At 38.2% G+C, this 138,536-nt stretch overlaps 19 protein-coding genes and 1 pseudogene across 27 annotated transcripts in view; 7 read left to right on the top strand and 13 right to left on the bottom strand.

Moving 5' to 3' along the window:
* The window catches only part of LOC131788981 (uncharacterized), a 120,876-nt gene extending 112,634 nt beyond the window's left edge, over window positions 1-8,242 (bottom strand). For both annotated transcript variants that reach the window (XR_010717500.1, XM_059106068.2), the window contains exons 1-5: window positions 7,946-8,242; window positions 2,662-3,396; window positions 2,023-2,301; window positions 1,257-1,342; window positions 1-652 (exon numbers count right to left, since the gene is read on the bottom strand). The exon at window positions 1-652 is cut by the window's left edge. Coding sequence is in view for 1 of the 2 variants with exons in the window: in XM_059106068.2 (XP_058962051.2) it covers window positions 1-652; window positions 1,257-1,342; window positions 2,023-2,301; window positions 2,662-3,396; window positions 7,946-8,174 (1,981 nt within the window). In the remaining variant the exon portion in view is untranslated. The remainder of the gene's footprint in view (window positions 653-1,256; window positions 1,343-2,022; window positions 2,302-2,661; window positions 3,397-7,945) is intronic.
* Window positions 8,243-10,475: 2,233 nt separating this feature from the next.
* Window positions 10,476-13,049, bottom strand: LOC131788982 (neurogenic locus notch homolog protein 1-like; annotated as a pseudogene).
* Window positions 13,050-17,755: 4,706 nt separating this feature from the next.
* On the bottom strand, window positions 17,756-24,448 carry LOC131780197 (uncharacterized). 2 transcript variants are annotated; one of them, XM_066166948.1, is made up of 5 exons: window positions 24,089-24,448; window positions 21,590-22,324; window positions 20,960-21,238; window positions 20,200-20,291; window positions 17,756-19,018 (listed from the first exon to the last, which is right to left on the bottom strand). In XM_066166948.1, exons 1-5 carry the CDS (start codon window positions 24,315-24,317, stop codon window positions 18,359-18,361), a joined length of 1,995 nt encoding a protein of 664 aa, XP_066023045.1. In that variant the 5' UTR covers window positions 24,318-24,448; the 3' UTR covers window positions 17,756-18,358. The 2 variants fall into 2 exon arrangements, with proteins under 2 accessions (XP_066023045.1, XP_066023046.1); XM_066166949.1 differs by having other exon boundaries at window positions 20,200-20,285.
* Window positions 24,449-28,115: 3,667 nt separating this feature from the next.
* On the top strand, window positions 28,116-31,441 carry LOC131780208 (glutathione S-transferase). The gene is made up of 5 exons (XM_059096818.2): window positions 28,116-28,352; window positions 29,015-29,116; window positions 29,508-29,623; window positions 30,029-30,124; window positions 31,187-31,441. The coding sequence occupies exons 1-5, from the start codon at window positions 28,220-28,222 to the stop codon at window positions 31,361-31,363; spliced, it is 624 nt and encodes a 207-aa protein (XP_058952801.2). The 5' UTR covers window positions 28,116-28,219; the 3' UTR covers window positions 31,364-31,441.
* A 306-nt stretch (window positions 31,442-31,747) lies between these two features.
* On the bottom strand, window positions 31,748-35,964 carry LOC131780210 (glutathione S-transferase 1-like). Its single transcript, XM_059096821.2, has 5 exons — window positions 35,806-35,964; window positions 34,423-34,524; window positions 33,208-33,323; window positions 32,422-32,532; window positions 31,748-31,987 (listed from the first exon to the last, which is right to left on the bottom strand). The coding sequence occupies exons 1-5, from the start codon at window positions 35,936-35,938 to the stop codon at window positions 31,814-31,816; spliced, it is 636 nt and encodes a 211-aa protein (XP_058952804.2). The 5' UTR covers window positions 35,939-35,964; the 3' UTR covers window positions 31,748-31,813.
* Window positions 35,965-40,975: 5,011 nt separating this feature from the next.
* LOC131780205 (glutathione S-transferase 1-like) lies at window positions 40,976-45,153 on the bottom strand. The gene is made up of 5 exons (XM_059096816.2): window positions 44,963-45,153; window positions 43,592-43,693; window positions 42,433-42,548; window positions 41,663-41,773; window positions 40,976-41,227 (listed from the first exon to the last, which is right to left on the bottom strand). The coding sequence occupies exons 1-5, from the start codon at window positions 45,093-45,095 to the stop codon at window positions 41,054-41,056; spliced, it is 636 nt and encodes a 211-aa protein (XP_058952799.2). The 5' UTR covers window positions 45,096-45,153; the 3' UTR covers window positions 40,976-41,053.
* Window positions 45,154-50,198: 5,045 nt separating this feature from the next.
* Window positions 50,199-60,251, bottom strand: LOC131780187 (uncharacterized). Its single transcript, XM_066167366.1, has 11 exons — window positions 60,024-60,251; window positions 58,393-58,491; window positions 57,698-57,813; window positions 56,988-57,095; window positions 56,072-56,245; window positions 55,400-55,464; window positions 54,128-54,318; window positions 52,735-52,836; window positions 51,545-51,660; window positions 50,895-51,005; window positions 50,199-50,450 (listed from the first exon to the last, which is right to left on the bottom strand). Exons 1-11 carry the CDS (start codon window positions 60,154-60,156, stop codon window positions 50,277-50,279), a joined length of 1,389 nt encoding a protein of 462 aa, XP_066023463.1. The 5' UTR covers window positions 60,157-60,251; the 3' UTR covers window positions 50,199-50,276.
* A 3,719-nt stretch (window positions 60,252-63,970) lies between these two features.
* Window positions 63,971-67,509, bottom strand: LOC131780195 (hematopoietic prostaglandin D synthase-like). Its single transcript, XM_059096805.2, has 5 exons — window positions 67,319-67,509; window positions 66,738-66,854; window positions 65,495-65,610; window positions 64,802-64,912; window positions 63,971-64,417 (listed from the first exon to the last, which is right to left on the bottom strand). The coding sequence occupies exons 1-5, from the start codon at window positions 67,458-67,460 to the stop codon at window positions 64,238-64,240; spliced, it is 666 nt and encodes a 221-aa protein (XP_058952788.2). The 5' UTR covers window positions 67,461-67,509; the 3' UTR covers window positions 63,971-64,237.
* A 703-nt stretch (window positions 67,510-68,212) lies between these two features.
* Window positions 68,213-71,282, bottom strand: LOC131780188 (glutathione S-transferase 4). The gene is made up of 5 exons (XM_059096799.2): window positions 71,041-71,282; window positions 70,221-70,319; window positions 69,635-69,750; window positions 69,381-69,485; window positions 68,213-68,521 (listed from the first exon to the last, which is right to left on the bottom strand). The coding sequence occupies exons 1-5, from the start codon at window positions 71,174-71,176 to the stop codon at window positions 68,330-68,332; spliced, it is 648 nt and encodes a 215-aa protein (XP_058952782.2). The 5' UTR covers window positions 71,177-71,282; the 3' UTR covers window positions 68,213-68,329.
* An 836-nt stretch (window positions 71,283-72,118) lies between these two features.
* LOC136281140 (glutathione S-transferase 4-like) lies at window positions 72,119-75,068 on the bottom strand. Its single transcript, XM_066167352.1, has 5 exons — window positions 74,831-75,068; window positions 73,445-73,543; window positions 72,899-73,014; window positions 72,683-72,790; window positions 72,119-72,461 (listed from the first exon to the last, which is right to left on the bottom strand). Exons 1-5 carry the CDS (start codon window positions 74,964-74,966, stop codon window positions 72,270-72,272), a joined length of 651 nt encoding a protein of 216 aa, XP_066023449.1. The 5' UTR covers window positions 74,967-75,068; the 3' UTR covers window positions 72,119-72,269.
* A 230-nt stretch (window positions 75,069-75,298) lies between these two features.
* Window positions 75,299-78,200, bottom strand: LOC131780204 (glutathione S-transferase). Its single transcript, XM_059096815.2, has 5 exons — window positions 77,867-78,200; window positions 77,671-77,769; window positions 76,908-77,023; window positions 76,125-76,235; window positions 75,299-75,820 (listed from the first exon to the last, which is right to left on the bottom strand). The coding sequence occupies exons 1-5, from the start codon at window positions 78,012-78,014 to the stop codon at window positions 75,644-75,646; spliced, it is 651 nt and encodes a 216-aa protein (XP_058952798.2). The 5' UTR covers window positions 78,015-78,200; the 3' UTR covers window positions 75,299-75,643.
* A 6,516-nt stretch (window positions 78,201-84,716) lies between these two features.
* On the bottom strand, window positions 84,717-86,945 carry LOC131780211 (uncharacterized). Its single transcript, XM_059096822.2, has one exon. It carries the CDS (start codon window positions 86,897-86,899, stop codon window positions 85,832-85,834), a length of 1,068 nt encoding a protein of 355 aa, XP_058952805.2. The 5' UTR covers window positions 86,900-86,945; the 3' UTR covers window positions 84,717-85,831.
* Window positions 86,946-88,017: 1,072 nt separating this feature from the next.
* LOC131780177 (uncharacterized) lies at window positions 88,018-95,742 on the top strand. Of its 2 annotated transcripts, XM_059096792.2 has the most exons (3): window positions 88,018-88,313; window positions 88,775-88,881; window positions 93,906-95,742. In XM_059096792.2, exons 2-3 carry the CDS (start codon window positions 88,856-88,858, stop codon window positions 94,831-94,833), a joined length of 954 nt encoding a protein of 317 aa, XP_058952775.2. In that variant the 5' UTR covers window positions 88,018-88,313; window positions 88,775-88,855; the 3' UTR covers window positions 94,834-95,742. The 2 variants fall into 2 exon arrangements, with proteins under 2 accessions (XP_058952775.2, XP_058952774.2); XM_059096791.2 differs by lacking the exons at window positions 88,018-88,313; window positions 88,775-88,881 and having other exon boundaries at window positions 93,319-95,742.
* Window positions 95,743-99,590: 3,848 nt separating this feature from the next.
* Window positions 99,591-101,350, top strand: LOC131780178 (uncharacterized). Its single transcript, XM_059096793.2, has one exon. The coding sequence runs from the start codon at window positions 100,364-100,366 to the stop codon at window positions 100,877-100,879; it is 516 nt and encodes a 171-aa protein (XP_058952776.1). The 5' UTR covers window positions 99,591-100,363; the 3' UTR covers window positions 100,880-101,350.
* Window positions 101,351-104,675: 3,325 nt separating this feature from the next.
* On the bottom strand, window positions 104,676-106,200 carry LOC131780190 (somatostatin receptor type 4-like). The gene has a single exon (XM_059096800.2). It carries the CDS (start codon window positions 105,804-105,806, stop codon window positions 104,880-104,882), a length of 927 nt encoding a protein of 308 aa, XP_058952783.2. The 5' UTR covers window positions 105,807-106,200; the 3' UTR covers window positions 104,676-104,879.
* A 254-nt stretch (window positions 106,201-106,454) lies between these two features.
* Window positions 106,455-124,724, bottom strand: LOC131780180 (uncharacterized). 6 transcript variants are annotated; one of them, XM_066166622.1, is made up of 21 exons: window positions 124,614-124,724; window positions 124,398-124,416; window positions 124,046-124,224; window positions 123,090-123,324; window positions 122,887-123,005; window positions 122,614-122,686; window positions 121,829-121,906; window positions 121,222-121,365; window positions 120,289-120,456; window positions 119,840-119,911; window positions 119,318-119,497; window positions 118,664-118,819; window positions 118,206-118,461; window positions 114,944-117,852; window positions 114,473-114,603; window positions 114,111-114,195; window positions 113,602-113,643; window positions 112,815-113,159; window positions 112,074-112,283; window positions 111,536-111,748; window positions 106,455-106,491 (listed from the first exon to the last, which is right to left on the bottom strand). In XM_066166622.1, exons 1-20 carry the CDS (start codon window positions 124,718-124,720, stop codon window positions 111,554-111,556), a joined length of 5,703 nt encoding a protein of 1,900 aa, XP_066022719.1. In that variant the 5' UTR covers window positions 124,721-124,724; the 3' UTR covers window positions 106,455-106,491; window positions 111,536-111,553. The 6 variants fall into 6 exon arrangements, 4 of the variants coding, with proteins under 4 accessions (XP_066022719.1, XP_058952778.2, XP_066022720.1 ...); XM_059096795.2 differs by lacking the exon at window positions 106,455-106,491 and having other exon boundaries at window positions 110,353-111,748; XM_066166623.1 differs by lacking the exons at window positions 106,455-106,491; window positions 124,398-124,416; window positions 124,614-124,724 and having other exon boundaries at window positions 110,353-111,748; window positions 124,051-124,177.
* On the top strand, window positions 107,068-110,373 carry LOC131780179 (uncharacterized). Its single transcript, XM_059096794.2, has 2 exons — window positions 107,068-107,473; window positions 109,537-110,373. Exons 1-2 carry the CDS (start codon window positions 107,264-107,266, stop codon window positions 109,732-109,734), a joined length of 408 nt encoding a protein of 135 aa, XP_058952777.1. The 5' UTR covers window positions 107,068-107,263; the 3' UTR covers window positions 109,735-110,373.
* A 124-nt stretch (window positions 124,725-124,848) lies between the features above and the next one.
* Window positions 124,849-128,191, top strand: LOC131780203 (uncharacterized). The gene is made up of 2 exons (XM_059096814.2): window positions 124,849-125,086; window positions 125,888-128,191. The coding sequence occupies exon 2, from the start codon at window positions 125,908-125,910 to the stop codon at window positions 127,642-127,644; it is 1,737 nt and encodes a 578-aa protein (XP_058952797.2). The 5' UTR covers window positions 124,849-125,086; window positions 125,888-125,907; the 3' UTR covers window positions 127,645-128,191.
* A 1,243-nt stretch (window positions 128,192-129,434) lies between these two features.
* LOC131780191 (5-hydroxytryptamine receptor 1D-like) lies at window positions 129,435-130,379 on the top strand. Its single transcript, XM_059096801.2, has one exon. The coding sequence runs from the start codon at window positions 129,435-129,437 to the stop codon at window positions 130,377-130,379; it is 945 nt and encodes a 314-aa protein (XP_058952784.2).
* A 3,051-nt stretch (window positions 130,380-133,430) lies between these two features.
* On the top strand, window positions 133,431-134,450 carry LOC131780192 (beta-4C adrenergic receptor-like). Its single transcript, XM_059096802.2, has one exon. The coding sequence runs from the start codon at window positions 133,431-133,433 to the stop codon at window positions 134,448-134,450; it is 1,020 nt and encodes a 339-aa protein (XP_058952785.1).
* The last annotated feature ends 4,086 nt before the right edge of the window (window positions 134,451-138,536 follow it).

Raw genomic sequence — 138,536 nt, 5'->3', positions numbered from 1 at the left:
TCCACAAATTCAACGAGTAGGACTGGGTTGGAGCGTTGCTGGTCTGAGCATTATAACCAAAGTCATATTCAGTGTCACCGCCTCTCAGGTCAACAAAAGAAGCTTCGTTAGTTTCTGTGATCCCAATCCCGTGATCTGCACGTGAACAGCTTTCTCCTCCTCCACCAATCATCATCACTGATCCATCACCCTCATCCCAGTCACACCAGAAGCCGATCTTGTTAGCGCTTTGGATGTCTCCACCGCACTCAGCCTGTTGAAACCCGTCTGTTGACTTGTACTGTCCACCATATTGAACCGTACAACTACCCAGACACTGATCGTTCGCCCAGACCGTGCCATTTCTAAAGTCGCCATAACTTGTGATTTTAGATCGGAATGTTTGTCCACCCAAACAGTCACCTGTGGTCTGTAACAGAGGGGCGTGGCTGGGGTCGTCACTGCGCGTGATCTTAAATTCGCTTCCTCTGACCAACCAAAAGGCAGGTGATATCATATCAGCGTTCACGGATGGGTCATTTGTTGTTCCATTGGCAGCTTGTTGGTCAAACCACCATCTACCATCGTCACGCATCCAATTCTTGCAATCGCTGTTTGAGAATCGAGCGATAAGAGTCCATCCTTCAGGACTTGCTGTGATATCACAATAAACCTAAAAGTACATTACAAATAGATAAAAACCAAAGGAGGACAGTGATCATTTTGGTTATACGTTGGCGAGGATTTGATAGCATCCCTTGGAAAAACACTTCTTCACATTAGGAAAGGTTTTTCTCTTACTAAGTCTCTCCTTACTTCAACTATGTAATTTTTTAAATTGCCATCTTGACTGCATTTTTGACTGGAAGCTGTAAATAGGCGCGACCCATTGGAAAATACGTGCTTCCTTGCTGGTATGTCCCACGAAATGTTCTCGACGGAAAAATATTTTATAATCTATGGAGTCGTTGAGTTGTGCGACTATTAAAGCTTTTCTACTGGAGTTTAGACTGTCAGTAAGGCTGAAAGAAAGGTCGAACTACACTTAACACTTAATTTCGCAAAAAAAGACCTCCCGTCCGTAGAGGGAAAAAGAGAAGAGCACAAACAGAAAAAAATCAACAACAGCGAAAAAGAAAACAAAACAAAAGCAAAAAAACAAACAAACAAACAAACCAAGAAAAGAAAAAGCAACAAAAATTGTTTTCTCTAGGAGATAGTAACTAAAGCAACGATTCATATTTATTCTGGAAGAGAAACGAGGGGTCTACACTTACATTGTATCGCAAATTGCCCGCTAAAAGCTCGAAGCTTGCGGGACGTTTCTCCATATTTTTCTTTAAAACTTCTTCACAAGAATTAACTGAAAATTGATAAAAAACAGGTATGAATACTGCATAAAAAATGAAGGAAATAGTTACGAATGATATTGTTGTGGTTCTCAGTCTAGAACAAGAGGCGTAAGAACACACAAGAACAAGAAAGCATACATAACAGAACTAAACAAAGGAAAAACTAAATCACACCAACAGTGTATGATTATTGGATGCTCATTTTTGTATACAGTGGCCTAGGTACTAGTGATGAGATAACCCTTGGCCGGAATCTGAGCGATATCGAGACACATGTTTTCAACTTAGTATTTTTCACATTTCGAAGAAGATACCGGCTAGTTACTCATGGGATAGGCCAGGAACTAGGGCATGTAGTTTGTTTGTTTGTTTACTGGTGCTATTGACCCACCTAGTTATCATAAGCATTACTTTGAGTCTCTCATGGGCAAGATATCGTCGGAGACCACGACAATCACAAACTTGTCCCCGGTCAGTTTTAACGCCGCACCTTCTTTGATTTTTCAAAAGAATGCTTCAAGATGCTTAACCATGCAATAGTTTTTTCTATGTTTGAAATTCTGGACAGTTGAGATCAATTTAAGTGGACTACTGCTGTTGTTGTCAAGACAGAATTGGTCTCTCAGATTGGTATGAGATGAGTGTTTGGTAGCTGGAATAATAGCATATCATATTATTGATCAAAAGGCACCTTTTCTTTTGACGACTACTGCCGTTGTTGTTTCTGCCAGTCCGATGCGATTTCTTGCGCGGCAGACATATTTCCCGTGACTGTTGAACTCAACAGTGTTGAGTTCGAGGCAGCCTTGTTCCTGGAAATCCAATGATGTATCAGCGGAGTGCACGTTACCAGCGCGTGACCATTCGACTCTGGGAGGAGGAGAGCCCATAGCCTCACAACAGAGACTTAAAACGGAGCCTTCATCTACGATGACCAAAGATGGTAGTTTCTTGACAAATGTTGGTGGCTCTGAAGGTAGAATAAAATCGAATAAAAAACCGACATGTAATAAACACCATCATGTGATCAATAGAAACTGTCAGCAACGTACAGCTACTTTTGGTCACATTGGAGAAAAGTTTTTAGCGTTGCAAATAGCGAGAACATACAACTGAAACCTCTCATACTTTTTTAACATTATCAAGCGGACATAAATTCCCCCAACGTAATAGGCATTAAAGGAGCTTAATTGCTATTTAAACACGCTCAATGTCGCCGGCTCACTGTGGAAAGACAAAAATGTGTATTTCATTTACAAGTGACTGTCTACACTGGTGTTAGAGATACACATCATAAAAAATCAGAAAAATGAGGGGCTGATATTCATACCTTTTACTTGTAAAGTGCTGAAACCCCTTAAACTTCCGAGACCAGTGTTAGCTGAACACATATACGACCCCACATGTGACCTTTGTACGCTGTTGATTCGAAGCGCACCATCTTCTACGGTAGCATCAGATAGAGTACCTCCAAGTCTACGCCATGTTATTTTGGAAGACGTGTGGCCTTGAACCCAACAGAAGAATATTGCTGTCTCGTTGATAAAGACTTCATGAGTTACTGGATACACACTGATCTTCGGTGGAACAGCACATTCTCCCTTGGGTCCCTGAATACCAACCAATCCTCTGATGCCTTTGTTCCCTTTTAAACCAAGAGATCCTTTTTGTCCTTGACGACCCTTCGTTCCAGTCTCTCCTCTAATTCCAGGAGCTCCAACGGACCCTTTGTCCCCTTTTTCACCATTTACTCCTGGAGGTCCAACATGTCCCCTTTTGCCACCCACGCCTGGAGTCCCAATAGGCCCCGATGGGCCTGGTGGTCCTTCCTTTCCAGAGGCCCCTTTTTCTCCCTTATATCCGGGATACCCAAGGGCTCCTGGCGGTCCCGGGGGTCCTGCCTGGCATATTCTGTCTGAGGATTTACAAGCTTCACTGAACTTGTTATTTATTTCTTTGCGGATTTGTTGTAAAGTTACAGTTACTGCCGTTGGACTTAGAGCAGCATTCCTTTTCTGTCTTTGATGGTGATCCACATTTTGCGTTTCCACACCGCTTTCAAAGTCTGTACGTTACACATGCAAAAAATATTAACCATTTATATTTTAACATCAGTATGCATATTCTCCATACGATTTTTTTTTTTTTTTTTTTTTTTTTAAATAATTTATTGGCATTCTACTGAGTTACAAAAGTAATAAACGAGAAGTTACACGTACAAAAAAAATTACTATGATGGCGACATGGAGAATTCGTTGAACAATCCAGAAGTTCTTTATTTGGTATGTATTTCCTCTGTTCTCATGACCGTGATGCTTGATTCAGGTGAACTTAGATGCTAGTGCCTTTTAAAAACGATTACATTTGTCCATGCAGGAGCCTGTTATACTTTGCTAAACTCAGTTCTACGTTTAGACTTATCCCACTTAGTGTCTACAAACGGTTGAATCGATTACGAAGTGCGGATCTGTTACGACGTTCGATATGGAATATCTCTTTATTAGGCATGAAACGAACTTGGTTTCGTGTCTTAAGCACTATGTCATACATTTTCTGAGCGCAGTAGCTGATAACCTCAGAGAGGGCACCATACGATAAAATATGAACTGGACCGTTGGACGCTTAGACCATTGGCCTACTTTTTGGACTATTTTTTTAGACCATTTTTTTAACCATTTTAAGGACCTTATTTTTTAAACTGATTTTTAAACCACTTTTTTCTTGGACCATTTTATCGGAAGGTAGTAGACCATTTTTACTTAGGGGGGGGTGGGATGCAGTCTATCAATACCTAGGGAGGGGTCAAGGCAGACTGTTGTTACTGAGGGAGGGGTGAAAGACGAACTATTTGTACGCAGGGAGGGATGGAAGATTTAGTGGAAATCACATATATTATTCCAAAGAGTGAGAAAAAGGTTTGCAAGGAGAATAAGACGAATGTCGCAAAATCTAGACTTAAATTTACAAATAACAAACTTTTGCAGTACACTTCCTACTGATAAACTTAAGAACGCAATTCTATAGAGAGAATGAAACTATTAAATTTGAGTGTGTAATAATCTGCTCATTATCAAGCAGTTCACAAAATTTGCGAACTTGGGGTGCCTTTTAGAATAAATGTTCTCGATATAATACCCATGCCGTTCATGCAAAACTACCGTCGTGGACACATTGATCGATGATCGGGGGTGGAAGCTGAATAATCAATAATGATAACGGGTGTAAGTTCAAAGTAAACAATGAATAATTGGGTTTGGAAACCTCGGAATAATAAATAACGTAGTCATGCCAATGGAATAATAAATACCGTTTTTTAATTCGATTGTCTTGGTTATGTATTTTCTGATATATCTTCACAAGCTTTTTTTAAAGTGAAATCAATGATGTGCAAAATAAAACTACAAGAGACGCAAAAGGTCTCCCTGCGAAACTTCCGACCGGAAGTGTTTCGAGTTATAGGACAACTTCACAGCTTGACAGCTTGACAGCTTGACAGGTTTTCTGTCAGATGTCCTCTTATGGTAGCATTTGACGTTTGACTCGCGTGGAAGTTGTTTTGTGGTCAGCCTGCTTGGTAGTTATCTTTGTCGAGGTCGTGTCTGGTCGACTTTTGTAAGGGTGATAGTGGGTAAAAGCAAGAAAGAGAAAAAAAGAAGTGGCGATCAACGGTAAGGCAATTTATATCTATTTTGGTTTGTTTCAAACATGCGCCGATTTCAAGTCTATTCGAAGCGAAGCTATCTTTTTTATGCTTTGGATATGATAAACATCTTTCCCTCAGCGAACTTTCCTGGTCACCTGAAAGACGGCGCCGTTCAAGGCGGTCAACCAGCAGGTCAACGTCAAACAGATTTTGAGATCGATTTGTAATACGATGATGACGATAATGAATAGTCAGTCAGATCGATTATGATCGAGTAGTAAAGGAAATTTGGAGAAATTGATTTTTAAGGATGTTGTTTCTTAAATTAGCTCCAAAAGTTTAGGGTAACTTATTTGGAGACGACTTTAATTTTGTGTTGTCCTTTCCAAAATCTCGCACATCCCTACTGGGAATAGACAGCCAACCGACTTGACCTTTCGCCTGTGCTTTATCATATCGATTCGATGTCTTGTTTTTAATAACAACTAAATCTCCACTTGTTGAGTCAAAGTTTGGTACTAAGTTTCCCAAGCTTCATGATTTCAACATGGTTTACAAAGATCGCTCTTTTTCCCCTTCAATAATAAGTCGATCGCTGCCGGTGCAGCAGCTTACCTCATTTATTCCAAACGTCACCTACTCTTTCTGTTTTCTCAGGATTGATGTGCGAGCGAAAGGTGAGCCGCCTGATAGCGCAAAAAAAGGCTCTTATGTTCGGCTCGTTTACACTTTGCTGAAAGGAAACGAAAAAGACCGTTACTCGGGCTGAGGTTTTGGCAGAGCGATAAAGATAGCATGCTCATTTTTGCAAAAAAAATTATGTCCGCACAAAAGTTGCCTTTGTTATTTTTGCACTGAAATGATTAACCTCGGCAGTGGTAATGAAAATATTTTAAGCTACTAACAGGCCAAATCAGTTTGGAAAAACAAAGAAAAAATCAAGTTTTTGGATCTAAAATGGGGTCCGCTTCACGAAGTGAGGATTACGATAATATAATACAACTACTCCATTCTGAGAACCACTGTCTGTGTTCCATGTTGTCCATAACGATTCTCGGAATCAATAAGGATCGCGATCACCATTTTATGTCTCAAAAAAGGAATCGCTTTGATAATCAAGTTTTGGCCATCGTCGTTATGCCATATCGTTTTCCTTACAAGAACGCGAGCCTTCTTCCAATGTTGAAACAATCGCTTTGATGGAGGGCCAAAATGACGCACAAAAGCAAGACCGAGAGCTGTCTTTTAATCAATCGTTACTGCAATGTGGGGCCTATTTGAAGTCAGAGGAAGTGATCGCTGTAAAGCAAAACCTTAGAAGAGAACAGTGGGGGTTTTCCTTGCCCTTTCTATGAGGCTTACCGAGACGATAGGAACTCACCGTACACCATTATAAACCGTGTGTGTATTGACGAGATCATTACCGATTCCTCTGGATTGAGATCTTATAAGCTCCCTCAATAGGAAGCGGATAGAATTGAACGATTGTTGAAAAGTGGCGATGACAGTGACATTGACTGACGATGAACGCGTCAAAAATGAAGAAGTGGCCGATGAGGATTCGCCTGATGAACCTCCTAAACGTGTGTTTGTCAGCACCAGGTCGAGACGTTCAGCAACACGCTTACAGCTGTTTTAATTTTATAACCAGACATCTTGAGGACACTCAACATTGACACTAAACAATAGACCGACTACCATTGGTCTAGTGTTTGTTAAGTTTATCTTCGATAACAGTCAGCTTTGATCTTTTCCTATTTTTAACACCCGTGCCTTTTTTCAGTTTCCGGCTTTTGCCTTTTTTTTCTGACGTTCTTTTGTCGTTTTGAGCTGTTGTTGAAATGTTTCAGTTGATTTTTTCACCTGCTCGTGACTGTTACATTACTTCGAATTGCGTGACTTAGCCCATTTTACCTGTGAAGATAGTTATCATAGTTATATTTTTGTCGTCTTTTGACAGATTTCGCAATCTACATGCTTACAGGTCTGGACTCGACTCAAGTTTGCAAAAACAGCCACTGACATTGCATTTGGAGCTACGTAGTTCCATCAAGAATATCAGAAAGAGAAAATTTATTTGATATCTTGTAATGAACAGTTTTGCATTAACTTTAGTATCATCTTGAAGCAGTCGGAAGGGCTCTAAACGAGAGAACACAAACACAGGCATTATGCTTGTTAATAGAGATAAGTCTTTTATTTTTTACCTACAAAGTCCCACTTCATCTTGTAAAAGCTCCATACAGATGTTTTTTTATCTTTTGCCTATTTTGTGGTTTTTCCAAACTTCATTCAGGGTATGTTTGTATAGATTTGTCACCAAGAACTGGAGAAAGAAAGGTATGTGCGACGATGGAGTTGCTTGCGGAAGAAACTAGTTGCCGTTAAAGCGAAAAATACATCGTGATAATAATAACCATAGCACCGGAAAAAACAACACCAGCTTAGTTTGATAAAAAGGTCGCCGTGTTTAGCACGGTGTGGCAGTAGCGTGTAGCATGGTGCGACAGTGTGATACTTTTAATCATATGTATAATCATGAATTAAACCTGAAATCGAGTCTAACAAGGAAAAATCTTGCCTACGTTCAAGGAATAGGGAAGAATGAATACCAAACAAAATTTAAAAAGAGTAATTAATAATTCGAAAAAAAACACGATGAATAATGAATAATTAAGGTCCCATTGTTCAGCTTCCACCCCTGGTCGATGAAGAATTGTATGTGTATCCATGCTAAGCTTCCATCCAGGTAGGCGCCAATAGTCATTGCGAGATCACAAAAACATGGAAAGAAATGACTCAGAATAGCATTTAGAGTTTCTCATTAAGTACAAAGATTGCGTTCTTCGAATCTCTGTTGTGAATTACTGTATTGCTAAGATGAAACCAAATCTCTCCAAATTACTGGAGGCAATGAAACCGAATTTCTTAAAGCAAATTATTATCGATTTGCAAGTAGAAGTTTACCTACCCTTTGACGGTTTCCCCTCGTTACCTGCTCTTTTCATCAGAACGGCGATCTTAAGGTGACTTTCAACATCTGAAATGCGAAGTTCGTTCATCTTCGTTTTCCTGTTTATTGTTTCCATCCTCACGAACAGCGCCACAATCAGCAGAATTGAAACGAAAGAAAGAATTGAAGAACATCTGCGAAAAGCATCGTTTGAGCATTTTGCAGAAGGTCTCTTCGTAGAGTCCATTGTAGCCTCGAGGGGATTTGTGTAAACAGCTTCCCTGATTAGCAAACTCAACTGCTGCAAGATACGAACTGTTTACCTGAGATGAAGGTTTGAGCTTCCTGTGTAACTGATATCGTAAAGAACACGTTCAGGCCAGAGATAAAGTAAACAGTTATTTAACTGATTTTTCTGTCATCTCCTCAGTAGAGTAAGAGATTAGAAGCACGACCTGTTGCCAGGATGAATCCGGTTTCCGAAATGTGTGTGGCCTCAAGGTAACTTTAATTATAATTTAGCGTTTTGGAAGAAATCTTGCATTTTCGATCACGTCAATTTGACGAGTAAGTTCTGGCCTTTAGTAATTTCGCACTGTTTATGTGTGGAATATGGTCTCGTGAAACCAATAGAAATAAAAAACCAAAGACCAGGAAAATGAAGGGGCCAGTTGTATTAAGGGCGGTGAATGCTATCCAACGGATTAATCGCTACCCAGCGGATAAATGGTAGGAAAACGGAAGTGTTATCCACCGGATAAAGATTTATCCAGTCGATAGTGTCATCCAACCTTCGAACAACCGGGACCAGAAAAATAAAAATTAGAGTAAAAAGATAAAAGTAACTCTATAAGTTCGAGGTTCTCAGTATTGTTGGTCAAAGCGACACACATTTTCAAAAACATCTTTCCAATTCATCGTCCTTGCAATAAATATGATATTGTGTTCGTCTGAAAGATCACCGCTTGAGTCCATAACATAATAATCACGGCCACTGTTAATAGAATACTAAGTTCAAGGATGGTTAGTAATATACGATTTTAATATTTTGACGAGTCCACGAACATGTTTTTATTTTTTAGGTTACTTTAACCCCGAGTTGGTCGTAAGAATTCTTTGATTTTTTTTTTTTTTAATTTCACACTCAAAATATGCTAGCCTCGAGGAAACAGTTTCTCTCGCTCTGAATTGACTCTACCCCAGCTACAAGTTTCACAAAGGAAAGACCATGACTATCTTTCCTCACAACCAAATAATGTACGTCCACATTTGCAATCTGTGTCTCGGTGCAGTCAAGCGATATAATCAACCCATCAGTCCTGAACTGTGTACAGCTGCCCGCCTTAGAACTTCCCCCAGATCCCGATAATGTGCAACCTCATTCTTGAGACTTTGTTGATAACGTTACCCCATTACGGTCAAACCAGTCAGTGAAATGCGATCTTATCCAGCGACATATCCCCATTAGCCTATGATTAGGAAGTACCCCCACTGGTAATATTCGTGACAACTGAATTGTGAAAATGCGCTCTATCCAGCGGTGCATTTCTATTATCCTATAGATAGGAGGTGCCCAAAATTAAATAAGACGCCATAATCGGAGACTGACACAGTTCTTTAGCTGTCTCGGGTCTGCACTCAATTGACGGTTTAGATTTTAGTCCTAGGCATCCCTGGATGCTCAATTGATTAATGGCGTCTATTTTCTTAAATGCTCGGTTGACACCTTCGTAGAAAAATTTAAAACTCATTTTGTAGACCATATAGGAATTTATGACATAAGTTCGACGCAACGTGCGCTGTGATTGGTCAAAAATCTATTGTATACTTGCCTGTATACCCACAGAATTCTGTCTTGTAGAATGGGGCCACACGGGGCGAATTCCCATAATTAAAGTTTGTTAAAGGCCTTTGGTTTGGAGGAAAAGAAGGGGACACTTTGAACATCAAAAAGAATGACATCTATTTTTTTCATCTAGTTATTCATTTCTTTAAGACAATTTAATTAAACATGTATCGTTCGATTGATATGAAAACGTTGAACAAATCTTGTATATTTTACATGTGATATCACTAAACAATCATCAATGAATACTTCATCTCCTTAAGAAAATGAGTTGTGAGTTTGACTTAGATTAATTCTACTAAATGTGTTTTTCGCAACTGATGGCAATTAAGTTGTTGTCAGTGAAGATCTTAAGATGTTTTAAAGATCTTGGCGTTGTGGTCGGGATAATGTTCAAGTTAATTAAGCTTTGCTATGAGGGGAAGGATGCGCTATTATTGACAATTCAAAAATTCTCAACTAACCTTAATCACAATTTGAATAATATCATCCTCTGCAAAGTTGTTCAGTTCTAAAAAAAGGTTTAAAAGATTAAAAGGCTTGGGCCCAGTTGTTTGAGGGGCGGATAATGCTATCCACCGGATAAATTGCTATCCAACGGAAAATTAATTGTTAATAAAACGTATTGCGCAGTCCAACGAATAGAGATTTGTTCAAAGGATAGCGTTATGCACCCTTTGGACAACCGGAGCTTGGCTATTTCTAACGGATCCATATGTTCAACGAATAGGACTGGGATGGAGTGGTGCTTGATATAGCATTGTAACCAAAGTCATATTCAGTTTGAATGTCATCTATTTCAACGAAAGAAACACGGCCAGTTTCTGTGATCCCAATTCCATGATCAGCACGTGCACAGTTAGTTCCTCCTCCACCAATCATCATCACTGCTCCATCACCAGTCCAGTCACACCAGAAGCCGATCTTGTTGGCGCTTTGGATTTCTCCACTGCAATTAGCCTGTTGAAACCCGTCTGTTGACTTGTACTGTCCGCCATATTGAACCGCACAACTTCCTAGACACTGATCAGTGGCCCAGACCTTGCCATTTCTAAAGTCGCCATAACTTGTGATTTTAGATCGGAATGTTTTTCCAGCCAAACAGTTACCTGTGGTCTGTAACAGAGGGGTGTGGCTGGGGTCGTCACTGCGCGTGATCTTTATTTCTCTGCCACTGACCGACCAAAAGGCTGTTGAAATCATATCGTCCATCGCAGAAGGATTAGTTATCGCTCCAATGGCAATTTGTTGGTCAAACCACCATCTACCATCGTCACGCATCCAATTCTTGCCATCGCTGTTTGAGAATCGAGCGATAAGAGTCCAGCCTGCAGTGAAAGAACAGTTCTCATTATTTTTTTAATAATAACGTATGAAAATTTTAATTTTATGTCTACGTCTTTCTGGCATATGATGGGAATATTGTAGAGGATAGCTTCGTATTCTTTTTTCTAGCCTGAAACGAACTGTGCAATAATCTCACCCTTCTTCTGTTTTTTTTTTGGTGTGGTGTTAGTAATAAGTTAACTGTAAAATCTTTATGGTGACCATAAGGGAAAGGTATTGACTGTTAGCTGTAAATTGGCCAAAATTTTCACTGTTGAAGGCCAACTTTTGAGCCAGAGGTAGTTCGGATTTAGTCCTAGGCATCCTTAAGAGCATCTTTTTCTAGTTTTCTAGAGGAAAAAAAAAGGGGGGGGGGCACTTTCTCGATTTTACCACATGATATCCAAAATCGGCAGAAAGTTTGAAAATGATCCTATGTTTAATTTATAAATCGTACATTTTCTGTTACTTTATCCTCTCGCTCCGTGTCAAATAATTAAGTCTTTGAAAGCTTTACATCGGAAACCAAAAACTTTCGACATGAAAATTTTGTTTTTGATCATCGAGCGCAAGCGTAATTAAAAAAGATGAAAATTTCAAAACTGGAGACAAATTAGTTATAGACCAACTGATAAACTGACTCTAAGTAGTGTGACTAACAGATTAAGAACAAATAGGGTCTACCCATACACGTTTTTCCATTTCCATAAAATCCACTTTTACAGGAACATGTGTAGGAGCCATAAGTGTTCTGGCAGTTTGCATTGATGTCACAGGGCCAGATGGAAGCACTGCACTCGTCAATATCTGAAGGAAAAATGAAATTAACTTGCATGGCAGTTTATTAGCGGGGGAATTTGGAAATGTACGATGACGACAAGAAAGCGGTAAACAGATAAGCTTTGAGTCATTCTCTCGCAGTGGAAGAGAATTACAACGTAAGTTTGAAGCAGTCTTGTAAATGCACACTAAATTGTGTCTCACCCGTTTCACAATGTACCCCTGTGTATCCTTTCGCGCAAACGCACTCGTAACTGTTCTTCTCGTTCTGTGCCATACATCTCCCATTGTTCTGACAAGGCCATTTGAAACATGAAGACTAAAGAAAACATATACGAAGGAAACGAGAAAGATCTGGTACCAATCATTTTATATATCATCGTGGACCGTGTTTAAAAATAGAGTCAGTAAACCTTCCCCACTTAGACCCAAAATTATCTATAAGTCTTCCGCTCAAGGAAACGCTTTTCCTTGCAATTAACCACACTGTCCTCCTTCCAATGAGGAGAAACTTCAAAAGGAAAACACATGGCCTAAATGTTACAGTTGTAAGAGTGGACCACGTAGCCTTTAGGTGTATTATTAAAAAGGTAAAAAAATGAAAAAAACCTCCACAAGAAATTATCTGCGATTCCTCTCCTTTTCTTTTCACAAAAACAGAGTGAACATTTTTTATTTCCAACTTACCGCGATACTGTAGTGATGGTGACTGTGACTAGGGACAAGCTTATCCGAGTTGTTGTACAGATCCGATGGAAGTAATTCACACAGAACTTTGCCATTCATATCATGAAATGCAGCCAGGGTAAAAGAAAAACACGACGGAATTTTGACACAAGCAAATCCACATTCGCTGTCCTCTCCAACATAATCCGAACCAGTAATAGTGATGTTGAGGTAGGAAAACTTGTGAGCCTTAAATCTGGCATAGGTTATTCCTTTACTTGTACCTCGGCTGAGAGTTTTACCTTGCATATCGACGACTTTTGTCTCTAGAAATAAAGAGAGGAATGAAAAAAGATTTGTTTAAAGTATTCTGCTCAAAGAAAAATATTTAATCAGGAGTCAGTCTAAAACGCTTTACGTACCTCTAGAAGCCTGCGCTAGAACAACTATTTTCACTAATACATGGAAATAGTTCCTTGAAAGTTCAGGGAGTCCAAACTGCATTTTGAAGTCGAAGTTATATGCTATCCACACCAGGCCACCGAAGTCTGATCAGTTCCCCGGCATTTGAATTAAGCAATTTTATAACAAATTGAGAGGAACTTGCCAAAGTGTAAAACGATATGGTAAAATGCTAAGGGCTAGTTATTATTTGTTGTAACAGATCAGATATCAATTGATAACCTGTCATAACTTTATATATACATAGACTGAAATTTGTTTATATCATTTAATTAGCACTTACAGGAAGCCTTAGTAAAAACTTTGAAATATGTATCAGTGAAAAGTATGTTAGTTTTTTTTTTTATCTCCGTTCCCATAATTTTCAATTTTCATGAGTTTAAATTCAGTATCTTATATGTAAAACAGTCGAATTACACAATACTTTTCTTTGCTATCTTGCATTTGTAAACTGACAACATCTAACATCAGACGTGACTTCCGATAATCAACCAGTTGGAGCTGGCAAGACCAAAAAATATATTTGTACGTTGACAAAAGTGACTGGTAAAAACCAGGCGACTTGACTTACATAGAGAGAGAGGTGGTTTAAATGAGTCACTGTAATACGGATAAATTTAATTATTTTTGAATTTGCGAACCTTTGGCTCGATACGCTAAACGAGGGTCAAGCCTACGCCTGGGTACACCAATGAAGATTGATTTTACTAGTACATATTTACACTACCCACTCCCCTAGTGCAGTAAAATTGTCACTCCGATAATTTTCTTGATCAGTTACGAGCTTTTCCGCCTCCCTTCGGCCAAAGTCCCTCAGGACTACCAATTACTCAGGACTTTTGTTTGGAAAAGTTGATCCGGAACAATGGGCCATTTCTTGATTCGAGTTTCCACGAAAATATATTTCTTGTACTCTTTATGAAAAGAGTAACAGTGAGAACATTCAGCAAAGGAATGAAACAAAATCGTCATGAATTCTTCACATTATGAGTCTTCTTAAGATACTCCTCACTTAATTTTCAGTTGAAGTTGATTTCCTTCACACTGTCTTTTTGTCGGGAGATAGATTCTCAGCCAATGCGCTTAAAAACATACTGGTATATCAGCCATTTGAAAACCTATCCGATAGACAAATAGAGAAGGCAACGAGAACAAGCGGAGTGCGTATTAAAAAATATCTCGCAGCACACAATCCGTTAAGAATAGCGTCAGCTGAACCACTTCTCTTAGAGTTCACAATGAGGCAATATTACTATCAAGACGTAGTTTACGGCACTTGCACCGAGGAATTTTTCATGCTCAACGTGGTACGCACAGTAGCCATGTGTGCCATCATTAATATTACATGGCCATTCCAAAGAAACTGGATTTCAACCGATAAGTAAATCCACTATGGCGAGAATATTAGAACTTCAAGAGGTCACAAATAAGAAATCATCGAGAGGTCTAGAAAATACTAGAGGGTGCGGATAGTTTTAAAGTTTTTTCCTAATCATATACGAACTAAATGGCATGGGAGAAGAGCTTTATTACCGCGTCGGCGATGCTGTCAGTGCACCCACTGAAAACTTGCATCGAATCTTGGACACTTCCTCTCGCTGATCTGAAGTCCTGTATTTCCCTGCTCCCATGAAACGCAAACACGGCTGATAGCTTAGAAAAAATAGGCTAGAATTCCGAGCAAACAATCACATTATCGTTGCCATATTTAGATGGAAGAAGTACACAATTGAATTATGTGACTGTGTCACTGCTCACGGTAAATTTCAGTATGTGCTGTGATAGATTAAGAGCAGTCTCTCCTTTTCAGCTAAGTCCGTCGTGCGAGTCAAAAAGAAAACCGTCAGAGCTGGAAAAAAAAAAAGAGATGATAGCACGCCTCCAGGAGGCACTAACATTTTTTCCTCACTTAATTTTCGACTCGCGCGACGGACTTCGCTGACAAGGAGGGACTGCTCGTGGACTGGTGCTGTTATTGCCGGTTACGCTAAATAAAATACTGTGTTTGGTTTGAAATGTTCATACAGGTTTGAATAGCCTAAGCTCTCTTTAGTCAACTATAAAACAACAGAAACCAATTTTTTCAAAATAGTTTCTTATTAAAACGTTGACCGACCGCTAATCAATATGATATTCGATACGTTTTGCTCACATTTTTCGTCACGAGGCAGAATCATCTGCCAGGTTTTAGCCGTTCAAAATGTTTACAGTATCAATCAGCATGTTATAATTGATCTATCGGACTATCTTTTCTCTTTAAAATCTACAATTTATGAAGCTACTAATAAAGAACGGTCGGAGTTTGCTGAACAGACTAATTTGCATAATTCTGCCGACAGGGTGGCAAAATCACCAAAAGTTTTAAGACACTAATAACTGCAAGATTTTTTTACATTTTATGCTTTCGAACATCTTATTAGTGATTAGTAATTATTAAAGGTCCGGTCTGGACTTGAGAAATATCACCCAAGAAAGAAAGAGTAGTTTTGACCAATTTCAAAAAGCTTTCAAACGATTGTTTTCAATAAATTATGGCGAACCTCTGAATAACATATCAAAATTGAAATACCTTCCAAACCCTTGAGAAATCACACAATTTAAGAATCCAAACCTGCTGCATGTAGTATGTTACGAGGAGCGAGCCAATCACCGTGAGAAATTTTCGATGCCACAAGAGGTCAAAAACAGGCCTTATGCAGCTTTGATTATTGAGAGCTCTCAAAAGAAATTTTTAACGTATTTCCAGAAACCAATGTGGTTTTATTTACTTACTCCCAAAGATAGTTTAATGGGCAAAGTTTGAGGGAAACGTTTCTCCAATGCGAAATGCCTTGGACCGCTCTAACAGAGATCGCCACTTAGTGTGTGTCTTGGTAAAAATTTTAAACACTTCACCCAAGACACAAACTAAGACTTTTTTTCCAGAGGAAAAAAATGATCTTGATTGCATTCTGAAGTTGGCGAAAGAAAGCGCCATGGTGATTTTAAAGAGATGGCATCTTTTAACAGAACATTGCCAGAAATGAACTGAAAATATAGCTCATCTGAAAGCTTTAAATGCTATACCAGCAAAAAATATCGACATCACCTTTGTCTGCAACAGCCCGGCAATGAAACCACGTGATCAAAACAAAAGACGCAAAACCAAAGGGAGGCACCATGAAAATGAAGGCTTTCCCTTTAAAATACATCACATACGACTTAGATATATATAGCGACAGGTTATTCGTACAGTGTTGACGATTTTAGGTTGTTGTGCGACTGGACATTAAGGTTGTGGGTCCTAATTCAACGACCACTGCCCTGATTTGTTTCTGCAACGGAAAGCAGTAAAATATTAATACTATTTGGCGTTTTTAGCAAATAAATTATTTATAGGGTGATTGTCCATGCCGCTCAGAAAAGAAAACCTTACGCTCATGATTTTGAAAATTGAATCTTTGGCATAAATTTTTTTTTTTGAGGAACGCTTAGGCGCAATTCCGAACATCTTTAAAGTTAATTATCTGGTTTCTCTTCTTCCAAATGACCAAATAACCAAAGTGTACTCGTTGTTTTCTAAAATATTATGAGGCAATGTGTTTTCTCCTCAAATGAAAAATTAAAACAACCTATTCATAGGGACGTAGTATTTGTATGATTTGTTGTTAATATCCAATGTTTTAACTGATTAACGTCGTAAAGGGTTCTTGGAAGGGAAAGTAAGGTCATTAGATACTTGAAATTAGTTGCCTTGAAGAAAAGTTGTATTTTTATTCTTTCAGTAAATTGCATTAAGTGCGAATATCTCTTCATAAAACAAACAGATGAGGTGCAGTATGGGACCAGCAGGTATCAATTTAGCAGGCGAAATTTAGACTTTGATTGCTTTGTTAACTTTTGCCGTGTTTAAAATGAAAGTGTTTCATGTTTTGCTCACTTCTTTTTGTGTTCTCTTGAGTGACTAAGATAGAATTTCTCCTTACAATATGAGTATAATATCAAGCAAACAAGTGATTAGAATAAAGAAAAATATCAATTCGGGGATTTTAAGTTGATCCAATACCAAATTCTCTAAACTAACATCACAAGAACTGTATGGCAAACCGTGAGTAAGGAGGATTAATAATGAGATCTTGGGAGATAAGGGGTTAAGTCTTCTCGCGTGGGTACCCCAGATCTAGTAGTTTTGCATACCGGAACTGAAATTTTAAATTGAAAAGAAAGTATCTAATTTTCGGAAGCATGATTGTTGACATGTCCATAATGGGAAACTCTCTTTCAAGATCTTGAGAAATTCCTTTAATAAGGATCCCACTAAATGAACTCAAATGCATTTTCTACTACAGTCAAACAACCGTTAAAAAGAAATAAATACTACTGTGGAAGCCCTGAGTTCTATTTCTGCAGTTTTAACACTAAAGGAGTTGACTAATGCCCCATTCACACCAAAGCTTAAACATGTTTAAAAGTTGTTTTGTTAAACACAGTTTAATTTTTTTTTTCTTCATAGAAACTATATAACCGAATATTTTTACTTGAATGTAGCACATCGGAAATGCAAGTTAGCAAGTACTTGAATCCTATGGAAAATCAAGTTTTTCAGTTCTCTGTTTATAATTTTCATTCAATGAAAACCAGTTTAACAAAACATGTTTTGCTGGTGTGAATGGGGTATAAGATTAAAATATAATTTCTGTATATAAAAACATTGAACTAAGATGCATGATACATATCAAGCATAAAGATTTATTTTTTGTTCACATCGTGATTAGTTTGCTCTAATACTAAATACTACAATATAGTTCTCAGCTAATTTTTGAAAAAAATAGATAACACAAATGTTGTACTCTTTCCGCAACACGCTACAAACAAGTAAGAACAATACAGAGGCCTACAAAAAGTTCAAAACAGGATGCAGAATTCTAAATTGATTTTTTTGAAAAACGAATCAAAGAGGCACCATCTAAACTACTAGGTAGCCATTATTTAAAACGCATAACTGAGATATGTTGCAGGCAGTTGTCGAAACTAAATGTAAAAGTTGTTAGTCAGCAAAATGACATTTAAATGTACTCGTCTCTGAAACAAAAATCGAATCGAAAGCACGCCTCTTTTGACTTCACCCGCTCTTTCTCGTTAAACTTATGTCTGAACCTCACTTCATTAAAGAGATTCTAATTGGTGGAGTGAAGCCATAGAGGGCAAGAAATGCAATATCTTAGGTTCAAAAAATGTATATCCGAGCCTTCATACTCTCCGACCTACCAGTCAGAGGATCAGAGTTTGTAATTTGGTTTATGGCTTGTTAACTTCATTACTAATCACACAAGTATTACGTTATAATTTTTAACGTATAATTCTTATCCTTTTTAACGGATCCATAAGTTCAACGAGTAGGACAGGGATGGAGCGCTTCCCGTTTGAGCATCATAACCAAAGTCGTACTCAGTTTGTGTGCTATCCTCTTCAACGAAAGAAGCCGCGTTAGTTTCTGAGATTCCAATGCCGTGATCTGCACGTGCACATTTACTTCCTCCTCCACCAATCATCATGACTGCTCCATCCCCAGTATCCCAGTCACACCAGAAGCCGATCTTCTCAGCGCTTTGGATGCTTCCACTGCAATCAGCCTGTTGAAACCCGTCTGTTGACTTGTACTGTCCGCCATATTGAACCGTACAACTTCCCAGACACTGATCACTGGCCCAGACCTTGCCATTTCTAAAGTCGCCATAACTTGTGATTTTAGATCGGAATGTTTGTCCACCCAAACAGTTACCTGTGGTCTGTAACAGAGGGGTGTGGCTGGGGTCGTCACTGCGCGTGATCTTAAATTCGCTTCCTCTGACCAACCAAAATGCTGGTGAGATCATATCAGCGTTTACTGATGGATCATTTGTTGTTCCATTGGCAGCTTGCTGGTCATACCACCATCTACCATCGTCACGCATCCAATTCTTGCCATCGCTGTTTGAGAATCGAGCGATGAGGGTCCATCCTTCAAGACTTGCTGTGATATCACAATAGACCTAAAAGTACATTGCAAATATATTACAATCAAAAGCAGGGCATTTATTATTTTGGTTATAAGTTGGTGAGGAATTGATAAAATACCTTGATAGATATGAAGTACTCTAACAGCTTTAAAACCATAAGATAAAAAATTGAAATATTCACCGGGAGGCTTGGGATCTAGTCCTAACTCTTGCACTCAGTGAGAAGGAGGGGTGGGATAGGAGAGGTGAGAATGAAAGTGAGAAGGCACCTCTTCACATCAGGAAAGGTTATTCTTGCGCTAAGAGTCTCTTTTTAATTCAAATGTGTAATTTTTTTAATTGTCATCGCGATTGAATTTTTGACTGGAAAATATAAATAGGTGCAACCCATTGAAAAATGCGCGCTTTCTCGCTGGTATGTGCCACGAAATGTTCTCGACGGAGAAATATTTTATAATCTTTGGATTCCTGGGTGATGCTAAGATGGCGACTATTAACATTTTTTTTTATTAAAGTTTATACTGTCAGTAAGGCTGAAAGAAAAGTCGAACTACATTGAACTCTTTATTTGGCTTAAAAAAGCTCTCGTCCGGAGAGGAAAAAAAAGAGAACACAACAGAAAAATTCAACACCGAACAAAACAAAAACAAACAACAAAACAAACCAAGGACAGGAAAAGTAACAAAAATTGTTTTATCTACGAGATCGTCTTTAAAGCAATAATTCATATTTAATTTATTCTGAATTTGAAGAAAACGACAAAACTTTTAAGTTTGTAAAACATGTTTTGACGGAAACTTCTGTCATCTTCATTTAATTAATGTACCAAGCGTTGGAAGTTGAATTTATAGTGAAAGTGTGAAAATTGAAAGGATAGTTTCAACTTAAGATAAAAGAGGCTATTCATATACAACCCTCTTCGAATCAACAATCACACCATGTAAATCTAAAACTATCCTTTTAACCGTCACACTTTCATGCTTTGCCTCTTTCTTGTTGTCGGCATTTATCATAATTAGCATTTTCTACTCACTATAAATTCAACTTCCAACGCTTTGTATATTAATTAACTGAAGATGACAGACGTTTCTGTCGAAACATGTTTTACAAACTTAAAAGTTTTGTCGTTTTCATCAAATTCTTGACTTGCCTGCTACTATTAAGAACCTTTGGAAGTATTTATTCTGAAAGAGAAATAAAGGCTCTAGACTTACTTTATATCGAAAATTGACCGCGAAAAGCTCGAAGCTTCCGGGACGTCTCTCTATTTTTTTCTTTGAAACTTCTTCACAAGAATGTACTAAAACTTGATAAAAAGAAGACATGGATAATAAATAAGAAAAGGGAGGAAATATTTACGAAGATATCAACATGTTGTTGTGGCTCTCGTTCTAGAAAGGGAGGCATAGGAACACACAAGAACAAGAAAGCACACAGAACAGAACTAAACGAAAAACCTAAATCACACCAAAAGTGAAAAATTGTTGGATGCCAATTTTTTTATACGGTCGCCTAGATATTAGTAATGAGATAACCGCTAGCCTGAATCCAGGCAATATCACGACAAATGTATTAAACTTAGGATTTTTCACATTTCGACGAAGATACCGGCTAGTTACTCATGGGATAGGCCAGGAGCTAGGGCATGTAGTTGTCTGTTTGTTTATTGGTGTTATTGACCCACTTATTTATTATAATCATCATTTTGAGTCTCTGTTATCATTGGTATTGAATCAGAGACGTGACCCCAGTCAGTTTAAACGACGCGCTTATAAATCTTTGATTATTGAAAAGAGCGCTCCGAGATGCTTAACCATGTAACAAGTGTTTGTATTTTTGGAATTCTGTACAGTTGAGGTTAATTTAAGTAGGCTATTGGTGTTACTGTCATGACAGAATTAGTCTCCGGATTGGTATGCAATGAGTATTGGGTAACTGGAATGATGGCAAATCATATTATTGATTGAAAGAAACCTTTTCTCTTGACGACTACTGACGTTGTTGTTTCTGCCAGTCCGAAGCGGTTTCTTGCGCGGCAGACATATGTCCCGTTGCTGTTGAACCCAACAGGGTTGTATTCGAGGCAGCCTTGTTCCTCGAAAGCCAATGATGTATCAGCGGAGTGCGCCTGACGAGCGCGTGACCATTCCACGTTAGGAGGAGGAGAGCCCACAGCCTCGCAACAGAGACTTAAAACGGAGCCTTCATCTACAATGACCAAAGATGGTAGTTTCTTGACAAATGTTGGTGGCTCTGAAGGTAGAGTAAAATCGATTCAAAAACCGACATGTAATAAACAACATCATGTGATCAATAGCAACCGTCAGCAATAGCAACTTTTGGTAACATCGGAGAAAACCTTTAGCGTTGAAAATAGCAAGAATATACAACTAAAACCTATTATACTTTTTAACATTATCAAGTAGACATAACTTTTCCCGTGATCGGTATTAAAGGTGCTAAATTACTATCTGAACACACTCAATGTCGACGGCCCACTGTGGAAGGACAAAAATGTGTATTTCATTTACAAGTGGTAGTCTACACTGGTGTTAAAGAAACATATTATAAAAAATCAGAAAAATGAGGGAGTGATATCCATACCTTTTACTTGTAAAGTGCTGAAACCCGTTAGATTTCTGAGACCAGTGTTAGCTGAACACATATACGACCCCACATGTGACCTTTGTACGCTGTTGATTCGAAGCGCACCATCTTCCACGGTAGCATCAGATAGAGTAGCTCCAAGTCTACGCCATGTTATTTTGGACGACGTCTGGCCTTGAACCCAACAGAAAAATAATGCTGTCTCATTGATAAAGACTTCCTGAGATGCTGGATACACACTGATCTTCGATGGAACAACACATTCTCTGGTTGGTCCCTGAATACCAACCAATCCTCTGTCCCCAGTGTTCCCTTTTAAGCCAATAGATCCTTTTTGTCCTTGACGACCCTTCTCTCCAGTCTCTCCTCTAATACCACGAGCTCCAACGGGCCCTTTGTCACCTTTTTCACCCTTTTCTCCTTGAGGTCCCACAGGTCCTCTAACACCACTTTCGCCTGGAACCCCAGTGGGCCCCCATGGACCTGGTGGTCCTTTACTTCCAGGGGCTCCTTTTTCTCCCTTATATCCGGGATACCCAAGGGCTCCTGGCGGTCCCGGAGGTCCTGCCTGGCATATTCTGTCTGAGGAGTTACAAACTTCATTGAACTTGTTATTTATTTCTTGGCGGATTTGTTGTAAAGTTATAGTTGCTGGCGTTGGACTCAAAGCAGCATTTCTTTTATGTCTTTGGCGATAATCCACATTATGTGTTTCCATTCCGCTTTCAAAATCTGTATATTACAAATATAAAAATATTAGCCATTTATATTCTGAAATCAGTATGCAAATTCTCCATACATTTACTAAGACTGTGACAAGGAGAATTAGTTGAACAATCAAAAGGTTCTTTATTTGGTATTTATTTCTTCTATTCTCATGACCATAATGCTTGATTCAGGGGTGAAATTCAGGAGAAATTAGATGCTTGTCTTTCTTGGAAACAGTTACACCTTGTTTGATTAAAAAAAATCAAATTTTGAAAACAACATCAAAACATGGGTTGACAGCAACCTGACCATCTATTTACACAATCTAATTGAATTTATCCGACCTACTTCTAATTAGTTAAAAAATAGGTCAAAAGTAACCCGCTATTTAACTATGTGCTTCACAAAATGATTGACTGGAAATCCGGCTTTTGCAAGGTGAATTGTAGTTCTTTTCAATCTCCGAAGAATTTTTTTGGGGAAATGATTCAGCGTGATTTAATCAAATTTTAAAGTTGGATAAAATGAGTCGATTCGAGAACGGGAATAGGCGATATTTTCAATAACAATTATAATCCAGTGTTTAGGTGCTAGTTTCGTATTCGCGCGACAAAAAAATAAAGAAACGCTATGGTCCAGCGCAAAAGTTTTGACATAAAAATAGTCGGTCGAAAAACTGCTCAAATAATTTGTATGATCCAGTAAAATCTCCATTAATCAGTAGCATCTACTACCTCAGCAACCTCCCACCCCTCCCTGCGTACTAATAGTTCGTCTTCCACCCCTCTCTTAGTAACAAAAGTCTGTCTACCACGTGCACCCCTCCCCGAGTACTGATAGACTGCATCCCAACCCTCCCTAAGTACTAATGGTCTGCCTCCCCCGTGATTAAGCGGTTCAAAAATTGAACCAAAAAAGGGTCTAAAAATTGGTCCACATAAGTGGTCCAAAAAATTGTCCAAAAACTAGCCCAATGGTGTAAGGGTCCACTGGTTCAGTCCATATTTCACCTTATGTCCTGTTATCTGTCATTCATTTTCCGAGGTCAGTGGCTGATAACCTCATAGAGTAATCATCTCTAGATCAAGACGACTATACTACCTTGATGAAAACTTTTTGACACAAAATAATTTGACACTTATCTGCTTGAACCATGATGGTTTTGGCAACATGTCTAACCATTTTCGAGCCATTTGATAATTTATTTTCTACATGATAAACGAAGGAAGCATCGTTCAATCTGATGTAGAGTTTTAGCGATGATTTGGTGGAAATCACATATATTACCCCAAAGAGTAAGAAAAAGGTTTGCAATGAGAATAACGCAATTGTCGCAAAATCTAGACGTAAATGTACAAATAATCTTTTGCAGTACCTTCTCTGCTGATAAACGTAAGAACGAAATTGTATAGAGACAATGGAACCATTAAATTTGAGTGTGTAATCTACTCACTATTGAGCAGTTTACAAAATTTGGGAATTTAGGGTGCCTCTTAGAGTAAATGTTATTGCTACAATGCCCATTCATGCAAAACTACCGTCGTAGACACATTGATCGATGGGGAATGGTATGTGTATGCGTTGCTGAGCTTCCATCTAGGAAAGCACCGATAGAAATGGTCGGGATTTAGTACTAAGATTGCCTTCTTTGAATCTATGTTGTGAATTACTGTACCGTTAAGATGAAACTAAATCGGCCCAGATTATTGGAGACGGGCTAATTTCATGCGATGAAGCCGGATTCCTTAGGGCAAATTATCATCGACTTGCAAATAAAATTTTACTTACCCTTTGACAGTTTCTCCTCGTTACCTGCTCTTTTCCTCAAAACGGCGACCTTAAGGTGACCTTCAACATCTGAAATGCGAAGTTCGTTCCTCTTTGTGTTCCTGTTTATTGTTTCCATCCTAAAGAACAGCACAACAATCAACAGAATGGAAATGAAAGAAAGAATTGAAGAGCATCTGTGAAAAGCATCGTTTGAGCATTTTGCAGAATGTTTCTTCGTAGAGTCCATTGCAGCTTCAAGAGGATTTGAGTGAACAGCTTCCCTGATTAGCAAAGTCTGTACCGTTTCGCCAACGGGAACCAGTAGTTTATGCTTCGCATCGTATGCGTGAAGTTTAAACTCATCGTTTTGCTCTTAGAGAATCGGGATGGAATTTCATCCTTCTCTGTGTTATTGAAAGAATGTTATCTGTTTGTTTAGTTGTCTTGTTTTTTCCTTTCTCGGTTGGAAAAGAATATGCCCGGAAAGCACGGTTACAGGGGTCCGCACGCACAGTTTGCGTGGCTTCTTCCATCTGCAGTATCCTTGTGCCCGTTGAAAATTATTGTTTTCCATGATGATATGATAAAATTCTGACGAAACTGATGCAAATAGTGCCTTATTTGTGTCAAGGTGTATATCGTATTTGCGGGTGACAAGCCATGGAAGTCGTTTAATTATTATTTTGTTACATTAATCATATATTTGTCCGGCTAAGGTATTAAGTGAGTTGTTTGTTATCTTTTTTGTTTAGTTGTCTTGTTTTTTCCTTTTTCGGCTTGGAAAGAATATGCCCGGAAAGTACGTTTACAAAGGTCCGCACGCATAGTTTGCTTGACTTCTTCCATCTGCGGTATCTCTGTGCTCGATTAAAATTTTAGTTTTCCTTGATGATATGATAAAATACTGACAAAACTAATGCAGATGTTGCCTTATTTGCGTCAAGGTATTTATCTTATTTGCGGGTGACAAGCCATGGAAGTCGTTAAATTACTTTTTTCACATTAATCATCTATTTTTCCGGTTAAGGTATTAGTGAGTTGTTTGTTATCTTGTTTGTTTTAGTTGTGTTGTTTTTTCCTGTTGCGGTTAGGAAAGAATATGCCCGGAAAGCACACTGATTTGCAGAGGTCCGCACGCATAGTTTGCTCGACTTTTTCCATCTGCGGTATCCTTATGCCCGATTAAAATTCTTCTTTTCTTTGATGTTAATGGTGAACTACTGACTAAACTAATGCAAAATAGTGCCTTATTTCCGTCGTAGTATATATCGTAATTGCGGCCATGGAAGTCGTTAAATAAATTTTTCTTGCATTAATCATATAGAATTTGTGAGTTTAACTGTAAGTGAGTTCAAGTCGGGCAGTTTCTTTTGATACAACAACCTTTAACTGGAAAATCAACACTTGACAATGTTAATTTTCACCCATTACTCACGGTGCTATGCGGTAAAAAGCACATGGGTATAAATTATAGCAGCAAAAATTTATTTTTAAATTTTGATTTAGACAAAGGTCTAAGTGCCAGGAATTATATGGATAAAGACATAACACAGATTTCATTTTAAATTATTCATGAAAAATAAACATCGTTTAATTGACCTTTTCATTTCACATTGTAAAAATTTACAATTATTTTGACTGGTAAGCCCCTTTTTTAGCGTTTTTGTCCTTACGTCTGTGCAATCGGAGTAAATACAGCGCAATTTTCTTCAAATCGACTCATCTTGAAAGAGGTCTCTTTGGGAGACGGTTTTTCATTTACTGGCATCAAGGAAAGATCCGCTCTGAATACTAATCCATGCTAGTTTCCGTATTTCATTTACTCGCATCAAGGAAAATCCGCTTTGAAGACTAATCCATGCTAGTTTTCGTTAAAAACAAACACTATCCATGAATTTGACTTCCATTGAGTAGTAGTAAAACTTTGTCAACACCTTTCAAAGCCAAGTGCAGTTGTTAAGAGGAAAATCCTGATTTTCCGCAAATAAAAAATATTTCTGTAGCTTATTTCCACGAGCAGTCCATACTACGGAAAAAATTGGACCTTTTTGAAAGAGAGTAAGACAAAAGCCTAAAAAGATCTCATCAAAGGAATTTTTGGCCAATTCTCCATTTGTGGTCTAGATTTTAGTCTCAGGCCTCCTGATATACTGAACTATTGGATGCTCAATTAATTAATGGCGTCTATTTTCTTTTTAGTCAGGTTTGGTTTACACGTTCTTAGAAAAACTTGAAAATTATTTAGTAGACTATACATGAATTTATGACATACGTTAGACACAATGTGGGCTGTGGTCAGGTTTGGTCAAAAATCTATTGTTTATTTGCTGTATACCCACAAAATTCCGTCTTGTGAAACGGCGCCGCACGAGGCTAATTCCCAGATTTTAAATTTGTCAACAGTCTTCGCTTTGGAGGAAAAGAAGAGGACATTTTGAAAATCAAAAAACAACGAAATCTATTTATTCATTTATTTATGCCAACTTAATTGAACATGTATCGTTCTTAAAACATTAAGCAAATCTTACATATCCTTCTTATGTATCACTAAACCGTCATCAATGAATACCTCATGTCTCCTGAAGAAGATGAGTTACGAATCTGACTTATGGCTGTAAATTTATGAAAATCATATGTGTGCATTGCAGTTGAACAAACGAATAGAAGCGATCCTCGCAGTTGAAATAAGGCCTGAAAAAATTCGGGCCCGAACGGGATTTGAACCCATGACCTCTGCGATACCGGTGCAGCGCTCCACCAACTGAACTAACAAGCCAACTGGGAGCCGGTTATTATGTTGGATCCAAATAAACCTTCCAAGTGGTGAATATACGTGGTGAACACGTCTTTATTTGTGCGAATTCAAGTCACATTTTCATCATTGATAATTTATTTTGCTTATCTTAAATTCTACTTCTCCAGCTTTTGACAGATTTTAGTCATCCAGTAACTGTCTGTTATTCATTATCTGAGCAACCTTATCGCATGAGTCGAAAACGACTGTAGGATAAATTCAACTTCAACATAACAGCTCTCTCATTGCGTAGAGTATGATTTCATGAAACTGCTTTGAAGAGGTTCTCAATTAGGGTAACAGTTTGCCGTAAAACAGCAAAAAAGTTTAGCTGCTAGGCGTCAAAAGTGACCAATTTTAACCGTTAGCAGAAAAAAAAAATTGATCGTAAAAATTTTTCAGGTAGCCACAATGGAAGGATATTTAAACAATAGCCACTATTTGGCGCGAAATATGTAAAGATATTTGTCTGGAGCATTATCTATTTCAAGATGCGAGAAAAACGATGAGCAAATTAGAGGCTATTGTGTTCATAATCCGTCAAATATTTTGCAACGCGTGTGAAAAATGTTTACGGACAGCTTACTGTATGCAGCGTGGGATGTTCTCTTTTGAGTGTTTTTTGGAACGACTAATGAACAAAAAAGATTTACCTTCATCTGTAACAACCACAAAACCCTCTCTCATCTTGAATTGAATTTGAAACGTCTTAGAAATGTCTTAGAACAGAGATGTATTCAATAGTGACATAGGAGCACACTCAGGCCACAATGGCTAACGATACAAAGAGTTAAACTTTCCTAGAAATGAGAAAGTTTAATTTGTGACAAGACTGTAGAGGGGAGAGGTCTGCCAGAAGGCCAAAGTTTTCCTCTCGGTCGCACAAGAAATGTAAGGTAGTGCGTGGCTGCAGCGTTTTTAAGGATGACCCAAGAATGACTCAAGAATGAGTCAAGAAAGACTCAGTTTTAAGAATAACTTAAGAATGACTCAGCTTGTGAGTACAGTCGCCTGACTAGACGTGATGCATGATGTCACGAAGCACCTGCCGTAGAAATTTTCAGTTCGATTGTTGGACACCGCGGCTCAGAAAATATGAGTCCATAATCAGAGGATTGTGTAAGTGTGAAATTTGTTCGTGAATCGCGGTATTGTCTTTAACATTCTTTTTCTAATTCCACTTCCAAATTCCAAATTTTCCACTCACTGGGTTGCGTGACGCTGTCAACTGGAGACTGGGTACAATGCTGAGTCATTTCTACCTCAGCTCTTTTTGCTTAATTGTATATTAATTCATCAAGCTCGGGTGAGATTTAACAGTTTGTGAAACATACCCTCAAGTCATTCAACGGAAAATGTCTGGTTACGAGTTGCACTACTTCAATGTCCGTGCAAAAGGAGAGGTTGGTCGTCTCGCTTTGTCAGCTGCGAATTTCGAATTCAAGGATCTACGCCATACTCGCGAACAATGGCTCGAAATCAAAGCTTGTGAGTATTTCATTTTCTTGATCAACATAACGTCTTAATAATTTTCGCTGCGACTTCTCCACTTCAGATTATTTCAAACAGTAGCTCAAGTAAAAGAGAAATTGAAAAAAATGTATATATCTCCTCAGACCTAAATCCTATTGATTGATCAGTCGATATTTTGCAACGTTTCAAAATATATAGACACATTGTGAATATAGGGAATTGCTAAAATACATGCAACTGACGTTATTTTTACAATTTCGATTTGGTTTCTGCATAGCTACACGAATGAATCTAGTGAAGAAGTCTTCAGAGTAAAGCTCTACCTGCATAAATTAGGGTATAACGAAGAGTTTATCGGTCACGCAATATGTAAATATTGTGCTGGAATATTCGGATCAACTGACAGCAGTCAGTACTCCCCGCCGAGATGTTAAAAACTGTTATTCATCGGTTCTGTCGCAAAACCTTAGGCAAACTTCGTCGCCCGGTTAAAAAAAAAAAAAAAGGAAAATGTAAGCGTGCCGTGCTAAACTCATGAAGTGCGGCGCTAACATCGATTTTTTTTTAATAACTTCATTCAAAACATTGACGTCGTCACTTAATAACTGACCGGATATCTTCCCTGAAATCATCGACATATAACAATCATTTTTAACCTTCTTTTGTTTTTGTTTTAGCTGGAAAGCCTCCGCTCGGCCAAATGCCATTTATTGTGACTCCTGAAGGAAAAACACTAGCGCAGTCTGATGCAATTTTGAAGTACATTTGCAAAAAGGGAGGTGGGTAACGTTATGAGTTGTGATAAAACTATGAAATACTTGTAGAACCAAATATTGTAAGTCAGACTGGAGAGGTTATTATCAGGAAAACACAATAAAGTGGCAGATAAGGGATTAAATATTGGCAGTGTATGATTCCCCTATTACGCAACAATGATAACTCCGGAATTGAATATTCAGTCACAGATCAGCTACCAAGCAGTTGTTAGAGTCACTTAGTGTCTGATATGCTAAGAACAAATTTGTTTCATTGCATACCGCAATATCCCCTCCATATGAACCCTCCAAGTCAATCCTGTTTTCCTTCCTTTTTTTCTTTTGTTTAAAAACTAACCCTATATTTCTGCGACTTAACAGCAGTCTTTTTAAATAACTCCTTTATCCTTTACAGGCTTGAGTCCAACCGATCCCTGGGATGAAGCAGTAGCGGACCAGATCTGCGGTGGTGTCGACGATCTTCGTCTTGCAGTAGTTAAGGCCCACTTTGAAAAAGATGAGGCTAAAAAGGTATGTATTTGTTGAAAACTGGCCAAAATTGCTCGGCCAAAATTCTAACGATCACAACCTAAAGCCGAAAAGACAGCCTTAATTTAAACCCAGAGTGACATTGGACAACGTACTGTTCACCGGTTGTTATTTTTCCTTTTTCACAACAATTAAAAACACTGGGTCACATTTAGAGCTCTGGCTGATTACATATGAGGGAACAAAAATTTCACCAATCCAAATACAAATTAAAAGTTCTAGTCATTGCGTAGGACTAAGGAAGCAGAGGTTAAATAATTAGATTGTGACTCGTTTCCCTTGTTATGATTGGTTAGTTTTGTGTAAATTACGCCAGTAACGTTATAGCCTTGCAATATGCAATAAGATCTTTTCAACATTAACTCTGTTTGTTTCTGTTTTTCAAAGGAAGAACTAAGGAAAGAATTCCTGGAAACCACGCTGCCCGCCCGACTTGCAAATTACGATGCTCTTCTGAAAGGAACATATTTCATGGGTGATAAAGTAAGTTGCTAAGTTACGGGTGTATTGTACTTGTTATGGGACTCAAAGTAACCTGATGGCTGGCGGACTGAGCTCCAAAATGAAAGGTCTGGGTTTAAGTCCTGAATGGGACTTTGTGTTGTGCTCGTAAACAAGACACTACCCTTTCACAGTGCCTTACTTCATGTTGGAGTATACTTAGTTTCTGGACAGGGCTAGGGAAACCAGGAGGAAAAAAAATGTCTAGGGGTAACCTGAGATCGAATAGCATAGAATTCGAAAAGAGTAAAGATACTCTTAGTCACGTGATGCTAAGGAAACAAGAAAATGATCTGGTGATAAAGGCCTCGTGTCGTAAGTTCATACTTGACAAAACGGACACCCTTGCAACATATCTTCAGTAAAGTATTTAATACCTACTACGTATGCTCTAATTAATCAGAATCTATCGTCTATTGTTTTGATAAACTCATACCTGTTTTGAACCAGCGATTGACTCTACCATCTGCGGGTTTACTGGTTCAACAATCCACTTGGGAAGGTGGGTGTACATCGAATTAAAAAAATGCTGGTGATTTAAAAGCTCTCCTCGAGTTTTTTGAACATCGCGCAGGGACAACCGCACCCACACACCGAAAAAAAACCGGTCTGTTGCTTAAATGCCAATAGGTAATAGCCTCTATTTGGCGCGAAAATATGAGCGGTTATTTTTCCGCGGACATTTTCTCTTTCAAGATGCGAACAGTTTCAGCTGTGGAATATTCGGTAAAGTGTTACGTTGAGACCAGTCACCGACAAAAATGATTTGATGGATCAAAAGTAATGATATTGCGATTAATATTCTAAGGTATGGAGAATGGGAGGCTTAAAAACATAAAAAAGGCGAGGAATAGCACTGTTTAACAGTTCAGAATGATAAAACAAAACATAATGACTATTATTCTGTTTAACCCAGGGAAATGAATTTGAGACGATATTCAGCTGGATTTAAACTATAGTATTATTTTACGAATATATACATCTTTGTGAGAGAACGGTTGTTTCTCAGACGGTCTTATACTTGCCCTTTTTTTTTTTTTCTAGTTGACCTATGCCGACATTACCTTCTTCGACTTCTTTAACGGCTTCATGAACAATGGAGCACCTACCGTCCCGGATTGTCTCAGCAAATTTCCAAGGCTGGTGGCGCATTATGAGAAAGTGCTGGAAAATGCAGGAATAAAGGCTTGGGTGGAGAGGCGCCCTAAGACTGACTTCTAAGCAATTTATCTGTGATTGTGAAAGCAGAATGCTTGATTCTCAAATGTTAACCAATGAAATAAATTGCTGAAAAAGTTACCATGATCGTTTACAATTTTCTCAGCTCAGGTCGCTTCTCTGGCCTTTAGGTGCCCACAATAAAAATGACAACGGCCCCTATAGGAATCCCCATACTACATGTTTGTCAGTTCACCATGGAGAAAGATAAAAAATAGATGAATTAAGAGTTGCTATTTTAATGAAAATAATACCATGTCATCCGGTGTTCTTCTTTTACCTCTAGTAACAAGAGGCCCCCTCCTCCCCAGACCCCTCTCCCCAAAAAGACCAAACGCCAGGTAAAGTTTGAATTAAACAGATCTCACACAGAAAATAACTTTCCAGTTTAGTTTATTTTTTTTCCATCACTTCACAGCTGGTAACCAACAACTGGTTGGAATCACAAAACATTTATCGCTCTGTTACTGGGCGTGTCTCGATCCATTTCTTTATTTCTGGCACATCCAGCACACGTTTGTAATGTGCAGCCAATAACGGGAACTTTTCGAGTGCTTTCATGAGCGTGGGTTCAACTTTTTCCAAAAGGTTCATCAGGTCAAAGAAAATGATGTCAGCATATGTAAGCTGTGAATAGATATAAAATAAATCTGTATTAGCCTGGGATGTAATTTTTGAGAATAAAAAGAGAAGAAGAAGAGGAAGAAAAAAAAGAATAATGATCAAAATAATGATGCTAATAATTATTATGGTGATGGTGATGATAATGATGATGATAGTAATGGGACTTTTGAGTAAATTATACATTCAGCAAATGCACTTATCTATTTGCCATAATCGACGTCGTGATGCATTTTTAAATAGTACAATGGCAAGAGGCTTTAACATCATTTATTCCACGAATAACAATGTGAATAAAATCAAATAAACCTAAATAGAGGATAAGATTAAAAAATTGAAGGAAAGGTCATGCATGCCTTAAATGGATGGTCTTGTACGGGAAACAAATCTTGCATATGTTAACATAAAGATCATACTTGTTTTCATCCATAAACTCTTACCTTCTCACCAACATAGAATCCCTTGCCTTCGTTGTTGGCTTTCAGAATATTTTCATATTTTGGCAGTCGATTAGGAAGAGTTTCTTCAAAGAATTCTTTCATTAGCTCCGTCTACAAAATAATTTTGACACACAAGGAAAACAAAAAACCCAAAGTGAAGGAATTGGCCTAAAATTAGTTATAATGAATTGATGGTCAGGGGAAATGAGGGGAGAGTTGGCTGAGTAGGCAAATGGGGATAAGTTAAAACAAAAGCATTGGTATAGTACAAATAGGGAGAGAGAAAGTATAGGAGAAAATAAAGAGAGGGAGGTAGGGAAAGGAGAGGGGGAGAAAAAATGAGAGGGAGAGAGTTAATTAATGAGGGAAAGGTTGCATGGGAGACAAAGGTACAACAAATGAGGCGATGACAGAGGTAGGGGAAGAGCAGGGTAAGGGAGGTAGAAAGGTAGGGGGGGCAGAAAGGAGAGGAAGAAAGGAGGGTGGGAGCTAAAGAGGGACTGCAAAGGAGAAAAGGAAGGAAGGGATACATTGGAAACTGATAACACTAACCATCTAAGGAAGTATGGGAGAGGTAGGGTGGTCAAAACGTTAGCTGACCAAACTAAAAAAAGAAAGGAAAGAGCTTACAACAAGAAAATAGGGACAGGCTGTGAGAAAGACAAAAATGGGTGAGACAGATCTAAAGATAGTGGCAAACAGAAGAGATCTGAAGGTAAGTAGTGAATAAGGTATTGAGATCTGTAAAGACAAGTGATAAAGATCATAAAGTAGAGGACCTGGTACCTTTTTAGCTTCCTCCTTTTCCATATGAGCCTTTATCAAAGCCTGGAAAAAATCTTCAACACCACTCACAATCATATCAGCAATTGCCTCATCAAAACTGTCTGTTGGGCTCAAACCTATATGTAATAAAGCAATAGAGGTTATGTCTGTGGGGATAAATAATATGTTTTGGCCATGACTCAGAGTCATTTCTGCTTGACCTGCTTGGCATGAGTTAAAATGACTCTTAAAAGAACCCAGAACATATTTATGTACAAGTAATACTATCATTATCACTTTGGTGGTCATTGAGAAAATATCAACTGAAAAGAATGACAAACAAACACCAGTCTAACCAATCACCTGAGTATGTGAGCCTTTTAGCCAACCAAAAATCTCCTTAGCCTGGAATATGAGGCACAATGCCTCATAGAATGATGAAAATATTTTTTCCCAATAGTTTATTATTCAATCAAAACAGAACATATACAATATCTCTAATATTACTTACAAACATAATGGTATGTTTAAGAAAATGCATTGCAAAAGAAGCAATACACTACACCTAACACTAAAGTAAAAAGATTATAATAAAACCACATTTTATCACAGGCAACCCCCTACCCCTCTCTCCCACCCCCTTGAAATTCGTCAATTTTCCTTGTATGTTTGTTGATACTTAGAGAGGCACCTTGCACAGTGGTGTTAGTTTAATCATGCCCCTGCCAGGAATTGCACCCATCAGGTAATTTTCAATCTCTGATCATTTGTACCAAACAAAACACCACTATGTCACCCACAAAGCTAGGAGAAATTTTTGAATAATCATAGCAACTTTTCAGAAGTTTCATTTTATGTGGTAATGTTTGAGAATCAAGCATTCTGCTTCCACAATCACAGATAAATTGTTTAGAAGTCAGTCATGGCACACCTCTCCACCCAAGCTTTTATTCCCACATTTTCCAGCACTTTCTCATAGAATGCCACCTGCCTTGGAAATTTCTTGAGACAATCCCAGATAGTAGGTTTTCCATTGTTCATGAAGTCAATGAAGAGGTCAAAGAAGGTAACGTTGTTTTGGGTTACAAGGTGAGATTAAGTTAATAAATTATTCACTAATCAAGCACAGAAAATTGAAATTTTTCCTGTGACATAGTGATGGTAATAGATAGGAACATTACTATTGCTGCTTCATAAAGAAAAAATATTCATTTCTTTTAATTAGTGATTACTCACCTCCTATTTTGCAAACATACTTCATGATTGCTTGAGACTGACCAAGAACTTTTCCATCTGGGGTCACGAGAAATGGTGCCTGACCAAGAGGGGGTCTGCCAGCTGACAAAAGAAAACACAAAAATTAATTGAGAGAGATAACTAGATGATAAATTAATACATAAGTTAATAGTTAACTGAACTATAGATAGTTACTTAGAGAGATATGGATGATGAAAAACACATGGATTTGAATAAATTTATGGTCAAATGGAAACAAAAAGAAATAACCAGAAAAGGGATGTCTTATCAAAGGAATGAGCAAATAAGCAGGAATTTAACAAAATTAACCATAAGTAAACATGTCAATCACATTATGTTTGCTAAATTAAGACAAAAATATAATGAACATGTGAATAAATATGACATGCATTTAATTCCTTTTATTAACATATCCCAAAGGAGTCTGCAAAACAAGTAAAACCATTTGCCCAATAACCAGATAAAATCTAGTAAGTATAAATTATTATAAAATGTCAAAAACAGACAGCTTGCAATACCGCTAACTATTCAAGCGAGTTTGGTTGAAACTTCAGGTACAGCATCGGTTCATAACTATTAAAGTATTATCTTTAATAATCGTTTTAAATGTTAAAGTATTTCTGGATGAAATCATGTAAATATTCGAGTGGCGGCTCTGACTCTTGTTGACGAGAATATCTACAATGGCATAGTCACGCAATCCTGCTGCGTGATTCAATTAAAATTACAAAGAAACCTAGCCAAACTTGACGGTTTTTTTTCGAATAAAATTGAAAAATAGAGAGAAAGATCAGAGATATTCATCTCTCTGACTTCTTCACTTACTAAAAACCCATATCACCTATACAGCCTTTGGTTCTGATGTTTAGTTCTGGAAACTTATAAATTGCATCGTCATCGTTACGAATCAATTATGGAATTTTAAAGATAGGTCAGGTGGAAGGACAGAATGTTAGATTGTCGTCATCCTCCGATCTTTTTCGCGAAAATTTACTTCCTAAGTATTTTTGGGGGGCTCCAAATTCTTATTATTGCATACGTTCACATGCACCGCATGATCATGATTCGTACTTAACTGAAATTGAGTTTTATTCGACAAAGAACACACGGTAAATTGCTTATTGTGATGATAATGAGAATAGCATGCAGTTTTAGTTGCAGTCTTTTTCTTTTCCCTTTTTTTTTTTTTTTTTTTAAGAGAACAACGTGTATTAGCTATGAGAGACTGCTTTGTCACTCAATATTCAGGTCCTGAACCTTTAAATCACACACCAACTTTCTCGGTCAAAGGTTAGTTATTACAGGATAACGTCTTGAACACAATTGCTATGTTGCGATCTCCATTCAAGATTTTCTACTCACATTCTTTCTCCTTGACCCATTCTTCCCTAGTTAATCGGATGTCTTCGTATTCCATATTCGCAGCAACGAAGGAAAGCCGAACGACCTCAGCCCGACCTCGGGCATCAAAGTAGTAAAGTTTATAACCTGACATTGTTTCTTCCAAGTGATAATTCGGAGGGTAAGCGCAGCGTTTATATTTACTGATGAACGTCACGTAACGTCTCACGGGGACGTTTTAATTGGTTCTATTTTGACAAGTATGTCATCATGTACTGATTAATGCTAATTTTGTAAATGAAGTCAGCATTGGTTATGCAGTAACTTCTAGCTTTCAAAGCGGTTTTTCTTGGCTGTATTCGAAATATTGAAAGCTTAAAATGGTTTTTCCTTTTTTGATTTTCAAATGCCCAGAAATCGACAACCTACGCCATTAATTCCTGTCCGGTGGAAGGTAAATTTGAGTACAGCAGCTGCCTCGCTACCAAAATTAGCAGCATTTGTGTTTCAGCAAGATTTAACATCAAACAAAGTCATCAAGTGTTGTTGCGTGAGTAAACAGTACACCCTGGGGGTTGCTGTGTTATTTTTAGAAGAGATAAGATTCGGAGGTCATTTTTTTACCGCATGGTCTCGATGGCTCTGGACTTTTGCAAACAGAAGACAGTTTGTTTTTCATTAAGGCTAAAAGTCACAACAGTTGCTGGTCATTCTCCCAAAAAAAATCGACATTTGCCAAATACAGGATTATAGTTGCTTTTCGAGTCACCGTGACCAGGCTTTAATTCAGTACAGCCAATGAAAGCATTTAATTAGTATTGTTTGACAAGTTTCTGTTAGTTTTGGGTCTATTGTATATTTTTTCGAGAAGGGAATTTTAATCGATTATTTTTGGGACAAACATATTTTTTAATTTGGATCGACATTTAGCAGAGTCAGCATTTCGTAATATCGATATCCTCGTTGGAAACGTTTCAATTGGTTCCTTTTGACAAACTTATGCCAATGGTTATATCATTGGCAAAGTAAAGGGATACCATTTCCAACAGGCAATTCAACGACCAATTGTATCTCTCGAAAAACATTTCAATGAATCCTTACCGTGACAAATCTCCACTTATTCCGGATTTGCATTCAATTAGCCGACTCGTCTCTCCCATGGTGACTTTGGAAATCTTGCCTTAAAGCAAATAAAGCTTAGGTTGAAGTAAGTGAGCAGTCATGCCATTGATCTTTCAAGCTCGTTTACCCTTTACACTCTAACATCAGTATGCAAACTCTCCATACTATGTTCTATACATTTTAAAGGCGCTGACAAGGAGAATTTGTTTGACAATCAAGAGCGTGATCATTTCCTCTATTCTCGTGACCTTTATATGTGATTCAGAGGAGATATTAAAAGGAGAAATAAGAAAACGAAAAAAAGGTATTCATGTCCACGTGTGTAAACCTCAAGTGTTTTTGCGTGAGTTAACAGTACACCCTGGATATTGGATTGCTGTATCACTGTGAGAAGAGACAAGATTCGGAAGTAATTTTTTTCTGAATGGCCTCGATAGCTCTGTACTTTTGCAAACAGAAGACTGTTTTTTTTTTCATTAAGGCTAAAAGTCACAACAGTTGCAGGTTATTCTCTCAAAGAAACCGACATTTGCTAAATAGAGCATGATAGTTGCTTTTAAGTCAAAATGAACAGGCAATAATTCAGTACCGCCAATGAAAGTATTTGATTAGTATTGTTCGACAAGTTTCTGTTAATTGAGTCTTTTTTGGGTCTTTTTCCTTTAAAGGAATTCAATCGATTATTTTTTGGACAAATCTCTTTTTAAATTTGGATCGACATTTAGCATAGTCAGCATTTCGCAATATCGATATCCCCTTTGGAAACTTTTCAATATTGGGTCTATTGAATATTTTTCCTCTCATGGAATTTCAATTGAATACTTTGGACAAATCTATTTTAAATTTGGATCGACATTTAGCAGAGTCAACATTTCGTAATATCGATATCCTCGTTGGAAACGTTTCAATTGGTTTCTTTCGACAAACTTATGCCAATGGTTATATATTTGGCAAAGTAAAGGGATACCAGCTCCAACCAGCATTTCAACGACCAATTGTATCTCTCGAAAAAACATTTCAATGAATCCTTACCATGACAAATCTCCACTTATTCCGGATTTACATTCAATTAGCCGACTCGTCTCTCCCATGGTGACTTTGGAAATCTTGCCTTAAATAAAATAAAGTTTGGGTTGGGGTTGGATTGATCTTTTAAGCTCATTTAACCCTTTACACTCTAACATCAGTATGCAAACTCTTCATACTATGCTCTATACATTTTTAAGGTGCTGATATGGAGAATTTGTTTAACAATCAAGAGCGTGATCATGTCTTCTATTCTTGTGACCTTTATGCGTGATTAAGAGGAAATGTTGAAAGGAGAAATTAGATGTTTGTCACTCTTAGGGGTGAAAGGGTTAACCAAGTTATTTACCCGTTCATTCTCAAGATATCATCATCAATTCTCCTTACTGCCTTCCAGACAATTCTTATGACGTTAATTTGAAGAAATTTGTTCAAACTTTCAGTGTTTAACCCCTTGTTTAAATTAGTTTGAGCTTTAGTAACTCAGGTGTTTATAAACCATCTCTTTTACGTGGCTGATTCAGGTCAGATGTTTGGGATAGCCATTCCGTCAATTCGAAAAATAAATGAAATATATACACCTTTCATTTTCTCCTCAAAAAGTGTTCCTCTGATGAGAAAATTAAAATGTATATAATTCCTATATATTTTCAAATTGCAACGTTTTTTAAAACGGGTGAATATATAAATATCATATATATTATATTAAAAAGCTTTTTCGAATAAAAAGGTCTCATTAGATCACTTAAACCTATTCAAGGATTCAATATTTCTGATGGCACACGTAAGATCACTCCATATTTTAGGAGCGGCTGCGTGAAAGGAAAGATCGGTGAGCGTAGCGCGCTTGATTTACCCCTGCAAAGAACACAAAAAGGGAAACAAACAAACAAAAAACGAACGTAACAAAAATAGAGGAGTACATTAGTACTTAAATAAATCTTATGATTAGTTGAATGAATAAATTAACCACCAAAAGAAGGGCTGAGTCGATGAATGAATAAGTGACAGACAAACCGACTGACTTAAAAAGTGTGACGTCTACCTTGTCACCAACAAAGAATCCTTTCCCATCATTATATTGGCCTTAAGAAGTTTTTCAAAGCAAGTGAGAATTCCAGGGGTAACAGCTTTCGCCTCCTCTTGCAATTTAACCTGAATCAAGGAATGAACGGGGAATAAAGTGAGTGGCATACATGACGTTCCTGTGGTTATTCTATATTATATCAGCATAAAGACTCATTTTTCAACTGAGTTGCAACTCTAGTATTTAGAAAGAAAAAGACTAACAAACGTTCTTAAAACGCAAAAGACAGCCTGAACTCGACACTGGCTACATTGCGACATTGCGGTAGCGTTTTCGACTGCATGACTGAGCATATACACCACACTGATTGGGTTTGCTTTACTTCGTTCTATGATTAGTCCAGAAAACTTTCGCTACCTTGTCAACCCATCAGGTTTTGCTTACCTTCGGGCTACGATTGGTCCAGAAAACTTTCGCTACCTTGTAAAACCAATCAGACGCAAATTGGAAGCAAATGGCGTCGTGCTTTTTGCGTTTTCCCGCCTTTTGGGTCCCTGGCGTGTTTTAACTCTGAGCACTCGTTGGCTTTTGATGATCTTTCTTCGCTGTGATTGGTCGTGGAGGTTACCTTGGTTTTGGTGGTATGAAATAGTCGTAAGACCGCGCTGAAATTCCTTATAACAATCTTATGTACACTGGGCAGCGACGAACTGAAATATTAACTGGAAAAGATGGATACCTTTACAAATATTATAAGGGACTGTTTACCTTTCTTTTGGGTCTTTTTCAAAGAAAGCTGAAGCGTATTTTTTAGTTAAATCAGCAACACCGTCCACAATCATGTCTGCCTTACCCTAAGTCCAAATCGGTGGAGGGGGTTAGACCTAGGAGAATTAGTGAAAGCAAAACTTAACTCAAAACAAAAGAGCCAGTGAGTATGATGATGAACAAATGAAAGAGTAGTGGAAGAGAAAGTAAGATGGAAGAAAGGAAAGAACTAAGGAAGTGAGGGACAGATGGAGTAGGGATGGAAGGAATGGAAGGAGGGAGGGAGGAAGGGAGGGAGGAGGGAGGAAGGGATGGAGGAAGGGAGGGAGGGAGGAAGGAAGGGAGGGAGCTAGGGAAGAAGGGAGAGAGGAGGGAGGAAAGGAGAGAGGGAGGAAGGAGGGGAGGGAGCAAGGGAAGGAGGGAGGGAGGGAGAGAGGGAGAGAGGATAAGAGGATGGAAGAGAAACAGTGGAAAGATAGGAAGGAAGGGAAAACGAGAGGGTTGGAAAAGAGGGTGAATCAAAAGGAGGAAAAAAGGGAGAGATTAGTAGAGGTAGGGGAAGGAGAGGATTTGGAGATGTGGGGTAAGGGAGGTTGGATGAGAGGGGGGGAGAGGATTAAAGGAAGGGAGAATAAAATGCAGTGACAGGAGGATGTGTGAAATGATTCATAAACTGTTCGGGGTAGGATGAGAAAGGAGGGGGGGGGGGTAGGAGGTTGCCTGTAATGAGCTACGGTTCTGTCAATTCCTGTTTGAAAGGCAGGCAGCAAAACGGCAGCGGTGCAACTCTACAAGAACTCTGAGCACCAACACTTACGGAGCAGGCATGGGCAATTTTTCCTCTCCATCTGTAGCTTGACTACAAAATTGTTTAGGGGGAGGTTAGATTGACAGTTTAATGAGAACTGCAAGGAGCTCAGTCAACAAATTTTAAATCTCTTCAGCGTGCCAGGTGCTTAGGTCACTTCTCTTGCTTGTAGGTACCAACAATACAAATAACAATGGCATCCATGGCAATCTATATACTACATGTTTGTCAGTTCACCCTCTTCCCAAACATACAGCAGGAGAAGGATACAAAATTTATGAATTAAGAGAGATAGTTTCTATTTTAATGAAAATATTACCAAGTCATCCGGTCTTCTTCTTTTACCTCTTATAACTGGAGGCCCCCTCCTCCCCACACCCTTTTCCCCCAGAGATCAAACGCCAGTTAAAGCTTAAATTAAACAGTTCTCACACAGAAAATAACTTTTCAGTTTAGTTTATTTTTCTTTCCATCACTTCACAGCTGGTAACCAACAACTGGTCGGAATCACAAAACATTTAATGCTCTGTTTTTGGGCGTGTCTCGACCCATTTCTTTATTTCTGGCACATCCAGTACACGTTTGTGATGCGCAGCCAATAACGGGAACTTTTCGAGTGCTTTCGGGGCAGTGGGTTCGCCTTTTTCCAAAAGGTTCATCAGGTCAAAGAAAATGATGTCAGCATATGTAAGCTGTGAATAGATATCATAAAATAAATCTTTATTAGCCTGGGATGTAATTTTTGAGAAGAAAAAGAGAGGAAGAAGAGGAAGAAAAAAAAGTATAATGATAAAAATAATGATGCTAATAATTATTGTGATGGTGATGATAATGATGATGATAATAATAGGACGTTTGAGTAAATTATACATTTAGCAAATGCACTTATCTATTTGCCATAATCGACGTAATGATGCATTTTTAAATAGTACAATGGCAAGAGGCTTTAACATTGTTTATTCCACAAACAACAATGTGAATAAAATCAAGTAAACCTAAATAGAAGATAGGATTAAAAAATTGGGACGAAGGGTCATGCATGCCTTAAATGCATGGTCTTGTATAGGAAAGAAATCTTGTGTATGTTAACAGAAAGATCAAATTTGTTTTCATCCACAAACTGTTACCTTGTCACCAACAAAGAATCCCCTGCCTTCATTGTTGGCTTTTAAAATATTTTCATATTTTGGCAGTCGGTTAGCGAGAGTTTCTTCAAAGAATTCTTTCATTAGCTCCGTCTACAAAATAATTTTGAGCAAACAAGGATAAAAAAAATTCCAAGTGAAGGAATTGGCCTAAATTTAGTTAGTGACACTGAATTGGTGGTCAAGGGAAATGGGGAGAGAGTTGGCTGAGTAGGCAAATGGGGGAGAAGTTAAAACAAAAGCACTAGTATAATACAAATAGGGAGAGAGAAAGTATGGGAGAAAAATTAAAGAGAGGGAGGAAAAGGTTGCATAGGAGAGAAAGGTATAATAAATGAGGCACTGACAGAGGTAGTTGAGAGCAAGGGAAGGGAGAGAAAAAGGAAGGAGGGAGAGGGAGTGAGGTGTAAGAAGGAAAAGGAGAGGAGGAAAGGAGGGTGTGAGGGACTAAGAAGGAGAAAAGGTGGAAGGAAGGGATACATTGGAAGCTGATAACACCATCTAAAGAAGTATGGGAGAGGGAGGGTGATCAAGAAGTTAGTTGACCAGACTAAAAGAGGAAAGGAAAGGGCTGATAACAAAACAATGGGGGCAAGCTGTGAGGGGAGCAAAAACAGGTGGGACAGATCTGAAGGTAGTGGCAAACAGAAGAGATCTGAAGGTAAGATGTGAACAAGGTATTAAGATCTGTAATGAAAAGTGATAAAGATTATAAAGAAGAGGAAACAAAAAAAATTGTATTTATTTGGTACCTTTTTAGCTTCCTCCTTTTCCATATGAACCTTTATCAAAGCCTGGAAAAAATCTTCAACACCACCCACAATCATATCAGCAATTGCCTCATCAAAACTGTCTGTTGGGCTCAAACCTTTATGTAATAAAGCAACAGAGGTTATGTCCATGGGCATAAATGATATGTTTTGGCCATGACTCAGAGTCATTTTAGCCTGACCTGCTTGGCATGAGTTAAAATGACTCTTAAAAAGAGCTCAACACATATTTATGCCCAATTAATACTACCATTATTACTTTTGAGGACATTGAGAAAAAAACAACTGGAAAATTAATGACAAAAATACACCAGTCTGACCAATCACCTGAGTATGTAAGCATTTTTGCCAGCCAAAATCTCCTTGCTTGCCTGAATAGATTTATTCCCAATAATTTATTTATTCCATCAAAACAGAACATATACAATATCTCTAATATTACTTACAAAAATAAGAATGGTATGATTAAAAAAAAGGCATCACAAAAGAAGCAACACACCAAACCTTACACTAAAGTAAAAAGATTATAACAGAATTACATTTTATCACAGGCAACCCCCTACCCCTCTCTCCCACCCCCTAGAAATTCATCAATTTTCCTTGTATGTTTGTTGATACTTAGTGAGGCACCTTGCACAATGGTATTGGCTTAATCATGCCCCTGCCAGGAATTGCACCCATCAGGTAATCTTTAATCCTGGATCATGTGTACCAAATAAAGAAGGAGAAAATTTTGAATACTTATAGCAACTTTTTCAGCAGTTTCTTTTATCAGGTAATGTTTGAGAATCAAGCATTCTGCTTCCACAATCACAGATAAATTGCTTAGAAGTCAGTCATGGGGCGCCTTTTATTCGGCTTTTATTCCTGAATTTTCAGCACTTTCTCATACAGCACCACCAGCCTTGGATATTTCCTGAGACAAACCATAATGTTCCAAGGTTCTTCATGAAGCCATTGAAGAGGTTGAAGAAGGTACTGTTGGTTTTGGTTACAAGGTGAGATTAAGTTATTGAATTGTTCACTAGTCAAGCACAGAAAAATTGAAATTTTTCCTGTGGTATAGTGATGGTAATTGATAGTAACATTACTGTAGCTGCTTCATAAAGAAAAAATATTCATTTCAATAGTGATTACTCACCTCCTATTCTGCAAACATACTTCATGATTGCTTGAGACTGTCCGAGCACTTTTCCATCTGGGGTCACGAGAAATGGTGCCTGACCAAGAGGGGGTCTGCCAGCTGACAAAAAGAAATAGAAAAATAAATAGAAAGATAGATGATAAATTAATACATAAGTTAATTAACAGATAAATGGATTATAGACAGTTAATTAGAGAGAGATATATTAAGGTAGATAAATAGATAATTACACATGGATTTGAATAAATTTATTGTTAATAGAAACAAAAAGAAATTACTAGAAAAGGGATGTCTTATCAAAGGAATGAGCGCATAAAAGCAATGAATTAACCATTAGTAAACATGTTGATCACATTATGTTTGCTTACATGTAGACAAAAATATAATGGACACATGAATAAATATGACGTGCATTTAATTCCTCTTATTAACATATCCCAAAGGAGTCTTCGATACAAGTAAAAGCATTTGCCTGATAACCAGATAAAATCTAGTAGGTATAAACTATTATAAAATGTCAAAAACTGACATCTTGCAATACCGCCAACTTTTCATGCGCTTTTGGTTGGAACTTAAGGTGCAGTATCAGTTCATAACTACTAAAGCATTATCTTTAATATTCGTTTTCAATCATATTAATTTATTTTTGGATGAAATCATGTAAATATTCGAGTGACGATTCTGACTGACTTGTTGACGAAAATATCTACTATAGCATAGTCACGCAATCCTGCTGTATGATTTAAAATTATTCAGAAACCTAGCCAAACTTGAGGGTTTTCTCTTTCTTGGAATGAAATTGAAAAATAGAGTGAAAGATCACAGAAGCCAATCTTTCTGACTGCTTCGCTTCCTGAAAAACCCAAATCATCTCTACAGCCTTTGGTTCTGACGTTCAGTTCTGGAAACTAGTAACTTGCATCGTCATCGTTACGAATTAATTAGGGAATTAAGATAGGTCAGGTGGATGGACAGAATGTTAGATTGTAGTCATCCTCCCGACCTTTTTCGCGAAAATTTACTACCTAAGTACTTTTTTGGGGGCTCCAATTTCTTATCATTGCATACGTTCCCATGCACTGCATGATAATTCGTACTTAACTGAAATTGAGTTTTATTCGACAAAGAACACACGGTAAATTGAAAGAATCGATTTTTGTGAGTTTTAGCCGCAATCTTTTTCTTTTCCTTTTTTTTTTTTTTTAAGAAACAATGTGTTTTAGCAATGAGAGTCGATTTTTCATTCAATATGCAAGTCCTGAACCTTTATATGCAAACCAACTTTCTCGGTTAAAGGTTAGTTATTTCAGGATAACGTTTTGAACACAAGCGCTATGTTGTGATCGGCATTCAAGATTTTCTACTCACATTCTTTCTCCTTGACCCATTCTTCTCTGGTAAATCGGATGTCTTCGTATTCCATATTCGCAGCAACGAAGGAAAGCCGAACGATCTCAGCCCGACCTCGGACATCAAAGTAGTAAAGTTTGTAGCCTGACATTGTTTCTTGTAGATGATTCTTCGGAGCGCTAGCGCAGCGTTTATATGTTGCCGATGGACGTCACGCAACTTCTCACGGTGACGTTTTAATTAGTTTTATTTTGACAAGTATGTCATCATGTACTCATTGATGCTAAATTGATTTCCCGAATTATTTTCGTAAATGAAGTCAGCATTAGTTATGCAGTAGCTTCGTAGCTTTCAAGGCGATTTTTCTCGCTGCTTTCGAAATATTGTAAGCTTAACATGGTCTTTTTCCTTTATTATGTTTTTCAGATGCCCAGAAATCGACAACCTACGCCATTGATTTCTATCCGGTGGAAGGTAAATTTGAGTACAGCAGCTGCCTCGCTACCAAAATTAGCAGCATTTGTGTTTTGGCAAGATGTAATATACGGTTAAATTAGTGTGGGGAGCACGAAGCAAACGAAACAATCGCTATTTTTGTCCACGCGTGTATACCTCAAGTGTTGTTGTGTAAGTTAATAGTACACCCTGGATGTTGGATTGCTGTGTCACTGTGAGAAGAGACGAGATTCGAAAGTCATTTTTTACTGAATGGCCTCTATGGCTCTGGACTTTTGCAAACAGAACACAGCTTGTTTTTCATTAAAGCTAAAAGTCTCAAAAAATTGCAGGTCATTCTCCTAAAGAAACCAACATTTGCCAAAATGTAGCATGATAGTTGCCTTTAAGACATCATGAACAGGTATTAAATCAGTACCGCCAATGAAAGCATTTGATCAGTATTGTTCGACAAATTTCTGTTAACTCTGGGTCTAATGTATATTTTTCCTTAAAAGGAATTTCAATCGATTATTTTTTGGACAAATCTTTTGAAATCTAGATCGACATTTAGCAGAGTCAGCATTTTGTAATATCGATATCGATATCCTCGTTGGAACTTTTCAATATTGGGTCTATGGAATATTTCTCCTTTAAAGGATTCCAATCGAATATTTTTTGGACAAATCTATTTTTAAATTTGGATCGACATTTAGCAGGGTCAGCATTTCGTAATATCGATATCCTCGTTGGAAACTTTTCAATATTGGGTCTATTGAATATTTCTCCTTTAAAGGATTCCAATCGAATATTTTTTGGAAAAAAATCTATTTTTAAATTTGGATCGACATTTAGCAGGGTCAGCATTTCGTAATATCGATATCCTCGTTGGAAACTTTTCAATTGGTTCCTTGCGACAAACTTATGCCAATGGTTATATATTTGGCAAAGTGAAGGGATACCAGCTCCAACAGGAAATTCAACCATCAATTGTATCTCTCGAAAAAACATTTCAATGAATCCTTACCGTGACGAATCTCCATTTATTCTGGATTTGCATTCAATTAGCCGACTCGTCTCTCCCATGGTGACCTTGGAAATCTTGCCTTAAATCAAACAAAGTTTGGATTGAGGTAAGAGGGCAGTCATGCCATTGATCCTTCAAGCTTATTTAACCCTTTACACTCTAACATCAGTATGCAAACTCTTCATACTGTGCTCTATACATTTTTAAGGTGCTGACAAGGAGAATTTGTTTAACAATCAAAGGCGTGATCATTTCCTCTATTCTTGTGACCTTTATGTGTAATTTATAGAAAATATTGAAAGGAGAAATTAGATGTTAGTCACTCTTAGGGGTGAAAGGGTTAACCAAGTTATTTACCCGTTCATTCCCAAGATCTTATTATCAATTCTCTTTACTGTCTGCCAGACAATTCTTATGAAGTTATCAAGCTATCATACCACAGTATAAACTTCCCTACTTTAACATGCGTGGGAGGGCAGCGCTGACACGACTGATATTCAAAGCGGCTGGGGTGGAGCGGGGTGTCATTTCCAGTCCGAGGAGGATTGAAAGCGTGCGAGTTTGACAGAACGATTCACGATTAATCGTTATTTGCTTGCATCGCAAAATTTGCTTCAAGTTGAAGGATTATCCGTTCCTGTTAATCAGGGCGTCATTTGAAATTCGGCCTGGTTTTCTTTTTTAAAGGATTATTTATCCTGAACCTATCCGGCGTTACTTTCGTTCTTTTTGAAACCAATGGTGCTCACGCACAATGTCTCACCGTTAATTCAGTATTTCACTTGCAACTTGTAAAGTCATTTCGCAAAGCGTTTAACTTTCGCTCTTAACCCAAACTGCGAAGATATCTGTTCACGAAAATCGCCAATATCACCTTTTATTGAGCATTAGGAAATATCGAATTTTGCATGGCCCTTTTAGAAAGGGGTTATATGTTATACGTTTACGAGGAATAAAGAAATCGTTGGCACAATCCATTAATTGAGTCCGGATCCAGACAAGAAAGACGTTTCTAGTTTCATTTATTGGCACAAACAAACTTTTCAGTGTTTAAGCACTTGTTTAAATTCGTTTGAGCTTTAGTGACTCAGATGTTTATAAACCATCCCCATGGCTGATACAGGTCGTGTTTTGAGATGCTCGTTGATGTTTGGGATCGCCATAACACGCTCATAATGAGACATCAAAAGAGGAAAATCTTTGATCAATGCTGGAACCTCCATCTTTCGTTGTGCAAAGAGGCCATTTACCATGTTAAAGAGGATGATGTCTGCATAGGTTAGCTATACATATACAAAAAAAAAAAAAAAAAAAAAAAGAAAGAAAGCACAAAAAATTTTTATTGACTTATATTGTGCAAGCATCAATGTTAAATTTCTAATTGTGCAATGAAATGAATAAACCTCTAAATCTAACTATGGGTGAATATATACCATGATATTATATATATTATATTACAAAGGTTTTTCGAATAAAAAGGTCTGATTAGATCACTTAAACCTATTCAAGGGTTCAATATTTCCGATGGAACACGTAAGATCACTCCATATTTTAGGAGCGGCTGCGTGAAAGGAAAGATCGGTGAGCGTAGCGCGTGATCTAACCCTGAAAAGAACACAAAAAGGGAAACAAACTAACAAACAAAAAACGAACGTAACGAAAATAGTGGAATACATTAGTGCCTAAACAAATCTTATGCCTATAATTGAATGAATGAATTAACCACCGAAAGAAGGGCTGAGTCGATGAATGAATAAGTGACAGACAGACAGACCGACTGACTTAAAAAGTGTGACGTCTACCTTGTCACCAACAAAGAATCCTTTCCTATCATTATATTGGCCTTAAGAAGTTTCTCAAAGCGAGCGAGAATTCCAGGGATAGCAGCTTTCACTTCCTCTTGCAACTTAGCCTGAATCAAAGAATGAACGGGGAATAAAGTGAGTGGCATACATGACGTTCCTGTGGTTATTCTATATTATATCAGCATAAAGACTCATTTTTTCAACTGAGTTGCAACTCTAGTATCTAGAAAGAAAAAGACTAACAAACGTTCTTAAAACGCAAAAGACAGCCTGAACTCGACACTGGCTACATTGCGACATTGAAGTAGCGTTTCCGACTGCATGACTGAGCATGAGTTTTGGAACGACACTCAATTAAGCGTTGAAAGTAATACACCATTGAATTGGTTTTGCTTTACTTCGCTCTACGATTAGTCCAGAAAACTTTCGCTACCCTGTCAACCCATCAGGTTTTTCCTAGCTTCGCATTATGATTGGTCCAGAAAACTTTCGCTACCTTGTAAAACCAATCAGACGCAAATTGGAGGCAAATCGCGTCGTGCTTTTTGCGTTTTCCCGCCTTCTGGGTCCTGGCGTGTTTTAACTCTGAGCTCTCATTGGCTTTTGATGATCTTTCTTCGCTGTGATTGGTTGTGGAGGTTACCTTGGTTTTGGTGGTATGAAATAGTCGTAAGACTGCGCTGAAATTCCTTATAACAATCTTATGTACACTGGACAGCGACGAACTGAAATATTAACTGGAAAAGATGGATACCTTTACTAATATTATAAGGGACTGTTTACCTTTCTTTTGGGTCTTTTTCAAAGAAAGCTGAAGCGTATTTTTCAGTTAAATCAGCAACACCATCCACACTCATGTCTGCCTTACCCTAAGTCCAAATCGGTGGAGGGGGTTAGACCTAGGAGAATTAGTGAAAGCAAAACTTAACTCAAAACAAAAGAGCCAGTAAGTATGATGATGAACAAATGAAAGAATAGTGGAAGAGAAAGTAAGATGGAAGAAAGGAAAGAACTAAGGAAGTGAGGGACAGATGGAGTAGGGATGGAAGGAATGGAAGGAGGGAGGGAGGAAGGGAGGGAGGGAGGGAGCTAGGGAAAGAGGGAGAGAGGAGGGAGGAAAGGAGGGAGGGGGGAAAGAGGGGAGGGAGCAAGGGAAGGAGGGAGGGAGGGAGAGAGGGAGAGAGGGAGAGAGGATAAGAGGATGGAGTGGAAAGATAGGAAGGAAGGGAAAACGAGAGGGTTGGAAAAGAGGGTGAATCAAAAGGAGGAAAAAAGGGAGAGTTTAGTAGAGGTAGGGGAAGGAGAGGATTGGGAGATGTGGGGTAAGGGAGGTTGGATGAGAGGGGGGGAGGGGATTAAAGGAAGGGAGAATAAAATGCAGTGACAGGAGGATGTGTGAAATGATCCATAAACTGTTCAGGGTAGGATGAGAAAGGAGGGGGGGGGGGTAGGAGGTTGCCTGTAATGAGCTACGGTTCTGTCAATTCCTGTTTGAAAGGCAGGCAGCAAAACGGCAGCGGTGCAACTCTACAAGAACTCTGAGCACCAACACTTACGGAGCAGGCATGGGCAATTTTTCCTCTCCATCTGTAGCTTGACTACAAAATCGTTTAGGGGGAGGTTAGATTGACAGTTTAATGAGAACTGCTAGGAGCTCAGTCAACAAATTTTAAATCTCTTCAGCGTGCCAGGTGCTTAGGTCACTTCTCTTGCTTGTAGGTACCAACAATACAAATAACAATGGCATCCATGGCAATCTACATACTACATGTTTGTCAGTTCACCCTCTTCCCAAACATACAGCAGGAGAAGGATACAAAATAGATGAATTAAAGGAGATAGTTTCTATTTTAATGAAAATATTACCAAGTCATCCGGTCTTCTTCTTTTACCTCTTATAACTGGAGGCCCCCTCCTCCCCACACCCTTTTCCCCCAGAGATCAAACGCCAGTTAAAGTTTAAATCAAACAGTTCTCGCACAGAAAATAAATTTTCAGTTTAGTTTATTTTTCTTTCCATCACTTCACAGCTGGTAACCAACAACTGGTCGGAATCACAAAACATTTAATGCTCTGTTTTTGGGCGTGTCTCGACCCATTTCTTTATTTCTGGCACATCCAGTACACGTTTGTGATGCGCAGCCAATAACGGGAACTTTTCGAGTGCTTTCGGGGCAGTGGGTTCGCCTTTTTCCAAAAAGTTCATCAGGTCAAAGAAAATGATGTCAGCATATGTAAGCTGTGAATAGATATCATAAAATAAATCTGTATTAGCCTGGGATGTAATTTTTGAGAAGAAAAAGAGAGGAAGAAGAGGAAGAAAAAAAAGTATAATGATAAAAATAATGATGCTAATAATTATTATGGTGATGGTGATGATAATGATGATGATAATAATAGGACTTTTGAGAAAATTATACATTTAGCAAATGCACTTATCTATTTGCCATAATCGACGTAATGATGCATTTTTAAATAGTACAATGGCAAGAGGCTTTAACGTCCTTTATTCCACAAACAACAATGTGAATAAAATCAAGTAAACCTAAATAGAAGATAGGATTAAAAAATTGGGACAAAGGGTCATGCATGCCTTAAATGCATGGTCTTGTATAGGAAAGAAATCTTGTGTATGTTAACATAAACTTTAAGATCATATTTGTTTTCATCCACAAACTGTTACCTTGTCACCAACAAAGAATCCCTTGCCTTCGTTGTTGGCTTTTAAAATATTTTCATATTTTGGCAGTCGGTTAGCGAGAGTTTCTTCCAAGAATTCTTTCATTAGCTCCGTCTACAAAATAATTTTGACCAAACAAGGATAAAAAAATCCAAGTGAAGGAATTGGCCTAAATTAAGTTAGTGACACTGAATTGGTGGTCAAGAGAAATGGAGAGAGAGTTGGCTGAGTAGGCAAATGGGGATAAGTTAAAACAAGAGCAAGGGAAGGGAGAGAGAAAGGTAGGAGGGAGAGGGAGTGAGGCATAAGAAGGAAAAGGAGAAGAGGAGAGGAGGGTGTGAGGGACTGAGATGGAGAAAAGGTGGAAGGAAGGGATACATTGGAATCTGATAACACCATCTAAAGAAGCATGGGAGAGGTAGGGTGATCAAGAAGTTAGTTGACTAGACTAAAAGGGAAAGGAAAGAGCTGATAACAAGACAATGGGGGCAAGCTGTGAAGGGAGCAAAAACAGGTGGGACAGATCTGAAGGTAGTGGCAAACAGAAGAGATCTGAAGGTAAGAAGTGAACAAGGTATTGAGATCTGTAATGAAAAGTGATAAAGATTATAAAGAAGAGGAAACAAAAAAACAAAATTGTGTTTATTCGGTACCTTTTTAGCTTCCTCCTTTTCTATTAAAACCTTTATCAAAGCCTGGAAAAAATCTTCAACACCACCCACAATCATATCAGCAATTGCCTCATCAAAACTGTCTGTTGGGCTCAAACCTATATGTAATAAAGCAACAGAGGTTATGTCCATGGGCATAAATGATATGTTTTGGCCATGACTCAGGGTCATTTCAGCCTGACCTGCTTGGCATGAGTGAAAATGACTCTTAAAAATAGCTCAACACATATTTATGCCCAATTAATACTACCATTATTACTTTTGAGGACATTGAGAAAAAAACAACTGGAAAAAATGACAAAAATACACCAGTCTGACCAATCACCTGAGTATGTAAGCATTTTTGCCAGTCAAAATCTCCTTGCTAAACTGAATAGATTTATTCCCAATAGTTTATTTATTCCATCAAAACAGAACATATACAATATCTCTAATATTACTTACAAAAATAAGAATGGTATGATTAAAAAAAAGACATCACAAAGGAAGCAACACACTACACCTGACACTAAAGTAGAAAGATTATAACAGAACTACATTTTATGACAGGCAACCCCCTACCCCTCTCTCCCACCCCCTGGAAATCCATCAATTTTCCTTGTATGTTTGTTGGTACTTATAGTGAGGCATCTTGCACAGTGGTGTTAGTTTAATCATGCTCCTGCCAGGAATTGCACCCATCAGGTAATTTTCAATCCCTGATCATGTGTACCAAATAAAACACCACCATGTCACCCACAAGGCTAGGAGAAAATTTTGAATAATCATAGAAGCTCTTTCAGCAGTTTCTTTTATTAGGTAATGTTTGAGAATCAAGCATTCCGCTACCACAATCACAGACAAATTGCTTAGAAGTCAGTCATAGGGTGCCTCTCTGCCCAAGCTTTTATTCCTGAATCTCCAGCACTTTCTCATACAGCACCACCAGCCTTGGATATTTCCTGAGACAAACCATTGTTCCAAGGTTCTCCATCATTCATGAAGCCAATGAAGAGGTTGAAGGAGGTACCGTTGTTTTTGGTTACAAGGTGAGATTAAGTTAATAAATTGTTCACTAGTCAAGCGCACAAAAATTGAAATTTTTCCTGTGGCATACTGATAGTAATAGATAGTAACATTACTGTTGCTGCTTCATAAAGAAAAAAATATTCATTTCATTAGTGATTACTCACCTCCTATTCTGCAAACATACTTCATGATTGCTTGAGACTGTCCAAGCACTTTTCCATCTGGGGTCACAAGAAATGGTACCTGACCAAGAGGGGGTCTGCCAGCTGACATAAAGAAATAGAAAAATAAATAGAAAGATAGATGATAAATCAATACATAAGTTAATTAACAGATAAATGGATTATAGACAGTTACTCTGAGAGAGATACATTAAGGTAGATAAATAGATAAATACACATGGATTTGAATAAATTTATTGTTAAGTAGAGACAAGAAGAAATAACCAGTAAAGGGATGTCTTATCAGAGGAATGAGCGCATAAGCAATGAATTAACCATAAGTAAACATGTTGATCACATTATGTTTGCTTACATGTAGACAAAAATATAATAGACATATGAATAAATATGACATGCATTTAATTCCTTTTGTTAACATATCCCAAAGGAGTCTTCGATACAAGTAAAAACATTTGCCTGATAACCAGATAAAATCTAGTAGGTATAAATTATTATAAAATGTCAAAAACAGACAGCTTGCAATACCGCCAACTTTTCACACGCTTTTGGTTGGAACTTTAGGTGCAGCGTCAGTTCATAACTATTAAAGCATTATCTTTAAAATTCGTTTTCAATCATGTTAATTTATTTTTGGATGAAATCATGTAAATATTCGAGTAGCGGCTCTGACTTTTGTTGACGAAAATATCTACTATGGCATAGTCACGCAATCCTGCTGCATGATTTAAATTTATTCAGAAACCTAGCCAAACTTGAGGGTTTTCTCTTTCTTGGAATGAAATTGAAAAATAGAGAGAAAGATCACAGAAGCCCATCTTTCTGACTGCTTCACTTCCTGAAAAACCCAAATCATCTCTACAGCCTTTAGTTCTGACGTTCAGTTCTGGAAACTAATAACTTGCATCGTCATCGTTACGAATTAATTAGAGAATTAAGACAGGTCAGGTGGAAGGACAGAATGTTAGATTGTAGTCATCCTCCCGACCTTTTTCGCGAAAATTTACTACCTAAGTACTTTTTTTGGGGGGGGGGGGGCTCCAATTTCTTATCATTGCATACGTTCCCATGCACTGCATGATAATTCGTACTTAACTGAAATTGAGTTTTATTCGACAAAGAACACACGGTAAATTGAAAGAATCGATTTTTGTGATGATAATGAGGATAGCATGCGGTTTTAGTCGCAATCTTTTTCTTTTCCCTTTTTTTTTAAGAAACAATGTGTTTTAGCAATGAGAGACGATTTTTCATTCAATATGCAAGTCCTGAACCTTTATATGCAAACCAACTTTCTCGGTTAAAGGTTAGTTATTTCAGGATAACGTTTTGAACACAAGCGCTATGTTGTGATCTGCATTCAAGATTTTCTACTCACATTCTTTCTCCTTGACCCATTCTTCTCGGGTAAATCGGATGTCTTCGTATTCCATATTCGCAGCAACGAAAGACAGTCGAACGATCTCAGCCCGAGCTCGGGTATCAAAGTAGTAAAGTTTGTAGCCTGACATTGTTTCTTGTAGATGATTCTTCGGAGCGCTAGCGCAGCGTTTATATGTTGCCGATGGACGTCACGCATCATCATTTACTTATTGATGCTAAATTGATTTCCCGAATTATTTTCGTTAATGAAGTCAGCATTAGTTATGCAGTAGTTTCGAAGCTTTCAAGGCGATTTTTCTCGGCTGCTTTCGAAATATTGTAAGCTTAACATGGTCTTTTTCCTTTATTGTGTTTTTCAGATGACAAGAAATCGACAACCTACGCCATTAATTTCTATCCGGTGGAAGGTAAATTTGAGTACAGCAGCTGCCTCGCTACCAAAATTAGCAGCATTTGTGTTTTGGCAAGATGTAATATACGGATAAATTAGTGTGGGGAGCACGAAGCAAACGAAACAATCGCTATTTTTGTCCACGCGTGTAAACCTCAAGTGTTGTTTTGTAAGTTAATAGTACACCCTGAATGTTGGATTGCTGTGTCACTGTGAGAAGAGACGAGATTCGAAAGTCATTTTTTACTGAATGGCCTCTATGGCTTTGGACTTTTGCAAACAGAAGACAGCTTGTTTTTCATTAAGGCTAAAAGTCTCAACAATTGCAGGTTACTCTCCCAAAGAAACCAACATTTGCCAAAATACAGCATGATAGTTGCCTTTAAGACATCATGAACAGGTGTTAAATAAGTACCGCTAATGAAAGCATTTGATTAGTATTGTTCGACAAGTTTCTGTTAACTCTGGGTCTAATGTATATTTTTCCTTTAAAGGATTCCAATCGAATATTTTTTGTACAAATCTCTTCAAATCTGGATCGACATTTAGCAGAGTCAGCATTTCGTAATATCGATATCGATATCCTCGTTGGAAACTTTTCATTATTGGGTCTATTGAATATTTCTCCTTTAAAGGATTCCAATCGAATATTTTTTGGACAAATCTATTCTTAAATTTGGATCGACATTTAGCAGGGTCAGCATTATATATATGTAATATCGATATCAATATCTTTGTTGGAAACTTTTCAATTGGTTCCTTTCGACAAATTTATGCCAATGGTTATATATTTGGCAAAGTAAAGGGATACCAGCTCCAACAGGCAATTCAACCATCAATTGTATCTCTCGAAAAAACATTTCAACGAATCCTTACCATGACGAATCTCCATTTATTCTGGATTTGACTCGTCTCTCCCATGGTGACTTTGGAAATCTTGCCTTAAATCAAATAAAGTTTGGGTTGAGGTAAGAGGGCAGTCATGCCATTGATCCTTCAAGCTTATTTAACCCTTTACACTCTTACATCAGTCATGCAAACTCTTCATACTGTGCTCTATACATTTTTAAGGTACTGATATGGAGAATTTGTTTAACAATCAAGAGCGTGATCATTTCCTCTATTCTTGTGACCTTTATGTGTAATTTATAGAAAATATTGAAAGGAGAAATTAGATGTTAGTCACTCTTAGGGGTGAAAGGGTTAACCAAGCTATTTACCCGTTCATTCCCAAGATCGCAAAGCGTTTAACTTTAGTTCTTAACCCAAACTGCGCAGATATCTGTTCACGAAAATCGCTAATATCACCTTTTATTAAGCATTAGGAAATATCGAATTTTGCATGGCCCTTTTAAAAAGGGGTTATATGTTACACGTTTACCATGAATAAAGAAATCGTTGGCACAATCCATTAATTGAGTCCGGATCCAAACAAGAAAGACGTTTCTAGTTTCATTTATTGGCACAAACAAACTTTACAGTGTTTAAGCACTTGTTTAAATTCGTTTGAGCTTTAGTAACTCAGATGTTTACAAACCATCCCTTTCACATGGCTGATTCAGGTCGTGTTTTGAGATACCCGTTGATATTTGGGATCGCCATAACACGCTCATAATGAGACATCAAAAGAGGAAAATCTTTGATCAATGCTGGAACCTCCATCTTTCCTTGTGCAAAGAGGGCATTTACCATGTTAAAGAAGATGATGTCTGCATAGGTTAGCTATACATATACAAAAAAAAAAGGCACAATTAAAATTGTTTATTAGCTTATATTGTGCAAGTATCAATGTCAAATTTCTAGTTGTGCAATGAAATGAATAAACCTAAATCTAACTATTAAACCTAAACAATAATAAAAAAATGACTAAAATTGGCTAAGAAATATAGAAACAATATAGCTATATAAATATATATATATATATATATATCCGTCAATTTGAAAAAATAAATGAAATATATGAACCTTTTATTTTCTCAAAAAGTGTCTCTCTTTGACGAGAAAACTAAAGATGCATGTTATTCCTGCATATTTTCAAATTGCGACGTTTTTGAATTTATATATATCAGTATTTATGTACATATATATAGGTTATATATATATATATATATATATATATATATATATTATATTAAATAAAAGCTTTTTCGAGTAAAGAGGTCTGATTAGATCACTTGAACCTATTCAAGGATTCAATATTTCTGATGGAACACGTAAGATCACTACATATTTTAGGAGCGGCTGTGTGAAAGGAAAGATCAGTGAGCGTAGCGCGTGATTTACCCCTGCAAAGAACACAAAAAGGGAAACGTAAAAAGGAACGTAACAAAAATAGAGGAATACATTCGTGCTTAAACAAATCTTATAACTATAATTGAATGAATTAATTAACCACCAAAAGAAGGGCTGAGTCGATGAATGATTAAGTGACAGACAGACTGACTTAAAAAGTGTGACGTCGTACCTTGTCACCAACAAAGAATCCTTTCCCATCATTATTGCCTTTAAGAAGTTTCTCAAAGCGAGCGAGAATTCCAGGGGTAGCAGCTTTCACTTCCTCTTGCAACTTAGCCTGAATCAAGGAATGAACGCGGAATAAACTGAGTGGCATACATGACGTTCCTGTGATTATTTCTCAAGTTAAAAATGAAGTACCAGCATAAAGATTCATTTTTTTCAACTGAGTTGCAACTCTAGAATCTGGAGAGTCCTTGAAACGCAAGAGACAGCCTGAACTCGACACTGCCTACATTGCAACATTGCGGTAGCGATTTCGACTGCATGAGTAGGTTATTGGGGCGACCTTCAAATATGTGTTGAAAGTAATACACCACTGAATTGGTTTTGCTTTACTTCGCTCTTCGATTGGTCTAGAAAACTTCCGCTACCCTGTCAACCGATCAGACGCAAGTTGGAGGCAAATCGCGCGTTGCTTTTTGCGTTTTCCCGCGTTTTGGGCCCCTAGCGTGTTTTAGCTCTGAGCTCTCATTGGCTTTTGGTGATTTTCTTCGCTGTGGTTGGTCGTGGAGATTACCTTAGTTTTTGTCGTACGAGATAGTCGTAAGACCGCACTGAAATTCCTCCTAATAATCTCTTGTACACTGCGCAGCGACGAACTGGAATATTAACTGGAAAAGACGGATAACTTTATAAATACGATTAGAGACTGTTTACCTTTCTAGTTGGGTCTTTTTCAAAGAAAGCTGAAGCGTGTTTTTCGGTTAAATCAGCAACGCCATCCACAATCATGTCTGCTTTAGCCTTTTCCAAATTGGTGGAGGGAGTAAGACCTAGGAGAATTAGTGAAAGCAAAACTTATGAAGGAAAGAACGTACGAAAGAGACAAAAGTATGATAATGGAAAAATGAAAGAGTAGCCGAAGAGAAAGTAAGATGGAAGAGAGGAAAGAACTAAGGAAGTGAGAGACAAATGGAGTAGGGATGGAAGGGAGGGAGGATGGGAGGGAGGAGGGAGGAAGGGATGGAGGAAGGGAGGGAGGGAGGGAGAGAGAGAGCGTAAGAGGATGGAGGGGAAAGAGTAGAAAGATAGGAAGGAAGGGAAAACGAGAGGGTGAATCAAAAGAAGGAAAAAAGGGAGAGATAGAGGTAGGGGAGGATTGGGAGATGTGGCTGAAGGGAGGTTGGAAAAGAGGGAGAATGGGATGGAGAGAGGATGGGAGAAGATTAAAGGAAGGGGGAATAAAATGGAGTGACAGAGGGAAGGTGAAATGATTTATAACTGAAGGAAGGATGAAAAAGGAATTAAATACATAGATGCTCTTTGAAAATGCACACTTGGATGCAGTTTTAATGACGAGTACTTTATTCCTTTCCTGTTTTGAGAACTTCTTCCAAAAAAAAGAAACCTACCAAATTCATTGCCTAAAAATCTTGCTATAGAAAACGATTGAGATAGCATCACTCCATCAACTTCAAGCACTGGAAGCTGACCAAACGGAAACTCTGAAGCTGCAAGAAATAAAAATATACAAAATAATTACCGTGCATGTTTTTTTTTTCTATTAGAAAAATATATATATATATATAGGAAGTCTGCAAGTCGATTTTCGCGTGGAACAGTGCTCAATACGTTGAAGCAGAGCAGAATAGATATTATGAGGGGAAAAAAGGACGCAACTACATTTCCCGACAAGCCTGTTTCGTGAATCGCTTCACTCTTCAGGGGTTCGATATATGTCATGGCGTACTTTATGTAGTTGATACTTGTGATTTTAGTGTAAAAATTATAAGGAATTTGAGCAGCTAGGTTCACGCTTTGCGATGCGTCAATGTTGCTGATAGCGATCACTTAAAAAAAAATATTTTTTCCCCTCATAATATATATATATGCGCAGTTCGTAATATTTATGGAACTATCTTGACTTAGAGAGGAAAATTAGAGAGAAGGAGCGTTCCGAGCTTTGAGAAGATGTTAAGACTATAGGGATATTGTATTAGTGGACAGTAAACGGTGTTTTTTGGTTTTTGCCCTTAAGGTACTTCTGTTTGGAATCCTTAACTAGAGAAACATTTTCTTTATTAATGAACCTCAAAAATACTGTCATTTGACTTCATTACCCTTTGCTAATGGTCTACTTTTTTTTCAATACGAATGAATTGATCGTCAGATAATTTGGTTATCAACTGAACTGACAATGTGAATTGCTCGTCGTAAAGTCTGCAGTCAAAGAGACTACCAAGCTGACGTTCCGAGTGCGATCCCTTCTCCCTTAGGTACGCGAGAAGTAATGAAAAAGTTTTGAAGGGTAGAAAATTTCCTCGCGAGAGCGTCCCTTTTTATTTCTAGTTCCGAATTATTACATATTTAAATGACCCCCAGTGTGTTTACTTTCTGCAGCGCACCAACGACCTTTGTTTCATGACAGCTACCATCAATACCCTATATTTGTTATGCAACACCTCACATATGCAAATTATGGCTGAACGAGAAACACGGCTTAGCTTATTTAATTAAATTCAAACCATGTTCATAGGCTCTCAAACCACAACTAGCCTAGCGTAAAATTCGACATATGTCATGGCGTACTTTATGCAGTTGATACTTGTGATTTTAGTGTAAAAATTATAAGGAATTTGAGCAGCTAGGTTCACGCTTTGCGATGCGTCAATGTTGCTGATAGCGATCACTTCAAAAAAAAAATTGTTTTCACCCGTTCGGAAAACGCGTTCTGAATATTTGGAAACACGGCATCGTTCACGCATTTTCTGAATTTTTCCGACAGGAAAATCCAAAGTTGTCTCTTTGTTTTCGAGTCGGCGAATTGGAGTATTCGTTCCATAAGAATCGAACTCCTTCTTATAACAAATTAGATTTGGAACGTCGCAAGCGCGTTGCAAAATCAGCCGCTTATCCCAACGAAAATGAGGTACAAATAATTCAGACTATGAACTGAGCTGAAGTCCAGAAAATGAGTTATCCTGCAACATGTCGCAAAATTTATTTTACGGTGCAAACACACTTATGAACCACCCCTACTCACAAGCTTTCAAGGCTCCCCACTCTTCGAATGTCACACGCTTATCCTCAAACTCCTTTCCAGCCGCTTTGAAAACCAATCGTGCTGGTTCTCCTCTTCCTCTGATGTCAAAATAGGTGAGTTTATAGCTCGGCATCTTGGTGCGTGATGTAGACAGTTTTAACTCAAATTTGCAAATGAGTAAAAATGACAGTTACTGCAACTGATCGAGCAGGTGTGGCGCGCATGTACTTCAAGAGATTGAAGTCACACAACTGAACATTTGCATGACAATAATTAAAAGAATAAGATTTGTGCTCTTTGCGCACCGCTGGTCATTATGTTTTGGAGGTTACTAACACGCATGATTACCTCTCCTTTTTGTGACTGATTTACAGCAGCAAATCAATTTAAAGGAGTAATGTAAAGGTTCAAATCAAGCAAGGCGAAATCTAAACATTTGTTATTGTTTCTTGCGTCAACCAGCGTGACAGTGTGAGGCATGTCTATGGAAAGACCTTTCTCGAATCACTTTGGTTGGTAATTTTCAAAAATTGATTACAAATTACAAATCTTAACATCTATAGACGGAGGTAAAGGTCAGATAAACCCTCGCAGAGACCTTTTTTCCTAAAAGGCCCAGTAAATTGATTCGTTTATTCTCGTAAATAAACATAAAGAATTTCCCTTGCTACAAGATTGTCATGATGAAGAATACACAAAGTAACGCAAAGGTCTGCTCATATCAGTGTTTCAGGTCGCGCCTCCAACCACTTTTTGACATTTCGGGTCTCCATGGTGCGTTTATTGTGAGACTCCGGCGGATGATATGCTTTTATTTCCTCTGGAACTTTGATCTTTCCCTGTACGAAAAGGTGATTCAGCATGTTGAAGACGGTAATGTCTGCGTACGTGAGCTGAAAATATACAGATGATACAAGTTGATGACAAATATAAATCAAGAAAATTTATCATCTATAGACGGAGGTAAAGGTCAGATAAACCCTCGCAGAGACCTTTTTTCCTAAAAGGCCTAGTAAATTGATTCGTTTACTCTCGTAAATAAACATAAAGAATTTCCCTTGCTACAAGATTGTCATGATGAAGAATACACAAAGTAACGCAAAGATCTGCTCATATCAGTGTTTCAGGTCGCGCCTCCAACCACTTTTTGACATTTCGGATCTCCATGGTGCGTTTATGGTGAGACTCCGGATGATATGTTTTTATTTCCTCTGGAACTTTGATCTTTCCCTGTACGAAAAGGTGACTCAGCATGTTGAAGACGGCAATGTCTGCGTACGTGAGCTGAAAATATACAGATGAGACAAGTTGATGACAAATATAAATCAAGAAAATTTACGAACAAAGAAATAAACAATGAAAGAAATGAACCAACAGGGAATAAATGGATTTTGAGTGAATTAATGAATGAACAAATGAACGCGCGAGCGAGTGAGTGCGTGAGTGCGTGAGCGAGTGGGTGCGTGAGTGGGTGTGCGAGAGAGTTAGTGAGTGACTAAGCGAGTGGGCAAGTGAGAGAGTGAGTGAATGAGTGAGTGATTGAGTGACTGATAAAGACTATGAGTGAGCGTGTGAGTGCGTGAGCAGGTGGGTGCGTGAGCGGGTGGGTGCGTGAGTGGGTGGGTGCGTGAGTGGGTGAGCGAGAGAGTTAGTGAGTGAATGAGCGAGTGACTGGGAGTCTGGGAGAGCGAATGAATGACTAAGTGGGTGGATGATATATTTTAATGAACTTTAGAGGAATCATTTCTACTTTCAGCCAAAGCAGACATGATTTTTCACGATTCAAAAGTGAAAACGATGATGATAATGAGTAGTCCAACGGGCTGGAGTAAAACAGAAAAAAAAAATAAAGGAGGAAGGATGAAAGGGAAAGAATGGGCGGGAGTGAAAGAGGGGAAGAGGAAGGTTAAAACTCGCTTCTTATCAGGAGAGACACCTTTACCAAATATGATAATGATTATTTGCTTTTGGCTGTGCATTAGCCTTGAAATAAAAAAGAGTAGTAAACTTTCCTGGAGTATTTAATCAGACAGACTCTCTCATTATTTTCTCTTGAAACTTACCTCAGACATTGGCCACACATCTTGCAATAGATAAAGGGCTGGGAAAGACTGTTCTCTATCAAATTCAAGCACTGGCAGTCGACCAAAAGATAATTTCCCGGCTTTAAGGAACGCAACGAAAATTACCCTTAAAAGGGAACAGCTATCAAAACATATGGTACATTTGGGCATTAATTAGTCTCCCTCGCACCCGTATTAGGGGAAGGAGCGTTGCGTGACGAGTCTAAGAACCGCAGCGAAGGAGACTGGGCATTAATAGGAGCTTTTAGTAATAAAACTGTAAGCAGCATATTACAGCAACCATACTGTCATGTTGCTCCACACTGAAATCTATCTTAAAAAAGGCCTGCGCTTTGTAAAGATACGAAAGAGGTTTTAAGTAGCCAATAAAAAAGTTGTTTAGGATGTTTTCAATCGAAACGGGCTCTCGTTAGTATTATTACCGTACTTACTTCTCATTCCCATTTTCTTAATTTCCCGGCCTTCGCCGTTTTGACCACCTTAGATCGTAAAAGACACTCAGTCAAAAAGCTCTCTATTCATAACTTAATAATTATAAAGATCAACAGAATCAAAATTGGCAACCAAGTCCTCTATAACTAATAAGTACAGTTGACGGTAAAAACAATTCATTACCTTTGTTATTTATTTTTTTTATCTGAATTTTTCAGCTGTTAGTTCGTTACTTTGGAAACAATACAATTTTTTTCGCATTGTTTTTCTATTATTTCAGCAATTTTGTTTGTGCTTATTTCGTTTCCTTTGTTAGTTTGCCAGATTTTTTATTCGATTTGTCACTTTTTTTGCGTTTTGAGGGAGGGCTGGCTGCCCGCTTTTGTCGGAAGCTACATGATATAGATGTACAAAAAGAGTCACATTTGTGAAGCTAACAATCTTTATGCAAATTCGGGCTTAAACAGCTGAAGCAGACCGTAAATTTATTTACGAAATTTTAAAAGCATTATTTTTTAGCCCCTGAACCTGGTATCGCAGAAGTGAAAATTCGAGATATTTCATAACGCACCTAATACCAGCCTTTTTCCTGGTAAAAAAATTGCGCAGTTTGAGTTGACAAGGTTTAAAGTTTTGCGACATGATTTAAAAAGCTGTAAGCGAAATCTTTAATTAACGATAGAACACCGTAGATACAAAAAAGGGAATGAAGGCGTTGAGAGGTTCAAAGATTAATAATCCCTTAAACGAGTAAGCTGAAATTCAAATCATGACCTCGTCTAAAGAAACAAATGACCCTTCATCTTAACGCAAATTTTGAAATGCAAACAAATGATTGAATCGGTCTGTCAAACTCAAAAGCTTTCAGTGCTCCCCAGCTTTCAAAAGACACCCGGTTATCTTCAAACTCTACCCAACTGCTCTTAAAATCATTTGCGTTGCCTCTGCTCTCCCTCGGATGCCGAACTAAGTGAGTTTATACCGTGGCATAACTATTTCTTTTTTATTTGAGCGAGCGGATAAGAATTGTAAATAACGATGACAGAACAGGCGCAAATAAAAAGCTCGTTTTGCACGCATACACACTATACTTATGCAACTCTAAATTTGTATGATACTATTGAATGGAGGGAAACTTTGCGTCGCAAGCACGCTGCTTAACGTTTTCAAATAGTTTTGAAAGATGTGATGATTGCTCATAACCCGTAGCAGATCTAGGGGAGGGGTCCGGGGGACTCTTTATACTCCTGGGTGAAGAGAGGCAAGAATACAGTTGGCACAATAACCCAGCCGGGTCTCGAACCCAGACCTCTGGGCCCAAGGTCCAGCGCACTGACCGCTTTTCCCGCCACGTGTTCACATTTGCTTCAAATTAAAGGTGATTCTGTAGTCATGAAAATAATAATATACTTACAAAAAGCAGTCTTTCTTATATCTACTGGTATGTATTTTATTGAAATTCGGAAAACTTCTAGTATAATAACATAAATTTCTCTTGAGATTGCCTAGTAAACATACTATTCAAGCCATTTGCATAGTTATTCTTGAAAGTTCCCTGTTCATGATTAGCTACTCTTTCTTCTTGCTGTCAATATACTTTCTATATTTGCATCCTTTTTAAAGGATGATCTGTAAAAATCATGTTGAGAAGTTACATGTTCTCTTCTTCTAAGCTAGTAAGCTTATAAAGACCTCCCTTCACAACACAGTGTCTGGCCTGGTTTCAAGCCTTTTCTTCACAGCTGGGATATCTCGTACACGCTCATAGAGGCCTCGTAACAAGGGAAAATTCTCTAATTCAGCTGGGTATCCTTTAATCTTGTCCTTAGCAACCCAGCTGTTCAAAAAGTTAAAAAATGATATGTCTGCATAGGTTAGCTGAAGGATAAAAAAAACAGAATCACATTTAGAAAACTGCAAATTAAAAAACTGAATATTTCAACATCATTCTTAAACCACTGTGTGACAGAAAGAAAATTCAGTATAGAAGAAGACACCCAAACAGAATTTTTAGGGAATACTACTCTGCGTTGTTTCAATAAAAGACTTAAACACATTCATTAAAAACTCTTTTTTGGAACACTTTTATTTAAGGAACAGCCTGCTCAAAAAACACAACCTTTTCAAAAATTTGTTCCTTTTACCTTCACATCTGTTACCCTTCAATAACAAACAGCAATTATGAAAATATCACTTAAGAGAGACTACTGGCAGCTCTATTCCAATGCAACTATAAGAGAAGTTAACTAAACCTTCAAGTACCTTTTTCCCAACAAAAAATCCTTGCCCTCTTTCATTTGCTTCAAGTAACTTTTGAAAACTCTTCAGAGCAGATGGTAGGTGAGACTCTAGAAAGTCCTTTGAGAGTTTTTCCTGCATGATGGTATTAAAAGTTATGTAGTAAAAATAAATTGATGTTTTTTTAAGGCCTGCCGGTAATTCTCTTGTTTCCACTATTTATTTGCCACGGCTTAGTTGGCACACTTTCTAGCTGTGACAAAACGCTACATGTAGTGGCACAGGTATTTCATGAAGTAATAGCCAAAAATTCTCCATATCTTAATAAAAAATTTAGGTAATTCAAATTTAACAAGTGAATTCTTTATATTTGCCACTGGAATCTCTAGTCTCCATTGCTTAGTTAATGAAACTCCTTTTCAGGGCTTATTTTAGTGTAAAGAGAGAGGAATGAGATTTTCGAAAACAATCTGACAGTGGGAGCAGGGGAACATGATCCAATATCAAACATTGCCAGCTTTCAGATTTCTAGAATTTTACTCCTCTATATGATGGTTGAGTCTGGACAATTTTCTGTTAAGAAGGCATGGGAATGGAGTTTTTACATTAGCATTTACTGCTATTTTGTTTCATGAAAAAAGAAGAAAGTACAAGGTTTCTAGCTTTCCTATCTATTGACAAGGGTCATCAGCCCTTTCAAATGTGTCATGAACTAACCTTGAGTGATGGATCCCTTTCAAAGTGTACATCTCTCTTCTTAGCCCTGATATCCATCACTGCATCCACAATTGCGTCGGCCTTTGCTTTGTCCAAGTTACTATCTGGTGCAAGTCCTGTAATGGTTAATTTATCCAGGGGTTTCAAAAAAAGCTGGTGACCACCGGAGTCTACTGGCTATTTCATAACATGTTGCAGTTACTCTCACTAGTCAAAATAATTACCTTTTGGCCCTTAGTGAAATTCTCACAGACACTTACTTCTGCAGAGTCTAACCCCTACTTCATGATATATTGGAGGCCTTATTTACCAGGTAAAGTTATTGTTACCAGCACAATGCTCTTTTTGCTAACATTATTATCCTTTTTCTCCTTTGTATGATTATCACTGATTAACATCCTAAAATTCTCCTCAAATCAATTATTGCATCCTAACATTGGTATGCAAATTCTCCATGCTGTTCTTTCTAGATTTCCTAAGGTGCTGACAAGGAGAATTTGTTTAACAATCAAGAGCTTCTTTAGTTGGTGATCATTTCCTCTATTCTCATGACTTTACTGTTTGATTCAAGGGTGATATTGTAGAGAGAAATAAGATGCTAATCACTCTTAGGGACCAAAGAGTTAATACTGTGCAAATGATAGTCTGTGCTTCTGCTTGTTTAAACTGGGCAAAAGTTCTGTTCTTAATAAAATGTCTTGTTTTGGGGGAGTTTTCCTTATTCAAATGTGTCTGAAATGTGGGACAAGGAGACTTAGGCTTATTGCATGAGGTATGTAGACTGTGAATTGTGGCAGTGCAGACTGTTACTCATTTTTAAATGCAATAATTCTATAAATAAAATCTCACATTAAGATATTGGAGAGATCTCCGAAAATCATTATTTGAGTTGTCAAGCACAAGTATGGAAACTGAAATTTTGAATTGCAGTTTTGTGGTTTGACTTACAGTCCAGATCACCCTTGCTTTATGTAATGACATAGTGACATTTAATAATAATAATAAAGAACTTTATATAAGTGTCAGAGTAATTTAGCTATATATTAGGTAATTGTGGACACTAAAAGAACATTCCAAATACAAAATTAAAACAGGGATACTACAAGTGTTAAAATATATTCTAAAATTTGTAATCATTTTGAAAACAAGGAAGCTCTATGATAAAAATCTGAAAAAAATCTACACTATTTATTAATTTAATATTGGCTAATTAAAAGAAATTTGCTGTACATTTGTAACTCACCAAACTCATTTGCAAGATATCGTAAGATGGCCACAGACTGGCTAAGAACAATTGGTTCTGATTTGGCATCCTCCTTTATTTCCAGTATTGGCACCTGATTAAAGGGGCACTTCCCAGCTAAATGAACAAGCAGCCAGACAAATGAACAACATTATTCTTGAAAGTCATTGCAAGAAAATATTCAAACTAGGATAAATAACTCTGTATAGAAAAAAAACGCGGTAATCATTCGGAATATTTAGATCAGTAAGACGATTGACGGTCTGTATCATTTTATTGATGGGACTAGGCACACTAAATCATTTATGGATGAAAACTCTGTAACTCGGCCCCGACGCCAAATTATATGCGTGACCTTGCCGTGTTTTGATTCGATACAATTTGCTTAGAAACATCATTTATTAACATCATTTGCTGTTAACACACTCGTATATTATGAACTGAATTACGTCTAACTTGTAAATTTTACTTGACGATCGATGTATTCGCAGTCTTACACTAATGCACAACAATCGTGCTCTGCTCATATACAGCGCCTGAATTATCATTTCTGTTTCATTTTCATTCACACGTCTACTTACTCGCTTTGAAGGCAGGCCAGTCCTTTTCAATATCGACACAGAAGTCCTCGAATTCGACTCCAGCGATGAGAAAAGCTAGCCGAATGAATTCTCCGCGGCCTCGTGCGCGAAAATAGTAGAGTTTGTAAGATTTCTGAGACATGATAATTATTTCGTGACTTTCAATACTCGTGCAGTTAATGAGACCACTAGTTGAGTCACGTGTCAAGAACTGGGATAAGGGTTGACAAAAGATGCGCATGGGGCAGGAGCGGGGAGGGCTTATTAATATAATTATTCTCTGCATGTAGGAGTTTAAAGAAATTGGCTGATTTCCGATGAGGTTTTTAGTAGCGTTTTAAAAATTTCTATTTTTTTTTTTTTTCATTTTTCCTCTTTGTCTGTTAAAGAATGTTCGTTTTAGCCTAAGTTCTCACACGTGGTTACCTCTGCCTATTTTGTGGATCCTTCACTTTGCCAAGAAGCGTTCATCACTTTTAATTTTCAACTTTATTTCATTTTTAAACATAAAATAATTAAAGAGCTTTGTCTGCTCACAAATTCTCCAGTTCTCCATCGTTTAGATCAAACTTAAGTTGTGAATAGAAAAAAAAAAAAGAAAAAAGAAACAGTAACAACGTTAACCAAAACTAAAATTCATATGGGCAACCCTGGATTCCCCATTGGAGAGAACATAAAGTATCATAAACTAAAAACAAGAACACACGAATAAATGCACAGGAAAACAAAACAAGGAGGAAAATTATGAACCGACTTTCCATGTGTTTTGAAACAAAACAGTTGGTAAAATTTCCTGTGAGATGAACACAATAAATGAGCTAATGGCTTGGAATGCCTGCAAGAGTTGTGCTTAATCAGGTCCAAAAAAACAATCAAAGACCAACAACAGTCAAATCTTTTGAGTCGCACTTTATTAACTATGATATTGGACTGGCTGACTAGAGGTTAATTTTGTGACATTATCCCTTGTCTATTGCTGAAGGAAAATCATCCACAGGATAAGATAACGTCTCAATAGATGTAATCCACGAATCCATCTGTCGGATTCTTCAACTTCTCCAAAATCTTCGGCTGCGTTCGGACACGTTCGTACCAAGCCGACAAAGAGGGAAACTTTTTCAAACCTTCGGGAATTCCTTCAGCTTTTCCCTTCATGAAATAACTGTTTAAAAAGGTGAAGACCACGATATCGGCATAAGTCAACTGTAGAAAAACAACACGTTGATGTTAGTTATTGAAAACAACACCCACTCCATTATTGCCAGCAAGACCGCTGTCGATGATGACATTGTAGTCGTCATCATTATCATGTATATCGTGTATATCGTCACTGCTTTTTACACCGCCTTAATTGGTCGCTCATTGTTTTTGTTTCTATCATTAATATCATTATTTGCATAAACGCTTCGCCATGAGCCTCTTGGCCTGCAGATGAGTGCGAAGCCTTGGGGCAACGCGGGCCGGCGAGAGGTCTGGTAAGGGGTGTAGGCATGTTAGTACCAGACCCCTCGCAAATCTCTACCTGACTCGTCTCAAGTCTTCTTGCAGGTAGAGAAACATGCATCCTGTAGCGTTAAAAATGAGGACCTACGCGCATTAAAGTAAACAATTAAAATTACATCTGTTGATGTTATTTTCGTCATACTTGTGACCGTTGACTCGCCTAATACTGTGAGATGTTAAAAACAGGGTAGTCGCCGGGATAGTTTCTGATTAAAAATAATTGTGACAAATTTTTTTGGTATCTGGGGTGAGTCTAATGACTTGATGATCATTGTAGAACGTGAATGTTGCGAAATCGCGCCCCTTTTTGGCTAGGCAACTGGCAGGGTCTTAGTATGTGCGATTCTGCATGAGCCATTCTTTCCGCGGGAAAAGTATGAAGTAGACCAGCGCAAGTGGGCGAGAGGTCTGCAAGGGTTGTAGGGCTGATTATCAGTGCCAAGTCTCCGGCAAACTTCTCACCGACTCGTGTCTCAAATCTTCTCGCGGGCGGAGAAACACGCATCCATATACGCTAATATATCGAAGGCCTGCTCTCAGGCCACACTTGTCGGCCTACCTTTTCACCAATGAAGAATCCATTTTTATTAGCTGACAAGATCTTTTCAAAGTATCCACATTTATCTGGAATCACTTCTTCGGTGGCGGTCTTCATAGCTTTTTCCTGATTCATACATGAGGAAGAAAAAATTAGGTTTCGCAAACCACAAGTTAGTTTGTCTTCTAACCCTACCTCCCTGAAAGCTAAGATACGTGAGACTTCAACGCTCGCTCGTTCGTTCGTCCCGGAAGTTAACATCGTGATCATCAAACCTTTCTTTCCGGGTCTTTCTCCCCATACGCCTCTGTTAGTGTGGTCTCTAATTCGTTGACCACGTGAGCCAAAGAATCTGCCTGAGCCTGCTGAAGATTGCCTTCTGGAGCAAGATCTGAAAGTTAAATGCAGTTCGCGTTTGCATAAACATTCGACAGGAAAGGGAAAATGTTTAGGGAAAATGTTTGATTACATTGAATAAAAACAAACAAAACGAAAAAAACGGGCAAGTAGCTGGAATGTTTTAGCAGGTTACTGGGTGAATGGACTGTAACATGGTAAGATCAATTTCTAAATGACATTTTCATTCATATCAAAGTGGTACAGAGAAGAATCCAAGTTTTTCCTGAAGTTGAGTGGTTGGCGTACGTTTTCGTGAGACAACATCTTTCAACTTATTATTCATCGCTAAACCGTAGCTTTTATGCAAGCGCTGTCGTTCTCTTGGTTCGTCACCCAGTCGTCACAAGAATTGGGGATAATTTCATTACGGAGCGGGAATGGGTTGGAATGTTCATTTAACAATCTTCTATTAAACGAGAGTTGATAAGTATGTTTATTAAAAATGAGATGATCGTGACTTACTGAATTCCTTAGCCAAATAGCTTAAAATAGCCTTGGATTGTGTGAGGACTGTGCCATCGACCTCGAGGATTGGTAGCTGTCCAGAGGGGCTTAATCCAGCTGACAAAATAACAAAACAAAGAGACCTTTCATTACCTTTTGATTTGGGTCTCCTTACAACGAAACCCCACCTCCATTCCATTTCCCGTGGTACCTTTGAGACCTAGATTAACCAATCCTTCCTCCTCACCCCTCCCTCGGGAGCAGCACAAAGGCTCTCCTATCAGGCACTTAAATCGCATATTTTTTTTACTAACGATTCGTTTTGTTTGACAATTGATTGTTTCTAAATGACGTCCAAAACAAACAATTGATGACACAAAACTGCTGCGATTAAAAGTGTAATCATTCAAAAGCAATCTGACACTTAAATTTTTTTCGTAGTACAGCGATTTCGATCAAAGTCCTTTGGCGAGAAATACCCGTTCAGCAGTCAGAAACCATCTATTTCTCGGTTAAAGAGATTGTGAAAGCGTTGTTTGAGTAAAAGTGGCATTTCTTTTGTGACAGAAATTGACTGTAAATGTTTGTAAACGCGACCCAACTGGTTAAGATTTGCACAAGTTGACAGATTAGACTACGTCAACATCTCCTGAGGTTATATATTAAGATTTGAGATAATTCTCGAGCGAAGCACGCACGAATATTTTCTGCGCAGTCCATCCTACTGCTCATATCGTGTGACGAGGACGATAAACCTCGCACCAAACATTTTGCATCTTATATTCGCTGCATTTTTACATCGGCGTAGAGAACGCCACGTAACTCTTATTATACTCACAGTGTTTCAGCTTTGTAAACCACTCTTCCAGATTTACTAGGATGTCATCGAACTCAACTCCAGCCACCGCGAAAGTTATTCTGATGGCTTCGGCTCTTCCTCTAAGTGGAAAGTACGAAAGCTTATATTTCGGCATCGCCCTAGTGAAGATACGGACAAAGACTGCAAGGGGTCTGAGTATATGACGTGGTTTACTCTCGATGGAGACCGAGATGTGATGAGATGTGATGTGACCTTCGAGGGTCAACAGCGAAAGACAAAGCCAATTAGCGTGGTTAACGTGACTCCAAAGAAATCTGTCAAGCTTGTTTCGACAGAAGTGGGTAGAGCGTGGGGTTAAGGTTGGAATTTGATATTAAGAGATTCTAACATTGTGAATAAACCCGTGTGAACATCTTGTGATATCCTTGCACAACATGCAGATTATTGTGATTTTCACGATGATCTTTATACCGGGATTATATGCATTTCCTAAATGCGTCCCTAAACAAGGCCTTTTTTAAATCTCCGTTATTTTCCTCCCTTTCCCCCCGGGGGATGTGGATTTTTTTAATTCCGAAAAATGCCGCCGTGGCCTTCAAATTCTAGCCAACATAAATATGCATTTCGCTGCATTTTGTAAGACAAAAAAATATTGATAATTGTGGCATACCGATGACTAAATACTTTAAGTGAATTTTAATCGAGCTTTAATGGGAAAAAGGGGGAAGTAGTGGGGGCTTGGAAAGTAATCTAGCAGTACAACCCTCTCTCTTCAAAGGAATCCTAGTCCACGTCAAGAGAATGATAGAATGATATTCTCTTGCCCTTGTTTTTCTTTTATGGAGGGTAGGGGAGGGGGAAAGGGCACAGTGAATCCTAAATGGTGCCTTTTGACCACATAGAAAAAAAGCACCACACCCTACCCCCACTCCCTTAGTATTCCTCTCTTTGGAAAATTATAGGAGGTAAGCAACCTAGTAAGAGAACATCGTATTTTTACTTCTTTTGTTTTTGTTTCAAGAAAATTGCCACGCCATCTTAATCACTCGGCAAGAGAGGTTGTAAACAATTCGTACACGGAGAGACTACAAAGTGATGTTGTGTTTTCAAATTTATTAACCCTATTTGTTTGACTATAAGTGCTGAATTAAAATTACAAAACTATGTTCTAGTTTATTGTGTTTTCCGAGTCTCCTTTTCGTTCCATAACTATGGTTCAAGTATTGCATATCCAGTCACGTGTCCGTTCAGTATGGGTACTCGCCGAGATCTGGTCGCGGAGTCTTGAGCCATTGTTGAATCTTGGGTTGCGTTCTGACCAGTTCGTACCAGGCGTGTAGTTTGGGGAATGCCTTCAACTCCTCAGGAACTCCTTCAGCGCTTCCTTTCAGATAGTAGCTGTTCAGGAAGGTGAATACCACGATATCAGCATAGGTCAGCTGTGGGATGTTGATTAGTGTCAGTAAATATGACTGCCAAATGATTCTGTCATTTTATCTGAAAAGCCCATATCGGAAAACGGGCAATCAAATGAGTACTACAATGTACATACAAATTGCAATCCGTTGTGGCACCGCAGTGCTCTCCATTGTATTGCATTACTCTACAACATAACACTGAATTGTTTTGCACTGCATGGCAGTGGACAATGATATGTTACCTTATCTTCAAGAAAGAATCCCTCCTTGTCGTTGGCAGTCAAAAACGTCTCAAAATATCCGCATTTGTCTGGAATAACTTCTTTGCGAGCAGTTTCTAAGGCTTCCTCCTAGACAAGGGGAAATTATAACTTATTAAGTGCTACTGGAAACCAGAAATTCATGCAAATAAAATATGATCGACGGCGTTTTGTCTGAGAGTGAGTGATTTCACTAACCTTCACCGTTGAATCTTCGTGTCTATTAGCTGCGCTTAGCACGTTTTCCAAGTCATTAATTATGTGAGCTAAGACGTCTGCCTGCGCCAGTTGAAAATTATCTTTTGGAGCGAGATCTGAAGGAAAATATGGTTTCTGTGAACGAAGTATATTTCCTTACTGCCCACTTTAATGGAGAATTTGTCAAGTCCTCTTGCCATGAAAATACTCCGTAAGCCGTTCAAAGAGCGCGAAGGAGCGCTTACTCTTCTCGCAAAGCGGAGGTCCCATTAGGGGGTCTGAATATTCATTATCCTGATGATTTTTGGTTTAATTACAGTATCTCGTATCCCATTAATTCCTGTGGTTTAAATCCCGTAATCACTATTTAGTTAAATATCCTGTATCCCTATATCCCTATAATTTTTAATCAAAATCCCGTATAACGATAACCCCTGAGGTGCGTTTGGCCTTCCGAGCAAGAGCGTTGCGTGACGGAACCAAGTAACGGCTGCAGCGGTAACATAATCAGGAGCGTATGGGCTCCTGCATTAATTCAATACTTACTGAGTTCTTTGCCGACGTAACTGAGAATGACTTTGGACTCCATAAGTACTTTACCATCAACGTACAGCACTGGTAGCTGACGGGAAGGGCTTATTCCAGCTTAAATGAATTAAGAATAAAATATACCAATTTTTGTCGTTAGTTATAAATAAACGCGCTTGTGGTCGTAGAAACAAAGGCACGCATTACTATTTATGATTGTTCAGAAATCTATTTCAGTCATCGTGGCTCGCATTGAGATGTGAAAGAGAACAGCGCTCAGATCCAGATTTGGACGATTCATTTGAACCTAAGAGTGACTTATTGAAAAACTTGAAGACGCAGTTTAATTTCCTTCGAGTCTTCCTTCAGACTCCTTGTTCGAAGTCTCACGTAAAGGCCCATAACTTGCAAGAAAAGTCCGACATACGCGAGGTCTTAGCAGAAATGTAGATTTGGCCGAAATCTCAGGCAAAATACGAGATATACTACCTCATTTTACCTTAACTTATTTATGTCAGGAAAAAAATCGGTGCTGGAGCACACCCGGAATTCGGGAGCTAGAGGCCTGTTTGTCAGTCTGTAAATAACCACAGTCACTTTCTGTAAGTGTGAGATTGGGTTGCAAATTAAAATTATACTTGTATCAGCCAAGTGGCAGCAATCCTGTCAGGGCATTCAAGTTATTAGATCGAGGCGAATCTTAGGAGAAGCATAAAACCGAAAAAGAAGTCTGCATGGTAAAAACTGGAAGAATATCATAGGCAAACTATGTACTTAGGTTCTCTTGTCTGAATTACAAGAAAATTTTGAAGCAATGATTTCTCCAACCAAATAACAAAATTTATGTACAGAGCACCGTCATCGAGGGTGTGGCGCAGAGAAGGGTGAAACAAAGCGGAACAAACGAAATATGCTTTCGCAATGAATATGAAAGCGATCTTTGCAGTAAAGATTTCGCAATAACCTGTGGTCTGAAGATTTATCAACATCTATCGTGTATGTTTACAGAAGAAACAGAAAGAACAACACTCGACACACCCATACAAACTGTAATCTTTCAAGTCAGGCGTCCGTGGTTTGAATATTCTAGGCAACTCAGCTAAAAATTTGACGAATTAATTCTTAAAGTTAACAGAGGGTAAAGACTGAACACGAATTGAGGCTGCGGCGAGATCTGCACCGTCACGGTTCAGTGCGCTCCTTTGAACGTGGCTGCGAAGAGATATAATGGCTTGTTTGATTTCGGTAAAGGAACTTGATCAGCTAGGAAATTGTGGAACAAATGTTCATTTAGCGTTGATGAAAAGGTTGTCAGCAGGATATCCCTGCACAAAGCTTCTTTAATACAGCTGTCTCGGGGGTATCCAAGCTTTTCAAATACGCAATACTCAAATGACTACTCACAATTCTTGTATTTTGAAATCCAGTCGTCCATTGTATAACGTACGTCCTCGAAATCAACTCCAGCGGCGGCGAAAACCATTCTGATGGCTTCCGCTTTTGCGCGAAGTGGAAAGTAAATCAACTTGTACGAAGGCATTGTTTGCAGAAGCTGCAGGTAGCAAGCGAAACAAGAGCGTGTGGGGCGAGAAGCGCGTGGCGTCCGGAGACTTGTGATTTACGGATGATATCTTTAGATAGTATCCGATATCTGAGCTCTTACTTGGTGTAGAAGACACAATTACGTCACAATAGAATTTAATTACAACTGGGAATATGAAACAATGAAAACAATAGTGTGGCGTATATTGTGTCTCTTTCACCAAGTAAGAGCTGATTTCTGTAGGGGAGGAGGCGGGGTGGGGGTGGGGAAGAGTATGTGTCGGAAAACACGATAGATGTTTGGAAGTTTATTGTGTCTATGACTCAATCGGAATCTCCTCTTAACTTGTTCCCAGACTTCTTAAAATCGAAAGGAAAAATGCTTGATAACTGACACTTTTATTGTAGCAAAGCTACTGGAATTGGAAATTCCGTCCGTCTATCGTCATGATCAATTTAGAGGAGATACTTACTCTTAAATTGCTTTCTAAATTCTGTTTTTATTCATCGATCAACTATCTATAAGTTGGTAGAATCATGTAACAGTTGGTGATCATTTGCTTAATTCTTGTTTTGTCAATGTGTGGTTTAGGGGTGATATTGTAAGGAGAAATCAGATTTTAGTTACTCTTAGGGGTTAAAGGGTTAATGATTGTATCCACGGCTGATTGGTCTTTACAATGCTGTTTCAGGGCGTTTCTCGATCCACTCCTTAATCTTAGGTTCATCTCTGACTTTCTTGTACAGAGTAGTAAGGCGAGGGCAATCTTTCAGCACGTCTGGAGGATCCAGTTGGCCTTTAGCAATGTATGAGTTGTAGAACGAGAAGAAGCAGATGTCCGCAAAGCTCAGCTGAAACAAAAAATGATTAAATGATTATTATGTATGAAGCCACTGACTAATTATATATATGGAAAGAAGAATTCAGAACAAGTTCATAAAGTCTGCCTATAGCGATAGCGGACTAGTCAGGGGAGGGTGGGGGTCATTAGAGCCTTAGTGAGGGGATCAGGTAAATTTTGTTGTGGCAAAACCAAAATCCTCCGACCCCTCTCCCCCAGGTGTTGAATGATATCAGGTCCTAAGGATAAAAATGGTCTCGGAACAAGGTAGACAGTCGTCAAGGTTGCGACCTCTTGAGAGCAGAACCACTTGCCTTATTTCCAACACAGTAGACTTCATCTTTAGAGTTCTTTTCCAAGATCTTTTCGAAGTACTTAGTTTGCCTGGGTAAGGACTCCTTATTAAACTTTTCCATCAGAACTTTCTGTGGATTTTAAAGAAACGAAGAAATTAAAGAATTATTGCAAAGAAGCGATTCGATTGGATATTCTTCAAAACTGAAATTTGAAAACGAAACCTACAATAACATCAATAATGATATTAAGGAAACGATGCAGAAGCAATTTATTTATTGCATTGTTGTAGCTAAAAAAGAGAATTACTTTCAAAGTCACAAATTAACTTTATTAACTTTATTTAATTTCGAAGGGCTGTATACTTTGGAATTTGGTAAAACGATAGAATTTTCGGCTTCTTTCAAAGAATTCTTTCTTTCGGACGTTTACAGTCACTGCGGTACACACGTTGAATAAAAAAACTGCCCTTGCCATCCCTCCTTCTATATTTTCCTCCTTAGAAGCCCTCTGACTCTCTTGATAAGACAACGAGCAACCTATCTTTCTTAGCCCAGTCCGTTACACGAGTCACAGGAAAACAGCGCAAAAAAAATAATAAATAAATAAAAAAATAAAATAACTGACCGCCTTGCAAACCATGCTCTTTCCTCCCAGAGATCTTAGCGCGCAGTTCATCTTTTCGTTTCTCTTTCTCTCTCCACTTTTTTTTTGCTCTTTTTCTCTTATTTCTTTTGATTCGCTATATTGATTCATTTGGAGAATAGGAATTTAAGAGTAGATTTGGTAGATTTGTACAATACCTGTTGGGCCGGGTCAGCATGGACAATGGCACGAACGATCTCGTTCTCTAAACCATACACTCCTTCAGCAAACATGTCTGCTTTGGCTTGCTGCAGATCATTACTGGGCATCAAACCTGTAAGGAACAAAAATGGACCTCTTGTTACTTAGAATTATTTCTTAGCCGTGAAATTCACTTTTCGAGAAAAGTTAGGTTACAGATTAGAGAGTAAGCGAGTCTGGAGCGCAGTCCATTCTACATTGAAGTAAATTTGAACACAGAAAAAAATTCTCATATAAAGCCGGAAAACAAATACCACTGAAGTTTCCTTCCCACACATCACAGCGATATGAAACAAAAAAAAAGTAAGCTACTCAAAATCACAACAAAAACAACAAAAAACAAGCAGAAAACAAAAAACTTTGACGTCAAGCGTTTTCGAAAAGCATATGTTCTACGTGTTACCGTCCTTACTAAAACAAACTCTTGTTTTTTTTGTTTTTTTTTGTTTTGTTCTAATTTCTATGGCGCTTTTCATAACTCCGTTTTCGGTGGGTAGTTTATACGTAAATTTGACGTAAATGTAGGATCAGAAAATACGTTGCGTTTTCAAATTCATCTGGCCTTATATGGACGGGGTCTGGTAATATCCTGTGTGTAGGTGCAATACCAGTCTCTTACGTTGGCGTTCATATGGATGTCACGCAACGCTCCTTCCAAGAGAGGGCGTATAGCGTGACATCCCAAGGAACGGCTGCGAAAGAGATCACTGAAATACTTACCATGTCGTTTGGCTACAAACCGAAGGATAGCCATGGACTCGCAAAGGGTCACTCCCTCGACTTCAAGGATAGGTACCAGTCCAAAAGGGCACTTTCCACCTGTAGAGAAAACAGCGCTCTTAATATTGTTCAAAAACACATTTATCTTATACCTCATGATACTCGATGTAATCGATGTTCTAAGATTAGAACTTACTGTGTTTCAATGCCAACCACTCTTCGCTTTTAAGATCAAACGGGATACGAACATCTTCATAATCCACCCCGGCGTATGCCAAAACAAGTCTTGTAGGCTCTCCCCTGGCTCGGAGATTGTAGTAGGTGAACTTGTATTTAGACGCCATTTTCGCGATGAACGTACAAGTGTTTACTCAAACCAAATGAGCGACAAAATGAATTAAATACTTGGCTGACTCTCTTATTTATATGCTGATCTAAAGCATATCGAGGTCACGTGCTATGAATATATGTTGACTTTTCGTAACCATTCGATCAGTAATTTCAAACAAGGCTTCTACAAGTTATAATCAAACGCAGGTGACCTTTACTTTTAGGTCGTGAAAAGAAGACTAGATTCATGCATCTCACTTACACCTGCGTGCTGAAAAATTTTCTTTGCTCGCTGACCAATGTTCTGCTTCAGGAGATCCATTGTCTTGCTTCAGACTAAGCATGACTCAGCAAGCTTTGACGCTTCAACGAAAATATTTGCATATGTAAGAAGAACCTAGTCATGAGCCAATATCCCGAGAGGTTTGTCATCATGATGGAGCTTTCTTCACTTTCTCGAAGTTAGTGATTAAGAATCAATATCTGGAAATTTATTTTACGGAGACTCCTCAAGGTTTTAGATCGCGCTAGATCTGGACGCTAACGTGGCGAGGGGTTTAAAAGTGTCAATAACCGAAAGAAACATGTCATGTTACGTTATGTTTTGGGAGTAAGTAATAGGAGATTTTTCAAATAAGATTTATCGCTTTTCCTTCGGTAATCTTTTTTTGAAAATTGGGTAAGTCCAAACCACATACAGTTCTTATCAATTAGCCTATTTTTTGTTAAAATCTGTTTGAGCTAATCAAATTTATTTAGAAAAATGAAAAATGAAAGAATATAGGTAAAACCGTCTGAACGACCTTAAGTTTTTACCATTTCCAAAGGCAATATCATTTCCCAAGAGAAGAGAATATCAACTCAACATTTGATATTCTCTAGTATTTCCACAATGTGGCAGAGAGTAGAGACATTTCGCTGAAGGAAAGTAAATATCTTTAGGTATTTAAACCAAAAATCAAAATATATCTGCCCGTCACAATAGATGATGTTGCCATGGTAACATCTAAAAATTAACAGAAAAAGCCTTGCTATATCGTTAGCTGAACTGGTAAATCTCTTGAGATGTGTGGTTTGATTCCTAGCAATTGCGACAAGAGAAACCTTTCTGCATTAAAAAGCTTTCTTTAGTCAAATAAAACATCCCAACGGGAGAAGGACGGGTAGGGGGTTGAGGGTAGGTTAAGGGTGCATTTTTTCATGCCTGCACAGGGAAACTAGGTTATATCTCTTTACAATCAGACTTAATAGTTACTTTGATTAGGGTTACAGAGGTTAGGCTTAAGCACTTCAAGTCCATTTTCTCCCCTGTGATGGCCAATTTGAGCATAACGGGAATAGCTCATTATTTGAAAAAAAATAAATAAATAAATAAAGAAAGAAAGAAAATAAAGAAAAAAAAAGGGAATTGGAGAGGCTAAATTAAAGTGATGATATTGATAGCCTTTCTATCTCTGCATTCTTTGTAATTTCTTTCGAGTCTTTCAGTTCTGAAAAGTGGAAAAAAAAAACAACTCGCTTGTTGTCTTCTCATATAATTTATTTTAAAATTAAATATTGTCATATCCAGACTGAATAGCATTTCAACCCTATTTAACCACCTGCTTATACATGATGTACACATTTGAAGCGATGTTCATTTTCTATTAACAACTCTTAAATATCTACAGTTTTTGACTTCATCTAAGGCTTCTGCAAGTGATTTACTCTCAATTTGGTCTCTCCTTTGTTGAACTGGACAGGATCTTTTGAAATCGTCTATCAGATTTTTCGCTTTCCTTGCCGTTTTCTCTGAATCTTCAAATTTTCGACGCAAAGCATGAGAGACCAGTGGAGTCGAAGATAATGTAGACCCATGGTCGTTACTCTTTCGTCGCGAGGAAAATTCCTCAAACACTGTGTCCTCAACTAAGGATATCGAAGACGTGAAGCTCACACTTTTAGAGACGGAAGGTCTTTCAGCTGAATCAGAATGTTTTTTAGACAGGATCGGCGAGGTTGGCGCACTGCGAGTTTTGATCAGCTCCATTGAAACTGGCCACGATGGCCATGGCATTCGTTTGCGCCGTAGAAATTCTGGAGTTCTCGGAGCAAACGGCGTCAAATGCACCCGCGCAGTGCACGATTTCGGTCGGGTTAGTGATTTTTGAACGGTTGAGTTAGAGATCCTCCTTTGTCTAACATCGTTACAGCTGGGGATGACATAATCCCGGCTAAGTCGCGCTGAATCCAAGTTAGATTGGCCAGATAATGAACTTTCTCCTCTCCTTTTTCCAGACGAGATTTTAGGCAAGGTAATATCTGGCAATGACGCGCATTTTTCCTTGGCATCTTGAGAAAGGATCCTTAATGGTGATGATTTTAGCCGGTGAAGTTCTTGATCGCAGCTCAAGTCATTAAAAGATCGTGACAGACTGCTTAGGCTATGATTTGCCCCATCAACTTTAACGAAAGAACCATTCATTTCATATGCTTATTTTATGGCTCAAGTTTTCGTACGATTTTCTTTCACCGATTTCGTCGGTCCCCCCGCGCCAAGACGAATTAAAGAGTAAAAGACGCTCGCTTTGATTCTATCGATGAGTTTCACCAAAGCAAACTATGATGAAAAAACCGTAGTGATGTTTCAATATTGGTATCAGCACACCTGTTCGTCACACGCCAAATAAAGCCAGTCTCTCCAAACTGTCATCCGAACTGAGAAGCGTAAAAACCCTTTGCGTTTCTCTTGCCAAACTTCATCGTTGGCTCATCATAGCCTCTTTTGATAACAGCAATGAATCCGCTTCGTTACCATCTTTTGTCCTCATTAGATCCGTGTGATTAAAAAGAATCCCTCCTGCCCTTATCTTTTCCTCATTTTTGAAGTTTTTATCACCGAACGCCAAATGAAGCAGGCCATTTTATGAATACATAAAAGCGTCACGTGTGTTAATTGTTTTCAGGTAAAAGACCAACCTCTTGGATAAAACAAAGTGAGACTAATCCCGTAATGGATCGATCACCCACTCCAAAATGGTCGCAATAGTTTTCGGTGAATTCGAACATAAGCCTCCTTTTCCTGGAGATCCATTCCTGTCTCTTCTTTTATGAAATAGCCGTTCTTTAGTTGTAGTTGCTAATTATTTCTTGTTAAAGTTTGCACAAGAGGGAAGCACTTGAATAAAGCATCCTGTCGTCTTTGATGAGAAGGCAATAACCTTGATTCTGATCCAAAAACTCTTCGACTGAAACTTTAACTTCAAAGTAATGATCTAGGAAAGATTTTTATTATTTTCGCCAAACCCGCAACAAGAACAAAAAACCAAACCGAAAAAAGAAAAAAAACAAATAAACAGAAAAAGCTTAATATTCATTAAAAGAAAAGCGATGCTTTCGACAGCTGACTCTATTTTAGATTTATGGCCTATTTTAAATTTTCTGCAAGAAACATTTGGTTTTAAATCATTTAAAACGACTCTCATTTCACAAACTTAAACTAATGCAGCGCGATTCCTATTATAGGCCTAAAACACAGTTGGGCCAAATATCTAATAGAGATATAATTTCATCCTCGTTAAGGTTTGTTTTCACTTTGTTTGTTTGATATTCTTGTATTTTTCAATAAACGTAAAATAAATTGAATTGAAATATTTTGCACAAAAATTAAAGGTAGATAAAAAAAAAGAAAGTAAAATTAGCTCTACCGCTGGAAAACGTATTTTAAGGATGAAGCTTAAGGCAGATGGCACCGGAAAATAATTAGCATCTGAAGGAAAGAAGAAAAATAATATTCAAAAATTTGGTTCAGTTATTGTAATCACCACTCAGTGCGCCGAAAAGAGCATCAAAGTGCATTTTGTGTTGAGAAAATTGATATTGAGTCGTGTTGGCCTAAGAGATTTTTTTGTTTTTGTATTCGTGCATTCACTTCTACAGAGCCAGTATGGCTATTATCAATGAAATGAAGAGCTAAGTTAGCGCCTTGGCTCAAGGTTTAGAAGTTAATGACACCCATCAAATGTAAACTTGCCGACAATAACATGGTTATTCAACACCGACAGCAACAACCAAGAAAACCCGGCTATAAGACGAAGACCAGGACGGTAACAATACTATTTATCGTCGTGACTCGAATTTCTCAAATAACGGCAATTCCTCAATTCGTTCATCATGTCAGAGAGTGATTTCCCTTGGTTTGTCTCTTGTCTAGATTCTAATTCTGAGAGCCCTGTTGCAGAAACTTTTCTGCTGCCTCTGTCAACCAAAACCCGTGTTGCCAAGGCAGCTTGACTCACGCGTCGTAAATTTGTGATACCATTAACTGAAATATTTCCAGAGCTGGATCCATTCTCAGATTTGCTTCTTGTTCTTAATCCCAGGGTGTTTGTGGTCGTTTCCTCCGCTCCTGCTACTTGTCTTAAATAGCTTTCTGTCGGTCTCTGCAGCTCCTCTAATCTAACCTTCGTCAGAATTTTTTTGTCGGGTGATATACCAGTTTTTGGGTTTTCAGGGCTTGCTTTGGTAGTTGCACTGCGGAATCTTTGTGCCGCAATCGCCACAAGCGCCAAGGGACGAAAGCTTCTTAATCCATCTATGTTTTCTCCAGTTTCGCTTTTTGTTGAATTCTGTTCCTTAAAACTCTCTTCATATCGCGATATTCTCGAATTCCGGTTTATCGCTCTTCCGGGGGGTGCTTGCACAGTCGAAATCTTTCTCCTTGAAGTCATGCTTTTGTCGCTCCAGGCGTTTCCATGGTGATGAAGCCCTCCCCTTGCACCTGCTGCTGTTGTTGTCGCGATTGTTAACTCATGCAAATCTAGTTTTCTTTGATCTCTTGATAAGCTTCCTTTTCTTTGAAAAGTGTTGCTGCTTTCTCTACTGGTTTCTACTTCAACTTCCTTCTCCAAGTAAATATTGCTTATTCCTCGTGACAAATCCGCTTCCTCAAGCTCTAGAGTTGAAAATTCCCCAGAAATATGACCTCCGCTTACATTTAGTCCGGCTTTTTGAAATTGTCCATTTGCAATTGATGTTCCAGGTGCTACTCTGGGAATATTTTTATTTTCTTCTTTTCCCTGTGACTTAATATTAATGTCAATATCATTGGGGTGACTTTGAAATCTGGTCCAATTTCCATTTGAAATTTGCCTTCGATTCTCGAGTACTTTTTTGGGAACGCTTGGCAAATTATCTCGTCGATATTTGCTTATGTTTTCCGATGTTGTCTCATTAACCATTCTGGATGGTGCGTCGATACATAAAGATAAACCAGTCGGCAAATTTTTCTTCGTCATTGAATATTCCGCTTCAGATTTCGTGCAAGATAAATGGTCGTTGAGAGAGCCAGCTGACTTTCCACTCGGTATCTTGGCGTTCAAAAGGCTGCCACTGGATCTACTTTGACTGAATGTATTGCTGTTATCGATACGCGAATTTGAATTTACAGAATAATGGTGAGGATCTCCGGAAGAAGCCGCTAAATCAATATCAAAGGGAGTTAGTTTTCTCCTTGGAACGCTGAGAGCTTGGCGCTCTCCATAGTCGGTTTTCCGACCTGAAAAGTCTTCTGGGTCACTCACTTTCCTATCACTGTTTATATCACTAAAAAGCGAGGCTCTACTGCTTTTAGATCTTGTATCGCTTGGAGCAGATACTTTCCGGACTCGGCCGTGAATTTCTGGTAGATATGAACTTTCTGCACTTACAGAATCATAGCTGGAAAAGAGGTTGGTACGCGAGGATCGTCTCTGCCAATGTTCCATAACTGTGGCTTTTTCGTTTTCACTTCTGACATTTTGGGCCAAAAAATCCCTTGCTAATGTGTTCTGTCTGCTTGAGATCTTTTTGAGGCTTTTGTCTTGCTCTCTTTGAAACTGGTCCAATTTTTTCCGCAGTATGGACTGCTCGTGGAAGTAAGCTACAGAAACCTTTTCTGTTTGCGCAAAATCAGTATTTTTCCTCTTATCCATAGTACTTGGCTTTGAATATTGTTGACAAAGTTTTACTGCAACGCAATCCAAGTCAAATTCATGAAGAGTGTTTGTTTTAAACGGAAACTAGCATGGATTAGCCTTCAGAGCGGATTTTTCCTCGATGCGAGTTAATGAAAAACTGTCTCCCCATGATACTTTTCCAAGGTGAATCGATTCGAAGAAAATTGCCTCGTATTTACCCCGATTGCTCAGACGAAAGGACAAAAAGACCACAAAAGGGACTTACCAGTCAGTATATCTGTAAAAATACCATGTGAAATAAGGTCAATTTAATGTTTACTATTCATGAATAATTTACATGAAATCTGTGTGATGTCTCTATCAATGTAATTCTTGGCACTTAGATCTTAGTCTAAATTAAAATTTGAAAAGAAATTTTTGCCCTTATAATTCATATTCGTGTGCTTTTTACCATTTAGCCCCGTGAGTAATGGGTCAAAACATTGTTAAGTGTTGATTTTCCAGTTAAAGGTTTTTGTATTAAAAGAAACTACCGGCAAAGGTCTTAATAACTTGATCTCACTTAATACCTTGAACTGACAAAAATTTGATTATGTAAAAAAAATAATAATAATAATTCAACGACTTCCATGACTTGTCACCCGCAAACACGATATTTAGTATGGCGCAAATAAGACACTATTAGCATTTGTTTTCGGTTAGGAAAATAATGTGCCCGGAAAGCAAGTTTACAAAAGTCGCACCTACAATTTGCCTGACTTCTTCATCGGATCGAATAATAATTCAACGACTTCCATGACTTGTCACCCGCAAACACGATATTTAGTATGGCGCAAATAAGACACTATTAGCATTTGTTTTGTCAGTACTTTATCATTAACATCAGGGAAAACAAGAATTTTAATCGGGCACAAGCCGATGAAGAAGTCAGACAAATTGTAGGTGCGGACCTTTGTAAACTTGCTTTCCGGGCACATTATTTTCCTAACCGAAAACAAAACAACTAAACCAACAAGAAGACAAATAAACACACAAGTGTTAACATTCTTTCAAAAACACAGATAAATATGAAATTCCACCCCGATTCTCTAAGAGCAAAACGAGAATTTAAACTTCAAGCCTGCGATGTAGAGCATAAACTAACGATTGGTTCCACTAAAAATGGGCGAGACAATAGAAGTCTGCTTCATATTGTTCACTTAAACTTTAATCTTTTCATGAATTGTCTTTAAAGTAACATAAAGATAATGTATACAAGATAAGTGCAGTAATTGTTTTCTTTTTTTTGTGGTTCACTCGACGGAAAAATCCATTTGCCATATATTTCGTTTTGTAATAGTAAACAGGAAATACGATAAAAGATTACTTTTTCGAAAATAAATAATAAATTAGAACTTTTCAGTATGTTATCGAGTATGATGTAATCATTGCTCCAAAGGCTTAAAAAAAAAATTAAGGAATTATTCAAATTTACTTGCTTCGGTCAACAGCCGTTCATTTGAAATATTTGAATGCGTTTGTCATTATCATATTTGCTACACAATTACACCAGTTTCACCTTCATAATATAGATGTAGCTTTTGCTTAAAATTCGGATATCATTGAGGTTCTTTTGTTTCATTCGCCGTTTGAAATTTCTAGAAGATTAGTGTGCGCCATGCCTCCTTTTTAGACTGGAAGTTTTCTGTTTTATTGATTTCTATAAATAAGTTAAGCTTGCTTCCAAATTTGTGGATCATCATCTAAAAAAATCAAATCAAAATAACGACGATTGAGAGTGATTCTTTTGTTTCCACAATACGAAATGAAATTGTTTCCCATGGCAACTTCTAACTGCATGTGTCACATTCGGTTGAAATATCTTGATTCCCTCGATTTTTAAGTTGTACCTTCTGCTAAATTCGGTTACTTTCTTGGTTTTCCTTGGAAAATCTTAAGTATCGACAGCATTTTAAATCATCGATGCCCCTTTCATTGCTCTCTGGAGTAGCATCGTTCACTTCCAATTCACCGTTTTGAGATTTTTGGGAATACTTCGAGGTACTGCTTGATGATTTTTTTTCGTAAACATTTTTAAACCAGGAGAAGGAAGAACCTCCATCACTTGCTTCTGTCTTAGTAAGAATTTTCTTGCCGGGAAAATTGAGCAGCCTTTTCGGATCTTTGGAGAAGCTGTGTGATGGGAATGCCTGAGTATTAGATGTCGACTTGGGTCGATGAACATAACCTCCTGAATCAGCTGGGGATTCCAGTGGGGTTGTTTTCGGGCTCTTTTCTACGAAACGCGGTGAAATACGTCTTCTTTCCGAGACCTCATCTATGTTTACACCTCGAGTTGAAGTAGAAATATTAATTTTCTTTCGCATCATCTCTTGCGTGGTGATCAAAAGCGGCTGCAGCATTGTAATTGGAGCTGTTTTAGACCTTTCCAGTTTTTTATGTTCTGTAAGCTGCCACTTGGTTATTTGAGCACTGTGTGGCGAGATAGTGGACTTTATTCTCGGTTTAAACTCTTCACGATTGCTTGATGCTCTTTCAGCCGAGTTTCCAATGCTCTGAACAACATGATGCTCATGTTTTAGGGTGGGGAAGGAGCATGTGTTTGTACTAGTGTGTGTTGTCGATCTATCCCCTAGATCTGGAAAACTTTGCGAACGTCCAAGTTTTAATTTTTGTTCGTTAGTAATAGGAATTTTAGTAGAGTTACCATATTCACTTCCCTCTACGCTCTGCAAAGAATGGTTTCCATATAATGGATCTGTCGCTAGTTCTTTCATAGATTCTCTGATTTCAACAAGTTTGCTAGAAACCTGGGCGATCTCCTTTTTATGAATCTTGCGATAGGCGTTTATCTTCCGGCGAAGAATTTTATCTTCATGCTCTTTTAGGGTAGAAATTCGCTTGGTGGCTGATGGTCCATACGCATCTCGTTCGACAGACTCTTTGGAATCGTGCGAAGACATGATAGAGAATGCTTCTTTTCAGTGAAATTCAGACTGAATAACAATCATTGTGGCATTGTCTGTTTGAAACCAAATACCGATCGAAAATGTCAAAACCTGTTAAATTTTGAATTAATTGTTGGCAATTCGTGACTCTTTCCTTAAGCCTTGCACATTTAATCGTGGTCTTTTTTATTACCTTCACTATCTCGCAAAATTTGACAACGATAATCCCCCTTTTAGTGTTATATACAAAAAGCTTTTCCTTTATTTCTTTCCTTTCCGAAGGTGAACGTCATTAACTCAGCTTGAAGTTTAATCAATTTCAGCATTTTTGACAGGCAAATTTGCAGCTTACTCGTTTGTTTTGGGGTCGTTGCCGGGAGATTTGAAGGGCTTGTGCAACATTTTTTTACCTCCTAGTGGGCTTCAGGCAATTTTGCCAAGGGCCACCTGCTAAAAATGACTGACTGTTTGTCAATTTCGTTGAGTTGTTAATATCTTCATTTTATTCCTTTCCGAATTTCTTCTGCTCTCAGATTCCATGTTGCTTAAAAGAGAGAAGTATGTCAGTTTTCACATCGTATACTTTACATCTTTGCTGATCTTTTACAATAAAATTAATGCGCTCATGACAATAAATCATTTCCATAAAAAAATATAAGCATTTCCTGAAGCGTTTGTGCAAGAAAAACATTGAATTGATCTTTCTGAATATTTACATATTTCATATTAATTAAGTATCATGTACCAGCTATTTCATATGCAATGGAAGATGATAGCAGAAAAACTTCCTTTAAACATAACTAATCATTTCTAAAAGTGAATGATGGGCTACTCAAAGTACTTTGAAATAGTGAATGGTTTCGTCAATTGCATTGAATTTCTACAAACATATCCTGAATTAAGTGGTGTGAATTATCTCTACTATTATTGAAAATATTTCATAACAGACTCTTTCATGTCCTAGTTTCTATCCTCTTTCCATTCTGTACTCCTTTGTTTTTATTTGGTACCGCGGAAATTTATCACATGCTTATTGCATTGGCAGAGACCTCAGAAATGAGCACGTGCGGATGTTGACGTCACCACATCACGCGCTATTAAAGATCGCACTTTGGCCGGCTGAATTAGGGTTTAGTTCAAAAGTCGTTTTCGTTATACAAAATCTCCTTGTGGTAAATCTTCGATTTCCGCTACGTGTTTCTTCAGAAGAGAGCATCAAGCCATAGCGCTTGCCACGTTAAAACGCTAAAATCTCAGAGTTTGCTCGAAAGGTTCCAGTAATTGTTATGAAAAGTTATGTCTGATCGTCCTAGGATGTTAAGGTCATCGAAGTCAGTCTTACACGTGAGCAGCACTGACGCTTCACTCAAGGAATCAAGGTTCTATTGCGCATACAAAGGACTATGTACTCTTGGAACCGGCAGAGAAGGTATCTTACCTCATGTTTACACGAATCATACACACGTTTCTGTTATGGGAAAGACCTCTGCACTTATCGCTACTTCCTTCTTTTTCTTTGAGAAAAGTAATACTCATGCCTTGCATCAATACAGCCAAATTATTTGTCTGTAAACTTCTTGATCAGTTTATTTTCTTGGCTTTGGTTTGCGATCAATCAAGGTTGAAGACTTTACAGCCAAAGAGACTTTCTTAGGAACAATTCTATTAAATGGATTGGAATTTTTAATCTATCAAGATCGCGTTTTCAGTCTTTATATTTACTTGCTATTTGGATCGTGGCGGGTGTCCCCAAGGATGATCAGAAAGGACTTTGTACCATGTTTTATAAATAGCCTTCCTCTGGCTTTAAAAGTTATAAAGTGTGCTCACATTTTTTAACTTGTAAAGTTTGCTTTTTTTTTTTTATTGAGACATTTACTTTACCTCTAGACTGTTGCCGTGTGAAAACTGGTAGTTAGATGTACAAAAGAAAATTCAAGTGGGAATTGAGGTTTTTGGGCACACTCTTTCATGGAAGACAACGGAAGTATGAAACTGTGAGTAAATTCACCTCTACTTCAGATTTTCAGGTTCAGAATGACTACAGCGACGAATAAGGCACTCAACTCTTACGCGTAATAAGCACAGGCAGAAATATTGTCTACAGAGTGTACAATCTCGAAAGTCGGCTGTTTTCACAACAACTATGAACATATAAATTCCACGTAAATTATGCTTTTTTTTTTTAACAAAGGAAACCAGAAAAATTTATCAGCGAAAATAACATGGTCAAAGTCCAAATGGTGGAACCATTGTGTGACGCATTCTCTATTTTCTGTTTATGTTTTGGTTCATTTGCTAATCAATTACGACAGGAATTTCTTGCTTTGAATTCTATCACAGTTGAAAGGAAAATTTTTTTTTTGGACTGAGTTAAGAATTTCGAAATTATATGAACCATTGCGTTGTGTCTTGGATTACGTTTGACCTTTCGGTAGTTTTACGAGTTGTAATTTGGAGAAGCTCTGTTTTCTCCAAGGTTGCATTGTATTAGTAACCATTCTGGGGCGTGCAGTCATGGTAACGTGATATCGAATATCCATGCAGATAACCCAAATAGTCGAATACTTGTATTACAAAAATTGCTCAGAAAACTACACGGATAACGACTCCAACAGCAACAAAAACAATAAGCTTCGGAAATCTTCGAATTCGCCGCCAACAGCAAGCTTCGAAAATGTACGCCACAGTACAAACAACCACTCCCTTTTAGTGTTTGTGATAATACAGAAAGTTCGGCGATCGGTTTGTTACTTTGGGCCCTTGGAAAAGAACATGAGAGGTCCTCTTCAGCGAAGCTATATCGCACACCATATATGCTTTATATAGAATTTAACACTTAAATTGAGCGTTGAACATCTAAACAAAAGGTGCATGTGATTGGTTTGTGCTGTGCGAACTCTACAAATGAATACGCTTTATTTTCTGAGCTACATAATTGCTATCTACAAAGGTGTGGGCATAGCCATACCAAGAAAAGATTTCACTCATATAAGCTATTGATTTCATCAACAAGGGCAGAATTCTTTGAGACAGGAGGCTTTCAGCTTCTGAAACAATTTTCACCCATGCCAATATCGGATCGTCTGGACGCCGCTAATTTCATTAAAATAGGGCTTACTTTTGTATAAGTTTTGTTTCGGCTTACACTTGAAGTCTCGGTCGGCGTTTTAAAGTAAATTAATACATGTACTACATTTGAGGCAAAGTTTTCCTCCTGTCCTTTGGCAAAAACGATATGGTCGTGTCCATGGATATTTTCTTGCGTAGAAGACTTGATGTGGTTTCTTTGTAAGATGTAGCCTGCCTTTCCAGCCTCCGTTTTCGAGGGCTTTCACAAGAAGGAGGACTTTTCATTAAAACCATAACTTCGTTTGTAATGTGTGAGCCTTTCAGTTGTCTTTCCGATGGCAAGCGTTTAATAAATAATTTGTCTTCAGTTTCACGTTGCGTTAACAACCTGTGATTAACAGTGTTCTTGGTTGAATTCCTTACATTTGATGACAGCGAGTTTGGTTTTTCACAGTTTATATCAAGTTCTGAACGATTGTTATTATCCTGTGAAACGTCGTAAAGAGCTGCCTCTTCCAATGGTGAGGCTCTGCGAGAAGAAGGCATGCTAGGCCTCCGAGCCCTTTGCGACATGCTTGATTTAAAATGTTCAAAGTTAACTGCATTAGAGCCATTTTCTGCTGGAATGACTGATCTACTCAGTGGTTCAAGAAAACCAGTACTAACTGCATGTACTCTGTCGTTCTTCATCGGAGGTGGAACAATATGATTTTTATGAGTTGGTTGGTTCACAGTCTTACATTCTGAGGGAATTTTTCCAGCCACTATTGTACCTACATCCATTGATTTCCTCCTACTAAACAGCGTTGGCTTGTAACCAGCAATTGTCCTGAGGTGGTTTAATGCATCTGATTGCATTTCACCGACGCTGTAACTGCGTCTACGCTCACAGACCCTACCAGAAAAGGAACCCTTTCTTTCTCTCTGTTGGCGTGATAAATCTGTGAACGAAGAGCTGTTCTTTACTCTTTCCATTTGATTCTCGTTGGTGGAGCCACTTAGCGGGTTCAAAAATATATTTTCATTGCTATGCAATCTCGCACCTTCACGTTGAAAGTTATTTGTGTGCAGAGCTGCCTGGCTCTTTCCAGTTCCGTCAAGCGGACGTTCTTTGGAAGATATTTTCTGCCGTTTCAGTATATCATCTGCAGAGATTGCTGTGACGCATTTTAGCTCTTGCATAAACCTTTGCAACTCCCAGATATCGCCCTCTATGCTTTTCATCTGCTTTAGCTTTTCTTTCTCAAATCGGCGCAGCGTGTGCCGCAAATCATTATTTTGTCGGATATACGACATGGCAAGGCTTGGCATGTCGGAAGGCATTTCGCTTTTCTTGATTTGACTTCTCGTAGAAGTTCGCCCAAGTTCGAATTCCATATTAGCCCGGCCTAAACGAAAAACCTTGACCAGAAGTTACATGTACAATAACGTTCTGATTGTATTTTGTTTGCAAACGTCTAATGTTCTGCTTATAAAGCTGGCGATTAATATTACAAGTAAGACCCTCCTCCAGGTGGGGTTCTTTTTGTTAACGTTGAATACTTGAATCGAGGCCTTTGTTGAGGATTTCAATTTGGCGTCTACCAGTTCATTACTACAGTAATAACCCAAAAAGTTGATATTGGCCTACGTGCTAAAAACAGAAACGTACAAGAAAGGGCTTTTATCTAAGAGCATTATTTTCTTGAGATAATTAGAATATTTGATGGGATTAGATCGTTGCTTTGTACTGTGAGTGAACTGTAAGTCATTATAAAGATAAAGGTTCTACCTTCAATTTAATCTTTTCAAAGAGTGGTCTATTGTTCTCGCTTGAGGGAACATAATGATCAGAGTAGTTTAAAGAAACGAGCCGAAAACTCTCTTTGCACAGACACATACAAATAACTGATTTAATGCTGTTATTTCTTTGGCAAGTTTAAACCTATTACGATGTTAAATATCTTTCAGAGAAGATTTCAGAGAAACGTCTCTTAGGGTTTTAATTTAACTTTTAGAAAACAAATAATCAGTAATTGAAAAAAAACCTTTCAAAAAAAGTTCAGGGTTGAGGGCTACAGTCGGGGTCGACTATCATCAAAGAGGCACCAAAGAGGAAAGGATAACACGTAAAGTAACGAGGCTAGCTAGGGATTGAAATTGTAAATGACTACAAAACATCAGGTAGGCAAGATGGAAATATACAATGATAACAATGAAGCAAGTTTCAATCGAGTGTTGAAAGTAATTCAGGATTGAATTGATTTTGCTTTAGTTTGCTCTCTGATTGGTCCAGAAACTCGCGCCACTCTATCAACCATGCCAGTCAGATGCAAAATTAACAACAATCACGACTTGCTCGCCCGCGTTTTCCCGCTCTTCAGACGGTTTTCTTGTTTTACTTCGAGTTCTCATTGGGTTTTCAGGGTATTTTTCGTTCTGCTGATAAGCCTTTGTGATAACTTTGGTTTTCGGTTTTATGACTCTTATTCGAAAGGCGCTCTGATAGACCAAGAGAGAACAAGATTTAAACGGATTGCAAATTACGATATTGAAAATAAAGCTACGATTTTAAAAGGCGCACATATACCGTGACAAAGCAATTTTGGCCCCTACTTAATATGTTTGACAACAAATAATTTGTTTGTATAATAATAGTATGCCTAAACTTTTTAATTTGCTCTATTGACTCGATGCGACAGTTTAAAGCTCTTATCTAAACTGAATGTCAGTATTCCAAGAACAATGTTATCTTGTGGGCGGAAATTATAACATCTTAATTACCCCTAGTTCCGTAAACAACCACACAGAGCTACTTAAAATGCATACTGAGCCATCTTTGCAAATTGTACGAATCACAATGTCTGGAACCATTTATTATTTTTTTTTGTTCTTCTCTTGTCACAAGTTAGAATTTTTTCCTTGACTACTAACCATTCAATAGTTTCTTAATCCCAGCGGAAGTTGCTTTTTGTTTTAATGAACGTAACAATCTCTTGCATCCGCCCGATGGCTATAATACCAATTTCAAAAGTTTATAAACTTGGTCAAATTATGCGAACTTAGTTATCTACCTGCAATTAGCGTGAGTAATGAGTCAGTTCCAGACATGAAGAAGTAAGATGTGTCAGGAACTGTTCATGTCACAACTGTAATCAAAACTCGATGGAGCGTGGTGATAGTAAAATGTCCGAAAAAGCTTTTAAAGCGGAGAGAAAACTTGAGATATAAGTCTTAACTACCTGTTGAAAAAGTTCTCATTCGGCGAGAGCGTTCGGGTCAAGTCCTGAAGAGTTGGTTCGATTACGGCTTTCCGAAGATAAAACTAGCTACAAGTCACATCTACGTGTTTCCAACTTTTTCAGCAGGAAGCGGAAAATTTTATTACACCCCCGAGGAGTTTTTATATGCTAATTTCTTTCATTTCTAACAATAACGTTTGCTCAGCTTATTACGCAAAATTGTGTATAGTTAGCCTTTGCTTGCTTAACTCAGTAAAATTAATGACATTTCTGTCAGATTTATTTAGACAAACACGAAATTGTAGGTGACACTTTATCGACTCTTTCACGTATTAACGTGGCGCAAGACGCAACATGCAGATAAACAGGGCGATAAATACCATTTAATTGATGCAAGTCTCTTCAAATGATTTGAATCAAAGCGCATCCAACGTGTAATCAATTGTTTGACTTAAATGAAATAGTAGAACGAAATAGGGTTTCTTATTCATCATGTCGCAGAACCGAAGGACGACAAAGAAAATCGAGTTCAACAAGCGGGTTCGTGACATTGTATCGCGTGATAGCAACCGGCTTAGGAAAACGTTTGAAAAGTTTGACAAAGAGTATGCTAGTCGCTTGGCTGAGATCCAGAACATGCAAGAGAAAGTTCGCCACTCGATGAGAAATTTGGCACAAGAAAGGATGCAAATACGCCCTAATTCTGAAATAGCTAATTTCCATCGTAGTGCAAGGAGAGAAGACGAAACAGAAGGAGCAAAATCAGTGCATGACGACCGCCGTAAAGGAAGTAAAATGATGTTCGACAACAAATTGCAACAAAGCGTGGAGGAACGGATGAAGAGCAATTCCAAAGCGTCATTGCCAGGGATCCACAATACTCGTTCCGAACATCTAGAAGTTCCAAATCGTTCACCAACCAGAACCCGGCGTTACTCGTTACCACATCCTCCAACGTTTCTACCTGGAAGCCCGAAAGAGAGCCGAGCGTTTCCGATCCATGCTTCGCTGGCGAGGCCAGGTATTTCATCGTCTTCGCCAAGAGAGGCTTTTGTGAAAAATATTTCTCCTCAAGATGCTTTGCGAAGAAAACAACTTCAAAGTTCAGAAATCGCATGGCAACGAAGGACCGACAGACTTTCAGTTCATGATCTGCCAACTTCTTCGTCAAGCTCCGATTCCCTGAATAGTGCCAAAGCAAAGCTAAGTCCTCAGCTTAGTCGTAAAGTTCATAAAGCCGACAGTATTCACAATGAGAAGGACATCAATAGTAAGCCTGACGAAGACAAGAAATCAGAGCATGCAAAATTTACTGAAGATTCAAGTGGAAGCGATACCCTTATGAAAGAAATTGAAAGAGAGCCAAAGAGTGGTATCGATCACAATAATACGAGGCCTAAAGTTCTTCTTACTAGAACACGAAGTTCGTCTCTTCCCTGTGACCCAAGTCAGTTGAAAGACATAAAACCCAAAGAAAGCCTAAACTCTGGCGTATCCGGATTTATCAGGTCAAAGGATCATGTCGCTAGTGGCAAACGAGTGTCTTCACTGGCAGTGCCAGATGCTACTGACCAGAACGAAAACGAATCAGTGTCAAAACCATTTGAAGAGCTTCGTCTCTGTAGATACTTAAGAAGCAGTGACGTAGAGGACTAACTTTGCAGGGCTAGGCTGATGTTTAGAGTGATGCTGATATCAGACGAAATTGAGAAGGTCACATTGAATATTTACTTTCTATCTAACAATACATGTGCTCTCCATTAGCTTCCCTTAAGTCATTCCTGGTATTTGGTATGCTTTAATGGGTTACGATTATTTGTTTTTCAAATAGTGATTTTCAATAGACTCGTCTTGATTGAGTTTAACACTTTTTTGTGTGTACATATGTGGGTAACCTCGACATCTAAATAAACGAACTTAACTGCGTTGTATTTTTAAAGTTTTAAATAACATTAAATTGGCCCTAAGTGAGGTTCAGTATCAAATATGTCTTATTTCATACCAGTGTTTACACTAGAAGACGTCGAAAAGTCGATTACTCGATGCTATTCACTGAACCTAGACTGAAGGTTGCTTTGAGTGAATGATCAGGTGATCATTCCATCAACTTAACAACATTTTTTCCCATTTAAAATCAGTTCAATTCTTTTTCATAGGGAAAGCAAAGGAAGTCACTTTTGAAATGTTACCTGGCAAAATAATATTGTTTAAAAAGGCGTATTGGAGCGTAACATCACGTGAATCACAAATCAGTGAGAGCAAATACGTATCTGAAATCACTATAGAAACTTAGTTCACGTTACAGCACACAGGAATACCATATTTCAATTGATGGCATGGCCTGTTATAAGGGAAGCTTTAACTTTGACAAATTCTACATTGACCCACCAGTATCAGCTGTGTGTCGTACAAAGTGTAATTAATTGATCGATGAAAAGGTATCACTCATTGTTCAGCGAGCTGTTGTAGTTTTAATATACGTTTATTATCAGTACAACTGTAATTAAGGCGGCAATCCAAAATAAAGCAAGCCGATGATTATATTCGGTTACCTCTATTATCTTATATTTTGGGAAGACGCGGACATGTTGCAAGGAAAGGCGAAAAAAATACACAGAAAATTTTGTTCAAATGTAGTGTTATGGTCCGTTACTGTTATGTACTGTGGTAAGAGTCCGATAAATGTATTTGTAAAAGGCAATACTACATTACAGCAGTTAGATGTTTGACTTACAAAATTCAATTCAAAACACTTAGCAACAACTCGTGAACTTTCATAACGTGAACGATATTAGCATAGTAAGTTATGTAATGCATTTTCATTCTCAGAATTTGTACACCTGTACTGTACCCGCTTGCATGTATTGCTGCGAGGTTTAATTATTGCTTTATGTTGAGCTATACGAAATATAAAAGTTAATTTCCTTGGGAATAAAACTTTAGGAGGTGCTGGTCACAATGTATCCGAGTCGTTTGACTCTTTCGAAGCGGGACGAAAAGGCGAAGCGTCTCAATGCAAAAGAGGGCAACTTGCTTCAGATGGAAGTGGAGCGATTCGAAAAACAACACAACAAAGAAATGAAGAACATACTTCTCGAGAGACAAATCGCCAAGGAAACTATGAGTGACATCAGGCGGCAAAGAACGTCATCCCTGTTGGCAGCCAGGGCGGTTTTGCAAGAAAATGACGTGAGTAACAACAACAACAACACCATAAGTTCACCAACTTTAGCAGCAAAGCGCAACTCAGAAATTAAGGCAAGTTGGCCTCTCAGTTTAATTTCACAAAGCTCCGAAGCTCAAGAGGACGTAGCACATATTCGTAAACCACACCTGCCTCATTTTATTCAAAGATCTCCTCACATTGAGAGAAAAATCTCGGAAGACGTAGCTGTAAATTTATCGCCTTCTACCGGGCGTAAACGTGCCCAGACGTTTTCTGGAACCACAGTTTGTGGATCTGAATGGGAAATCTCGAGTCGAAGTCCCATACGGAAATCACCAAATCTCGGGAGAAAATCCTCGGAAATTTCACATGCGGCGATAATTTGCAAGCCTGAACAACAAAGCTCGAGTGCAAGTCTCACTCTCACACCAACTCTTAGAAGAAAAATCAAGAAAGACGTTGCTACGAGTTGGTCCCCTATCATTGGAACTCGAAAGCGTGCTCAGACGATTTCAGGAAGAACGGCAATTATTCAGTCTGACGTAGAAAACATGAAAATACTGGAGTACATCCCAGTTTGCAAAGAACATCTAAGCCATTCGGATCAGGATGAAGACCTGACAGATGGTAGATCCAGAAGTCTCAGTGATGGTTCGTCAGATTTCAAATCGAAACAAACGAGTCTCAAGATGGAGAGTGTTCGTAACTCGCCGTGTCTCAGCGCACGTTCGTCATCTCGTTCGCCGCTCGCAGAGAAGAGAATGGTTAGCGTGGATGATGTCGGTCGACTGTTATTAAGACAAAACTCTTTAGACGTTCCATACAAGAGTCCGACCCAACAACGTTGGAAGTTAAGTCCCTCCACTGGCATTGCCAAGTTTCGGAAGGATGGAGCTGCCGCTTTTGCTGTGCAAACACTCATCTCCAACCACCATCGTGAGAAATCAATCTTGGCGGCAACAGAGAAGCTCATCACCGAACGGGAAAAGAGAGAAATGACTTGCAAAGAAGAGCAGCAGAAGAATGTCGATCCAAGTGGAAAAAACTGTCCTAAACGCACCACTGGTTTGAGACAAAGATTGTATACAATTGCCCAGCTCGTTATAGCTTTGAATGCCCTTAAATTGACTGCCACACGGCGACGGCGAAGATTTTCGTTCACTGAAGAGAATCCAAAATGATAACTCAATTTATCCTTTCCATTTTGGGAGTGAAGCCGTGACAACAGCCCCGAATACTGACAGAATTCTAATTCAGGGCAAGCGTTGAAGAAAAATTAATTTATTTTTATCTAAATATTTGATTTCTCACGATCAAAATGTCATGCATACTTGAAAACAAATGTGGTATCTGCCTTAAAGGTTAGGCCAATGTCTTAGTAAGGAAAATTTTGTAAAAATGAAAATAGCTGACGTCGATCAATTCAGTTTGATCACCGTGTTCTCTACCGAGTTTTTTTGTAGATATTATGAATCGAATCGGGTTTTCGTGATTGAGAGAAATTGTTTTGATTCATTCGAGTTGTCAAGATTAAGTATCTCTTAATAATAAACAAAAAGTGCCAAGTATAGTTCACATGCTAAAAAAGCTATCTTGCTATCTGCTTGTTGGCAAGTTATCCACTTGCAACAGGAAACACAGATCATTTTGTATGATTAGTTTTTGTCAAAAAATTTATGTTGTGAATTGCTTAGTAGATGAGCTCTGAGCCCTGCATTCGGCATTTCTCTCGCAAGACATCGAGAATTAAAGCGGAATTTTTTTCCGACACAATGATTCTTGTTCGGGTTTTAATTCAACCTTACAGTTCTATCGTTAAGTTTTCTTTAACTACCCGGCTAGACCAAGAAAGTGTGTTTTCACCCATTCTGTTAATGAGCTAGATATAAGGCATAGTTATGACACTTAATTTACCCAAACATCAAATTGTCTGCGTTTTCTTTAGGGTAAATTAAAAGGTCTGTATTGATACCTGTCGTTGCCATCTACGGAATCGTGATAAGAGGATGGAAAAAACAGAAGAAATTACAGAGGCATATGCCTCTCGTTCTTTCAAGCTGACCAAGGTTCTTCCTATGTAACTGTAGACGGAAGATAGAAATATTTCTATTGCGAAATGTTTGTGACTTGCTGTATACAATTTTAGAAACACTTTCTGACACATTTACGTCTTAACAGCGCGACGAGTATTCTATGCATCATATTCGCAGTTAAGGTTGTAGTTTTTATGATCTCCACGTGCAAACGAATTCACAAGAGAATCAACTGCTCCGTTATATTGAATCTAGCATCAGACGCTCTCGCTCGTGGCATTGAAATTGGATAGTGTGGGTTCGAATCCTCATGGGAGAGAGTTGTTCGCCCAAGTATTGCAAATTTAAATTGATTAAATTAAATACGGTTCTCTATTTGAATAAATAATATTCTACATTGATAATATACTATCTAGACTGGGGATTAAATTCCAGTTTCCAGTTCATCTTTTTACGTGTTTTCTGCTTTGTCATGAACTTGCAACTGAATACTTTGGTATTAATCTGACCTCCTGGTTATTATTTTGAGGGTTAAGTAGATTGAAATACCTCCGAAAGCCTTCCGTTAGGATCATTTTGCACCTTTAATCTACTTGAGGCGACAAATAAATTTAATTTGGGAAAATGTGATATTTGTGTAATTCCTTGGTTGATTACCGATAGGGAATAATCACATTTTATATTTCCCTCTTTTTAAGAAGGTATGTTAAAAATAATTCACATAAGTAAAGACAGCTTACGCCATTTATTTTCCGTCGTTTTCAATTCATTTAACATAAAAAAGTTCTCTTAACAAGTAGGAAAGCATGAGTTGTCAGCGCTAGCGTCGATGTCACCGTTCGAAGGTATGAAAAAGGAAAAAAAACGTCGCATAGCAAAACAAACCTTGATTTTGCCGATTAAGGTCATCTAAAGTGACTTTGTTTTTTACCTCCATTTTAGCACACTAAGGCTTACATAATACCATAACCCCCTGGATCAGAAACCGGAACCCGGCATAGCGGGATTTGCGGTAATTACCAAAATATTAGTGCATTTTTGTCTTATACTTTTAAGATTTGACACACATTATCTAGGACGGTGACTAACCGATTTGTAGAGATTGTCTAGACAGCTAAGTGGATAGAAAAGTTTAACCTTAGCAACAGCTTTTTTGGATAATCGGCGCTCGAAGTGGGGGGCAGGGAAAAGGTGGAGGTGAAGGAGGATTCGGGGGTGTGGTAAATAATCTAAAGCCTTTGCATTGCGTGATTGATATGGAACATGTTCAAACGTGACGAGCATTGCGTGACGAGTGGTTATAAACTAAACAGAATTCTCGAGAAGTTCATATTCCATCGTAGGTGGTTGTACATTAAACAAATCAAACAAGGAAACCTCGACCGTTGCATGTTTCATTCTTGTGTACTGAGCCAAAGGATTGTTGCGCGGGGGTTATAAAACCATGACACATACTGAGATATATTACGATTAGGTTGCGAGATCAAAGATTACCCAGCTAAAAACTGAACATAGTTGAAATCATGAATGGGAAAGCGTTCGTTTTGGCCATAATGAGTACATGTAAATCTATGATGACATACGATGGGACTACCAGAGTCTAGCATGTAGTTTTAGTTCGCTTTGAACTGTAGCCATTATAAGTGCGACGCGAGACAACTAGACAATGGACAACACTCACGGAGATCCATATCGAGTTTCATTCAAATTCTCCCAACCAGAGCAATGATTGAGACTCAAACTGGTAAAGAGAAATGCTATGTTAAAGAAGAGGGCTCTAATGTAACTCGAGACAGCGAAGGTCGCAGTATTCCTGGTGTAAATACTCTGTTACAATTGGCCGCCGATTTGGCAAGTGTGCTGGTGATAGCTGAAACTAGTGTTGTTTGGGGTAACTTCATACAAAGTTAGCAAGGTCACGTCAACGTCATTCAAAAGAAAACATAGTTGTTTTGAACATCCATCGCGCAGTTCTCGAGTCTGTAAAATGGCAAGCCGTGAAAATCTACCCGATATCCTAAACGAGTTCTTCAAAGCGATTGATGAGATGAATAACACAGTATTGGTGCCCCATCGACTCGTGGACATCCCAGAGGAGAACGAGCTTCCATCTGGAAAGTGCCAATGCCCGACATCGACTGATAATTCTTTGGTCAAGCCTGGAAAAGAGTTGGAAGATTCAGGGCTATTCGGAACTTATCACATGCTTCTAGATATCAAGGAAGAATTGACGACCGGGAAGCCCACGTCGGCTGAGGGATGCTTCCGTTCGCACATCAAAGCCGTAATGGAAAGCATGAAATATCTTACAGGGCTCGCAAGATCCCTGACCCAGAATTATTGTAACGAGGTATACAGAGGAGGCGAAGACAACTTTTTACGGCCGAATAGTTTTTCGTTTGATACGTTGGAAGATCTACGCAAGCAGAATGGTGCAGGGCAGCAAGCCAAAGAGGCATCTCGATTAGGACATAGAGGAAGACAACGGTTTTCTTCGATGTGAGGTGTTACTATATATTGACAAATGTTACATGATCGATCGTTTAAATGGAACCTGAAATTATGGCGAAAGGAGCTCCCATTGTCTTTAGACAAAACATAGGACAAACCACGATGGCATAATCGTTCTTTCGCTGACTTATAATTAGACTTGTAAAGGGCTGCATTTCCACGAAATATTCAAAGATCTAGAAAAATTTTCTCAAGGTTTTGCCATGTTGGTTTGGCTTTAAATTCACCGTGCGTAGGCATAGAATATTTGGTAGCGTAACGTAATCATGTATTTACATCGGGTCTAAGACATGTGGAGAACCTAGTCTGGGACTAAAAGTTACGTATTATTTATTCGCAAGTGCAAAGCGTAAACGTGTTTGAAAATCGGAATCTAGGATACTAATGCTGCTAAAAATTCAATATTGTGTAAAAATTCCTGTTCGTGATCATCAATAAATTTCCTGCAAAACTTGTTTTGGAACTGTCGCGCTAATTGATTGACATGTGCCAGTCGATTTGTCATCGATGATCTCGTGCGGGTTTCACGGGAGTTCCGTGTGACGAGAGATGCGATGCCAAGTACTCAGAAAAGGAGGAAATGTCGTCACCACGCACTCATCGCCTATCACAACTGTACAATGATGAGTCATTTTACCCTCACGTGTCTATTCGGTTGTTCCTTTCTACAACGTAACGTCATCCCCACAATATAACAGTTTCAGATACGCACGGTTAAAGGGAAGGGAGGGAGGGGAGGGAGGAAAGGGAGGGGTGGAAGAGGGGAAATGGGGCCAGGTGGTAACAAGAGATTCTGGCCTAATTCAGTTAACACCGTCTGGGTTTTTTTCCTTTCAGAATCGCGGTGAGCACAACTGTAATGCAAACACGACAAAATTCAAGGCATCTGAACGTTTGAATTGGCGTTTTCGCCGAAAACCAAGGTATTTTGGCTTATTAGCATGTTGGGAAAATGCTCACGAGACGCAATTCCCTATATTACCTGTATTTGTTAATCGCGCGCTGCTACATTTTGTTTCATTCCGATTTAAGGAGCTCAAAGCATCTTAAAAAGGTGTAGGTGTAACTTTCCCTGTTAGCTCAAAAATCCAAGTAAGAACACTGAATTACCTATATTTTCATGGCCTGGGATTATGTGATTAGGATGTTTTGAAAGGCAAATGATCGCTAAGAGATTTCTGGCCTCATATCGATTATTGAGTACACTGATTTTTTTTCATACAAACACAGGAGAAGTCGATTGAATCTACGGAATTTCTGGTGAACAGATATCGTATACTCAGTCAATAATTTCAGGTAGCTTAAGAAAACAGCGAAAAATTTCGGCTGAGTGAGGCTTATGCTTAAATAACAATAACAAAGCGATTTTCACCGAGGAAAAAACTCTAAAGTTTCACTACCGGTCCGGAAACGTTTCACATTAAGTACAGATTAGACATGATTGTAATACAGCAAATTTGCCGCTGGATTCTTTGCACGCAGCTGTGCTTTGACGGGGAATTGTCAAAGGTTAAACTTATATTTACCTATCAGAAAAGGTGTTTTCTTAGTCCAAAAAAGGCTCGAGGGCGAAAGATTTAAATTGAGACGGCCCTGATTCTGTTCTGATCGAGGCAAATCGTTAGTTTGCATAGGGAGCAGAGGAGTTAAATACGATTGTCTGTCCTGTTAAATCGCGTTGACTGACCGTGGATGCATGCGATCATGTTGCGAGTCTGGTGAAACCCTATCTGCGATAGTAGTTGACAAGCGAACCCTTCTATTTGCGGCACGCGCGGTCGAAGAAGCGCACCTTTCGAGGCGTGCGAGGCATGCGATCATGTTGCAAGTCTGGTGAAACCCTATCTGCGATAGCAGTTGACAAGCGAACCCTTCTATTTGCGGCACGCGCGGTCGAAGAAGCGCACCTTTCGAGGCGTGCGAGGCACGAAATGCAAAGCTAGAAGCCTGTACCAGCGAAGCGATGCAAGGGCATTTTCCACTGAACGCAAAAATTTTAAAATGTCAACATTTCGTTGGCAGAGGGGAGGGGGGTGGGGTTTGGTCGAATGGTTGAACGCCTTTAATACTACAATCCTGCAGAAGCCATGAATCGCTGTTTAGTCAGATAATCAGGTTGATTTTATAAGATAAGCTGAGTTATACAAGCATCTTGATTGGGTCTTGCTTATGGTCTATTGGAGGACAGGCGAAGGGGTGACGTCACCATTAACAACATTTTGCGTTTTAATCATATAAAACAAATAGATTCAAAGTTTCCGTGGGTCTGTACAGTAATAGATCATCAGCGACATTCTGCTGCGCCCCGTGTGCCTCTTTTTTGTTCTAACCACATTTTGGCGTCATCTGTGATCTAGTTGAGCCTCCTTTTGGTCCAAAGGTATGCTCGGAATATTGTCCGCGGCCATTAACTGTTCCTAACCGAGTGCGAAGCTCGAGCAAAAAACTGTGTGCGTTATGGAACAGATAATGTTCAAGGACAAATATAGGTAAATATTTTCTTGCAAAATGGACGATGCTGTGTTATCAACCTTCAAGCTAGCGTGGGATGCTCACTCGTCCGTTTTGAATTTATGGTACGAATTCATGAACAAACAAATATGTCCTTTCTTCTGTGGCAAAAGCAAACCACTCTCTCATCTTGAATCAAATTTTGAACGAAGACTTTTATCGTAGTGAACGAAAATTTGAAAATTTGGGAATATCACTGGATATTTCCCATCTTTAATTGGGAAATATTCGATCATGTGATGCATTTAGACCAGTTGCACGAAAGATATTTGATGGATGAACAGACGCGCGGAAACATAGAGAAAATCAATAATAATAATAATAATAATAACAATAATAATAATAACAATAACAATATGAGATAGACAGAGAGCCAATACAAATACAGCATAAATCCTGTACGCAAAAAAAAAAAAAAAAAAGATATATGATCACTGAAAAATCGACGGCGTGAGGTTATCGTGGTCGTGACCTCTATAACATGAACATCTCTTTAATACAGGAACTTCGCTATGAACCTTTGAAGTCCGTTTTAGGGAGGTTAACTCGGCTGTGATAATGTGTATTGGTTACGAAAAGAAACTTGGCCATGCATGAACCCTTTTGTTTTTGTTCTTTTTCTTATTTTTAGGTCTTGATTAAGTGGCTGCCCCCACACTTAGCCACCTTTGAAGTTAGCGTCACATTCTGCAGTCTTCAAAATCCACCTGAAACATCTAACTTTATTCCCCACTGTGTCAGAATGAGCCCAACATTCTACTTGTCAGCACCGAGGATTAACTGAAGCAATAGCAAAACAATCGTCGTCGAGTGGTGATCATTCTAGTCGCTCGTTGTGGTTATAATAATAAATCAAAGTATGTACGTTTTTTGACGATATAGACCCACTATCAAACGTACATCGCCCCACAAAAACGTCATAGTATGACTGTCGTCGCAATCGGAAATGACCTTATATCGTGAGACAGACGATTTCACGATAATTTATCGATTTCCTTTTCATTTTTTTACTTTACTTGACTTTGGAAATAAATAACTGCTCAGTAGATATTCTTGACGTCCTTGTATGGTGCCAATATTCTTCTTCTTTCTTTGCACTTAACAATATTATGCGAGTAGGAAGTGGGCAACATTTTGCTTGTTGCCGAGTCACGACATGAAGATATTGGCTTTAGAGTTCTGAACGGGTTTATTACCTATCTAACCACAGTCGAATAAAATTTGTAAAACATACTAAATTCACTAAAATAATAAACCATAAAAATTTATTAAAATAATTGAAATCGGTTTTTCCCTTCAATTTTTTTTTTCATTTTTTGCCTGTGAAGAGGTATACTTACTTAAGCGTATGGCTTTTAATTATCTTGTATTTCATTCATAATTTCATTAATATTTTTGTCTTAACACTTATACAAAGATCCAGATAAATTTTGGAAATTTCAGTAAATAACATTTCACTGAGTCTCTGAAATTTCAGGCAACTATCTCTGTATTAAACATATAATCTCTTTAAAGGCCCGGCGGTAGTTAGAGCTTTGGAAAGCATAAATAAATGGATTTAAGATAGAAGAGAGAAGTACAGATAGGAGTGAAAAAGCTATCACTCTGTTCGATAAAGAAATACGCATCTCAAGTTCTTTAACAATTGCAAACGGTAAGTAGGTAACAATGAACACGACAGTCACTATAATGGATAGATGTATTACTCTTTTCTTTTCCCTTGCATCAACTTCAGCTGGGATATTCATCGGCACAATCCTTGTCCCGAAATACAGCGCGCGTATTATTTGAACATAACAGAACAACATAACTATAAGAGGGACCACAATAAAAATTATAAACCCAGTTGTCCAGAATGTGGCTTTGGCAGTTGTACCCCAAGTTCTACCACAGCGGTAAGTCGAACCAACATTGTAGTCAGCGAAGTACACTAAAGGAATCACAGCAGCTAGGACAAAAATCCAAATAGCCAAGATAAAATAGCGAAGGGTCCGTTTTTTTAACTTGAAGCGAGTGTTCAGTGGTTTCACGATAGCGCTATAGCGTTCCAGAGCGATAATAGTCAGTATAAAGGCAGAACACCCAGATGCAGCAGGATAAATTGAGTTAATCTTGCAAATTATAACACCCAGGGTCATGTTTGGAATGGGAAAAGCGGACGCTACTCCCCATGTGTAACCAAGAATATTTGCCACCAAGTCACACGCCGCCAAATTTGCAAGTAAGAAGTTCGTCTTGGTTTGAAGATATCGCCTCTTTCTTACGACTACAATGACCATTAGGTTCCCAATAACACCAACCGGTAGAAGAAAAATTGCTGTGAGAAGGAAAGTCGTAAGGCCAAAAGTTGAGACTCTACGAATATCGGTAGTCTTGTTTGCGGTGGTATAATCAACCGAACCATTCATTTTTGTAGTTTTTGGAAAGAAAATTTAGACGCTATGGCATATTAGCTGACATGTACACAACAACGAAACACCATGGCCGAGCGAAGAACAGAAGCCGTGGTTTCCTACACAGTATTATATGCTAATCACCGTTTTGGTTCCTGCTATTTTAAGACGACATAATTTCGTGGTTACCATAATTATTGGGTTCTTAAAGTGGCTATAAATTTTTTCAATTTTGATCACTACGGCAACCATTAAATTAATCACTTTAGTTAAGAGGCTGAGTGATGATTGTATTATTTTTGTCATTTTTATGACGTGACTGGAGGAATCTCTCAGAAGTGAAAGGAAGAGAAAGAGAAAGAGTGCCAGAAAGAGAGAGAGCGCATAAGTGCGAGAGAAAGAGAGAAAAGAGGGCGAATATTAGATTGGCTAAGGTGCAAACCTGAATAAAATATCGACAGAGGGCAAACCGTCACAAGAGAAAGGGATGGCTCAGCGGTCGCTAGGAGAGAGAACGTTGGCGGGCATCCGTGGACAGAGTAGACTGGGTAACAAGAAAAAGTTTCAAGCAGAAAAACTTACAACAAATAAACAAACCAACGTAACAAAAACACTCAACCAAAACACTCAAACAAACAAAAATAAAAAACAAACCTAACAGGACAGCATTCATTCAAGAACTTGAATGTACCCTAGGAGACTAAAAAAAAAAACAATAAAACTCAAGTAGTTCTACACTACAAGTGAAGTAGAATGCGAGCATTTTCATAACGCTATGAATCAAACCTGCCAACTTAACAAGGATCGAGGGAATTTTGATGTGAATGAGCGGAGTGCTGCTTTTCATTCAGATCGAATTTCGGAGGATATTTTTTTCTGCTGGAACTTTATCAATAAAGAAATAGAAAATTCAATGGGCCTCCCAAAATCAACAAATGCACGAGTTTATCAGGCCTATATGGAAAGCAATTCAAAACCGCCCTCGTTTTCAAGTTTTCAATCTGTGTAAGACAGGTGATACGAATTAACTACATTGTATTGTACTTCACTGTTAAAAACAAATTATTTTCAAAGCATGTGAATTCGGTTTCTGTGAGTTTTGACTGATTATCTACGAGTAACTAATTCTATTTCTTCCTCAGGTTTTTTCGTGTTGTATTTATTCGTAATTCAGACCGTCCATGAACACTATCGCCTCCTTTTTGGGTAATGGAAAGATTAAAATCTGGCGACAGATGTCAAGCAAAGTACCTCTCGCCTGGTATGTTTTGCTTTCCATATGCAAATATAAACCACCAGTGTCTTGACTATAAACAATAGCGGCGTGAAGAACGTGCTCGCTCAAAGCCTCTTATGGACTTAATCTTTCTCTTTACTTGACAACTCTACGCAAAATACACAGTTCTCTACGACAAAATTTCGAAATTCATCGATTTTTAGCGGAGGACACTTTTTTGGTGAAATACTCAGAGATGGATGATGAACGGCTTCAGCTTGCTAAACGCCATTCTTTTCCGTATATGAAAGTGTGCACATGGAATATTTTGAAATCGGGATCGGCGAATGAAGTAGAGATAGAAATCCCCAAAGCGGATTCAGTCCCTGTTATTGATTCCGAAGGGACAAGCGAGGAAAGAGAAGCCCGCCTAGAAGCAGCGATTTTGTGGATACGAAAGGAATTGGTAGGTAAAAAAAAATGTCAAAAGATACCGAAAATTGTGTTGGAAATATATTCAGTTTAGCGGATTTCGGAACGTCAAGTAAAAAATTACTGCGGCATTTCTTTGAGATAACTAAATATTCTCGAACTAAGAGACTTTTTAGCTAGAACTCGTGTATTCTTGCAGCGGACAGGTCGAAACCTGTAACATTTTTATTTTTCCTTCGAGGGGCTGTTTATGTTTCTGCATTTTTGATTACAATGTCGCAAAAGTCTTCATCGTTTTCGACGCGTGACATGCTTGGGATAATAATAGTCACAGATAAGGCTTTAACATAGATCTTCACCATATAAAGATCTAGAATCTATCTCCTCGCCATATGGTCTAATAATTTCTGTTTTAAAAGTCTCCACCTGCCTAGAAAAAGATGGAACTGCACGGATGATAATGTAATACCAATACCCGCGACGAATTACATGATCAAAAAGTCAACGAAACAAATACAAAGTGCACAAAGAGGAACAAAATAAATTTTAAAATATTTTAAATATAGAGATAAAATAAAAGACAAGTCGTCATACTGTCTTTTTTTTTAAATTTCATTTTATTTTTTTTTTTGGCGAAGAACACTATCATTGGTCAATAATAATGCACAATACTCACTGTCTGTAGAAACAGAAAGAACAATAGTGCAATATCGGCAGACTCCAATTGTGTAAATTAACAACAGAGTTATGTTATTCGCAGCCATAACATCCTATTTATAGAAACACAGGTTAGACACAATATGATTCATCACAAGAGCTGACAAGCTTAGTAACGTAATCACTTGATCCTTTTAGCGAATCAAACACAGCTAATTAAATGCTTTCGGAATACCTCCTTAATAAAATACACTATCAACAAAGTATCTTGTGTACTCAAAACTAATTGACCTTCAGTTCAACAATGTGTCGCTCAATCTCACTTCGTCTAGTTAGTGGTAAGTGCGGCATGAAAACGTACTGGATTTGGGAAATTTCGCACTTAAAATGGGGCTAGAGCTGAGATGAGTATAGATAGTATAACTTGGATGTCCATTATTACGGAACAATGTAAGAAAAATTGAAAATGACATCTGATGCTTCTTCGTAATTAGTTTTTGACGAAAACAAGCTAATATCGAGAGAGGTGTCACTTCACCGGAATAAAGAGAAATATCGAGGTGTCTACTGTTTCAACAAAAAAAAAAAAGTTCGCGCAAATACCGAGCAGAAGCGCAATGGAAAATCGAAAGACTCCAAACTTTAAGAATGCATTTCGGAAGTTCGCCCAATATTTTTTTTTAAACGACAATGTACAAATTTTTTCGCTGAAGAACAATTCTTTTGAGCTATAGCAGCTTCTGTATGAATATACTGAGCATAACCCAAGCGGGGATGTCGGAGATGGAAAGGTCCGGGTTCCAGGCCTGATCACATCGATGGTTTTTCGTAATTAGTATTTGACAAAAATAAGCTAATATCGAGAGAGGTGTCACATCACCTGAATAAAGAGAAACATCGAAGTGCCTACTGTTTCAACAAAAAGGGAAAGTTCGCGCAATTACCGAGCAGAAGCGCGATGGAAAATCGAAAGATTGCAAACGTTAAGAATGCATTTCGGAAGTTCGCCCAAATAATTTTTTTTAAAGGCAATGCACAAATTGTTTCGCTCAGCAACAATTCTTTTGAGCTATTGCAGCTTCTGTATGAATACACTGAGCATAACCCAAGCAGGGAAGCCGGGGATGGAAAGGTCCGTGTTGCAGGCCCGATCACATCGTTGTACTACTGTATTCTTGGGCATGACACTTTGATATTCCGGTGCCTCTTCCTACCAAGGAATACTAATGGCAAGTGCTGAACTGTACATGTTGGGGGAACCTGCCAAGGGCCAGTATCACCCCATCCAGGGGAGTGGGGGGGGGGGGGAAAGCAACAGTCCCGGTTGCCTGATGCTACAGAAACCGGGTGAGTTCCGCCAGAAGAGCCACTGGGTTCGTGGTCGTGTTCGCTTAACTTTAGGCTCGTGAGACTAATCTACACTCCTCTGTGTCTTAACAGGCTGATATGCGGCATCAGGACAAGTATCTCACAAGGCAGTTCATTCATCTGAGAGCTACAATCCAACGTATCAAGAGCGAGAGTTTGCTCGATGGGCTGGAAGGAAACACTGACAAGCTAAAGGAGACCTCTTTCCGACATTCGATACCTGGACCTACAATCCGACCGATGTTCGGTAGAAGCATATCTTATATGTAGTCACAGACCATCGTTGTTCCTGTGTCACGCGCAATGAAGAGTTGCGTTACAATTCTTGATGTGACAAAAAAAAGTTAGAATAATATATCATGCTATAATTTAAGTGCTTCCTTGCCGTCGAAATTTCATCGTTTGTGTTTAACAAGTACGTTAAAAGAGAGTAACGCTTGATTGGGGCTGTAAAAATAGGTACCTAAAATAAAACATTGATGGAAAGGGATCACCCTTGCGGTAGCTGAGTCCGTGTCGTTTTAGTTAGTAAATCCAAACAGGGTCAATTAGGAGTTTTGTACAGGATAATACGACAACCGATCTGCTATCATGTAAAAATAGTCAACCACTACACGATTACATTTTGCAGTTTACCGGAAAAAATACAATATCACATATTGTACAAAAATTCACGAAAATTATTAAATGGGTTGGAGCAGTACACGAATAGCCTCAGACGCTGTGAAAATAGTTAAGTACCATGTGCAATTTACGATTATCGCAAGAAATATGATGAAAATTGTACTAACATTTTAGAGAGTCGTTGATTTAAACCAGAAATCACTTCCACAAGGATTACTCATACGTAGTAAAAAATGACTTCAATTAAAAGCAAGCCAACTATAACTAAATACAAATCCTAAATAAATGTATTAGTACATCTCAGTTGAAAACAATTTCAGTTATTTTCCTTTATTATAAATCGCTCCTCATCATATTATCCCTAACAGGTGGGTAAATTTGTGTCAGATTATTAAACTAATTTTCACAGCCACTCCAATTTCTGATAAATTTTGAAAACCACCATTCACTATTATTTCGTGAAAACCGTTTTCTGTAATAATTAAATAAAATATATATCACTTTTCAATTTCGTGCTAAAAACAAGAAAATTGTTTTAGAAACTGATAATTTTGTGGTTATAACAGCAACTTTAATTTATGTTAATTTTGTAAAAACATTATTCAATATTACTTCCTGAAAACCGTTTTTTTAGTAATTAAATAAAAATATATCACTTTACAATTTCGTGCCAAAAATGATGACAAAAATTTAAATGATACAAAACATGAACAATGTTTTAGACACTGATTATTTTGTGATTATCACAGCCACTTTAATTTCTGTTAATTTTTGTAATTTTGTAACTTGTGGAAACCGTTTTCTTTAATAGATTAATAAAAATAATAATTTTCCTATTCCGAGCTAAAAATGATAAGAAACCTTTCAAAAAAAGACGAAAATGTATTTTTCATTGATTATCTTGTGGTTATTTACCCTTATTTAAAAGCATGAAATTTGGACTAAAACGTAACGCAACGCAAATTACATAAGTTGTAAAAAACTTATTTTGTTAAGTCTCAACGAAAATGTATTTTTCATTGATTATCTTGTGGTTATTTACCCTTATTTAAAAGAATGAAATTTGGACCAAAACGTAACGCGACGCAAATTACATAAGTTGTAAAAACTTATTTTGTTGAGTCTCAACGAAAATGTATTTTTCATTGATTATCTTGTGGTTATTTACCCTCATTTAAAAGCATGAAATTTGGACTAAAACGTAACGCAACGCAAATTACATAAGTTTTAAAAAATATTTTGTTGAATCTCAATTCAGACTCAAACACCGAAAAACATAAAAAAGACATACCTAGTTTCCTAGACATAAGGAAAAATAATAATTATAACAAGGAAAACAGTTAATTAAAGGTCAAAACAAAGAACAAATGTAATACTATAAGCCCTGTTCATTACGTAAGACATACCCTGGCCATTCATCTCTCTAACACTTTGCCATCTGACTTACAATTATATGATATCCCTCTCAGTTAAGTGGACGAAAGAACGTTGAAATATCAGCACATCCAGCAACCTGCTCTAGTATCCTTCGTTGTTTCAGTCTTTTGTTTAATTCGCTAGTGGCCTTCCTGTGGCATATAACGCACAAGGTCCTCAGATTATCTAATCCACATTCCCCGCCTCCCTCTGACACAGGTGTGATGTGGTCCGCTTCCCAGAACTAGAGTAATCATGAGAAAAAAAAAAAAAACCAGATGAAGGGTTTAGTCTTACTTGATTGATCCAACATGAGGGCACAATAGTCGAGCGTGACGGTCGCGCGTGGCAACAACGCGTGACAGCCGAACGAGTTTGGTTTGATTACTAATGAGGAGTGAGGGGGAGGGCTCTCTCCGCAAGTTACTTTTTTGTCTCCAGCCCTTAATGCGCATTGACAACGAAGATTGTTTTGAACAATACAATCAAAAATCGACAAAAAAAAAATTGGTAAAATTGGGCCATGTAGATATTTAAAACAGCAAGGTGTTTTTGAACATCCAGCTTACAATTCCCTCCTTTGGCTCCATTATCATTTTCATCAACTTTTGATTTGGCAAAGTCGAGTAATGAGTCTGAGCCAAGAATGCCGGCCGATCTCTGACAGGTAACGCGACGACATTTTGGTACAAGTTATGGGCGTCCATTGAACACAGCTGACAAATTCCTCGTTCTGCTTCAAACAAAGCTCTCCTTGCCGCCGTACCGCTAACACGAACCTAGATTAAAAACAACTCTATTTTAATTTTTTTTTTTTATCAGTTCAAACAGCGAAAAGAATTAAACACATTATAATTGAGATTCCACCTGAACAATGTTGTATTTTGTTATCTGTGATTGCAAAATATTGAATTGGGGGAAGAGGAGTTGTAGCGAAACACAGTCCAACTTGTATTTTACTTCTAAGCCATCCTTGATGGTGGCTACGTGAATTTCATATGTCGACAAATTTTGTCGCGGATTGTGGTCTGCAGCATGAATACTGTACTTGATAGTTAATTGGATTAACAGCAATATCATAGGGAATTACGAGGTAATTAACTTATCAATCAAATCCATTTCGAGAGGGAAGAGAAAATGTAATTCTTGAATAACAATTCACAGTGAAAACGACTTGGAAAATACTCTTCGGTCATTCCTGTCTTTCCCCTCATTTTCTCTTTCTTGCTAACCCCTTCATCGATGTTCAACTAAACCAACAAATACTGGCGCAAAACGCAGAAATAGGTTCCTTAAAAGCTGTCAATTACCTGATATTCCTGTTTGCAGTCGTGCGAACAAAATCTTGCATCCCAATCTGAGCACCGCACTCTCTTTGCGAACTCCACAGGGCCCTTACAGAACAAGCATAGTGGTACCCCATCAGTCGTCACAGCCTGGTGATAGATCTTATCCTCGCAGATTGTGTTTGAGGTACATATTTGCGTGTTGCTGTTAAGTTCCACGCTCTCTCCTTCTTCTGCACCATCTGCTATACTCTTGGCGTGATCAGTTTTCCTCTCTATTTTGTTTTGTACAATTTTGGGTTTCTTAACTACCCGAACTTTTCCTCCTACTTCTTCCGCGGTATTATGGGCAGCCAGAATCTGAGTTTCCTGCAAGATAACAAGTAAAGGAAGAGGAAGGGACAAAGAAATAATCAGACAATGGTTTTTGGAAATGGTTTGATGCTTTTCTGGTTTAAAGATTTAATGAATGCAACCGAGAAGTTACAACTCATAGACCTAAAGTTTCGACACTCCTGTCTAGTACCTTCATCAGCGATTAGATCACCCCTGATGAAGGCACTAGACAGGAGTGTGGAAACGTTGGGTCTATGAATTGAAACTTCTCGGTTACATTTATCAAATCTTTAAACCAGAGAAGCTTCAAACCACATCTGATTGTCCACCTGGTTGCCTTGTGAACTGTAATATATCATACTTTTTTAAAATTATTTTAACTGAATCAGCAGCAATTCTAATACCATCGACAACAATACCAAAATCAACATCAACAAAATAAGGGAAAGAAATTTAAAAAATATATGACCTTTACCTTTGAAGGGTGTCGAACATAGCTGCATGCCCTTGACAAACCCTGACAAAACCAAATGTAAAATACTTCAACTGAACCGAAACAAAACGTTGTTCTTTTTATTGTGAAGAGATGCGATCATCATAGCGGGGAAGAATTAAATAAAGAACTTCTTCCTAAGCTTTGGAGCTTTGCCTAAGGTTTAAAAAATTATCAGTAATTTCAAAGGATGTCTGAGTAATGGCAATAGAAACAGCAGCACAACCATTACCACAAACACCAGCAACAACAACCACAACAACAACGACATTGTACTCACTAAAGACGGCCAAAAGGCGTCTTCCTTTCGAGGATACAATCGTTCACCTTTCAACCCCTATGAGTCTTTTCCCGCGCGTTGTTGGGTGTATTAAGTCCCGATCATGGAAACGCTTCCAGTCGCTAAATATACCTCCTTTATCAAAGTAAACTAGGAACAAAAATTTTTAAGCAAATGTGTAACGATTTCATGAAAACAAGCCAATGGTTACCTTTCTTGCACACTCATAAGCTTCCAGAGGATCATCAAACACAAGTCCTGATTTTCGGAGTATTCGCTTCTTCCCCTCTCCCATCCTAAACAAAATGAAAACCAAGGAAAAAGTGCGTTGTATTTGTGATACCACAAATGAAAGCTTGACTCAACTTAGACGATTTTCACAAACTCATACTAAGCCTGCTAGAACGTTCATATTGCAATTCCCTTTACCGAGATCAAATCGGTATGTATGTATGTTTAAGTATGTATAAGTATGATCCAGTCTGATTCAGTTACCATAACAAAGCTAAAATGAAGCAATTAAACTACAATTGACCAAAGTAACCTCGTAATAACGCGTAAGGTCTTAATTACCTTCTCCATTTTTCAAGGAATCTTTCAATCTGCCTTAAATTTTCATCATGATGAAGAATGGCGGGTAAATCTTCCATGTTGCAGTTCTTAACATCAGACATGCAGAAATTAATTCCAAGTGGAAGATCATCCTATGCAGAAAACCAAACACCGCAATGATCACGATGCACAAAATCTACTTTCTTATTCTTGATGCTCCAGTTAAGTGTGTGTGTTTGTTTATGTTTTTGCGGTCTTCCTACAAAAACGCCAGCGCTCCCATCCTACAGAATACAAATGCGCTACCTATCTTATGATTATCATATTTTGAGTCACCCTTAAGCACAGAAGAAAATCTGTTTTACTAATCACACTCGTATTGTCTTTCCGGCTGGATGTAATTTTCCCATAGGGCTCCTTTGAATAATCATCCTGACATTGCATTAGTTACAAGGAGGGTGAGAAGGAAAAACAAACCAGTAAATGACTCACCTGAGTGTACAAATATAACCGTTCTGTGTAAAGGCTTAAACAGAATTTCAACTTCATCACCTCAGGGGGAGCGTCTTTTTCATCTTCTTCCTCCTCTTCTATTACTGGATCCAACTCAGGCCTTGAATTATATTCATTTGCTAATGGCGCAGCTTCAGTATTTTCAGGGTTACCTTTAGCATATTGAGGTTTTTGCGCAGCCTTGGGCTTAGCATCTGTCTCAAGCTTCTTCTTAAGCTCCGTGACAGAACAAAAATCGGAGCACTTTATAAATCCTGGGCTTGTAACTTTCGGACTACTTGAGGCTGTTTCACTACTAGAAGCGGAAGAGCTTATTTCAAAAGAACTCTCTTCTTCCCACCACCGCTCGTCGTCTTCCCATTCTGAACTAAAAAATTTTTCAGCTGCAGCTTTCAGCTCTTCAAGGTCCTCCATAACTTCGTCAATTTCCGAATTTTTGGAGGATGGCAAATGGCCACCAACATTCCCTTCGGAGGATACCGTCGAAGAAACTCCACTGCACTGTTCAGTCACCAAATGGTCTGAAACGTCAAGTTGTTCACAGTCCATTTCCAAATCATTATTGCCAATCTTGCAGCACCTTGCGCCGTGGTCGGTTCTAAGTTGTAGTTCCTCTTGATCTGAGGAAAGAACAGAATCGACTGGACTAGCTACATCTATGCCTTTACCATCAGGCGGTGTGGCGGCCATCAGCTCGTATGGAGCTGCAGAGGAGGACAATGCATAGGAACACTTAATGGTGCTGTCACTGCACAAAACTTCTGAATCGTATGAAACATCACAGATACCATTTTCTCCTTCGACCTCATCAAGTCTAAGTCGCTTTCGAGGGTTCGACTTGACCTCTTCAGAAATCTCTTCTCTCAAGACTTCATGGCCATACTGCGTGTGACTACTACTTTGTGTTTCACGAGATAGTCCCAATGGTTCTGCTGTCAAGCCTTCATCCATTTCCCGTGGATTCTGGTCTTCTGCATTCTTAGTCCTCTTCCAGCGTCGCCTGTCACTCGAAGTGGTCTTGCTCGCACTGGCCTCCTTCTCTGTTTCCACTGTGAGTAGACTCTTTTTTGCACTCACCCTCCGGCTTCGCCGTTTTGGAGTCAGACACATTGAACATTCAATCATTTCTGACAAGTTCAAAAAGGTGCAAGCCGCGCACGACCAAGGAGGCAAGCCGGACTCAGCAACTTGACTATAAACACTATCATAATCAGTTGATTTAGCCTTACGAATAGTAGATTTAATGTCACTCTTTGAATCACACGGTGGTGTTATCATCGACTCACTCGACAAGTTATGGACAATAACCTTTCCTGTAGCATGTGGTTCTACAGTTTGCCCAGTGCTTATAGGAGACGTCATTTGGGCAGAGCCAAAGGAAATTTGTGATGACTCGTGTTTTACGATTCCACTGATCTTGCCAGAATTCACACAAGTAGAACTGGTATCCATACAGTCTACACCCGTTCCATATAGGTCCATTTTATCTGAAATATATACGTCATCGCGACCTTGTCCACTGATACTTTTGATGCTCAGAGGATTATCGTCGACAGTGCTCGTGGCCTCGTCAATTTTTGCACGAGGTGTGAAGCAGATGGAACATTCCAAAAGCTGCCCATCATTTATAAAAGTGCAAGCACTACAATGCCAATCGGTAGGTGGTTGCTTCCACCTGTTACCTCTCCTTGCCTCTCGATTTTCTGTCTTCTGTTTTGGCTTGTTAGCAGCATTCCGCTTTTTACTGGGCTTCTGTGTGACCGGTACAGGGGCGACCTGAGTATTTTTAAAGCTGTCATCTTGGAAATCATCTGTTGAATTGTCATCATAAGGCACTGCAGTGACGCTAGTATTTCCATCCTCTTTAACCGGCAAACATTCCCTATTTTCAAGAACTTGTGACGAATACTTTGGAGGATTGAAAACTTTGTCTTTAGTACTTCTAGTACTCTCTTTTAAGGGTTGGTTCGCTTTCGTTCCATATCCTCGACTGTTACTCCTCTCACATAAAACATATTCATCTACAGTCACGTTATCGTCTAGAGAAACAATGTTGAAATGGGAGGAAACGTTTTGGTCACTTTTCCTTCCTTGATGACAGCATGAAGGCATCTTTGTTCCTATGTTAGCAGAATCTTTGTCACTTTTATTGCAAGCGTCATCAGAAGAAAGACCAAAGGACTTTGTGCACGATTCTGTTCCTTGCTTACTTTGTAACTTTCCAATTTTATCGACTATCTCTGATGTTCTTCTGGGTGAGTCTGACATTTCAATCCCACCGATATCTTTTGAAAAAGATCCTCCCTCGAAATCTTGACAGGACGGATATCGTGAATCGTTCACTGCACTTCCTATTTTGTGTTCCATTATTTCCGTAGTACAATCATTAAAGCTATCTTGATGGTCCTCTAGCAATCTCGATGTCCTTTTACAGACCACTTCTACACACTCTATATCAGCCTCTTGTAAATACGTTAAAAATTCCCGGTCTTTCGGCTTCGAACTTCCACCCAAGAAATCGCTCTTCCCTCCAAAATTGCATTCATCTTCTGCGTTTAAAATTTCAGGTCCATCTCCATTATCAAGATAGCCTCGTAACGTCTGTGATTCCGTTTCAGGATCACTTCCAACAAATTCTATAAGACTTCTGCAGTAGGCTTCTTGTTGACTTTCTCTTGTGGTGGTTTTGCCCTCTACGAACAATAGCTTGCCATTTTTCATTTTCTTCAACTTTACTGTTTTTGGCTTAAGTGGACAGTCCTCCTCCTCTAGAGCTTCTTCGTGAGGTTTAGGGTCAGTTTTAAGATTTTCAAGGTTTTCTAGACTTTCTCTGAAAGGTTTACCGTTTTTCTTGAGTGGCGTTTCTTTACAGATTTGCATATCCGGTGCTTATGAAAAATGAAAACTATTAGAGGGCAACCTAATTTCAGAGACCTTAAAAAAATCATCAAAAAAAAGAGGCGTCTGATATTTCCTCGCTTCCAACATAAATACAACACAACATTAACCCTTTAACTCCCAAGATCTCTTTAGTAATTCTCTTTACTGTCTGCCAAGTGATTCTCACCATGTTAATTTGGAGAATTTGATACTGGATCAATTAGTAATCCTTGGCCTAAAATTGATATGTTTCTTTATTCTCATCACTTGTCAGCACGATATTGCATAGATATAGTAAGGAGAAATTCTGTCTTGGTCACTCACGGGAGTTAAAGAGTTAAGTACAATATAGAATATGCACCTTCCCAAATAAGGACATCATCCTTTAGATCATCCAAAGTCGATAAATCCTCCTCTTCACTCTCAAGCACATGTATCGGATCATCTGAAGTTTTCCTGGCCGCACCCATTTTTGCACTTTTGTTTCTATGGACCGTCGTATTGTGACTACTTGCTCTGTTTTCAAAGGAGTTCGACTTTGAAGAAACTGGTGTTGCAACAAAAAAAGAACGAAGATCTCTTTGCCCTTGATCCTTACCAGTCGTTTTTACTGAAAGCTGCAAAGATAGAAAGGTCTTGTAGCAAGTCCAGCAACAGCAGGAAAAAAAGGATTGATTTAATGAAATATTCAATCTTGTTTTCAAGGCAAAACAGTGCATTTGAACCAAAAGGACAAAAAGAAAACTTGAAGTAACACTAAATGTCCCCTGAGCCAATCTCTATTGTCAATTGAATTCTTAATCGCTAAGCTTGACTTACTTGCTCATTTACGAAATCCTCCAGGTCCTCAGCACCTTCTTCCTGGTCTTGGATCCAGGCAGCACATGCTGACAATTTCCGACCTAGATCTTCATCTGCATTCTCTGTCTCAAGATCTTTACATTTCCCATCCAATGTGGTAGTAGTAACGTAGACCTGCAAAGGGAGGGGAAACACGAATGACAGAGCTGTGATCGATTTTAGGTTCTCCTTGGATAGGCGTTTTTTGAAATGATGGAATGATTTTTCTTTCAATCAGATCGCAGTGAATCAAAGCGTGCAATCCTCTGGGCCCGGTTGTTCGAAGGCGGTTAGCGATGATACAGGATTAAAACTTTTACCTGTCTATTATTTTTCTTAGAATAAAGTTTTTAATCAGGACTTATGTTTGGAGAGGTTTTACCTTAACGTAAGACACAACTGGAGGAAAAAATATAACCAATTTAAACTGTCTGCAAAGCTACAAAGCTAACTAAAAGAATTGTTGGCGAACTGTCGGTCAACTGAATCGTTCTTTAAACAACGCATCCCTGGAGCAGAAGTCACCTTGATCAAGTGCATGCAATGGAAAAATTTCTTCTGAATGCAGTGCAAAATGTACATAAGGAACAATTATGTCCCTCTTACATACCACGAAAACTACCACAACTATACCTTGCGTCTAATAAGGGACCATAGCGTCTCATCCACTGTCCCTTTGGCAATCAAGTAATGAATGTTAACCGGTAGTGTCTGCCCTATCCTATGTGCTCTGTCTTCAGCCTGTATAATAACACCTGGAGTGTGATGAAGCTCCGCGAACACTACATGATGGGCTGCAGTGAGAGTGAGTCCCTGACGAAGAAAATTTTAAAAAATAATGGAAAACCATGATAACAAAGGCGGACAGACAAATAGATGAATAAATTATACAAAGGAGGTTGTTACCTAAGCAAAGGCTCGATAACACAGGCTTCGCCCCTTTTGGAACTTGTTTGCAATTATCTGACGGAAAATCTATTTTTTGTTGTGTTAAATCTACTTAAAAACAACTTCCAGTCATGCTGCATACATTTTAATGAACCCTGCAGAATTCCGTGCCTTTGTAGGCCTGGAAAATTTGATTATCTAGGCTTATTGATTATACGAGCCCAATAATATTAATCAGAAAAAAATCGTATCCATTTTGATACTCACAAAAGACGCTGCTTCAATGGAAAGGGCCGCAACGCGTACTTGTGGATCAGTTTGAAATGAGTTAACCAACTCCTAAAGCAAGTATACAGATCATTAGCCTCAACAACAACAAAAAAATTTCAAAACACAGACCTTACATCTCTCGTAACGACAAATGTTTTTAAAGGACCTTTTTTAAGTTGCAGATAAACAAGATTTAATACTCAAAGTGGGAACTTCCTCGAATTTAATACTGGCTGTTGAAGTCAATAGCACAGAAGTGGACAAGTCCAACGGGCGAGAATTCATGACGTGAAAAAAAAAAAAAAGTTGCGAGGAGACCAAAAGGGTCAAGTTACACGAAAACAGTTACATTGAATAGTCTCTTCGACTTCCTCCCTAATACACCCGGCCCTTTATCAGACGTGCACACATGCAGAGCAATTAAAAGAGCATACAGAAATCCTTACCCCTCTAATTCCGGAAGGTACATCACCCGCAATGCAAATGTATTTGAGTTTCAAGGTCACCAACTTTGTCTCGATGGCTTGACGTACAAGACGATGACGGAAGAACACAATGAATTTGCCATCCATTCCCTGGGCCAAGTCTTCAATGTACTTCAGAACTGGACCAATCTTAGGGAAAAAATTGGGCGTATCAGGCAGTGAGAATGAAGCAGGATTCAGGCGATGTATGTCCAAATATTCAAACTGAAGTTCATTTTAATGACTTCGTTAGGTTCGTTTAATGACGTAGCGCGTCGCTGAGTCAATGGTAGAAGCATTGTTCGTAAACATTTTTGACAAAGTCGTTGAGAAAATGACTTCGTTGAGTTTAGGAGATGATAAATATTACTGAGGAGTAGTTCAGAGGAATTCAAGAGGCAAATTACATCAAAGCCTACCAGCCGACCCCAATTAGAGACTAGGGAAGGTACAACTTTCCAGTGATCAGGCTGGTCTGGTGTCATGTGACCAGACCAAGTTACTATGAACCAGACTCTAGCAGAGAAGAAAGCCCCATATAAAATATCATTGAAAAAGAAAAAAAAAAAAGAAAAAAAAGTAAAAAGCTTCATCAAATTAGCACACCTCTAGCTATTACTTGACAGACACTCTCCATTATTTTAAAGCATTACATACACTTTGACTCCCATGAGTGACCAAGATAGAATTTCTCCTCACAATATCAAAACAATGTCAAGTAGACAAGTGATTAGAATAAAGAAAAATATCAATTGGGGTATTATAAGTTGATTCAATACTAAATTCTCCACACTAACATCATGGGAATGGCATGGCAGACAGTGAGGAGAATTGCTAAAGAAATCTTGAGAGTCAAAGGGTTAAGTAATGAGTCAAACAGAAGTGGAGTGTGGCCAAACTCTGGAATCTTCTCACCTTGACAAGCCCAGTATAGTGATATACAAGTGTTGATAGGCGTCTGATTTCTGTCAGAGGTGACTTAATTGACAGGTCATCTGCAACTGCCCCATTGATAATAGCAGAACATTTCCTGAAGTCTTTCATGATCTGCTTCAATTCCTAAACATTTGATAGAACACAAGCTCACATAAACATACTTAACTGGCCTATAACAAGACAAGAGCATGGGAAATTTTATTGGAACCTTCTTGCTGTCATTCCAGACTCATTTGTATGGAATATACATAGGAGGCAGGAAGCCAATCAGAAAAAAATCACCACGACTTCAACATTTACTGCATTGTAGAGAAAATAGATGATAAGAAATTAATAAGTTGGCATCAGCTTTGTGCAAGGTATGGCATTAACTACAAGGAAATGTACAGCACTTAAAAATGATTACATCTGCAATAATTTCCAGAGTGAAAAGATTAAGTGGTGATAATATGCATTCATCTCATCAGGAGTACTCAAGGGAAGTTTTTCATTACAGCTTTAAGTATGAGAAGACAACAGATTATCTGAATCACTTCCAGAAGTTAACAAAAGCACAGTCATAGCTGTTATCTGTATCCTGACTCACTGTGTTGTATTTACTGTTGGACTCTGAGATGTCAAAATAAACTTTTTGTCTTCTCTTTGGTGGTAACTGAGTCAAAACCTATATGAAAAAAAGGAAGAAATTTTTCACAATCTAATTTAGTCAAGTTATTCAGAATTTATCAAATGCTGGCATATCTCTTATGTAACTAAGTAACAAACTGAAAAAAAGGCTGGGAATAGATCTTTTACATCCACTGCACCTTGACTTTGAAGTAAGTTGCCTCTTAAAATCAGAAATGCAGTCACTTAAAACACTTTCTATTACTTTAAAGACGCATTTAATTTTGTAAACTTTTGATCAAGGATAGGCATTTTCCACATAATATTTTTGTAATCTTTTTTTTATTATTTTTTTTGGAAAGAGGATGTATTTTCGCTACATGGATTTTGATTATTAAGGTGGTTTAATTGTAAAGCATGTTTAATCCTATCAACATTTTAACCCTTTAACTCCCATGAGTGACCAAGAGAGAATTTCTCCTTACAATATCAATACAATATCGAGCAGACAAGTGATGAGGATAAAGAAAAATATCAATTTGGGGATAATTAGTTGATCCAATACTAAATTCTCTGAACTAACATTTTATAAATTGTATGGTTGACAATAAGGAGAATTACAAATTTGATCTGAGAGTTAAAGGGTTAATTTGTGAAATAGAAATTTAAAATATCATCATTAACATTAATATTATTAAATTATCATTAATATCATTATCTTTTTTTAATTATCATGCAGTACATACAACTGAACAGTATACCAACCTCTTTCTTAAGCCTTCTTATCATGACATGAGTTTTCAGGAGATGATACAACTCATCAAGATTTGAAGCACCACTGTGAAAAGAAAAGTATTATTCAATTGTTGATCAATCCAAATGTATACCAGTTACATAAAGATAAGAATTTAAAAAATACCGATGCATTACATTCATATCGATGAATCAATAAAGTAGTCAATGAATCAGTCAAACATCAAATAAAAAAGATAAATACAAAAGTTGAAAAGACTATATGCAGTGCACCCATATAATTACCTTGTGTCAAAGCTCCTCTTTCCTCTGAAAAATACATCGCGAGCATTGCAGTACCTCTGAACGAAACGACTGAAAGAACCAAACCTACCTGGACAGATAATGTCCAGCTGAGGAAAGAGCTAGAAAGAAAAAGTGAAAATGTCAATTCAATTTTCTCGAGACAAAAACAGTCCACGAAACAAATGAAAGCATATCTCACAAACCTCCCTTGGTCTAGCAAGTGATGGTGTTCCACTCAACAGAATGGCATGCTTGGCTTTCTTGCAGATTTGAAGCAGATGTTTTGTACGTGCTGATTTTCTGTTCTTTAAGTAATGTGATTCATCTAATATGACAATATTTAACTTGTGGTTTTCCAGAGCTTCAAGTAACAATTTGGAGGTTGCTAAGCTCAGCAGACCATAACCTACAATATGAATCATGGCCTTCCCAAGGTTACTGAAAAAGAAATCAACAAGTGCTGTATGTAAATGTTATATTTTAAAAAGGTTTTTACTCTACTATGGGATAGACTTTTCAGAAAGGTTTTTTTGCTTTCACAGAGGTTTTAGTCTTGTTTGTTTTCTTGATTTATTTTGGTGAGTTAGTTATGTGGATGTCTTTTCTTTTTTTAATTCATTTTGGTAAAATATTCCAAAAAGAAGGAGTTCTTTTAATGGTAGTCAAAAGAAGGAAATAGGTGGTAGTCAGCAGAAACCCACCTGCTGTCAGACCATTTTGAATTGGCTAAATTGTAAATTGTGATTAAAGACAGAAAAAAGAATTTTTGAACTGATTCTAGAAGCAATACCTAGCTACAAAAGGCACTTGAAGTTGCATCAGAATGCTGCAAATGATGACTCTGAGAGTTACAAATTTCAGTTTTTTTTTTCCAGAGAGCATGCCCCAGACCCTACTAGAAGCTAGTGCATGTTTCTTTCTCCATGCCATCTGTCTGCCAAACAAGCTTTATTCAATTCAGCTACATACACAGTTCAGGTTTTACACCCAGTATATTTTCTGTTACATTTCCTAATGATAACCCTGAAGTTTTTGTGCAGAATTTCTCCTTGTCCTGTCAATCATGATCAGAACTGTAAAAGCTGGATAAGTCACCTAATAAACATCTTGATCCAGCTAGGACATTTCTTGCCAGACAAAAAATTCATTGCTGACAAACCTTACATCGCAGCCTGATCTAATAAGATTCAAATCATGTGGTTCAACTTCAGGCAGCCATTTTTCGATCTCGTCAATCCAGGAGAACTTGACAGAGGATGGCACCACAATCAACAGTGGCCAGGTATCTTTGTAATAATATGCAATGCTGATTGCTTGAAGGGTTTTGCCAAGTCCCATCTGCACAATATAATGACAATTATTCACAGTTATGGCTTTAAATCAATTAAACCTTTCAATCCCAAGATCTCATCAGTAATTCTCCTTACTGTCTGCCATAAAAATGATTGCTTGCAAGAAGGGAACGGTTAAACCAATCATTGATCATTTGAAGAAATAATATTCAAACAAACCTCGTCTCCTATCAAACATCTGTGATGTGTATAACCACGGATTTCACACAAGGAGAGAAAGAAACACAAATCAAAATCAGTTTCATTGATATAAAAGCTCTTCGTATTCAAATCAGTTTAAAATACGTCGCATGCGGGCCAATTCAGCACACACAACAATATTGAATAATTTAAAAAAATGCATGGGGTTTTCATCAAATTCTTTGCATTTTTTACCTTCCTTGTTTTCTAATACCAAACTGGACACCATCTTTTTGAAAATCAAGCAAAGCTCTTCGCAGAGGACGAGGCAAAAACCTCAAGCTCACCGATGTGGTCGCCATTAAATTATTCCCGCCATTAGAAGATGAAGTGTTGCGTGACATTTCGTTCGTGACGGTGTTTGCGGGAGCTTGGAGCCGAGCTAGAGTGCAGCGACTCGCTCAGCGCAGGACGGAAGTACTGACGAAAGGGAAGATTCTAATAATTTGAAGTGTGAGCTTCAAGCGAAAACATACGATCGCTTTTGAATGAAGCGACATAAAGGCGAAAATTCCGGTGATTAGCGGTTAGCTATGAAGTCTATTGTGGCGAAATGAGGCGAAGTAACACCGCGCAGCAGTCAGTTTCGACGGTGGATGTCATCGAACGGACTTCAGATATAATTTTCGGTTTCAAACTACTGAAAGGAAACAGCTCGAGTTAACAAGGTACATTAGACAGATATCTTAAGGCTCAATCTACAAAAACTTTTTGAAATATATCATTCGTAGCTTGGCTTTCCGGGGAAGAATCCTCAGCTGTTGCATGGAATAAATTGTCGTCTGTAGGCAGTAAAAGACCTCTAAAAATAGTCGTTAAACTTTAAATTCGTTGACAGAGATCAAGAAGACGAAAAATAAGAAACAAGTATGAGCCATTTTCAAATTTAAATCGTGCAAAGCTCTTTTAATTATCGAATTCACTCGGCAAAAAGTCGCTCCAAATGTCGTGGGGACAAGTCGATAGTGACAGTTCGTTTTGCAGAACATGAAGTATCGTGTAGAAGTTTTCTTAATACGCTTGAATGTTATTTGAGGGGTAGGTCGCAGTGATTCAAACTGGGTTTCAAAAACGAAAAGTCGTATTTCTGACTTGTATGGATTCTCTATTTGCAAAGTACTCTAATCGTTCCAAAATTAGGAGACAAGGACTGGAAGATAGAAAACTAATTTCGAGGAAACAGAAGGAAATTACATAAAGGATTTGTTTTTCTATTTCCCTTTCTTTTCGTTTTTTTTTTTTTTACCGTAGTTACCGGATATAACCCTTTGTTAAGTATGTTGTATGAATATGTCTTCGGATTGTTTGTTTTTGTCGCTTACTTTGTGTTTATTTGGTTTGTTTATTATGATTTTTGACAAGGGGATGAGGCATTTCACTTTTCTTATGGTTTTTAGGTGTAAGGTCGAGTGTTTTAAACTAATTATAAAAGATAGAGGGGCAACGCTATTGTTCTTACTTTATTTTAGATCTCATAATTGAATGCTGAATGGCTTCAAAAGTGTATTGTGAAGACTCAGCAACCATTGCTTGCCCAAACCAACTTGACTTGTTCTTAACGGAGCTCGCTGACACAAAAGCAAATTTTCCAGACGGTGAAAACGCTCAAATTATCCAAGAAGAGCTGAACCAGATCATACAAGGTACGTTACTGGACCTTTCTGGTAAGTACTGTTTGTTTCACAACGCAGTTGTCCAACAGGGAGGCAGTATGGTTGAGGGTACTAAGATTGGACAAGCAGATGAATTTGACTACGTTTTTATTTTACCTGCGTTACAAGAACAATTGTTATGGAAAAATGGTAAAGCCTTTTGTGCGGATGATTATGACATTAACATTCAATCGACGAAGCTTATTTTGAGCATGAAAGAGCTCTGTTTTATGGAAGACATTCTTTGCCCTGATTGGTGCGATCAAGAGGAAAACGAACAAAGGAGGAGAGATCAACTTATTTTTAAAGATGGCAAAAGTCCTTGGAGAGATGAAATCTCCGCCATGGTGTCTGCGGCGATTCATCGATCATTGCTGTCACAGGTTAAGAAATTCCCCCAGTGGCAACATGTCGCCCGATTGAAATACCCATCTGGCAGAACATACCTCCAAATCCTCAAGTTTACTGATGCTGATGGTTCAGAAAGGTTTGTGTCAGTTGACATTTGTTTGGCCATCCAGATTTCCCATAGTACGCCCAACTCTGAACCTCTGCAACTACTATTTGATTTCTGGTCGATTAATACGATTTCGTGCTCACGAAGATCAGAGTCCCCATGGGAATTATCAAAGCTAAGCTCTCTTCCGCTTGACTCGGTCGAAAAACGCTGCTATCGTGTTTTGAAGTATCTCATTCAAACTTTCCTTGAATCTCAACTGGACATGTACACGATGGAATATAAAGCAGTCATCACAACCTACACGCTGAAGACGTTGTTCTTGAAAGTTTTGATAGAAAGTGAGGAGAAATGGGAGCTGCACCAACTTGGCCAAAAGACCCTAAAGATCCTTCATTTAATCAGGCAAGATTTGGAAACTTTGAAAAATAAAAAAAATAGTTCTGACCCACCGGTGGAGCACCCTCTACAAGTTTCTATGAACTACTCTGTGCACCCGCGATCTGCCGAACCAGCCCTGTTCCCTCGGTCGAAATTGTTTAACTCTCGTAAATCTTCGAGTGAACCGATTTTCAAGCAACCGGAGGCTATTGAAGATCAGGTTTTTACCCTTATTGAACTTCTTCTCATGGTAAGAGATACTGATGAGGGAAGTCAGCACATCTTGTCTCAAATCAAAGCAATTGAGAGTCTTAAAATACTCCTAAAGGATGGTGCACACCAAGTCTCCGTGATGGAGTTACTGGCAGACCGAGAGAAAGGTTCTAAAAGTGGCGTTTATAACAATTTTTTGTTGATTTGGCATATTATGGAAAGAGAGGATTTCAAGACTTTCATGCGAATGAGTAAGTTTGGCATTTCAGTTCAGCCTGAAGGAAAGCAAGATGACTGTGTTGTGTTTCCGAAAACGTTCTCTATCCTGAAGTATCTAAACTGCTCTCTTTTCAAGAAAGACTCGGAATCTGCTGGAAGCAACAATGTTGAACTAATGGAGATGGATGTGTTTGATCATGGCGATTGGAATCAAGTGGTTTGCTGGAATGTCAATGAGTCTGTAGACTTACGTTCAATTCTATCAGGAGAGTTCTGCTCCTTTTGTGCTGCACATAAAAAGTAAAAGTTTTCGTTCGAACTAGTTTTTCGTTCGAACTAGTTTTGTTCGGCTTCGTGTGTGATTGCCCTCCATTTCATCTTCAGCTGTTGTTTGGCATGCCAGTTAGTGTTAACAACTTAGTTGAAAACGTAAATTGACCACCGTAAAGAGTTTAAAGGCTGACGTTTCGAGCATTAGTCCTTCGTTAGAGTGATTGGAGGAATTGTTGGTTGTGTGTGGGTTTATATGCAAGAAATGAAGCTACGCTATTGCTCAATTGCATAGCTCCATTTTCATTAAAACCGTTTAATTCTTTTCTTGCAGATTCGTTGCGAAGGATTACTGTAATTTGCAAAACGATCACTTAACTGAATGCTACTCTCCCTCGAATAATTTTTCAATCTCCTACATTTAATTTCGAGAAATTTTTGCTCATTTTCACGCACCATGATACTTATTATTTAAACCGATGATAGCGACTTCGCACTTAGCCTCACTTAGTTCTCACGCCGTAATTTCGGCACCAGAACCGCAAGAACTCGGAAGTGGCCTAATGATTTTAACATTAATACAGACCTGATTTACTTATTAAAGTAATTGTTTGGAATTTTTATTTCATGTTGTCTTTAGTTTAATGTATGGCTTTTAGAACAGAACGCTAGTGCGGCATTGAAGAATAATATCAACGGCACCTTTTGTGATCGATACGCTGAAGTCTGTGTTTATTTCGGGCAAAGAATCAGTCGTAGGAGTTATGCTAATTACTTGGCGACCAAGAGTTGCTGGACATGAAAGAGATTGAGATGATCGGATGTGGGTTTGTTATTACGGAGGCAAATGTAGATCTGCGCACAAATGAACAACACAACTTTAAAGATTTGGAGCCGCGAAATATGGCGTTTTTTGACGAGAAAAGCCTCTGTCTATAATCCCGACTGATTAAAGCTCGGAAATTTGCCGAGCTCAGCGCGCCGCACTTGAGATCTTTGAGCGACTTACCGAGGTGTCGAAAACATTTAAATTCGATTTTAAAAGTTTTCATGTATGTATTCAGCACAGGTGAAAGTTTAGAAAAGGACACAAAGGCCTCTTTTGCAGGGATCCGGTTTAGCACGAAACAAAATTTGAATAAAACAGAAGATGCCTTCCCTCAGAAACATATTAGGTGTCCTCTGTAGGTGGATTGTTTCCTTCTAAAACTTTTTTGGCGTTCTGTCTCTTGCTGTACTCGGCCAGGAATTGGACGAACATTGAACAACTCCATTCTTGGTATTTTTGAGAAAGCTGATCACTACATGAACTCTGAAGAGTGATATTTCCAGGTAATACTATTGTTGAAACTTATTTCGCACAAATATTGTTTTTCATTTGCGTTTCGAAAAGAGAGTTTCTTCCGAGTCATTTTTGACAATTTAAACGGAATTGCACATGACAACCTTTTCCTGGTCCGTTTGGAAACCGAAACCTAAAATTTTAACGAGAATAAGTAATAGGAAAGAGTAATTAGCAATTTTATACAGGATTATCTTTTTTTCAGTTCCTTCGCTTTTCAACCGAAACCGTAGACAGCAGTTTATATGTATATATTCATATATAATTTTTTTTGCTTTCTCGATACAGCATTCAATATCCAAAAGAACATTTCAAGGACCTGCTCAGTTACATAGCAACCGGAATCTCTCACAAATAAACGAAGCATCTCATAGATAGTCTCTCGAACCCGAGGGACCTGGTCGATTTTTGGTTACTTGTATAAGAACAAAATTACTCCGAGATAAAGCTCCGTACGTGTTTTAATCGCGATTTATATAAAAATGTTGGTTTCGAACGTCAGCGAGCCGCTGTGTACCTGGCCTTTGCATCCGAGTTTAACAGCGTGTTCTGAACCGAGCTTACTCTACTTGCCGCTCCTTATACTGGTCGTGATTCTAACCAGTTGTCTTTCTGTGGCGTCTGTCATGGGCAACGCTCTCTGGATCACAGCTTACGCTAAGACGCCGGCTCTTCAAACTCCTCTGAACATGTGCCTGCTAAGTTTGGCATCAGTGGGTCTCTTTAATGGTGTCGTGATGCAACCGCTGATCATTTCAGAGGCAATATTCTTCCTGGCCTGTCCGTTTAGAACTTGTTCCCTAGAACATATCGTCACTGGTATAGTGACCTTAGTAGCCGATAGCACTTTACAGAACATCGCTGTCATCTCTATCGATCGCTACATAGCGATTCTTAAGGGTGTAAGGTATTTGCAATTGGTGACCAAAAAGCGTATCGTCATTGCCTTTGGTACCTACGCGCTGTTTCGCGTGTTTTTAAGCGTATGTGTTTTCACAGGAACGATTGATTATGTGGCGCTAGTAATCGCGTCGATAGTTTTCAGCAGTGCAATTGTACTATTTACTTGTGTTAGGATTACTTTTCGTATTCGTCGTCTTAGATGTGTCGTTGTAGGACCAGCCCCGAACCCGGAAGAAGAAAGAAGACGAGCGCACGAGAGAAAAGTTACAAAAACATTTGGCGTATTAGTAGGAATGTTTATCGTATGTTTTGCACCAGCTATGGGCTACTACTTCGTCCTTAAATCGACTGTTGTCGACCTAGTACTTCATGCCATAGTTTGGCGTTTTATTGAAGTAATAATGATGTTAAACTCAGTTTTGAACTTTGCTGTTTATTTTTGGCGGCATGGAGAGAAGCGAGTCGCCGTTCGGAAAGTCATCGGCGACGCTTACGCTGCAGTTAAGGGTTGTAATTGCCATTAGGCAACAGAAGGAGAGAGATACCGTTAAAAATTTTTATTTAGCAATAAATTCAATAATCGCTAATAATGAGTAAGCAGGAACAACGTTTGATTCAAGCTCGTTTACTGGCGTAGAATGTTGAATTTCGTGTGAAATCGTGGGAAAAGTTCTCCTGGTACATATGATTTACCGACGCATGTTTTTTCTCATTGGAAGGAAACATAAGAAGTGCTCTTAATATGCTCTTAACTAAAACAAAAGGTTTAATTTAAGGCCGTCATATCCTTGCAAAAATTATGAATTTTGTGTCTCATTATCCTGAGGCTTTCTTTGAAGCTAGTTATTTTTATGCTCGTCATTCTCAGATTTGTCTTTTATTGAACGAATAAATTTTCCAATTAACAGTCTTTCTGTTATCTCGTCACTGAAATTGTATATTAAATGATTTTTTTGATGATGGGGAAGGTGTTAGTAATGTTTCTAAAATTCTCATTTCCAGAATAAGATTCACATCATTTCAATCATTTCATTTATTTTCCTTTAGACGACCTTCTCTAAGCAACTTTCTACCATGGTTAATTGATAGATCGTTAGAGATTGTGAAAGTCAATTTCTAAGCAACATTTCCCCCGACTAACAATTCAAACTAATTAGAGTGAGCATGGAATTTAAGCAAGCGAGCAATCAATTGCCAGCGTCTACAAACTAAGAAAGTTTAGATCTCGAAAGATTCGAATATATGTATCATTATCTCTCGATCTCTGACTCAATTATACATCTTTTCAAATTCCCCATTGTGGTCTTTCGTTTGACATACAAATACTCAAAACTTTTGACTTAGAAAACATGATTGAATCAAGTTCGTCAATATCCTGCCCACCTACGCACAACACAAATTCTCCTCTAAATGTATATTTTGGAACATTTATTTATGAACTGCAGCTGGTTGGGTGAAGGCTTAAGAGCTGCGCATGCCTGAATTTCTAGGTTCGAGTAACATCTGCTCGGTCTCAGCTAACGACGTAGGCACCTTTTGCTAAACATAATAATAATGAATTTTGTTTGTTCCTGAAGGAAAAAAAATCTTTTGAAGTTTCGAAACACCCACCAGCTTATATTCGACCATCAGACCTCTGGTCTTTTGGTAATCGAGTCTTCTCATCATCCGAGTCTTGACACTAATGATGACTTCCGCTCAGTTTGTCAAAACGGAAGTCGTTACCACTGACATCAGTCCTCCCCAGTTCCACCCAGTTCTATTCACACTCAGACGAGCAGGCCAAGTGCTCGTTTCTCGAAAGTACCGGTAACTTTACGGACCCAGAGTTATTATCGTTTAGTTAAGTAATTTGATTTCTCGTTCGCCTTTTTATTTGATTTAAAATTTTTGTTAGCAAAATAATAATTTGATTATATTATCTTCCTTTTTATGAAGACCTAGTTTCTTTTCTCGTAAAGGTGTATAGTAAGTGGCACGTAATTTTTTCCTCTTCCTTCTTGTAATCGATGGTAATTAATAGCTATTCTGTTATAAAGACCTTCTACATTTAAGACACTTGTCGGTTATTCTAATGTATTTTATATTTTGTATTGCCGTTGTAGTTTTGCTATATTGAGGTTAAATATCCTCTAAGGCGTTATACCACTGCTTGCATCGACTACCTGTAGCTAACTGCGAGCAGTGCTCATCTTATTTTATATTTCAAGCTAGTAATAAAATGGAATATTTTTAAGTAGAATTAAGTCAGTTTCAAAACTGACAATACCTCGATCTTGAACGAAACATGCGCGGAGAACAAAAAATAGCCTTTTTGTTTATTTCCTGTGTGGCGTAACTCGTAATTTTTTATTTCTCTTTTTGTATTGTCATTCAAATGTTCGACGAAAAATCCCCTGAACCTCCAGGTGCACATCAAACAAATAACACTGAAGGGAGTATATATTAAGTTTCAGCGACGGTGGGGAGTATATCATGGCTCTGACGAAGGCGGGATAAAGCTTGAAAAATCAGCTTTAGAACATCTTGATGGTGGCCAATTAAAAATAAAACAGTAGATAATTACAAATTTTAAATAATATTGTAAACGGTTAAACTTTTTTTTTTCGTTCGTCAAAGAGGGAAAAACAGAGCTTGTGTGTCAGGTGTACTTCGGAAAGCAAGTCGACATTTTTTTTCCGCTAGGTACGGTAATGCTAGCGAGAGATACATTTGCCAATGTTACCGCAACATCTTATTAGCGTCTTATTATAATTTTAAAGCCTATCCCTGTAAATATATTCTATTGACGACGCTTTTTCATTTCTATTGCATTTACAAGCAGTTTTGCAGTGTTCTCAAAACATTTTTCAATAAACACATATCCTATCGCTGAAAGTGCTAATTTCCTGAAGTGTTTGTTGATTCAAATCATCTTTGTTGTCTAGTATCTTTTCTTTGCTCGAAATGGACTGTTCGTCCGCTGCTAAAAGATTAATTAATCAAGAACGGCAAGTAGCCGTTAAAAACAGGCATGTATCTCTTTGGTCAAACCATCATATACTCTGCGTAAGGTTCGGTTACCCAAATCTTTGCGTTTGAGGCAACCGCAGAAGAATCGACATCCTGCAAAGAAAAAAAAAAGTATTTTAATGATCATATAGTAAGACGAATTAATCCACACGGACACATTACAATTTACGAACATAAAGAAAGTGGAGTAGGGGTCTTTGTTTACCTAACCTGGACACGGTTCTGATTAACATAACAGTTGATGTGTCGAATAAATCTGAACGAATGCTAATGACTGGAAGACAACTGCGATAGCATTGTCGTTCCTGCTGTCTTTGTCGTTGTCAAGAGTGAACGATTTTCGTGAAATGTGCTGGCAAACCTTTCAAATATAATGAACTCTCAGCAGGTAGTATCATTCACCCTTTTAATTCCGTACTAGTCCTAGTCCTATCCAAAAATATGCAAAATCTGCAGGTGTTTAAGTCTCGTTGAAGATATCGTCGCCAACGAAACTCAGAGTATTTGCGAGCTGTGAAGACCAGCGCAAAAACCACTCTTCGTCTGATAGCTTTACTTTAATGATGTACCCAGCCATAGAACAGCGTCCTCTGGCACTTGTAATTATCGAGCCAGCGATTTTGGTAACCATGGCCATTCTGTGTTCGACGGGCAACTTGCTGATATGCATTTCGATTTACAGAAACCCAACTCTCCGTACAACGACCAACGTGTATGTCTTTGCATTAGCGGTCAGCGATCTTCTGAATTCCATCGTAGTAATGTCGTTAGCAGTTGGCGTCCTGATTACTGGGAAATGGCCCTATGGGGAAATTATGTGCAATTTGCATGCGTTTTTCACCCTTTTTTCTGTGTATGTCTCTCCCACGACCATGGGCCTGGCGGCTGTTAACAGATACATTCGAATTGTCAAGTCAAGTCATTATTCCTACATTTTCACACCATTCCTTTCGAAGCTTTACGTTGGTGCGGTATGGATGTTCGTTGCAGGGTATGTTGCGATTCCCCGGATGGCCGGTTGGACTGCATATGGCTTTATTCCTGGTTACGCTGTGTGTACTATCATTCACCCAACTGAAGCTGCTAAAATTACACATTACTGTATCGTGGTATTACTGTTTCTCGTTCTCCCCTTCACCCTAGCAATTTTCTGTTACTACAATGTATTTGAGACAATTAAACAACACAACATGAACGTAATAACCTCATTCCAAAGAGTTGGACAAGACGGTCACTTGAGTATTAGAGAGATTAAAATTACGAAGTCTCTAGCAGTTGTCGTCCTAGCTTTTGGGTTATGCTGGATCCCATTTTGGATCATCGCTATGACGCAACGTTTTACCGCAAGCGTAGTGCCACGAAATGTGCAACTTGTGTGCACCTTTTTGCTGTTTTTTTCGAGTACAGTGAATCCATTCATTTATGCAGGAACAAACGAGGCTTTCAAGGTAGAGTTTCGCCGCGTTCTACATTGCAGACAACACAGAATAGATGATCGCGTTCAAATACAGGACAGCAAAAATGGCTACCCTGTAAGAGTAAAGGTGCGAGAAACATCCACTTTAAACTTTATTTCATCCTGAAGTAACAAAATTTACACAAAGGGCAAAGAGCCAAAAGAAAAAAATGCCCTATTCTTGATATTTAAACAAGTAACTTCACTTTAGCACACACTATTCATATTAATATTTACTGTAAAGGAGCCAAAAAAGGGTTTTAAAAAAATTCCCAATTCTTGATATTTGGACAAGTAACTTCGCTTTAGCACACACGCGAGTTTAGGTTCAAGCCCCATTTCTTTACGTAATCCAATTACTTTACCCTAACATCAGTATTCATAATCTCCATACTGTTCTCTGTACATTTACTAAGGTGCTGACAAGGAGAATTTGTCGAACAATCAAGAGTTTCTTTAGTTCGTGATCATTTCCTATATCCTCATGACATTGATGTGTGATTCAGTGGTGATATGTGAGGAGAATTTAAATGTCAGTCAAATTAGGGGTTAAAGAGTAAATTAAAGTTAACATGCGAGTTTCATTTCGTCTTCTGTCAACCACAAGTCAAATACTATTGTATTCATATATTAAATAAGGAGAGCCAGCAAACACCGGAATGCTTTCGACACTCAATTGAAGATCGGTCTACGTCACAAAATCATTTAGAGCGATCATAATTGAGTGAGAAAAATCCAGTATTGCATTGGCCTCCTTTGGAAGAATCGGCAAGTCGTTAGGCAGTTTTGACCCGACCTCTTGCATTCCGAGTTCCTATCAGCTCCCTCTTGTAGTTCCTTTTTTGTTTTGTTTTGTTTTGTTTTCATTGGTCTATGTGATTATTTTGATTTCGTTTCATTACACTCTATATCTGATATTCATGTATGTGGATCAAAGCTGTACAGCTATTGCTCTCTTAGACGACGTTTTATATTCTTTGAATTAGATTTTCATTTGAATGTTTTAATCACAGTCGAGGTGACCGCTTGATCAGTTCGATCAAGCAGTTCGTTCAGTTCGATGTAAGACGCTTTCAGATGACAATGCTTTTGTTCCTCCTTAATTCCTTCAAGACTGTGCTTCTTGAGATCGGCAGTCACTAAACAAGCAGGAACCTATTTCAGACCTTTCCCATTTGGCGCATGCCTATGTTTCTTCATACCTGTCAACAACTGATAGTGACCAGGGCATATTGAAAATCATTTGCGACACGTCCAAATTTCGACCTCTCAAGCATAATCCCACTTTGCTGAGAGAAGGCAAACTACAGAAAAACTCCTCAGAAAATATTTTAATCGTTCTTTTCTTTGTAAATAGACAAGCAAAAAGACAAAAATGAGAATAATTATTCTTACAATAATAAGCTAAAATGATGGAAGTTGCAATTAGCGAGATAAGTACGGTGACCTGGAAGAGCTTTTGTAGTAGGGCCATGCAGTGAATGATTGAGTGCCCAGTTTTTTCTAGATCCGTTAAAGAAGTAGGCAGGAAATCTTGAGGAATAGAATGAACTCGAGTTATTTCAAAGTTGCTAAAACAGATTGCTCTGATTGCTGAGCGAAATCTTCAGGCTTGAGTTGGATGGATTTTCCCCGTTTTATTGGCCATAAAAAAATTAGTGGTCAGTGGGATTGGACGATTTTTCATGCAAGCGCATGCAAACCCAAAATAACTTTAGGCCAGGTGATTTGGCTCATGAAATGAGACTGAATAGCCTTGAAAATAATCTTCGACAAATGCAGGTACACGTGATCTACTACGGCAACAGCTGACCTTAACTTTTAAACGTAACTGATTTGAAAATTGCTGACAACCTTTACTCTGACGATAATTTCCCCTCAGGTCCTCGAATATTCAGTGGTTTTAACTTTCCACGAGCACTCTTAGGCAGCATAAGCAGCTGTTACTCCAGGGTTCAACATCGTTATTAAATTCTGTCTGATGACGCTTCATCTTTACTCAGCGAAAATCGCCTTCAAGTAATTACAAGCTCGATCAGTTGCATTAAGAAGAAGCTAGTTAGTATAATTCTTTCCTTTTCAGTTTGTTACAAAATTACCAAATTGGCTTACCTTCTAGAATAAGAGACTGAACCTCATTTCCTCAATTTCTTTCTAAGAATAAGTGATCCTTATTTCCTCAATTCCAACTTCTACGTACTGTCTGAACAACACCAGTCACCAAAAAGATTTTTGAAACACCTAAAGAATTACAAAAGGTATCATAAGAACTTGTGTAGTAGATAGCCTATTAACCAAAACCTACCTTTGCTAATTAGTATAGACTTAGTTTGACCAATCACAAGCATTCCGTTGACAGTGAATCAATAGGAACTCAAACGACTTGAAAAAAATTATAATTAAGTCACACATTTAGTTAACAATGTCAGTGCACAGCTTCATAACATTTTCAAGAAAATCAGGCTTTTTCAAATAAAGTTTATGAAAACGGGCGTTGCGCTGCCAGAACCTGCTTGTATTCACAGGAAGGCTAAGAGGACATCTCATGAACTTTTGACCCAGCGAATGTCGAAAAGACAGACGAAAAGAAGTTCAGCAATCTTGCAGGTAAGCTAGGTAACCACTGCGCCAATATTACAATCCACTATTTTAATATCGCAGATTATGGCCTGTTTCGCTTATGTTTCAATTATTTGGTTTGATTTTCGAAGCCGGTTGTGGCATTGATGGTTCAGAAAGATATTTTGTCGATTGTAGCTTTTAAAGACGAGCTTTACGAATTAAATTTGACACAGGTTGTGTAATGAACTGGGTATGAATAGACGAAATTCACTGTGAATTAGATTGAAAAGTCAACCGGAGATCATTTCATTTTTTAAAGGCTGTACTCAGTAATGAATCTTTGTGCATGATCTTCTAATCTGGGTACTAGGATGATGATTGTTAGGCTGGAAAGAAACTGATTTTCATCGAAACGATTTGAATTCTATTTGAGTTCTAAAAGATATGACACTTTCAAGGATGACCATATTCATTATTAAATCTTTGATCTCGATTCTTCTCTTTGATTACTGGAATGGTGATAAGTAGGCTAGAAAGAAGTTATTTTCATTGAAACTATTTAAATTTTTATTTCAGTTTCAAAAGATATGGCACTTTCAAGGATGTGAAATTAAAATGATTTTTCGTTCTCGTTTTAATTGATCAACATTTCACGCTTTTAATTTTACCGCTATTCCAATTGGAGAAAATACATTCAAAGGAAGCAATTATAACACCCTGACTGACTGCATCTGTGTTTACTTTTGAAAACGGATAGGACATGAACCACTTTGTAATCATAATAACTGCTGAAGACTAAATAACCCCTATTGGGGACAAAATTTGTTCATTGTGCCAAGTACTAATTATCGCTGACTAGCTGGCAGAGGTGCCAAAAAGAGATGAACTTTTTCCAGTAGTTTTCTAACTCAGTCGTTTAAATTCAACAGTGAAAACTCACATTAACTGGATTGCAGTATACATTTTGTACACTGCCCAATCGAGCATGATTTGTTGTGGAAAACCATTGAAAAAATGAATCTCACTCAAAAAGCAATTTTCGGAATTCGACAAAGGAGATGAGTTGTTTCACACTTGCAAAGCTGGGTAAACATTAATTTGTCTGAGCTGTCTCTGAAATAAGGCAGGAAATCGGAGGAAAATTTGCAGATTTTCACAAAAAAAAAAAAAGAAAGAAAGGTCTTAAACGGAATTTGGCTGAGATAACTACCTTGATGAGTAGATCCATTCTTTGCACACCAAGGGTGCTGCTTGTAAAAAATTTTTATCAGAAACAGCATAATTCAGGCATCGAAGTTGTTAATCTTCATGAAAACTTAACGAGGCTCGTGCTTGTATATTCCAAGAATTAATAATCAAAATTGACTTCTCCCACGAAAAAAAAAACGCTCTATCACCTATAGGATCGACTAATATTTTGTAATATTTTGTTTTGAAAATGTGGACTGGAACCCTGGGTAATAAGTCAATTTTTATACATTTTCTCTTGCTTTTATGGCCGCAGAAGTGATTGGAGAATTCAATACTTTCTAGCTTCGCCAAAACCTAATGGAATTCAAATAAACAGATGCTTACATCATCCAAATAATTCTTTTTAAAAGAAAATTGTTTGAGAAGAAAAGCTTCTTTAACGCAAATTATCTGCTGCACA

The sequence above is a fragment of the Pocillopora verrucosa genome, chromosome 5, assembly GCF_036669915.1.
Source record: "Pocillopora verrucosa isolate sample1 chromosome 5, ASM3666991v2, whole genome shotgun sequence".
NCBI classification, from domain to species: Eukaryota; Metazoa; Cnidaria; class Anthozoa; order Scleractinia; family Pocilloporidae; genus Pocillopora; species Pocillopora verrucosa.
Note: the sequence above shows the minus strand (reverse complement) of the source record. Positions and strands in the feature narration are given on the sequence as shown.

Coding starts and splice junctions, on each gene's coding strand:
- LOC131780190 (XM_059096800.2), bottom strand. CDS start 105,806: ATGAATGGTTCGGTTGATTATACCACCGCAAACAAGACTACCGATATT.
- LOC131780177 (XM_059096791.2), top strand. CDS start 93,670: ATGTCGCAGAACCGAAGGACGACAAAGAAAATCGAGTTCAACAAGCGG.
- LOC131780188 (XM_059096799.2), bottom strand. CDS start 71,176: ATGCCGAAATATAAGCTTTCGTACTTTCCACTTAGAGGAAGAGCCGAA. Junction 70,320..71,040: donor GTTTACAAAGCTGAAACACT/GTGAGTATAATA, acceptor TTATTTTGTCAG/CTGGATTAAGCCCCTCTGGA. Junction 68,522..69,380: donor GATTCTTCATTGGTGAAAAG/GTAGGCCGACAA, acceptor GTTTTTCTACAG/TTGACTTATGCCGATATCGT.
- LOC131780197 (XM_066166948.1), bottom strand. CDS start 24,317: ATGGACTCTACGAAGAAACATTCTGCAAAATGCTCAAACGATGCTTTT. Junction 21,239..21,589: donor CAGCACTTTACAAGTAAAAG/GTATGGATATCA, acceptor CTCTACCTTCAG/AGCCACCAACATTTGTCAAG. Junction 19,019..20,199: donor CGGTCAATTTTCGATATAAA/GTAAGTCTAGAG, acceptor ATGTACTTTTAG/GTCTATTGTGATATCACAGC.
- LOC131780210 (XM_059096821.2), bottom strand. CDS start 35,938: ATGTCAGGTTATAAACTTTACTACTTTGATGCCCGAGGTCGGGCTGAG. Junction 33,324..34,422: donor GTATGTTTGCAAAATAGGAG/GTGAGTAATCAC, acceptor TATTACATATAG/GTTTGAGCCCAACAGACAGT. Junction 32,533..33,207: donor AAAAGGAGGAAGCTAAAAAG/GTACCAGGTCCT, acceptor ATTATTTTGTAG/ACGGAGCTAATGAAAGAATT.
- LOC131780191 (XM_059096801.2), top strand. CDS start 129,435: ATGTTGGTTTCGAACGTCAGCGAGCCGCTGTGTACCTGGCCTTTGCAT.
- LOC131780205 (XM_059096816.2), bottom strand. CDS start 45,095: ATGTCAGGCTACAAACTTTACTACTTTGATGTCCGAGGTCGGGCTGAG. Junction 42,549..43,591: donor GTATGTTTGCAGAATAGGAG/GTGAGTAATCAC, acceptor TATTACATAAAG/GTTTGAGCCCAACAGACAGT. Junction 41,774..42,432: donor AAAAGGAGGAAGCTAAAAAG/GTACCAAATAAA, acceptor ATTATTTTGTAG/ACGGAGCTAATGAAAGAATT.
- LOC131780179 (XM_059096794.2), top strand. CDS start 107,264: ATGGATGATGAACGGCTTCAGCTTGCTAAACGCCATTCTTTTCCGTAT. Junction 107,474..109,536: donor TGTGGATACGAAAGGAATTG/GTAGGTAAAAAA, acceptor GTGTCTTAACAG/GCTGATATGCGGCATCAGGA.
- LOC131780192 (XM_059096802.2), top strand. CDS start 133,431: ATGTACCCAGCCATAGAACAGCGTCCTCTGGCACTTGTAATTATCGAG.
- LOC131780204 (XM_059096815.2), bottom strand. CDS start 78,014: ATGGCGTCTAAATACAAGTTCACCTACTACAATCTCCGAGCCAGGGGA. Junction 77,770..77,866: donor GTGGTTGGCATTGAAACACA/GTAAGTTCTAAT, acceptor TTTTCTCTACAG/GTGGAAAGTGCCCTTTTGGA. Junction 76,236..76,907: donor ATGCTGACCCGGCCCAACAG/GTATTGTACAAA, acceptor TAAAATCCACAG/AAAGTTCTGATGGAAAAGTT.
- LOC131780203 (XM_059096814.2), top strand. CDS start 125,908: ATGGCTTCAAAAGTGTATTGTGAAGACTCAGCAACCATTGCTTGCCCA.
- LOC131780178 (XM_059096793.2), top strand. CDS start 100,364: ATGGCAAGCCGTGAAAATCTACCCGATATCCTAAACGAGTTCTTCAAA.
- LOC131780195 (XM_059096805.2), bottom strand. CDS start 67,460: ATGTCTCAGAAATCTTACAAACTCTACTATTTTCGCGCACGAGGCCGC. Junction 66,855..67,318: donor CTGGCCTGCCTTCAAAGCGA/GTAAGTAGACGT, acceptor TTGTTCATTTAG/CTGGGAAGTGCCCCTTTAAT. Junction 64,913..65,494: donor AAAGGGATCCATCACTCAAG/GTTAGTTCATGA, acceptor ACCATCATGCAG/GAAAAACTCTCAAAGGACTT.
- LOC131780187 (XM_066167366.1), bottom strand. CDS start 60,156: ATGCCGAGCTATAAACTCACCTATTTTGACATCAGAGGAAGAGGAGAA. Junction 57,814..58,392: donor ATTTTTAGGCAATGAATTTG/GTAGGTTTCTTT, acceptor TAATTCTCCTAG/GTCTTACTCCCTCCACCAAT. Junction 54,319..55,399: donor ATAAATGGAGATTCGTCATG/GTAAGGATTCGT, acceptor TGATGCGTGACG/TCCATCGGCAACATATAAAC.
- LOC131780208 (XM_059096818.2), top strand. CDS start 28,220: ATGTCTGGTTACGAGTTGCACTACTTCAATGTCCGTGCAAAAGGAGAG. Junction 29,117..29,507: donor GTACATTTGCAAAAAGGGAG/GTGGGTAACGTT, acceptor TATCCTTTACAG/GCTTGAGTCCAACCGATCCC. Junction 30,125..31,186: donor CATATTTCATGGGTGATAAA/GTAAGTTGCTAA, acceptor TTTTTTTTCTAG/TTGACCTATGCCGACATTAC.
- LOC136281140 (XM_066167352.1), bottom strand. CDS start 74,966: ATGCCTTCGTACAAGTTGATTTACTTTCCACTTCGCGCAAAAGCGGAA. Junction 73,544..74,830: donor GATTTCAAAATACAAGAATT/GTGAGTAGTCAT, acceptor AATTCATTTAAG/CTGGAATAAGCCCTTCCCGT. Junction 72,791..72,898: donor ACGAAGATTCAACGGTGAAG/GTTAGTGAAATC, acceptor CCCCTTGTCTAG/GAGGAAGCCTTAGAAACTGC.
- LOC131780211 (XM_059096822.2), bottom strand. CDS start 86,899: ATGTCTTCGCACGATTCCAAAGAGTCTGTCGAACGAGATGCGTATGGA.
- LOC131780180 (XM_066166622.1), bottom strand. CDS start 124,720: ATGGCGACCACATCGGTGAGCTTGAGGTTTTTGCCTCGTCCTCTGCGA. Junction 118,462..118,663: donor AGGATTTCGTAAATGAGCAA/GTAAGTCAAGCT, acceptor CTATCTTTGCAG/CTTTCAGTAAAAACGACTGG. Junction 114,196..114,472: donor TTCCTTGAAAAATGGAGAAG/GTAATTAAGACC, acceptor CATTTTGTTTAG/GATGGGAGAGGGGAAGAAGC.